The sequence below is a fragment of the Notothenia rossii genome (genome assembly GCF_949606895.1).
Source record: "Notothenia rossii genome assembly, chromosome: 7".
NCBI classification, from domain to species: Eukaryota; Metazoa; Chordata; class Actinopteri; order Perciformes; family Nototheniidae; genus Notothenia; species Notothenia rossii.
The window spans coordinates 30309701-30423216 of NC_136905.1; the positions used below are offsets into that span (position 1 = coordinate 30309701).

General features: G+C 41.8%; 2 protein-coding genes and 1 long non-coding RNA gene across 7 annotated transcripts; 2 read left to right on the forward strand and 1 right to left on the reverse strand.

Annotated features, from left to right (window-relative positions):
- Positions 1-19191: 19191 nt before the first annotated feature.
- On the forward strand, positions 19192-107940 carry LOC307045751. Of its 2 annotated transcripts, XR_013809979.1 has the most exons (3): positions 19192-19561; positions 33377-33509; positions 107591-107940. It is a non-coding gene; the product is annotated as an uncharacterized lncRNA (long non-coding RNA). The 2 variants fall into 2 exon arrangements; XR_013809980.1 differs by lacking the exons at positions 33377-33509; positions 107591-107940 and adding an exon at positions 21083-21407.
- LOC307045486 (uncharacterized protein) lies at positions 41484-44973 on the forward strand. Of its 2 annotated transcripts, XM_079691171.1 has the most exons (5): positions 41484-41620; positions 41990-42378; positions 42483-42624; positions 42730-42802; positions 43019-44973. In XM_079691171.1, exons 2-5 carry the CDS (start codon positions 42000-42002, stop codon positions 44447-44449), a joined length of 2025 nt encoding a protein of 674 aa, XP_079547297.1. In that variant the 5' UTR covers positions 41484-41620; positions 41990-41999; the 3' UTR covers positions 44450-44973. The 2 variants fall into 2 exon arrangements, with proteins under 2 accessions (XP_079547297.1, XP_079547296.1); XM_079691170.1 differs by lacking the exon at positions 41484-41620 and having other exon boundaries at positions 41639-42378.
- On the reverse strand, positions 96682-100968 carry tmem74 (transmembrane protein 74). 3 transcript variants are annotated; one of them, XM_079691684.1, is made up of 3 exons: positions 100828-100902; positions 100378-100454; positions 96682-100238 (listed from the first exon to the last, which is right to left on the reverse strand). In XM_079691684.1, exon 3 carries the CDS (start codon positions 100169-100171, stop codon positions 99326-99328), a length of 846 nt encoding a protein of 281 aa, XP_079547810.1. In that variant the 5' UTR covers positions 100172-100238; positions 100378-100454; positions 100828-100902; the 3' UTR covers positions 96682-99325. The 3 variants fall into 3 exon arrangements, with proteins under 3 accessions (XP_079547810.1, XP_079547809.1, XP_079547808.1); XM_079691683.1 differs by having other exon boundaries at positions 100378-100968; XM_079691682.1 differs by lacking the exon at positions 100378-100454 and having other exon boundaries at positions 96683-100238; positions 100828-100959.
- Positions 107941-113516: the final 5576 nt, after the last annotated feature.

Sequence of the window (113516 nt, forward strand, 5' to 3'; positions counted from 1 at the left end):
TTCATAGTCTTATATTTCAACAGTTTTACGACAAAATGTGACTTTTTTGACATGGAAATGATTGTTTAAGATTGACAAACATCATATGTGTAGTTCGTGGCACAATTCAAACGGGATCAAAAGATACGTTTTCTCTCTCCATTGAATTCAATGTATAATTTTTCGCTTCCGGGGTCCCATGGACCGGAAGTAGATGGGCGTGACTTTGCCTCTCTATTTGAAATATGTGTGCAATAATAATAGTAATGTATATATAGCGTTTCGTGAATATTGGAACAACTATATTTGAGTAATTTGGAGTAGTTTGGAGTCATTTGCGACATGTAAATCGTCAAAAATGGTGTATTCGCTGTTAGCTTACGACCTCCACGATTGAGCTATCAAAAATGTTCTTCTCAATTTAGCATCATATTGGATAGGGGCTCAACGTGTCCTGGACTGGAATTTCTCCGATCATTCCCCTAGGAGGAGTTCGCAAGAATGTGCTTAAAATGCATGAAAAACGCACATTTTTCAAAATGGCCGACTTCCTGGGGGGCGGGGCTAATGGTATCTATTTACAAATAGGTCCGCAATTCCATGAGAAATGTCTGTGCCAAAAATCGTGAAGTTCTGAGAAACTATATGTGACTACCACACAATAGGGGGCGCTAGTGAGCAGTTTTTTTGAAAAATTACCTTTTTTTTTTACATTCTCGAAAAGGTCGTGGGCTCTGATGTGTGTCCCAAGTTTTGCGTCCGAAGCTCATTTTATTCTATCGCAAAAAAATAAAAAAAAGTATAGGCCACGCCCACATTCTGAATTATTTGCGACACTTTAAATCTGAGTTCGTAGTCACCCTGAGAGTATGGCTAAAAAAAATAAAATAATAATTAGTCCATTCGCTCTTGAGTTATAAATTGGTGGTGTTTTTGGCGCCCCCTATAGTCCAAAATGAAAATGCTTTGGTGTGCCTATTCCCCAAGACAGTCTGAACCTATCTACCAAAATCTGTGTTGTTTGAATACAATGTTGATGAGTTATGAGCATTTCTTTCTAAGCCCCGCCTTTTTGCGAGTACGTTTTGATTGACGGCGGCAACATTTATCGTCCTAACATGCTCATTTTCTACGGTAATGTGTCTGACCCTCCACCAATGCTGGATATGAAGTTTGGTGTTGAAAAACTGAAAATTGAAATTTAAGTGAATATTTAACTGTTTTGAACATTATGCTAATTTAGAAGAACAAAAATGAAGGCGGAGCTTAGGGTTCCAATAGGATTATTTGTAGGGCAGGTCCACCCGGATATGTGTGCAAAATTTCAGGTCATTCGGAGTTACGGTGCAACTTTGTACATTTATTCCGAAATGGGATTTTGATAGGTGGCGCTATTGAGCACGTTGGAATATTTTAACCCATTGACTCCAGAATGTTGCAATTTTTACGGGTCCTGGCGTCAGTGCAAAATTATACAATTTTGTCAACATCCTAAAGGCCTCAAAAACAGGAAAGATGGTGACTAAAAATAATAATTTTAATAATAATTCCACCAATAACAATAGGTTTCCTCGCACTTCGTGCTAGGACGCCGTTGGGTCCTAGCACATCGTGCTCGGGCTCTAATAATAATAATAATAATAATAATAATAATAATTCCACCAATAACAATAGGTTTCCTCGTACTTCGTGCTAGGAAGCCGTTGGGTCCTAGCACATCGTGCTCGGGCCCTAATGATATCTGTAGAAAACAGAAAAGTGCAGCAGGAAGAATTAGACACAGGATCCGATTGATCGTCTGGATTGCTTCTTATTCAAAATTAAAAGTAAACAGTTACATTCAAATAGCTGTACTTTACAAACATATCACATTTCTCCATTTAAGTTATCCGTCTGTCACAGTCAATTACGATATCTCATGGAGAAATTCAACATAGCCAATATAAACACATAACGCTATCAAATAATACTTTCTATCAATATATCTATCTTTACCAAATATAAGATATTATGGAGCTCACATAAATACGGAAGAGGATTAGGGCAACATTATTACATTTTTTGGGAGGATTAGAAAAAAATATATTTTTTTTTTGTTTCGAGAAAAAAGTCAGAATTCTAACTTTAATCTCAGAATTCTGAATTTTTTCTCAGAATTCTGACTTTAATCTCAGAATTCAGACTTTGTTCTCAGAACAAAAAAAAAAATGTTTTGGGAGAAAAAAAGTCTGACTTTAAAGTCGCAATTCTGTGAACAAAAAAACATAAAACATTTTTGGAGAAAAAAGACAGAATTCTGACTTTTTTCTCCAAACATTTTCTATGTTTTTTTGTTCTGAGGAAAACATCAGAATTCTGAGAACATTTCTCAGAACAAAAAAAAAAACGTTTTCTTTTTCAAATCCTCCCAAAAAAAAAAGATCACGTCAGAGCGGACAGATGGGGGAACAAAGAGGCGGTTAGGGGGGCCACCACTGGGTACGGTTTTTCCCTCTAAAGCTTGATTTACCTTAGCCTCAATTGGCCATGTCACCCCTATCACCTGAGTGGGCGGTAAAATGGACTCTGTCTCCTTGGAAAGAGCCTCTGGGTCAAAAAGCCTGGATAACGCGTCTGGTTTGGCGTTCTGTGAGCTAGGAGAGAATGAAGTTAAACCTATTGAAGAATAAGCTCCATTGTGCCTGTCTGGAGTATAACGTCTTAGCATTGCGTATGTACTCAACATTTTTGTGATCTGTCCACACAATAAATGGCTGTTTTGCCCCTTCTAGCCAGTGCCTCCACTCATCCAGTGCTACCTTCACGGCTAATAACTCTCTATTGCCTACATCGTAGTTTCTTTCAGCAGCAGACAATTTACGTGAAAGTTAGGCACATGGATGGAGCTTACTGTCTTTCTCTGCCCTCTGTGAGAGAACCGCCCCGATGCCCTCGTTGGAGGCATCCACCTCCACCGTGAACTGACGTTGGGAATCCGGGATGGTAAGTATTGGAGCTGTTGTGAAAACTTTTTTTAAATTCTGGAAAGCCTGGTCTGCCTGTGGGGTCCACACAAACTGAACAGAAGAAGAGGTGAGTACATGCATAGGAGCGGCAATAGAGCTAAAATTCCTAACAAACTTTCTGTAGAAGTTTGCAAATCCAAGGAATTGTTGGACTTTTTTCCTGGAAGAAGGTGTGGGCCATTCAGCCACAGCGCTCACTTTAGCAGGATCCATCATTATCTGGTCAGGACCCAGGATGAAACCCAGAAATGAAGTGGAACTGACGTGGAACTCACATTTTTCAGCCTTTACATAAAGTCGATTGTCCAACAACTTTCTTAATACCTGGCGAACATGTGACTCTTCATCACAGGAAAAAAAGAATCAGGATATCATCAAGATAGACAAAAACAAAAGGTTTCAAAAACTCCCTCAACACATGATTTATGAGAGCCTGAAAAATGGCAGGTGCATTTGTTAGACCAAAAGGCATTACCAGATACTCATAATGTCCGCTTGGAGTGTTAAAACCAGTCTTCCACTCGTCCCCCTCCCGTATCCTCACCAAGTGGTAAGCGTTACGCAGGTCAAGTTTTGAAAAGACTCTAGCTCCTTTCAACAGTTCAAACGCTGAGGTCATAAGCGGGAGGGGGTACCTGTTCTTGATGGTTGTCGTTTAGGGGGCTGTAGTCGATGCAGGGTCTCAGGGATCCATCTTTCTTCTCAACGAAGAAAAAACCAGCTCCAGCGGGAGATGACGAGGGACGGATGAGACCCGTTTTAAGAGAGCCGTCTATGTACTCCCTCATAGACTCTCTGGAGCTGAGAGAGAGTACAGTCTTCCCTTGGGCAAGGGGGACCCAGGCAGGAGATCGATGGCGCAGTCATAGGTGCGATGAGGAGGGAGGGATGTCGCTTTAGTTTTATTGAACACCTCCTTGAGATCTCGGTAGCAGCTAGTTACGTTCGAAAGGTCAGGGAAGTCTGAGTCTTGATTATTTTCATCTTCCCTGTCATTGTCTATAATAGGCTCTCTGACAATTTCAGCCGTCTTGCCCCTGAAACACGAATGAGAGCATTCGCTTCCCCACCCCAAAACTTTACCAGTCCGCCAATCAATGTGAGGGTTATGTTTGCACAACCAGGGATAGCCCAGAATTAATGCATGCTGTGCAGAATCAAACAGATGAAAAGTCATATGCTCCGTGTGTTCATGATCAATGGTTATTTTAAGAGGCATGGTTTTATGAGTTACTTTGCACATGAGAGTACCGTCCAGAGCGCTAGCTTCAAGTGTCTGAGTCAATGGCACGGAGGCAATTTTCAAACGTTTAGCTAACCCCCAGTCCATAAGATTAGCGTCAGCCCCTGAATCTACAAGTGCTTTCAAAGCTATGCTGTGCTCATTATTACTAACCTCAGCCTGGGTCATGGATCGTGAAGGGAAATCTGTGGTTGTCAATCGGCTCACCAGCACCCTCAGTCTTACTGGTGAGCCCCGTCTTTTAACGGGCAGGCTCCCAAGAAATGTCCCTGCTTCCCATAGTAGAAACATAAACACTCCTCGGAAGGGCCACGCTGCTTTTCCTCGGGAGACAGCCTGGCCCTTCCGAGCTGCATGGGTTCCTCTTCTGTGTTCCACGAAGCAGGTTTTACGGTAGAGGAGGGATTGTGGGTCCGAAATCCGGGTCGTAGTGGAGATCGTGCAGGAGGTGACGCTTTCCTGGCTTTCTCCCTCTGTCGCTCTTGCAGCCGAGTGTCTGTGCGTATAGCCAAGGCGATCATACTGTCCAAATCCGGCGGAAGATCAAGAGGAATAAGAAGATTCCGCACACAGTCACTGAAAAACATGTCATATAGTGCGTCTTCATTCTAACCACTGTCCGTGGCCAAAGTACGAAAATCAATGGCGTAGTCAGACACACTCTGATTCTGCTGGGAGATCTGTGTCAGGGCTCTGGCGGCTTCTCTCCCCGATGTGGTTCGGTCAAAGATCTTCTCTAAAGTCTCAGTGAATAGTTGGAGAGAATTACACACCGGAGACTTCCGTGCCCACTCCGCCGTAGCCCAGGCTTCCGCTCTTCCCGTGAGGTGGGACACAATGAACGCCACCATGGCTATATCACTGGGGAAGGCAGCAGGCTGGCAGGTAAAATGTAGGTCACACTGCGTTAGGAAAGGACTGCAGTTACCATGCTCGCCCGAAGACTTCGCAGGAGGAGCAAGACTAATCATGGAAGCTGGCATGGAAACAACAGCTGTAGGCTCTGAGGCTGGGGCAGCCACGTTGGAAGGAGCGGCGGGCACACTATCCAACCGTGTGAGTACATTATGGAGGTGTTCAGCCAGATGATTAATTTGCGTTGTAACTGTGCCACGAAACTCACTGGCTGTTAGTCAGGGTCATTACTCCCTGGTTTATGTCCTTCATTTCTTCCTCCTGCTGCCGCAGACGTTGAGCCTGAGAGCAGAGCGCTGCCCTCAGTGTTTGAGAGTCGGCTGAGTCCATTTGTTGGCCAGATCGTAATGTTACGACTGGAGCACACAAAAACTGATAGGACCCAAATGCACGACTCCAGACAAGAGATGATTCAAAAAAGGTTTTACTGTGGTGATGAAACAAGGTAATCCATTCACAAGGTAGTCCATACGCAATGTTCAAAAACGATCTGGCACTGAGCACAGGGAACACACGGAATATATACAAAAGCAAGGGACTCCACAGGTGCAAATAATAAGGGCGGGGCAGGTAATCAGGTCAGTGGACAAACAGGCAAGGTAGGAATCGAACTACCTGAAATGAGAAGGGAAATGACAAAGTAAAACAGGAAATGGCAGACACAGACTTCACAAAATAGACTCACAGAGAAATAATACTAACAGATCTGACGAGACACAACACATCCATCACTATTCTCTGTTCCTGCAGGTCCTGCTTGCTAATCAATGCTCATATTTTTTTACACAATTACAAATAAAGTCAATGTATTGTATGACATGAAGTTGTGCTTAATTCTGAGTCAATAATAAATTCATTCTGCCCTCAACTGCAAAATTATTGTGGACTGCACCGACATCCATGTAGCTGCTCCCCAGTAAGATGAACCAAGCTAAGTTGACATACTCAACATACAGCTGTGCTCTTAAGTTTACATGAAGAATTTGTGAAATATTGGTAATAACAGGTTTAAATGATTATTAGTAATTAATTATATAATTTTCTCATTGTAGACGAGCAGACAGGGAGCCAGATGAGAAATGCAGAATATGCAGCTGCCATTTTCCACATGGAAAAGAGAAAGGGCCAAGTGTATTTGAGTGGACAAAAAAGAAAGGGAGCTTAGCTGTTAATCAGTCCAGGGAACTGAAAACTACTAACTCCACTAACCCACTGAAAAACAGTCCGTAGAGATTTAAAGGCGTAATTGTAGTTCAGTCCAACGTTTCATTTGGATTCATTTGACAACAGTCAACTATTTTCATAAAGAATATATATATTTTTCAAATTCAAAGTCAACTTTATTGTCAATCTTACTCAGTTTGTGTTTATAGACAGAGAGATCAAAAGGACGTTTCCAACAATCCCAAATACGAAAAATAAAATTATACAAATTACAGATATGTATACAAATATATATATATATATATCCTATATGCACCATCATGTATAATGATGGTGTATGATGTAGAAGGAAGTGTGGTAGATAACAAGTAAATATAGAGTTACATACAGATCCATGTTACAGCAAAAGATGGAATAACTAAGAAGCACGCAGTATAATAATAATTACATGCAACAATTAAATAACTGCTCAGCATCTCCACCACAATCCCAATCTGCTGTGTCCGGTTTTCCTCCCCTCTGCATAACACCCCATCACACATACGAAACACAACGCAGAGTCCGAGGGTGTTAAGAGTATGTTTATGTAAATGTCTTCCTCTCTACTGGCCAACACAGGGAGCATATGCTGGGTGTAGAATTGTTCCAGGAGGAGGAGATTTCCATGCAATGCATGGTCTTTGGGGATGGGGAAGATGATCGCCTCCTTCGTGGTCCACAGTAGCAGAGACTCCGGTCTGTGCTTCAGTGCAGCTGTTATATAATATACAATACATTTTTGACCAAAAAAAAGGATTTGGTCAGGATCTAGAGTCAGTGTGTAGTTTATTAATTAATCAATGCTCTCTACATTAGGAAAACACATACCAGTGTACCAGAGGGAGTCACACACAGCTGTGCCTAGATAACCAAACACATTGACAAGATAACCAAAATCCTTGAATCTACACACATCAAATAAACTCAAATGACACAACAAGATGTAAAAGGAGATCACACATATAGTCGATATAAAACTGGCCGCTTCAATCTGAAGAGCAACTAGAGAATGAAATTCCTGAAGATATTGCTAGTGGGAATGCTTTATGCTGAAAATCTGACGCTAAACTGTTGAAATGTAATGTGTAAGAAAAAAAGTGAATAATTTAGATTGAAATGATACATACAACACTGGGGGCTCGAATGTGTGATGAGAGAAGAAAAGAAAGTGAAAAGGCTTGGAATAGCAGCAGAATATTTGAACCGCAAACTTCTGAACTAACTTGATGGCGAATGATCTGTCGCCATGGCAACGGCAATTGATGACACCTCATAATACGCTTAGATGCGTTGATGGCTGCATTGTTACCAAACCTGTGAAGTTTTGGGCTGTTTGGAGTATTTTCACTGAAGTTATGAGAAAACCGTGTTTCAAGGCGAGCATTGTGTTGCCATGGCAACGACATTTGAAGAAATCTCAAAGCTGTCCCGTAGATGTCTTCACGGCTGGACTGTTAGCACACTTGTGAAGTTTGAGCACTTTTTGAACATTTGCATAGGAGTTATAGCGACATCATGTTTTATGGCGAGGGCTGCCTTTCCATGGAAACGGCATATGGAGAGATCTCAAATTTGGCGTAGAGCTGTTGAGGCATGGACCGGTGATATACAAGTGAAGATTGGGGGACGTTTGGACCGTGTCCATTGGACTTATAGCGACATCATGTTTTATGGCGAGGGATGCGTTTCCATGAAAACGGCATATGGTGAGATCTCAGATTTGGCGTAGAGCTGTTGAGGCATGGACCGGTGATATACAAGTGAAGATTGGGGGACGATTGGACCGTGTCGATGGGACTTACAGCCACATCGTGTTTCATGGCGAGTGGTCCGTCGCCATGGCAACGGCATTTGATGACACCCCATACTACGCTTAGATGCGTTGATGGCTGCATCGTTAGCAAACCTGTGAAGTTCTGGGCTGTTTGGAGTATTTTCACTGAAGTTATGAGAAAACCGTGTTTCAAGGCGAGCATTGTGTTGCCATGGCAACGGCATTTGAAGAAATCTGAAAACTGTCCTGTAGATGTCTTCACGGCTGGACTGTTAGCACACTGCTATCGGAAGTCTGCTGCTCTGAGCATGTCAGTTGGAGTGATGACATCATCGTGTTCCATTGCACAGGTGTTTATAGTTGAGCTAACGAGGTGCCTAGTCTTCAAAGGCTTCATTGTTCTGAATGAGAGATGAACCTCTTACATGTGAGCGTTTTGTGGAAGAACCGTAACAGATATCTGTGAAATTTGAAAACGTGAAGCATGTCAAGGAAGTTGAGTATCTGAAGTGTAATATTTGTGTGGTTTCGGGTTAATAATGTGGCCTTTTTGGCAGTTTAACTAAAGGTGTGCGGCTGCTGCCGTGAGGAAATATCAGCCTGAAATTACAATGGGCTTTAATGGAGGAATGTTGAACGTTTTTGTCACTTCATGCCCTCAAAAAGCATTTTGTTTAATTATTTTTTGCTTAATTATTTGTCATTTTTCAAGCTACGGGATGTTTTCCTACGTTTGTCATGAAAAATTATGTCTCAGGAATGTAGGGTTTGGGAATTATGGCAGTTTTAAGAGAAATATATGAAGGCAAATTTCAAACTGTCCTCCACTCTAACTCTGACATCACGCACTCTGCCTTAACGAGCTGCGCAATGTTAAAGTTCAAATGTTAAAAATGTGATGAATTATGGGATGTATCTCTGGAATCATGAAAGTTATGAATGAGAAAAGTAATAGCCATCGATTCCCGACCGAGCTGAACGTTTTGATGTTTGAACGGAGTTTCTGCGATGTTCAATGCGGGAGAAGAAGCGCGGCAAAATAAGTCGGCGGAATAATAAACTTTTCGTGCGTAGAAGAACAGTTAGTTGGGAATGCCGTTAACAGCATTCCCACTAAACTAAAACAAAACACTAATGTTATCCACAGCATAAACAGAGACCACGAAGTTCTTAAGGAGAAAACTAAAATATAATTAATGCAAATAAACTACTTCTAATAATAATCATAATCAATTCAATAATATAAATACTATATTATTTTATTATAATTTGTAATATAGTCAAGACAAAACATGCTTATGACGACATGCTCAAAAACTGATATTTCTTAAATCTGTATTCAAATGTAGTTCCTTCGGTCAGCAATGTATCAACAACTACACACACATTTCTATCAGTATTTCTCTGTGTTGTGGTTGACATGATAATGACTGTTAGGAGTTAAGGGGAGAGGCTGAGCATCACCATGAAATGTGCAAATTGACATAAAAATGAATAAAAGGGGGGGGGGGGGGAAATGCTCCATGTTTTTTAAGCTGTAAACTTTAACTGTTATGTAAGCCAACTACATAGACAGTTTATCACTCTTCCTCCTGTACATTAGCAGGTAAAAGGCATAAAATACTTGAATGAATGTTAAATAAAGAATGCTGGAAATAACTGCATCTCCATTAGCCTATATGCTCTCCAAAGACTGCCTTCTTCATGTCGTGAATTGCAGCTGAAGTTTTAATATGGCAATTGGCAATTTGACTTATACAACATTCGCAAGTTGTACATTTGACTCATATAATAACCCACCTTCGAGTGATGCTCTAGTTTCTTCATGTTTTGTTTTGTTTCCCTCTTGCTTGCGCCGGACTGAAACTGTCTTTTCACCGACATCTCTTTACCTGCATTAGTGGCCGTATCAAAGCCGTGATTGGTCAGATGTCGATTCATTGCAACGGTGTCGGGTTACAGACGTGCTCCCCTTGTCACCTCTCACTCTCGCGGGGGTGCGCGGAGAACTAAGCGGAGAACTGCGCACAGCAGCTGAGGCCCTCTGGGCGGGGCCCCATGCAGCCTGCGTGATTGGCCTGTAGGGAGGGGCGGCCCTGCATATTACTCACTGAAACCTTGTAAAGCCGGTCCTGCATGCTGGCTCTTACAGAACCGACTAACTCCCCTTTCGTGTATGTACAACTCTCAACATGCCCAGACTTGTAGTGATTTTCACCTCGTTTTATACTTTTTCGCCTCATTCTGAAAGAAACAGGTGAAATTTGCTAACGTCGTGACGGCCATCTTTGTGATGGTGACGCGTAATGTGCGAGACCAGAGACCTGTAGTTCACTGAGCGGTTTCACACAAAAAAATATGTAACTTCACAGTTTTACAACACATTTTTATTTTTTTGACTTGCAAAATGTTCTTTTAATTTGACAAACATCATATGTGTCATTCGTGGCACAATTCAAACGTGATTGAAAGATGACTTTTCTCTCTCCATTGACTTCAATGTATAATTTTCCGCTTCCGGGGTCCCATGGGTTGGAAGTAGATGGGCGGGACTTCGCCTCTCTATTACTGTTTCTCAAACAGTACAGATAAATCATATAATGATATGAATGTCACCAAAATAAATACAGATAATGTTGAGCTTTTCAAAACAAGAAATTCACTCTTTAGCAAAAATAAATAAAAGTAAATACACAAATAATTGTAGCATTTTTGGGGTGTACCACACATACTTATAATTATAATCATTAACTTTTTTTTCCCAACATGTTTTGTTGTCGCCTGTATCGTAGCCATGCTAATAACGTTTCTAATAAACCAAACCGTTTGTAAATCAGTCAAGATTTCAGCGAGTTAAGAGTATTTCTGTGCAGATCACTCAGTCTATGAGATCACTCACCTTACAACAGCTGTAGCTGTAGCAGTAGTTGTTGACTGTGGCAAGATGGCCGCCAGTGAGCTACGCTGGCGACTCCCCCTTGAGCAAGCCCGCCTTAACCTGCCATCAGGCCCTGGGGCTGATAGTTTTTGTAGGCCCCCTATTTAAACAACAAATCAAAGTCATTTATAGCCTCGGCAGGCTCTGTGATCGCACTTCTCCACTCTGCTCTACACGCGCCTGGTCCTCTCCTCCATATGAGTGACGTATCGGGCCTCCCTCATGTATTTGTCCGGTTGCCGTTGGCTCCCCTCCACGTAGCAAGTCCTCGTCGTCCTCTCCATCTCCTCCAACAGATAATGTCCCTCCTGTCTGTTTTTCCTCTCCCGCTACTCCATCGCTATCAGAACCAGACGGCCTACTTGTCTCCGAGGCCCCGCGGCCGGCACCGCTACCGCTCGGTACAGAACTCATCTGTCCTTCCTCCTCATCCTGGCCTACAGGTTTAAAATAACCTGTAAGCGTCGGCATTTTTTGTAATAGCTGCTTGTCTCGAAACTCCTTTTCCCTCAACAATTTCCTTTTCCGAGCGCAACTCAAACTTTTTCTTCACTCAATCACTCGCAATTTGAATAAGTCACATGTGAAACATATTCTCATTCTGACTTGTGTGTGTGTTTTTGTATATTTGCGTTTGTGTGTATTGTGTTTGTTTCCCGGGGAAAACCCTCACGAGAAACATCGGCTGTTGTTATGCCTGCTGTGACGTCAAGTTACTCCGTTCTCCGCTTGTAATTATGCCATTACAAGCTTCAAAGTTGTATTTATCATCTGAATTTGCCGAAACAAGTTTAATATTCTGAAAGCCAAGACTTTGTTTTTTTAAAATCAGATGAAAACAAACTGTAACGGACCTTGCTGTGTTATCTATCATTACTCTACGTCTTACAATAATAATTTCAGTGGAGGGAGGGGGGCGGCGCTGTGGAACAGCAGAGTGGCGAGGGAGAGCTGTCGTCTTCCCTTTACAAGATTCAAAAATGTATTTATCGTGTGATTTTGGAAATGAAAGTTTCCTATTCTGAAAGCCAAGAATTTGTTTATTTAAAAAAAAAAAAAAAACACCCGAAATAAAAAAAAAAGATTTTTTTTTAATTAATTTTTTTATTTTTTAATTGGCTCATGATAGGCCCCCGATCTCCGTAGGCCCCTGGGCTTCAGCTCAGGTCAACCCTTGCATTAAGGCGGCCCTGCCCTTGAGCCATCTAGTGTTTATATATATATATCTATGGTCATTCTAGCTTGTGTAGCGTGTATACAAGATCATCCTGCTTTGCTGTAATGTGATGGAAAATAAAGTGTGGTGTTCCATACTAAACACGCCGCCTCCGACTCCCATTCATCGGCTCTACAACACTGTCGATTGTTCTTTTTTAACATTCAAACATAAAAAATAACAATCGACATTAATCTGAATGAGGGAGGTGATTTATTATCATTACAACGTAATTTCCCGATCATTTAAATATGAATATGGTGAAATACATTCTTACAATAAGCAAGCAATTGATTTAACTCCTGTTCGACAATAACTGTGAATTTATTTCCTTTTATTTAAAATTAGAAATCAAATTTGATCATACACCAATAGGGCAGGTCATACTCAGGTGCTAACATGAATCTGAAGGAAATCCTAACATGGGGGTGTCTAAATTATGTGATTTTTTTTTTATGGGGAATTCAAATATGAGTTTATTTAACTCGTTTCTAACCTACATCGTTTTGTATTTCTAAATTGGCAATTTTACCGTTTCAAACCTCTATATAAGATAGTAAAATATATAAGGGAAATAATTTATATTGACAAAGCCAAATCCTTTTTAAATATGTATTAACAGGTGAACTGCATATAACTGGATAAGATTACAAAGAGCAATCTTCTGACTTCTTCAACTTTGCCAGGTTGCACAAGTCCTGCTTTGACTCATTCTTGGACATCAGTCTCCTCATCCCTCTTTTCCTGTAAGAAGTACTTAGCAGAAGCCTCGGGCACCATTTTAACAACCCCAATTTCTCTTATTCTTCTCCTTCTCTCTCTCTCTCTACCTACACTCATTCGTCTTTGATCAGACCCCCGGTGTACGCTAGTCAGCGCCCCTAGTTACACCAATCAGCGTGCGATTACCGTACAGCCAATCACAACGTGTGACGTCATTGTTAAGCGACGGACCTCGAGCAGATCTGGTAGCCCGAGCACACATGGTACTGACACCGGAAGTAAGTATTCTCTCCGCTTCGCTTGACAAACCCCGTGATAGTCCTCAAGCTCTGTGATTGGATGTTTGAGTGTGCTCCGAGGGTTACGCCGAGCGTCGAACAGCACTTGAAATGGGATGGAACCACGGCAGACTATCTAAAACTGGATTTGAACGGGTCCACCCCGTCCCCTCCCCCCCCACCCCGTCCCCAGAACTACACATGCTGGCTATTGTGTTTCGCAACATGTTCTCTATGGCACGTCTATACTGGGAATTTTAGTTTTGAAAGACGTTTTCATATTTCCCATAATAAGAAGTTGCCAGTATTAAACTGTGTACATCCCTGGAGGTTTAGGGGATAGGAACACTCACATTTAAAACATATAATGAATAAATGGGTGAAAATTGCTTGTGCCCATAATGGGCAGCATTATAATATATACCCAAATGCCAGCTAAGGTCAGAAAAGCTTTGTTTAACAGCTGGTCTTATGTCTGTGACCCCTATCCTATTAATATCTAATAATAAAAATAATGAAATTCAATAACATGCTTTAACCACTAGGTGTCCCTTTATATCAGCTCTGCACCGTTATGGTGTAAATACAGCCTATCTACCAATTGGATCAAATATAAAAGTCAGCAGAATTAGTGTTGATACTGCAAGGAGACGTATTGTGTGAAAAGAAATGTAAGATGTTGTTTAATTGCTGATATATTTATGATCCACGTCACGTTTTTCGTTTTGGCAATGGGACGTCCTTTCTTCCGGGGCGTCAGTGAAGCGACGTCCGTTTGTGATGACGCTGCACATCTGATCGTCTGACAGCAGTCAGCTCTGTCCCCGTTATTTCCACACACACCCCCGCCTGTGTTAGTACACATTTACTGACACAAACATTTGTATCATCTGTTGAAGACCCAAATAAAAATAAAATAAGAACTAATTCTCAAAAAATTCTCTTAAGCCATTCTTAAAATGTATAAACGAACAATAGTTTGATTAATATTGATTAGAGTGCACAAAATAAATAAAAATAATTCAGGGAAGAAAAAGTGATATGTTATCTATCAAAACCCAGTTAGATTATCATTAATTGGATTGCACACTTTGTTTGTTTGTTTGGATATGTAGCAAATTAACATTTGAAATAGCACTTAATGACTGACTGAATGGAAATGACAATAAATGAAAATGTAAAACGAAAAAAGCGATCACAGTGCATGACATTAAGGATTGTGGGCCATCTAAGCTAATTTACAGATGGCCCTGAGCCCAATAGAGATTGCCCTGAAAAATGCGCGCGGACGAAATGACGCACGAAGGGTTTGGGGGGCCTCCCCCTAGAACATTTAGATTTTTGCAGATCTTAGATGCTGTCTGGTGCATTCTCTAGACTGAATTATAAGATGAACCACCACAATATTACAATTTCAATTGTATTCTTCATTTCACTTGTTTGTGTTTGCTCGCTTGCATGCCCTGCATAGCTATAATAAATACTTAAGTTGTTGGTCAAGACACTTTCCATCTGTTGAAGGCAAATGCCTTCCCAGATTTAAAAAAGTAGAAAACATTACATGCAGTTATAACTGTCAAAACAAACATTATTTACGCTATTATGGCCCCTGTTAAAAATGTTTGTATTGTTATCTACTGTAAGTTGGTCGAAGGAATGCCTCCTCATCCAGAAGCTGACCGAGTAGACCCGAGCAGCCGAGCGCATCCACGAAGCACGTTAGCAAGCAAATCTAAATCTCTTTGGTCAATATGTACGGTCAAAATAATTTCCCTTTAGCGCAATACCGCTTCAGTTGCGCCACTTATGTGACAGACAAGAAGAGTATGTGACAGACAAGAGTAGTCAATTCTAATGTGTAACACTTAATGTGGAGAAAGAGATGTGCTGTATGGGTTGATTGTGCGTTGATCTGTTGCTAATGCCTCGGGGTTCCGGTGGGCATGTAAACAAATGCATAATGCTGCGCTATACTTTGTGGCCTCACCCAGTTGCATAGCGACACTTATTGTTTAGGTCACGGTGTCTTTTAATAAGCAGGTAGTCATATCATTAGCTAAAACTAGCTGGATCTGATCGATATGGACATAAAATCTAATCTGATGGGAGAGAGAGATCAGCTGCTGCTGACGAGTCGACACGCAGCTCTGCATGATCACATGCAGCGGTGAGCGGAACAAAACACACACTTCAGGTTAGAATATCACACGTAGCTATTTTAATTACCTCTCAAACTACCTAAACTAGTTATAGATATGTTTAGTTTTACTGTCGGGTCACTCATTACTGGATCCGCGAGCTGCATGATACTGGTAGAATAGATTGCCCGATCGGGCAACCAGCAGGTGAGGCTTCATGGCCCGAGCTAAATACTAGATGGCCCCGGGCCATCGGGCAGTCCTTAATGTCGAGCCCTGGATCATGAAAATGTTTCCAAAAAATTAATAAAATGATTTTTGACCACTTTGTTGTTCAGATATATCACATATTTGTAACTAAATGATACATGAATTGAAACAAAACACGGTATAAACTGAGGAGTGACTCCCGTGAGGTTCATGTATTTTCTTCACTCTCCTGGGAAACTGCTCTCATGTCAAGAAGCATCAGATCAGTGCATGCACTGCATCGTCCAATCAGTGAGCGATACACAGTAAGGAGGCGGGGCGAGTGTCTGAGGATTTCACCGGAGGATGGTCTGGTGGTTCCTCGATTATAGCTCCTCCATTATCGCTCCTCGGTCCTCGGTCCTCCGGCAAAAATAAGGCCATTGGGACACTACTCAAGATGGCGCAGACAAATCAACTTCCGGTGAGACCGGGACCGAGGAGCGAGGAAATGAAAAATAAGAGAAGTGAGAAAGGGCCCAGGCAACAATTTTAGATGCGGATTTTGTTAAACTAATACGTTTGCGCTGTGGACCAACACTATAAATTGACGGGGAAGGGGGTAGCAATAAAGATAACACCATTAAACAGTTACACAACATTACAGAAATGATATCGATAGCAGCGCCCCTAGCAACCACCTTGGTAACAATGAACACGTTGTATGTACACAATTTCCTGAAGTAATCTTCGTAATAACTAGCAAACTAAAGGTCATTTACATCCACTGCAAACATAATCTGAAATAACAACTCATATTTCTCGCAGCAAATCACATCAAAACGCATTTTAATGGCCTTACCTTAAAATAGGCATTTTCCACCGAGAATAAAACGAATGTCGGCCATGTTGTTTTTTTTTTGCAGGGAGAAGTTTGAAGATCACGTGACATAGATGCCAGCCATTGGAAATGAATGGGGGAAAAAAACGTAGGGATCTTACAATTTCAGAGGCGTTTTTGTAGAAATAATACGTCCCAAGTTGTGGACCAACGTAGTTATTACACGTTTTTTTTGTGAGACTGGGTTGGATAAACTGTATGTAAAGTACAAGTAGATGAACTAGCTCCAGTTGTGACCAGCAGAAGTTGATCCCTTATAACCCTTGTTAAAAAAAACTAAAAAACATATATATACTGTATCTATCAAACAATAGATATATAACTATTTTTCTGCAGGACAATAAATGTTTAACTTTTGATGATTTCCACAGTTTGCTGATGTTTTTGTACCTTGTGTAAGCTTTTGAATGCTCAACTTTCACTAAGTATTTTTACATTTCTGTATTAGGACTTTTTAAGTGTTTTCAGTAATGGATCTCAGTACTTATTTCACTTCTGAATAACAGTACAAAGATTCAAGCCTGTATTTTCACGTAGTATCCATTTACACAGGCTTAAGGTAGAATGACTTAAATGACACCACTTGGATATTGTAGCTATGTATCGGTGCATCCAAAAAAGCATCAAGAACACCACAGCCAACAGAAAGAGGAGATCAAGTTCTTCTTTAATGTAGATATCAAATTATGCTTTAACTCCAATAAAGTTTACCTTCTCTTTCGGCCAGCAAGACACTTTAGTCCGGCTCAATAATCTCAATTGCCGCTGCCTGATCACATTAAAGCCACTGTATCGTACAGCAATGCAACACTTGTAAAGACCTGGATAAGTAATGTATATCAAATGCTGAGCCATGCATAATCATCAGAAGGCTAAGGTTACCTTTGTGGGGACTGTTTGTCAATAATTGCGCTGTTTATACTTCTGGAAAGTTTCTGCAAGATTTCTCTCCCTCCTTGGAAAATAATCATTAATGCAAATTTGTTTTGTTGTGGAAGCTATGATTCAATCCAAGATTGAGACCGGTCCAGTTTCCTCACAGCCCAAATTGGGCTATTTTTCCTCCTAAAGGTCTCAGCGAGTGGGATTAAAAAAACCAAAACTATTAAGATCCTTGAGTGAGAGCATTAGTGTTTTGCCCTTGTGCGTCAACACTCTTATGGTTCTTATTTTCTTTTTGATACATTGTTGGAGCTTTATCAAGCCCTTAAAGGCGTAGAGTCTGCAAGTCTACCTGAATGCTTGGTGGGCATATTTGAACCAGAAAGAGGAATTGGCTTTTTTTCCCTCAGGATTGCAATTAGAACAGATGGTATCATAGACTTGGATTTTTGTATTTACATTTGAAAAGCTGACTTTGACTTGTAGTGTTGCCAGGGCATTTGTAAGAGAGGTTGAGCTTCATTGGTGCGGGGGGACGATAAAGAGAAAGGGTTGTCAGGGATAGTTCAATCCTAAAACTAAATACATATTTTACCTAAAAATTGATCGTGGATTCTTTGGTTTGAGATGCCAAGTGTTTGAAATGTTGGCTGTAAGTGTGCTGCCTTCTCCAATCCAATTAGACTACATGGCCCTTGGCTTGTGGTGGTTAAAGCTCCAAGAAAATGTCTGAAAAACTCAACACAAATGTTTCTTTCTAGAAATCAGGACTCAGTTACTGAAGAAACAACAGACCTTATTTCATTTTTGAACTTTTTCTTTCTACCAAACTACAGCCGCCAACCGTCTCACTGCACATGAACCGGGTATCTCTTATCTACTTAAAAGAGATAAAGATACCAATTCTGGTCCATCTGGGCAAAAGCTAGTCCCTTGAGATTAATGAGCCAGGTTGCATCCTCCAGACACACATTATTCAAACTGACATATTAAGGGTTGGCACTTTAGGTATATTTCATTTGAATAAATAACTCTCCTTGGTGATGCACAACATCTCATTACTTATCCCCACTGCTACTGCTGATGTCATTGCCACCGCCAACCACCCCTGCCGCCAAAATAAGAGCTATAGGTTTGGATCGACCATTGCTTGTCTGTTAACAGTAAAATATGGAAAGCAAATGGTCCATCATTAAGAAGCAGGAGAGCAGTGATATGTTCATGGCGGCCCAGGCCAGCCTGTACCAAATAATCCAGAACACATGCCCTGATCCAGCCCGCTGGCATCTCAGCCCACCCTCCTCTCTTTTAGCTGGCCTGCACTGGATTCTGGGAATCAGGGATGCTGTCACTCACCTGCCAGTCAAGTGGGCAGCTAGAGCTTTATATGGATGCCAAAGTGGAGAAGGTTAGAATGACAACAAAGCCAGTGGCTGTGAATACCCAGCTAACGTTAGTTATATATTTAGTATAGCAGAAGTGCACAATGGCATAACCCATGGCAGAGCTCTCTGAGTAATATTGCTACTGCTAATAATTATTATGCACTTTTGTACGTCTTTTATACATGAATATGTGTCCCCGGTGTTCCAGGGAACTCACCAAGTGTCAGAAAACACAACCCTCTCTATTTTCCTCCATACCCAAATCTCTAAAAAAGGGGCTGCAACGGATCTGATACAGAGTGATCCAGATTTTAACACTTTTATGTCGTCACAGAAGTTGCGCTACGGCTATTGGGCCAACTCTCCACCTATCAGGGGAATGGGGGGTTGGGCCACGGCCATTGCCCGACCTCTCATTCGCATATAGGCTGTCTGCAGCCTAAAGCTCCCCAAGTCACATCTATGTTTTTGCGTACTCTAACAACGATGTCGTCCAAGGTAGTTAGACGTTGTGCTGTTGTTGGCTGCAATAATCTGGACAAGGGCAAGGGAATGCATGCACTGCCATCTCTGGAAGAAGACAGGAATCTGTGGCTAGAGTTTATTTTCCAGGGACATGTGCCAGAAGACTACAACAGATTTCTGCTTGTGTGTTCAGAACATTTTGCCCCAGACATGTTTTTGAACTTCACTCAAGTCAAAGAAGGATTAAACTCCCGACTAATGCTAAAACCGGGATCAATACCCAACATCCGGGACCAGGCCAGTGAGGCCACATCCAATTTGGAAGCTGTAAGTTTTTATTTAGTGGTTTTTTTCCTGATAAAGCTATTCTAGCTTGTAGCATGTAGCATGTAGCTGCACCGTATCAATTTCGCCTCAAACCCAAACAGTAATCGGTTAGGTGTTTATATATTTGTGTAACATTTTATTTTGTACGCTCCGCTGTCTTTGCTTTTATTTTAATTACCAGGCATTTGATAAAATGCTCAGACATACTGCCGCAATGGCGATCTGTGTGAAAGCTGTAAAGCCACGCCATAGCAGATAACACAAGTATTCATTCTCGTCTTTATTAGTATTTCGTATCCTCTAGAATCATATAAAGTAAGTTATACAAGTAAGAAGCGTAATCTTCTGTAGCTCAGTGCTGTTTTTTGCAGCGTTGTACAAGCTTTTGTGATTGTAGTCTGTAAGAATGATCAGATGTCATCGATCTGTAAGCTACGCTACGCTAATGAGACACGCCGTTTTTTGCAACGTTATATGTAAAAGCTTTTATGTGATTACTTGTTAGCGCACATGAATTTAAATGGGTGTGTGTGTGCACGACTGTTAGGATCTATGGGGGAGGGGGGAGACACACCACGAGTAAAACCGAGCTAAAGCACCGTTGGTTTGTTGTTGTTGTTGTTGTTGACGGGGCCTTACCTCCAGCAACAGGCTAATTAGTGGCTAGCACTCATTACAGTCAGTCTACTGAGCTCAGCCCCTCTCCAACACATCATCTGTATCCAGTCAGAAACCATAGACTGTATATATATAAATGGACGTAGGGTCCGTGACGTCACCCATAGGATTAGAAGCCCTTAGTAGGCGGAGTCGGCCACTAACGGCTCGACACTGACGTCAGAGTTCAACTCCCGCCTACTCCAGCTTGCTCCAAATAAGGGCAAAGAGGCGGAGCCGAGGCAGGACCTCCTGTCACCTAGCTGAAAGTTCCAGAGCTAGCTGAAGCTACCAAGCTAAGCTAACATGCTCCCCATCTGCACACTGCTGTGGCATTTTACGTTTCTAAGGTAAGCGGACATGAAACTATTCAGCAAAACTATAAATAATAATCTAAGTTATTGAGTTTTTAGCATAATACTTCAGAATCTTAAAATCCCTTAACGTTTGTATGCAATTGTGCTAAATTCAACACTGGAATCAAGCAAATATTAATATGTTTGCATGACATTAGTTATTTATATTTTGATATCACTTAACTATACATTTAATACATTTAAGTCAAGCTAAGGTACATGTGATGGTAGCTACTGTAGTTAGTGCTCTTACCTGTGAGGCCTCCTCCAAACAGCATAATAACCAGACTATATCATTAAAACTAAGTACCAGTTCTAGATCCTTGACTTTAGACAAACAATTGAAAAGACAACATGTATTTAAAGACCAATCTTTATTTGAATGTGCCTCTTAACCTGATATATTAGTTATACAGCAATAGTATTGACAATCTAAAAAAACAGTCAACTTTATGTTTCTTATTGTCTAAAGCATTTATTATTTTCATTTTCCCCTTCTCATATTCAGTGTGGACGGATTGAGACAGCGTGGTGTCCAAAAAGCTGCAGAGACTTCAGGGAGAAACGTCCGTGTGATGGACGTCCTGTCTGTTTGTTTGGCCCGGAGAGGACTGAGGGTCTTTCCTCTGCGAGGAGGACCAGGCCTGATGGAGGAGCCCATGCTGGGCAAAGCTGATACCAACTGCTCAGGCCTAGTCTGTCACTTTATTTGACTAAATGTATTTACTTATACATTTAATAGGTTTACACCTTCTGTCCATATGTGCTTTTTATTTAAAACATGTTTGATTAACTTTTGGTTCACATTTCAATAAATTGTATTTGTATTTGCACTCCTTTTGTCCATTATTCTTACTGAAAATGTTAGATTACACTTTCACATCTGACTGAAGATTGGCCCCCTTTTTTTGTGACATTGCAAACTCTGCGGTACAAGGCAGAAGTGATGTGAAGCTCATAAAGCGAGGCAAATACAAATAATCAGCTGATGGAGTGTAGATATGGAAATAGGTGCATTCGATCAGCTGACTGTTTTTACAATAAAAGTAGTTTCTTAGTGTACTGGCCTTAAAATCTCATAGCATCAGCTTTTAATTTTCCTCTTGGATGTTCTCCTTGACCCTCAGAGAAGGAGAACATGTCGTGTCTTTCAGGCATGTCCTTTCCTAACAAAAATTACAGGAAACAAAAAACATATTATTGCAGAACAAGTGTGTTATTTATGAAAGCGTTGTGTTTAGGGGCTGTAGATATAATTATTTTGTAATTGTAATGTTTTTTTTTTATTTCAACAGTGAGTTACATAGACAATCAGATTATGAATGAACGGTATGAAGTTCATCAACATTGAAATGTATGTTATTATCAAAATAATATTTAACTGTTATCAAAACGTAGTGCAACTGTAGAAGCTTGCTCCGTTTTATCTCAATGAAAGAATAACTTTTACCACGTTTTTTACAGACAATATTGAGAGATAAATAGTAGCAGTTCTCACTGTGTTAAATATCTTTGCCTTCAATACATTAAATTAGAAAGCTGACAAAATCATATTGCTTGTTAACATCTAAATGTAACTTTTTGCATGGAAAAAACTTAACTGATGTGTAGGTGATCTAGTATTTAGTATTGTTTAATGGAATGTATATCAGTGTATTAAAGTCAATACTTCATTCATTTAAACCAATATCTTTCTTGATTCTTTGTACAGTATGAAAAATAGAGTCTTTGTACCTGAGCTGAAGTTCACTGCTGTGAGGAGTCCAGTTCTGTCTCTCACGCTCTGGTCCAGCCTGTCGGCATCACCTGGACACTTTAAACAAACAGATATATATGTAAAGTACCATGTGTACAAACAATATAACTGATTATCTTCTGTTGAACATGTTGGATTGTGTATTGTCCGTGTCAGGGTCCTTTTTATTTTACTGTAACTTTGGAAGTTGTGTTACCAATGCTTACTGTTTATGTAATGCAATTAATAAAAACAACAAGGTTTGGGTTCGTTCTTCAGATGACTGTGACGTTAACGTGTAAGCTCAATAATGAACTCCAGCTCAACCAACCATATTGTAATATCTAAGTAATCATCTTGAAATTTGACATTAATAATTGTAATATACACACATCTTATTGTGAGGTTGATTTCACATACACTACTTCGACATTAGCTTGTCTACATACTTGAGCATAGCCGATTTAAATTAACCTTAGCGATGCATACAGTTCCTACAGATGTAGCGATTCATTTCAGACAGTTTGAAACGCGAGGGCCGTGATTGGTACGTGATCTGTCCTCGCTCAAGGGAAAACCTCCAGCTTGACTTGAGACCGCCCCCGCGATAGATAAATGTAATTATAATGAAGCCAGCTGCAATGGATCATTGATCCACCAGGGGGTGTAGTGGGGTTCCACACTGGAGCTCATGTGAAATAAAGTGAGATACAGTATGCTGGATGTACAGCGGAACTTTGTTAAGATCCATATGTCACGGATATCATACTACTGTGCTAAATAAGAGACATGTAATCATTTACAAAACATCACCATGTTGTTATTTAACAAAATAATTTTGTTATTCGAAAAAAATGAACGGGAGGAAATGCAGCCCGGCTCTCGATTTTTAATCCTAATTTAATCATCATCTTCACCACGATCATTTATGTTTATGTTTGCCGAATTGACATGAAATCACTGACACATATGAATATACTGTATTCAACTTCATTAAAACGTTATTAACGTGCCTAAACTCAGTAATTCACCAAAAATATGTATATTTTAATGGAGCTTCGTCGGTCGATCAGGATCCCAAAGTGTAGCGGAGGGATCCTCATCTGGATGAAGGGTGTTATTTTCCCCATAAGGAACAAGTCGCTGCAAATTATCCCGCTTATTACATGGCCACATTCTCAACAAATTAACGACATGACTCCCAATATTAATTGAAATGCTTTTATGGATTTAGAAAATGTTTTTATTGATTTAAAAAATAGTTGTATGTATTGATTTAAATTGACATGCATCCGCTAAGAAAAATAGTCCGTTGTTACAGTTTTTTAAACAGTCTGAATGAAATGGCAGCTCTCAGCTGTGTATTTACACAACTAATGGCCCATCAACCACAGCTCTCTCCCCCCCTGATCTTTCTTCTCCAGCAGCTAAATTAACAGTAGGTTACTCTGAGTGACCATAGACTGTATGTGACAAGCTTACAGTTAGTGATGTAACAACACCATAAAAGCTGGTGGGTTGAAAGCAATACGTGAGGTAAAAATAACTAGAATAATTGTGATTTATTTATTGTGGCTTTTATGTTTTTAGGTATAAAATGTTATGTAATTCAGGCTTATAGTTCACCCTTCTCTAAAAGCCTTCAACAATGACAATATTCATTGTAATTTAATAAATCCTTCCAACACATTGTAAAAAATAGCCTACTGTAAGTTAAGAAATCATTTCAATATGTACATCTTCTGATGTAACAACACTAACATTATAAATAGTAACATAGCTGAACATGGTATTGCACATTTAGCTTTGAGTGTTACTGACCTGAGATGTTTTTATTACATGAATTAAGGTGACTGAGGCTTTTTAACATACAGGGATGCAAACTCATCAGGTATGAAAAAGGTGACAAGGATCCGAGCCCCCGGCTCCCCCACCCCACGGAATGACAGAGGATTTTAGCAGTCAGAACAACTAAAGCAGCAGTGTTAATAATAACAGAAACGCCAAAGAGTCACATCTCATAGAAATATATAAAAGCATTTATTTTAAATTGTGTAGCAGTCAGTTTATAATTTTGGCAGCACTGTTGAGCATTTTGAAAATGTATTTTCATGCCTCTGTGCAAGGCTTAAGTCTTTTTATCTTTATAGCCACATGGTGTAAAGTAACTAAGTTCATAAACTCAACAAGTACTATACTTGGGCACAATTTTGAGATACTTGTACTTTATTTAAGTATTTCAATGTTTTGCTACTTTGTTCTTCTACTCCACTACTGTTCAGAGGTACATGCTGTACTTTTCCTCCACTCCATGTATTTAATACCTTTAGTTACTTTACAGATCTGGATTAATTAAGTGAAATATAATCAAGTGTTAAATCAGACTTTAGTTCCACCTGGAGTAAATTCACAAGCTACCCTGCAGTATACAAAGTCATTCAAACTAGCTGCACCTTTACCAGCTTTGAGAACACTTTCATGATCAATCATTATAAAACATATCATATCTATTATTCTGAAATGGACCAATCTGCACAATGACTACTTTTACTGTCGCTACTTTCACTATATTTTGATGATAATACTTTTCTACTTTTACTTGAGGAACATTTTGAATGCAGGACTTTTACTGTAACAGAGTATTCCTACACTCTGGGACTAATACTTTCACTCAAGTACAAGATCTGAGTACTTCTACTTTTACTCAAGTACAAGACCTGAGTACTTCTACTTTTACTCTAGTACAAGATCTGTGTGCTTCTACTTTTGCTCAAGTACAAGATTTGAGTACTTCTACTTTTACTCTAGTACAAGATCTGTGTGCTTCTACTTTTACTCAAGTACAAGATTTGAGTACTTCTACTTTTACTCTAGTACAAGATCTATGTGCTTCTACTTTTACTCAAGTACAAGATCTGAGTACTTCTACTTTTACTCAAGTACAAGACCTGAGTACTTCTACTTTTACTCAAGTACAAGATCTGAGTACTTCTACTTTTACTCAAGTACAATATATATATACTTATACCACCTCTGTTTATAGCCTATGAAAATGAAAAAAATTATTAGAAAATAGAAGGCTAAAGCTAACGTTAGCAGATAGTGACAATGTATGCTAGCTAGCTAGCTCAACGATTCCTTAAATAATATTGCCACAGAAAAACCTTTCAGTTCACATCACGCTCTGCCGCTCCGACAGGGAGCTCTGCTCTGAACACCTGAACGGCCCGTTCTAACAGCTGTTCACCAGCGTTCCAGTCTGTGCCACAGTGACTCCGGACGCACAGTTAATATTAACGAACGCACCCGTAGGTAATGTTGCTGCTGAAGCTAGACCATCATCTCGGAGCAGCAGAGTCTTATTATACATACATGAGCAGAGCCGACAGGCAGGAAGACTCGAGCACACAGCTCGTACTTCATTATAATATATATAAAAAGAACACCATGCGTGTCATGATGACAGCTCACGGCCGCAGATTACTCCGGGTCCCAGCCCCCTCCATACCCCAATAATATTTGTATTGCAGATCTACATAAATCACACAAACGACTTATTTTGGATTCAAAACGGCAAATTTCGCCGAAAGGGGACAAGTTTGCATCACTGAACATAGACAGAGCACAACTGAAACATAACATCTGAGATGTCACAACATAATACACTTTTCGGGGATGCTTGGGATGTGAATGAGGGACACGGTTTAGAACGGGCGTGTTGCCTGGCAGGACAGGAGAGTGTGTGCACCAGTCTGCCTTGATCTATGAATTAATGTCCGTGACACTCACTGCTGCGCACAGCTGTTTTATAGAAGGAAATTCCTTCACTCCATGAAAGTGTTTTAACCACACACACCTCTACACACACATGACGGGTGTTATTTTCCCCATAAGGAACAAGTCGCTGCAAATTATCCCGCTTATTACATGGCCACATTCTCAACAAATTAACGACATGACTCCCAATATTAATTGAAATGCTTTTATGGATTTAGAAAATGTTTTTATTGATTTAAAAAATAGTTGTATGTATTGATTTAAAAAATAGTTGTATTTATTGATTTAAATTGACATGCATCCGCTAAGAAAAATAGTCCGTTGTTACAGTTTTTTAAACAGTCTGAATGAAACGGCATCTCTCAGCTGTGTATTTACACAACTAATGGCCCATCAACCACAGCTCTCTCCCCCCCTCCCCCCTTGATCTTTCTTCTCCAGCAGCTAAATTAACGGTAGGTTACTCTGAGTGACAAGCTTACAATTAGACACAACACTGTCATTGCAAGTGACCCTCAGTTAGTTGACTTTTATGTTCAACTGCTAAATTCGTTACTGATAAAAAAGGGCTTCTACTGTACCTAATTACCTTAACACTAGAACCGCCAGAGGTTTTTGTATAGGCCTACCTAAACCCGTCAAATCCCGATATCAGAATGCACCATAGGGTGCTACATAACACACTTTCAGGAAAAGTTACGGACTGGGAGACTTTAATATTTTATTGAAAAAAAGTTACATTGCACACACACAACACACATCACACAAATTGACCCGATTGGCGGTTCTAGTGTTAAATAAACTCACTAATTAATGAAACCAGTTCAATACGCATTATTCTTATTCTTATCATTCTTTATGAGCGCAGAAATAGTCTTAAAATCAGATCTGTTTTTTAAATGAAATCTGACGGCAGGCAGTTAGCTCTGATCACCTATGATAAATGCGCCGCACCTAATCGCTGGCCATTCAGCCACAGACACTGTTCGAAATGGGGGGGAGCTTGGCTCCCCCGAAGAGGGAGGGAGCTCCCTTGAAGGCTGACTTTGAGATAAATAGGGGGAGCCCAAAACAATTGTGCATATTTGTGTCACACAGATTAGAAATGTTGAGTTTCTGTAAATAACAGTTCTTGAAATAAATAATAGTTATTGTTCATTACAGTTTCTGAATATTTGTTTTATATTTGTGAATATGTCTGGGTGTTGCCATCTGTACGTGGCGGCGCTGCATTCTTACTTACGTTGCTATGGTTATGGCGGTGATGCCGGCGCGGTATTTTAAATGTTCATATTGATATTTTTTTAACTCTGGCTTTGTAATAAAAAAATATGGCAAAACGAAAACAGCCAAGCGTCACAGCTTTTGGATTCACAAGCAAAGAAGCGAAGGAGTCTAAAAATGACAACGTGAACGGAAAACAACTTTTAGTTGGCCGGCTGTAAGCGGCGTGGTACGTCTACACTACAGGCATCAAAAAATGCTTTCAACGCTTCGCCCATTCACTTGAATGGGGTGACGTAGAAGATTTTGAATCTTCGCCGAACTGCATTGTGGGGAGCATGACATGGCTTTGCAAGCATCACGAGCATCTATCGGCATCAAAAGTTGAACAATGTTCAACTTTTGAGGCACGATGCTTGGCATCAGCCAATCAAATTCCGTTTATGCAAATCCCGCCAATGCAAGCTCAGCCAATCAAACCGCGTACAAGCTGGGAGAGCCAGACCGCAGTTCATTTCCTCATATTCCAAACGAGATATTACGGTAGCAAATCACCCGGTTCTTTACGACCGAAACTATTTACCGGGATACAAACCGGAGGAACCAGGCATGGAGGGAGGTGGCAGAGACAGTGGGTGAAACTGATCGTTTTTTCGCCTGTTTGGAGAGTTTATATCCAGTTTACTTCGTTTTAACATTGCTATTGCTTTGTATGTCGGGGGCGGGAGATTCATGTGATTGGTTGCTCGCAAAAAATCGCCAAGCTTCAGACACGCCCAGCTTCAAGATTTTTTCATGCCTGTAGTGTAGACGGACGTGTAAGCGGCGTTAGGGTCGAGCTTGACAGCTCCACACCGAGGGAGAGGCCTGCCGATGCGGAGCCTGAAGAGGCTTCAACAACGGCCACATCCGCCGGCATAGTGACACCGTCTGTATTAGTAGAAGAGTGTTTTTATAGCAATTGATCGCATCCGCGCTGCTGCGCCAATCAACAGAGCGTGCGTGTGACATATTTAGTAGCAGGATGTGCTCTGAAAAATAGGGCTCCCCGAAAGCAAATGGGTAATTCGAAAACTGACAGAGCTCCCTCTATACAAATCCCACTTTAGACGGTGTGAAAGCACCTATTGTTTTAAATAATGGTCGGAATGTGACCTGTGAGCCTTCTGAATTACCGTGGGACAGCACATTCTAAACTAAAATGTTCAATCAATAAAGTAACATCTTATCTTAATAATATCTTCATATATTAATAATAATAATAAATCATACAGTATGTGTCCGAAAGGGAGCAGGAGGAAGCAAACACAAAAATATACTGCATATTAAAGCAAACGATTGTAAAGGTTAAAGTATGAGCATAACAAATAAAGAAGTGTAATGTAAACATTTACATTATAATTATGATTATTTAATATATAAAGACTATATATTATTGAATTACAAGATTAGATATACTTTAGTTGATCTAAAATATTGATGTGTTCAAATGCTCTTCAAAACACAACTGAAAGTCCATGAAACTTGTCTTTCTGTATTTGTGAATGAAGCGCCATCTCCTGGTTAAAACCTGAAATTGAAAATCTGGCAACGCCCTCTTGGAAAATAGTGGGAGGGCTTAACATTCCTCTATACTGGTCTTTGGCAGGTGGTAGGCAGGAAGCTGTAAGCTGGAGTCTGAAATTCAGTGCTCTATCTGTACCTACATAATAAAATATCTCTCTAAGTTACAAGGATGACCTTATTTTATCAACCTCAAACAGAAGCCGTTTGTTGTACAGTATTATCCCACTTAACACTTAACACTTGTCTATTTCGTTTTAACCTTTATATATACAGTCTATGATTTTTCCTTGGAGGCTACGATTAGCATCGTTAGCACCGATGTAGCTACCACTCGCTTACACGCTAACCCAAGCCTTAACATTCATTACGTAGCTGATTAAAATCATTAACACATAAATAAAGCACTCAAATTTCACTTACCGCAAAACCGCATTCATGCACCGCAGAGCGAGTCACAATAGTCCGATATATAAGCATGAAGAACGAACAACAACGGCCGGCTTCAAGTTGTGTTTCCTGAATGAACTGACCAGGCAGAGTCCCTGTAGCTAGCTTCACGGAGCAGGTAGCAGAGAGACAAGAAGCTAGCAGCAACAGTCACTTCACAGAGCCGTCACTCAATGTGACCACGCCCTAATTTATGCAAAAACTTTAAGACCATCCATCCATCCATCCATCTTCTCCCGCTTATCCGTGGTCGGGTCGCGGAGGTAGCAGTTCCAGCAGAGAGCCCCAAACTTTCTTTTCCCTGGCCACATCAACCAGCTCTGACTGGGGGATCCCAAGGCGCTCCCAGGCCAGAGAAGAGATATAATCCCTCCATCTGGTTCTAGGTCTACCCCTTGGTCTCTTCCCAGCTGGACGTGCCTGGAACACCTCCCTAGGGAGGCGCCCAGGTGGCATCCTAACTAGGTGCCCGAACCACCTCAACTGGCTCCTTTCGACGCGAAGGAGGAGCGGTTCAACTCCGAGTCCCTCCCGGATGACCGAACTTCTCACCTTATCCCTAAGGGAGACACCAGCCACCCTGCGGAGAAAACCCATCTCGGCCGCTTGTACCCGCGATCTCGTTCTTTCGGTCATGACCCATCCTTCATGACCATAGGTGAGGGTAGGAACGAAAATGGCCCGGTAGACAGAGAGCTTTGCCTTCTGGCTCAGCTCCCTTTTCGTCACAACGGTGCGGTAAAGAGACTGCAGTACCGCTCCCGCTGCTCCGATTCTCCGACCCATCTCACGCTCCATTGTTCCCTCACTCGAGAACAAGACCCCGAGATACTTGAACTCCTTCACTTGGGGTAAGGACTCATTCCCTACTTGGAGTGGACAATCCATCGGTTTCCTGCTGAGAACCATGGCCTCAGATTTGGAGGTGCTGATCCTCATCCCAGCCGCTTCACACTCGGTTGCGAACCGATCCAGTGAGTGCTGAAGGTCGCAGACCGATGAAGCCATCAGAACCACATCATCTGCAAAAAGCAGTGGTGCAATCCTTAGTCCACCGAACTGCAGACCCCCTCCCCCACGACTACGCCTCGAAATCCGATCCATGTATATTACAAACAGGATTGGTGACAAAGCGCAGCCCTGACGGAGGCCAACCCTCACCTGAAATGGGTCCGACTTACTGCCGAGGACCCGGACACAGCTCTCGCTTTGGGAGTACAGAGATTGGATGGCCCTGAGTAGAGACCCCCTCACCCCATACTCCCGCAGCACCTCCCACAGTGACTCCCTGGGAACCCGGTCATATGCCTTCTCCAAGTCTACAAAACACATGTAGACTGGATAAGCGTACTCCCAGGCACCCTCCAGGATCCTTGCGAGAGTAAAAAGCTGATCCGTCGTTCCACGACCAGGACGGAATCCGCATTGTTCCTCCTCAATCTGAGGTTCGACAATCGGCCTGACCCTCCTTTCGAGTACCTTAGAGTAAACTTTCCCGGGGAGGCTGAGTAGTGTGATGCCTCGGTAATTGGCACACACCCTCTGATCCCCCTTTTTGAAAAGGGGAACCACCACTCCGGTCTGCCACTCCTTCGGTACTGTTTCCGACTTCCACGCAACGTTGATGAGACGTGTCAACCATGACAGTCCCTCAACACCCAGAGCCTTCAGCATTTCTGGGCGGATCTCATCCACCCCCGGGGCTTTGCCACTGTGAAGTTGTTTGACGACCTCAGTGACCTCCCCCCGGGAGATTGGTGTCGATCCCCCTTCATACTCCAGCTCTGCCTCTAACATAGAGGGCGGAGTTGTCGGGTTCAGGAGTTCCTCAAAGTGCTCCTTCCAACGCCCTAACACTCCATCAGTTGAGGTCAACAACGTCCCATCCTTACTGTACACAGCTTGGATGGTTCCCTGCTTCCCCCTCCTGAGGTGTCGGACAGTTTTCCAGAACAACTTTGGTGCCGCCCGAAAGTCTTTTTCCATGTCCTCTCCGAACTTCTCCCACACCCGCTGCTTTGCCTCGGCCACGGCTGAGGCTGCTGCCCTTCGGGCCTGTCGGTACCTTGCAACTGCCTCGGGAGTCCCCCGGGATAACAAATCCCTGAAGGCCTCCTTCTTCAGTCGGACGGCTTCCCTGACCACCGGTGTCCACCAGGAGGTTCGAGGGTTACCGCCCCTTGAGGCACCTAGGACCTTGAGACCACAGCTCCCCGCCGCGGCTTCGGCAATAGAGGCTTTGAACACCGACCACTCTGGTTCAATGTCCCCAACCTCCACAGGAATGCCCGAAAAGCTCCGCCGGAGGTGTGAGTTGAAGGCCTCCTGAACTTGGGCCTCCTCCAGACGTTCCCAGTTCACCCGAACTACACGTTTGGGCTTACCAGGTCTATCCAGAGGCTTCCCCCGCCACTCGACCCAACTCACCACCAGATGGTGATCAGTTGACAACTCCGCCCCTCTCTTTACCCGAGTGTCTAAAACATACGGCCTCAGGTCCGATGATACGATAACAAAATCGATCATGGACCTTCTGCCTAGGGTGCTCTGGTACCACGTACACTTATGAGCATCCTTATGTTCGAACATGGTGTTTGTTATGGCCAATCCATGACTAGCACAGAAGTCCAGTAACAAACCACCACTCCGGTTCAGATCAGGGGGGCCGTTCCTCCCAATCACTCCCCTCCAAGTGTCTCCATCATTGCCCACATGTGCGTTGAAGTCTCCCAGCAAGATTAAAGAGTCCCCTTCAGGAGCCCCATACAGGACTCTTTCCAGGGTCTCCAAGAAGGCCGTATACTCTGAACTGCTGTTGGGTGCATAAGCACACACAACAGTCAGAGTTTTCCCCCCCATAACCCGCAGGCGTAGGGAGGCAACCCTCTCGTCCACTGGGGTAGACTCCAACAACGAAGCACCCAACCGGGGACTTGTGAGTATCCCCACACCCGCCCGGCGCCTCACACCTTGAGCAACTCCGGAGAAGAATAGAGTCCAACCCCTATCCAGAAGTAAGGTTCCAGAGCCGACGCTGTGCGTAGAGGTGAGCCCAACCAGATCCAACTGGTAACGCTCCACCTCCCGCACAAGCTCCGACTCCTTCCCCCCCAGAGAGGTGACGTTCCACGTCCCCAAAGCCAGCTTCTGTCGCCCGGGTCTGGTCCGTCGAGACCCTCTGCCTTCACTGCCACCCTTCTGGCAGCGCACCCGACCCCATCGCTGTTTCCCGTAGGTGGTGGGCCCGCGGGACGGAGAAGCGGAGGTGTTGCCCACGTCGCCTTTTCGGGCTGTGCCCGGCCGGGCTCCGTGGCAAGCCCGGCCACCAGACGCTCGCCGACGAGTCCTCCTTCTGGGCCTGGCTCCAGAAGGGGACCCCGGGCTTCCTCCGGGCCGGGTATCCTCACTTCGTGTGTCGTCTTTCATGAGGTCTTTTGAACCAATCTTAGTCTGGCCCCTTGCCTGAGACCAATTTGCCATGGGAGACCCTACCAGGAACACAAGGTTCCAGACAACACAGCCCCCAGGTTCATCAGGGCACACAAACCTCTCTACCACGGTAAGGTGCTGGTTCTTCAGAGAGGTAACTTTAAGACCTAATATAAATAAAAGGGTTGTGTTAGAAAACAATTCATTCACAGATACATAATCATGAAGGTGGAATCTAACTATATCGTTAATAAAATGTATGGAGCCATGGGTAGAAACATGTTTTTTTCTAGTGTAAAATTGGGCATTTTAACATGGGGGTCTATGGAAATTGGTCCTTTCTGCAGCCATCGCCTATCGGCCAATATATGAACTGCAGTGTGTAGCACTTCCGTATTGACGTCCCGGCTATTCCCCAGAGTTTGCCGCTTGTCAGAAACACATCATGCACGTTACGGTTCCAAACTAACTCTGATTGGAAAAGGCTAAGCAAAGAGCTTAGCTAAATATACAGTTTTAGCCCCCATCTTTTGGGATTTCAGACTATAATTATCCAAATAGTATTTTCTCATCCTGAACACTAAGTTGAGATGATTTTGTTCTACTATGTTTTCTTCTGTACAGGCCAGCACCTCACATGCTACCAGCAGATTACCTCTGATGATAGATTCTGCATGTCAGACTGACCCACCAAAGCACCGTACTGTTCGTACACAGCTATCCTCGAGGACTCTTCAAAGTTCACGTCGAAGTACAGGTTAGAAGCACGTTTTTAAAATGTTCTTTGGATACATATTGACATTCTGATGTTGTAGCCTTGAATGTGTGTGCTTGTAATTCTTGTAAAGTGTATTTATTTTATCGTTTGTTTGTTTGTTATGTACCGCTGTTTTTGCGTTACAAACTCTGTTACAAACTGTACACATTGCATTCTTGCTAATTAGCCAAAATGTGAACGGAAACGGAATAACTAGCAAGCATCGTAACAAACAGAGTTCACGTAAAATAAATAGGGACAACAGCTTGTCAACTAACCATTCAGAAACGTCCAGCTGCAAACGAGATGTTTGCACCTCCACCGAAACCTCCGCTTCTTCAGGGTCAGATTCTGGATCAAATTGGTAATATGCTTGAACATATGCATTGCTCTGAGATAACATGTTTATTCTCCATTCGTAATCACACAGCAAGCATGGTAACATGACACTCGTGCCGGGGCCGTGTCACGCCTCTCTCTCCTGCAGGGGGGCGTGGTCAGCTGCAGCTCACAGAATCAGCCCGTAGACAGCAAACAGCACATAGAGCGAAATTAGGCATGGCTAAAATGCATGATCTGTTTGGTATTTTGAAAACAGAAACGTATAAATATACCTTATGGCCCTACAATATATCATTTAAATATAGCATGATAGGTCCACTTTAAGTTGGTCAAGTTTTAAACTGGAAGTAATACTTATTGTTGGATGATTCAAATGTTCTACTACTCTGCTAATAAAAGGCTTGTGTTTTGGTTAAAAATACAAATAATGTTTGTGTGAGCCAGTATGCTGAAAGTGACGCATTTCGCACAATTGTTGCATTCTCACACATTCAAATGAAGCATAAGAACAGCAGTGATGGTGTGCTGGCACATTTTCCATGTAGTTAGTGAGTTAAAAAAAAACCCAGCACATTTCCTCACAAACTGTGCCATCCTTCTGGGGTATGTCAGATCACAGCTGACTGACAGAATGCGAATAAAGTAAACTTATTACCTGTAAAGAAAACATTCAAAGATATTGCTAATAAATTCACTTTTATAAGAGGATACTTTCTTTTGTTTATTTTCCACTGCACGTAACATGTTGATTGCAGTTCAGTTAAGAGGCAAAGTAAGCAATGGAATTCAACACATTGAAGTCTTTCTTCAACAGCACAGAAGCACACAATATTGGTTTTGACTTTGTTACGAAATCCCTTTTCTCAACGATTAATGAATCACTATTCTGTGTGTAAACTTTACAAACAGACTATGTATATATTTGTGAAGTATCTCCAACAGCCATTTACCAAGGGTTTGAATAAAGGTGTATTTATTTAATCTAGCAAATATGATATGCAATTGGGAATTCATGTTTTCTGAAACCGTGCATATGTTCGAGACTATCATGTGGCAGTTTTGGCATGTTTTGTCTGCATGAGATTACCTTCCTGACCACACAGAGAATCAATTCAACGGCTGTCATGGCCCATCAATAAATCTTGTGTCTCGATACGGGAAGTGTCGAAACGCCGTCTGAAGATCCAACATTATTTTACTGCTGCTCTGTTCACATGTTCTCAACTAACACTTTGAGTCAGCACCAGTCCAACCTGACGATATTGTATTCTTACAGGAAAACATATGATATTTCTGAGAATCAGCACATGGAGTCCCAATTTTTACCATATTTTGAGCATGGTGTTCTCTCTATAGTTTTCTGTCCTTTCGATGACTTAAATAGCCCAAGCCCGCTTTCATTATGCTTTCTTTCTTCACTTTTGCGGTTCACATTCACAGAACACAGTGGGATCACGGTGGTCTTACGGACAGATTGTCCTTTCACTTTCGTTCAACTTCTACAAACTGGATAAGCCTAGACAGTTGTGGTGTGAATGTAGGTCCAGTTTTTAAGGAAAAACAAAGCTTAAAGTCCTTATCTTACATTAAAAACTTTTTTTGGCAGTTGATTTCTGGGGGGTGTATGCAACAGATAGTCAATGTATGTTTCTTTATTTCATACTGAATAATATGTAAAAAAAGGAAAAATATTAGGTCCAATAAAAAAACTTTGCTTCTGGAAGCAGGCCATTTCGTGACGTCACGTGTGGTTCCCGGCTGCCGCTGTCTGGCTCCCTGCTGCCGTCCGGATCGACAGCCAATGCGCGCAGCCAGCGAGAGTTCACAACGAAAAATGGCGTCAAATATTGTTGATGTTTACGCATCAGAAAAAGCTAATAGCGCGGGTATTTGGCACAATTTGACAGAACAATTATTTGGTGTGGACGATGCGAGCAGTGACGATGAATCTGAACGATCTCTGCCGCCTTTTACACCAGAAATAAGAGGCCTAGAACCGTATAGGTTCGAGCCAGCAAAACGCGAATGTGCACCACCGGCCTCAGCTGAAAACATGGAAGTCACTCCGCCCTCGCCAGCACCAGCTCGAGTCGGCAACACAGATTGGTAGAGCTATTCATATGTTCACTCACCCTGGACAGTGTTAGTTTTTTCACAGCTTTATCGGACCTGTGTTTCTTTTGTAGGGGTTCCGCCAAGGAGTCTGACATCACTTGTGTTTCACCCTGTTTACTATCGGACAGCGTTGTCTCCCGTTGGCCGCGAAATATCGACGATGCCTGGGGCTCAGCCTCGGAACGCGAGGAAGTCATTGGGGTTGAATCACCTGTTCTAATTGATGGAATTGCACCCTTTCTTATGTCCAACTGTTTTTTGAAACCCATCTTCCATTGTTGGTAGCCTTCAAAATCATCAGGGACAACAAAATGTGCCCCACAAATAACGCTGGTTTCACTGGCGCACTGCCAATTTTTTCTTGTGTTCCGCACAAATCGCTCCCATTTCTCCCGTAAAACCTTCTCTTTCGGGAACAAATGAACGGTAAAACCATCCCGATTGGTGTTGCTACACCCGCCAACGACACACCTCTTCACCATGATCCGGAAAAAACAAGACAAACTCGGAGATAAACACTGATACACAAAGTTGACATGCGGCTATACCAGCAATGCTACACTGTGTGATGCTGGGACGGGCTGAACTCACCAGGATTCGCGGAACCACACGTGACGTCACGACACAGCACCAAGCAGCGGCAAGTTTGAATCCAGACTTTTCTGGATACCTCTGAATTTGACCCATTTTCCCGATATTAACAAGTGATTTACAGCAAATAGGAAACGATATTCGATCTATATCACGTGTTACTGGAATAAGACCCAACAAGTTAATGCATTTTGAAACAGTTCTATGATCTTTCAGCTACAGTAAATTACGCAAGATAAGGACTTTAAAGCTGTGTTCGGTTTGCTTGTTATTGATTATGATATCACATTGCTAGAGTGGTGTCAATTGGCATTAAAAACCACGCAGATGGAAACGTTTGTTGACCCTAACCAGCGGTCGTAGACTAAGATAGAGTTGACGTGATCATTAAGACCTGTCACAGTGAGGCTGTACCTAGGAACAGCAGTTCTTCGAGCTAAATGGAACGTCTGCTGCTGCATAGTGCTAGATACAAAAATCAGGAGGAAGCCAAAGTCATACAGGACTGGAAACCATGAATCTCTCTCGTGTAGATGTTGAGTTATTTTCTAGGACAAGTCAAAACTTTTGACCAGCTGATGGCGCTAAAGGCCCTGACACACCAAACTGACACCAAAGAACACGTCCCGAATGTTGTATCGCCTCACGTCTCCTGCTTCTTGTCCAACAGTCGCACTGGAACACACCGCAAAGACTTTAGCCGACGGCCAAGTAGCACGTACGAACTGCGAATGCGTGAGTGGCAATAACTCTCCTTACCAGCAGGCGGCGGTAGTGTGTATTCGTCATTCAAAAGAGGCAACAACCAGAAGACAGAGAAGAAGAACAGACTCCGTGATATAAACAAACAACAAATAGCGTGTGCGTTCCATTTTCACTCTCCTCCATCGAAAATATGTCTCGTGCGGTACTGGAGCTATCAGCCATTGGAGTGTTGCTTGCAGAAGACATTCTTCGTGCCTTCTTAAAGCGTTTGTTTACGTCCCTCACTTCCGTTTCGCTTCTCATGCACTGATTCGCTAGCTGAACAGCCAATCAGAGTGATTTATTTGGCCCGACTGCCCGACCCGACATGAAAGGCCAAATAAGGCGTCTCACGGCCGACGGTGCGGGACACACCAAATTGAGTTTGGGCGACAGGGCAAGCTTCGTCGTCCGACTAACACCGACGCCGATAATCGGCCTGGTGTGTCCGGGCCTTAAAGGATAAAGCTTGATGGTCACCAAATAAGTAAAGATGTATCCTCTAGGGCAGGGGTCAGGAACCTTTTTGACTGGGAGAGCCATAAAAGCCAAATATTTCTAAATATATTTCATTGAGAGCCATATAGTATTTTTAACATATAATAAATTAAATATGTCTTACTTTTAATGCGACTTCTGGTGCTCAATGGTTTTGCTGATGGCCTAGTAGTCTGGTTCATACGTGGTGAGGTTGAGCTTCATGCAGGCCTTGAGGCTTCCATCAGTTAAACGTGAGCGTAGGTTGGTCTTAATGTTCCTCATATGCGAGAATGACTGCTCACATGCATATGTAGAGCCAAACATGGTCAATACGGCAATACTCACACGCTGCATTGTGTGGTATGTCACAGGAAGCTCGTTCCAAGTTTTAAGAATCAGCTGGTCTTCAGGTTGAAGATTTTTCATTTTTGTCCACTTGTGTTCCCTCGCCAGCTCTGCTCGCTGTCGCGCAAGACTTTCCAACTCTCCATTAAGTGACTTGAACTTACTCATCCACATGTCTGATGCCTTCAGGTCAGCAACTTCCAGCTCAAAGTCTCCCGGGGATGCATGTCAGGTCGATTTTGTCCACTGCACACTCATGTGGATGAGTGATGAACTTGAAAAGACCAGTGCGCGCACGAAATTCTCCAAAACGTGCTTTGAATCACTGCAGGAGATTGGACGTAAAGCCAGCTAGCTGCTGGAGATCCAGATGTTGAGTGGAGTCACTTGCTAAGCATGCATCTCTAAATTGTTGCAGTCTTTCAAAGTGCAGAAGACGACCTGTTTCAATGTCCCTGAGAAAGACTTCCAGCTTGCTTTCAAATGCAAACACTGCTTGTTGAAGGGATGAGATTGTATTTCCAATACCTTGCATTTTCACATTGAGCTGGTTCAGATGGCCAGTTATGTCCACGAGACAGTGAAACTGCAGGAGCCAGTCAGTGTTGTCTAGCTCGGGATGCTTGACGCCTTTCATTTCAAGAAAAGTCCGGATTTCACTCAGGCAAGCTGCAAAACGGCTGAGCACCTTCCCCCTTGACAACCAACGCACGTTGCTGTGTAAAAGCAGACCGGGATAATGATTCCCAACTTCTTTTAACAGAGCTTTAAACTGGCGATCATTTAAAGCTCGGGCAACAATAAAGTTGACCACTCGAATGACCAGCGACATCACCTCACCAAGCTCCTGGCCACACGTCTGAGCGCAAAGCGCCTCCTGGTGCAGGATGCAATGAAAACTTAGAATGGCTCTCTTTTCATGTTCACGGAGAAGCGCTACAAATCCTTTGTTCTTCCCCAACATACAGGGTGCACCATCAGTACAGACAGAAATAAGTTTATCCATCGGTAGTTTTTTTTCTTTAGCAAACTCCATAAAAGACGTGAATAAATCCTCTCCTCTTGTTTCATTGGCCAAACAGCCAAGCTTTCCTCACGCAGTGTGTCACCTGCAGCATACCTGGCAATTATACTGCACTGAGATAGATGGCTAACGTCTGTTGACTCATCTAACGCGAGAGAAAAGTATGTCCCGGCATTTATGTCCTTAATTTGTGTTTCCTCGACTTGATTTGCCATCACGATGCTACGATCGTGCACAGTTCTTGCTGACAGGAGCATGTCTTTTATTCGTTTGATTATCTTGTCTTTATTTGGGAAGTCATCAAACAGTTCATTGGCCACATCAAGCATGAATGTTTTGGCATACTCGTCATCTGTGAATGGCTTTCCATCCCTTACTATTGCCAAAACTCCCGCAAAGCTAGCGGAATTCCCGTCACCTTGCTTGGTCCACACACGTAGTTGCTGCTGACTCGTCTGCACTCTCCGCTCTAGCTCCTCGCATGCCCTTTTCCTGCTGTCCCCCGCTGGATATTTCGATGCAAATGAAGCATGGTGCGTATCGAAGTGCCGCTATATATTTGACCGTTTCATCGATGCAATTTTATCATTGCATATTAGACATACCGCAGATCCTGCTCTCTCCACAAACGCAAATTCCTCTGTCCATGCAGCAGCCTGGAATGCACGGTAATCATCGTCTTTTTTTCTTTTCGCCATCTTTTCCGTTACAACCCACGGGTGACCCGTGACCCGTGACATTTATCTTCAAAACTAATTTCTATTTACTTTAAAATTACACAGTATTATTAAGAAATATCACAAGTATTTTAAAATCAGTTCCAAACTGATTTCTTTTTTTTTTTTTTTTTTAAACTCAAAATTGTCTGGGAGCCATATGCCATCACCGGAAGAGCCATATATGGCTCGCGAGCCATAGGTTCCCGACCGCTGCTCTAGGGACTACAAATATCTTTACAAAATATCATGGCAATCCATCCAATTGCTGTTGAGATATAATCTTGGCAAAGTGATGGGCGAATCAGCTCACAGGCCATCCTCACACCGATGCTGCTAGAATGTTAAGTCTAATCGACATTTTCATCCATTCCTTGCTCCCCAATAGCCAATAGGATACTTATGAGGGACACCATGCTCATAATATTGCGTGTAATCGTTGTCCCAGAGATGAGGAATTTATATGTGACCTTTTTCAGGACACTCTATGACCTGAAATGTCTCTATAACAATTAGGTAGTGGCGGTGAATAAATAGAATGTGGTAGAGCGAGAGATGCTGGAGCGATTTGACCTGTTCCACTTGTGTGGAATCTGTGAGAACGTGCATCGGTCTCCGTTTGAGTCCTGGAGAGTTCTTGGATAAACTGCAAAAGGCTCGGAGTTACTCAACAGAGCGATTAGTGTTAGGGAAGACGAGTGGTCTGGCCTGAGAGTCCTGCCGTACAGCAGGGGTCCTGTGGTAGGAAGTGGTGGTCTGTAGAAGGCAGGCAAGGGGCTTGGGAAGTGTGAAGCCCAATACACATGGCCTTCTGGCTGGACTGGAGCACGAAAGAGATAGGGTGTCTGGGAAAATATGTGGATATTTCGGATTCAGTAGATTAAGAGACTGTAGAGGACACTGAATCTCATTGTCCATCTGCCTGCAGCAGTCTCCTGACAAGCATAACAAGGGAATCTCTTTTGTATATTATGCAAAAGATATTTTATCCACTCCTTTTTGCCTTTCTTTCTGACTGTTTCCATTAAAGGGAGAAGTGGGAATTAAGGATTTACAACTGAACGTATTGTATATCATCCAGCAGGATGTGAGTCTTTTTCTGACTAGATGCCAAAAGAGTTTGATCAACGTAAAGTAATTGCATAGAACAGGAACCGGTTATGCACCATTACTTCCAGTTGTTTTGAATATAAGAGCCCACTGGAGCTCATATGTAAAAATCTGCTTTTAAATGTTTGTGCAAAAATATGTTTCATCATTGTCGCGGATTGCGTGAATTTATATGACCGTTGACTTTGGCTGACAGTTTTGGTAAAAGACACATGTACATTTTTTATATTTATTTTCAAAGGCCAATCTGGATTGAGGCATTAGAATACAACTGAAAAATAATAACATGTTTTCATAATCTTTTTTGAGTAGTGGGTCAGAACATGTCTTAAAATATGTATTATTGTGACGCAAAAAGGTTCATATTTTGGCTTTGCTTGGAGTTGGATGTTTTTTATTTGTGTAAAGCGAAACATAAGGAAGAGATCTGCCACAAAAATACACTTTGAAATTGTATATAGGATTATTTAAATACTTGTTTATACCACACGTAGGGGAGAGCGGGGTAATGTGGGACACCGGGTAATGTGAGACACCCGCTGTAACTAGGCAAAGAAACAAATTTGCGGTCATGTGACCATAATGTTTTCAAGCCCCTCCCACCCCCCACTTGTCATGAAGGAGAAGTTGGTGCTGGTTCTGTGGTAAGTATTTTTTTTCACAAAAATGTGTTTGTTGCATGTAAAAGTAAATTTTCTTACTGCGAACGTAATCAACTGTAGTATCAAAGCAAATTGATTCAGGTTGAAAAACTTATATCATACATGTTGGTGAACTTCCAACATATAAAACCATGTGATTGATGCTAGTTAAAGATTAGCCTGAATTGCCTAGAGATGTTGTTTTTTCTAAAATGGTGGCTGTGGGGTAAAGTGAGACAGATGCTGTGGGGTAAAGTGAGACGCTGACTCACTTTACCCCGACATGAAGCACAAGTTAAGTTTAGTCTTATATATATTTTAGTCTAATATTACAATACATATGTTTTAATTTTAATGTCATAAACATTGTAGAAAAGTCATCATGCCAAGACGATACATCAGGAAGACAGCTTGGGGCCAAACACCCCTCACAGAGATGGAGAGTGCAGCTGCAGAGGTCATGCAAGGAAAGAAGTCCTTAAGACAAGCAGGAAAGGAAAGAAATATCGACAAGACAACCCTCCAAAGATTCATTAAGAAAATAGAGAAAGGGAGAGTTAAATCAGTAGCCTGGGGTGCAGTAGCGGAGGCAAAAAGAATACTGACAGATGAGATGGAGGAGGAGCTTGCCCAACATTTAAAACAACTGGCTGACCAGTTCCATGGCCTTGCTCCAGTTAAGTGCCGTGAACTGGCATTTGAATATGCAGACAAAAACCATATCCCTGTCCCTGCCAATTGGATGGAGAAACAATGTGCAGGTAGGCTAGGGTGCGCAAGAGATCACATGATTCTGTAGGTCAACTTAGGCCAACTGATCTTGCCACAAAGCTTATCTTATAATAACGAATTGTCCACTCTTTAGGAGTAGAGTGGTTTGGCAGCTTTCTAGCCCGTCGCCATCTCTCTGTCCGAACTCCGGAGGCAACATCCCTGGGAAGGGCTACAGCCTTCAATAAGACTACAGTGGGGGAGTTCTTTACAAATCTGGCTGTAGTGATGGACAGGTGACAGAATTAATTCTTTAGTTGCAAATGTTTTATGGAGGCTTTACCTGTAAGATTTGGTTTTGATTCTGATAAGGTTCTTCCCTTGCCTCTCTTCTTTAACAGACACACATTTCCTCCACACATGATTTACAATGTGGATGAAACAGGCGTCTTTACAGTACAAAAGCCATGGCAGGTAAGCTACTAGAGAGCAGCAGACTGATACTGAGTGGCTTGTGATAATGACCAGCTAGCTATTGGCAGAATGCTGAAACTAATGCTATTAGTAATGTTGTGAGCCTGTGAACTAGAAAAAAATGAATGGACTGCAACAAAATAAAATGTACCTTTAGACCAATAGTAGCCTACTGATTGCACATGCCATTGATTCTAAACTTTCTACTTGATTCAGGTTGTGACAGAGAAAGGGAAAAAGCAAGTTGGTTCTATCACATTAGCTGGGAGAGCTAGGACTGTGGTGTGTGCAGTGAATGCTGCTGGGAATGCCATACCTCCCATGTTTGTCTTCCCCAGAGTTAGGTTTAAGGACGACTTCATGATAGGAGCACCTCCAGGAGCCAAAGGTGCCTCCACCAGAACAGGATGGATGAATGAAGACACCTGGCCTGAGTTCCTCAATCACTTGATAAAGCACACTAAGTGCACTCCTGACCATCCCATGCTGCTAATCCTGGATAATCTGAGAACTCACATCTCACTCAAGGCAGTGGAGAAAGCAAAGAGTAATGGTATTGTTCTGCTCACCCTCCCACCCCACACATCCCATCGCTTGCAGCCTCTCGACGTGACGGTGTATGGCCCGTTCAAGACCCTATACAGCCGAGCTCTTGATGGGTGGATGAGATCTAACCCTGACAAAACAGTCTCCATCTATCAGATTGCAGGATTTGTGAACGAGGCCTTCTTGTCAGCAGTGACACCACGCAATATCACCTCTGGCTTCAAGTCCACTGGGATCTTCCCATATAACAGAGATATTTTCCCTGAGGAGGCGTTTGCACCATCCATGGTGTCAGACCGGCCAAACCCTGAGCTGCGGCCTGCATCCACTGGTCCATCCACTTCAGATGATCCGGATGGTCCACGGCCTGCAGATTATCCACCCCCTGCAGATGAACCACCTGCTGCAGATGCTATTCCACTCGCTGATGCTATTCCATCCACTTTGCATGGGCCACATGGATGTGCCTCGCCAGCTGTCTCACGACCTGGATATGTGTCTCCTCAGGAAATCATACCACTTCCAAAATGTCCCCCCAGAGGACAAACCAAACGAAAGCGTGTGAAGACAGCCATCTTAACAGATACTCCAGAGAAGCAAATCATAGAACAGGCTTATGAAGAGAGACAAAAGAAACTGGCAGGGAAAAAGCAAAATAGCAAAGAAAAGGGAAAACCGAAAAAGAAGGCACCCAAGAAGAAAATCATAGATAGCAGCTCGGAGGAGAGTGATGACCCTGTCCCATTTGAGGATGATTTTGAGAGCTCTGAAGATGAGAGGAGTGACCCCGGAAACAAAGATCTGTCCGTGGGTGAATTCGTCCTCGTCAACTTTGCCACAAAACACCGAAGTATCCGTTATGTTGGCATGGTTGAGAAGGTTGAGGGGGACGAAATACTAACCCAATTCCTCAGAAAAATCCAGGGAAACAACAGAGAGTGGGAGAGACCCACGTTTGCTATGAAAGAAAAGGATGTGGCACATGTTCCTAAAGGTGATGTGGTGAAGAAGCTGCCTCAACCTAATAGGCCTGGAGGAACAACACGGAGAGAGCAACTCTTCACCTTTCCCTGTAACCTTCAGGGCTGGAATGTAGAGTAGGCCTTGTTTAAATATGCGGCTGATGTTCATATCATATCGTGTTCTAATCTAACTGGTTAAATGGTTAATTGAATGTTTATTAAAGCACTTTGAAATATATTGTGTGGTATTTGACTTTGTTTGGAGTTACTTTGTTTAAAAAATGTGCTAAATTGACCAATCCCCATGATTATGTTGCGCATCCGACATTAGTTTTGGAATGTGTGGTTGTCAATCTATCTGTCAGGATTCCAACTGTTACAACATGTGTTGTTTTGGTAGTTTAAAAGTGGAAAAGGTAAGTGGTTCACTTTACCCCCTTGATTTCTCTAGTCTGTCTCAGTTCACCCCTTAGCTGGGGTAAAGTGAGACACAAGACCACTTTTTAAAAAACAATCATATTTTCACTGCCCTTTGTCCTGAAGACATTCTGATCATTTCCAGTGCTAGGAAACATCCTGAATTAATGGTAAATGTGTAAATGTTACTGATATATCATTTTAGCTCGCCTACAGGAGAGCAAATGTAACAAATGTCTCACATTACCCCGCTCTCCCCTACAACACATCTTAATCTGGGTGCAGAAATGATCAACTGCAGGCATAGTTTGATCTAAGGAGGTTTTGATACTAGCTGGTACTGAGCTATTCTGGTCAATAACTTGCCGATACAGTACCAATTGTATCTCAGGTCCTGCAGGTGGAGATTGAATTGTAAGTGGTGAAAGCAGAAGCAGCAGTAAATACAAGGGTGCATGGGATAAACAGTACATTGCAGTGAGATTGATAATGCAAATTGTTGCGAAGTGAAATAACTATGCACTCACAAACTCACATGTTTGAATGGGTCAAAGAATGTATTGAGAAAGGCCTTTTGAATTTCAGTATTTTTCTGTATATTGTGAGGGTCTGTACTTCTTTCAAGCACCCAGCATTTAAAACTTCAAAAGCATAAAATGTCTTGTTTTGTCTTTACTTCCAACTCTAATACATTTCAAACAACCTTGAGGGGCAAAAATAAAAAAACAGCTGTTAATTTGTTTACTTTCAACAGCTCTGTTCCTTTGGCGTTTTGGGAACTCCTGGCACCTGCAAAGTGGTTTCTTTGAAGTAAGGTTTGGAAGGTTCAGCCAGACTATCCTCATCAACCCTGAGGCTCATTGCAGCCATACTTGACTGGACTGGGGGAAAAAAAACTCAAGCTGAGGTTCTGTATAATCCCCTGAAACAGTGGAATCGTTTACATAATGGCTGTGGTGAGCAGCAAGTTGACGCCATGTATCAAATCCTGATTGATTTTTATCATTACATTAGTCTTCCTGATGGTTCATTGTCATCTGATGATGAAAAACCAATTATTCCGGGCCCATTTACAATAATTCAAAGTTGCTGAGTGAATAAAGCAGAGCTCAAGTGTAGACAAATCAAATCAGTTCAGGAAGCAGTGTATAAAATGAAACACCCTGTGCCTTCGGGAGATGACTGATTCAAAGGTTTCTTTTTCCCCTTTCCCATTCATTCTCCACCTTTGCTCTGCCCTGTCGCCTCGCCTAAGGGTAAAGGGGAACATCTGAGGACGATCAGAGATGAAAACCTTGTCTTGCAGGGGCCCAACTGATGCAGCTAGTACATCTTAGAGGTCGTATCTGTGGGGTCTTTGCAGGGTGAATCATACTGAGTTCATTTTGGTCACAGCAGGGCATTCGCACTGGAGTCTTTTCAGAAGATCATCTCACCAACCACCATAGGGCGAAATTCCGAATGTGCGTCATAACTTTTTACTCAGTTACTTTCATTTAATGCAGCAGCAGGTGTTATCTGCAACTTAAGATGCCTCTCCCACACAAACACGGTTTAGGGCAATAGAGAGCAGCAGCATTTAGAGAATAAGCAAGTTTAAGCTTGTGCTGCAGAGATAAAGACGGTTTCAAACAGATGCATCGGTGAACTTAAATAACCCTGAGGATGCTTTTGCTGTTCTTATGTGTACTTTTAGGCTTTCATATTAAGCCAAATCCTCATTGTAAACATAATGATGACCATAAGTGAAGAATGTCTTCTTGGGTATACTTTATTCTCAACCTGACTTCAGAACAACCACTTTCAGCTGGCTTTTGATCAACTTTAAACTACCATTAGTTCATTGTTAGTATACAAGACATTAGTACAATTCCTGTCTCCTCAAGGGGAGCCACTTGCTCCAATCGCATCAAATCAGATGATGCACCACTTACTGGATGTAATACACAGATGTGTTTTGATCGGATGAGATTGCAGCTCATCGGATGAGTCACCCTTCTATAAAACATCAATGAAATCTGCATTTTCATACTGGCATCAGTATGAATTTCAATCAATTCACTTTCCCCATCCAGAAAAAGAGATGTATTTTCTTGTCCCTGCTGTAATAATAGATGCTATGACCGCAGTACCAAGGACATAAACTCATTTGACTAAAACAGTTGCGAACACCCCTCTGAAACAGCGATTAAAGATGCACTGTCATTGCAACTCCAAACATTTAAAATAATATTGTAGAAAAGGAAAAGGATTATAAACTGATTTCTTTGCCAAAATAATTTGAATTTCAGTTGGACTCAATTAGAGTAATTAACCACAAAATCTTAAAATTAAATAAACGGTTCAATTATCCGATAATGAGTTTGGTCTTCTGTCAATCAAAAACTCTTCCACGCTCTAATGTTCTAATGCAAAATGAAAAGCAGCTCCTTCATACATTTTAAGTGAATTATGTTTAGCTGTTTAACTGTAGGTCGAACGGAAGAAGACATTTGAAGACACCGCCTTAGAACATTTTGAAAAATTCCTAATATATTCCAGACTAGTCTAACATTTTAAAGACAAAACACTTCAGTGATTAATCTAAAAAAAAAAAGTGAAATGTGAAAATATTTGTTTGTAGTTTGACTTTAAAAAACTACAAATAAGTAACTTTGTTCAACTGAAGGGGTTATGGTGAATTACAAGCTAGGATTTTGTGTTATCTTCTATTGATAGAGAAACAATACTGTTCTTATTGCACTGTAGCACACTTTATCCTCTCTAAGTGATTATCATTTACCATTGGACACTTTTTACTGGCTTTTTATATATCCCTTTTAACACCAGAAGTACTATTAGTTTAATTATCTGGCATGTGCTGGACACAACCCTGGAACTCAGCGGTTCTATATATTCTGTCGATTTTTAACATCTTGCCTTTAACACTTAAGATTTTATGGAAGAGCCATTCTAACATTCACAAGAGGTTTATGAACCCCAGTAAAACGTTATTTTCTGCAGCCTTCCAAATGGTCAGACCACAAACCATCCATTCGTGGCATTAACAGTCAGTATTGACCTGTTTTTCTGCTGCGGCCTGCTCCCATGGCATCCAGTCAAGAAGACCGGCCTCCCGAACCAAACCTTTGCTCGGATGGAGTGAGCAAACTGAGCCAAGCACTTCTTATTCTGCAATTGTCCAGAAATGTTGGATGTCTTCCATCTTCTATTGGTTCAGGCTTTTTGGACTCTTGCCTTGATCACAGCATCAAACGTTGAAAGTTTCTGGGATGTTTTCGTGTGAACCAAGGATCACTCAACGTCAGGTATGTTGGAGCGTTCCATGTGGTCGGTGCCATGTGTGTTTGTCTATGATAAAAATCTTTGTTCGATACGCTGCGTTCAAGGCATGTTTTCTCTGAGTGAAGCGAATATGGATATCGACAGGAAATCTTGGCTAACCTGCTGACTTTTACGTTTTTAACATTGAACAGAAGATTTAACAGAAAATTGAATTCTATAAAGTTCTCAGAATATTGTGTTTCAATAAGTAAAGACTTCTGCATTGGCTATCGTTATTCAATTTGTTATCAGATTGGACAATCGTAATGATATACTTAACTTGTCAATTTGAAGTCCTGAGTGAGTTTCATTGTTATTGACCGTAACTTTTACCCAATATTATTTTCTAACTGCGGCACTTTGGTGCTTACTTTGGAAAACCACACAGACTTATATATTTGCACAGTTCTGGCTCTTCTTTATGATTGAAAACGACATGAACAGAGACACCATAGCACTTTGTCTCCATTCATATCCATTACATTCATAAAGAAGAGCCTATTTTTCTAAAACATTTCCATGTGGTTATTTAAAAAGACACACATGGTGGTAATCCTTAGAGGATTGACAGGAAAGGCTTTTGTTATATCTACCTCTGAGTAGACCAATGTAACATAATAAATCCAGTTTTTTTTTTTTTTTTATATCGGGAAAGTCCCAGGCTATTTCTGTCCTCTTCAAATGGTCCCAACAGCATATGCACTGTTATCATTTCCAATGAGCGAGAAATCCTACGACACTCCTAGTGTGGTGCTGTACAATTTGGCGGAAAAAGCACAACATCTTAAAACTGCACAAGTGAGAAATACATTTTCCCACCACAAAAGGATTACATGAAGTAGACATGACTAGAAACAGGCAGTGGTTTGACATAGAAATAGCACAGTGGAAAGAAAGGCTGTTGTGGTTGGGGTGGCGGAGTGCTATGTTCTTTTTGCCTTTAACTGCAGTGACCCAGGTTCATTTCTCAACTCATAACAAGAGGGCTTCTATGTGAATGTTTCTCTTAATTTTAGCTGCTTAACCTCTACCAAATCAGCCTCATGTCATTTAATTCTCAGATCTGCCAACCCCAACGTCCTCACCCCTCTAATCGGGTCCAAGCACTGGACATGGGGGTCAGGGTCTTCTATATTCCCTCTTCCTAACAACTTCCCTCTAACAAAACCTTCCGATTAAGATTTTCTCTTAATCTGTTATTCATTAGCTGCATCCCCTTTCTTCTATCATTGTTTTAGATGTTTGTAACCACATTTGATGTTTCTGTTCCTGTTTTTATTAGCATCTTAAGTGCCTTTAAGTACTCGCGCTGTGCAAATAAAACTAAAATTATAGTTGTTATTTACCTAAGCCTGATGTAATTCTGACCCTAGCTGCTATAATCAAGATTGTAATGTTTATTGTGAAAGGAGTCTCATAGAGGTGTACCAACAAATAATTACCACGCTGCAGAACCCCTTTGATGTACAAAGCTTTTTAGAGTTTTATAGGTTATTATTTTTTAAGATTGGTTAGCTTACATTTTCCCACTTTTGCATTCAATAAACAAAATAGTGGTCCATATATCACTTATTCACGGCATTAGAGAGGAAAACTATTTTTGTTTTATGCAATGTTTTTTTCACAATGTTTCTAAATAAAAAGACACACAAATCTGCCCATATATCCCACCCACAGCGATACCCTCAGCCAATCGCGGAACCCTTATTACCATTTAATCTCACCGCTTGCATCACAGTTGCTGCGGTCCTGCCTTGGGTCTCGTTATGCTGCTTCCCTGATGGCTTCCACAGGATTGTAGCTGACATCCTCATGGATTCATCTTCTTATTACAGACACATGCATTTCCTAACATTCGGTCTATATGCTGTAAAATGTATTATCTCTTCGATTTACACACGGCATCTATTGCACGTCTGTCCGTCCAGGGAGAGGGATCCCTCCTCTGTTGGTCTACCTGAGGTTTCTCCCATTTTTTCACCTTTTAAACTGTGGGTTTTCTCTGGAAGTTTTTCCTTGTACGATGTGAGGGTCTAAGGATAGAGGGTGTCGTTTTTCTCATACTGATATTCTGAACAATCTGTGCTGTTGTATTAGCTGTAAAGTGTCTCTATTGTAGGCTATTTTTATTACATGTACAGCACTTTGGCTCGACCAAAAATCGTTTATAAATGTGCTATATAAATAAAACTTGATTTGATTTGATCAGCAGAAGGCAGCCGTTTTCAGGGAAAAAGCACCAAACTCTAGACAGTTAGCCACTATCTGGTGTGCATAGTTAAGCATTAAGCAGCTAGAGAATATTGCTTTTACCTCTGTTTTGGTCTCCACCACATTCTCAAGAAAATAGCACGGCGAGTATTAGACAAACATAACTACAGCTTTTTTGGCCAGTTTTGTTTAACCAAACCATGCCCTGATTGATTTGTTGTTGTGGTTTGTTTGGCCACGTGTTAATGTTGCTAATAGAACCAGCAGATACTGTAAAACAACTGACACAAGTTCAGTCTCTGTCCTTTTTCATTTGACTTGTGTGGTTTCGTTTTATGACGAGAATCCATGTGGAGAAACCTTAAAACCATTCAGCCAGATGTTTTTCAACTGATGCCCATATCCAAAATGTTCCTTAATATCTCTTTAGTGTTTGAACCCACATTTGTTTTATTCTTTTATATGTATTTCTGTTTTTTGCAATTCATCCAGCGTCCACCTTGGTTCCTTCGTTGAAAAGCAACAGGACATGATGATGATGATGATGATGATGATGATGATGATTTAAAATACCCTTTTTATTTTTATTTTCTTGACCACCTTGAAAATGTCTATTTTCAGCTTCTCTAACATGCTTTTTTATGTTTTATAAGCTGAACATCTTTGAGTTTATTTATTTTTTCTACTGTTTATTGATATTTTTTCAGTTTTCTGACATTATAGAGACAACCAAAAATGTTCGTTGCAGACCTCCCTCAGAGACACTGATAACTTGCTCAGTCCGCTGCATTGGAATAAGAGGCATTTTATTCAAACAACATAACCAGAAAGACAACATAAGTCAATGTATATCCTTTCACCTTTTACATTTTCCAACGTAAGACGCAGTTACTATTGCATGACTGAGGTTAGTCCTTGGAAACTGTGCTGCAGTAGTCCCACACACTGTCACGAGTACATTTCCATGTGTTCTCTCCTCAAGGCAATGAATCAATCAAGCTTACATGCTATAAAAGCAAAAAGGGGGTGTGATTATTATTGCACTAAATACTATGTTGTCACAGTGCCATATTCTTTTTTTTGCTCTGCTGCTTCTTTTACTGCTGGTCACAGATGAGTGTTTTATGGCCCCACGGCCCCTAGTGTATGGTCCTGATACAGTAATGGGGCCCTGGCATTCCCGTAAGACTGCTTTTTAAACAGACTGACATTGTAATTACGCCTGGCAAAGGTCTATGACGCAGCATAAAGTAGTTTGGCTATCTTCGTGCAGCTGTGTCAAAAATCCTGGAAGTCTGGGGCCACATGGCTGCAAGAAAATAACTCTGCACCCAAACTCACACGACCCTCATTGATGGCCCGGCCAGTGAAAACCATCCTGCATGGGCTTTTCCCCAAAATAACAAAGAAGAACAATGGAGGCGCCAGGCCGCAACCCACGCTAATCTGGACACACCTAGCGCAGCGTTCAACTAATGCTAGGCACGCTAATCCTAAATTGCTGCAACTATGGTTTTAATGTTCCAAAAAAAGTAAGGAATAAAGGGTGTTAGCCAGTTATGGGGTGGCTTATTGGACCCTGGTTGGAGACCCTGGACTGAGCAGAGGTCCGAGCAGTGAGGTCATCCAATCAGAATTCACAACGCTAGTGGGCGTCGCTCTGTGGGTGGTGCCAACTTATTTGCCCTCATACTTGTACCCCCATATTGGATTTCTGTGAAATAATATTTGGCTTTCCCGGTGACTCCTCCTGCCCAGTCCAGACTGGCTTCTTGGCCCCAGAAGCTAGGAGAAGCATGTGAAAATATCAAAGATAGCGCCGCAAAACCAACGAGAATGTGTAACAATACCCGGAGGCCAAACTTGTGTTCCCCTCTATTTCATCCACTGGCTTACTCCTGCAGCCTGACAAGAGTTTGATTTATCTGTAATTTATTCTGACATGACAGTCGGAAAATAATCCATTGTGTTTTCTAACTGAAATAAACCATGTCAGGATGATGTGAAAATTATAAATCACTTCAATAAGAAGCTACTTGGGAATAATATATGTCTGTCTGTGGTGCTGCTACCATTGTGTAAACTTTCTGCAAAGCTCTTGTCCTCCTACCTTTAAGAATTGTTTATGAGGGGAATGAAGTGCAAGCAAGGCACTAAAGGTGATCTATGAGGAATCTCTGTCTAAGACAGGGGGCAATAATGGAAGAGGTGCTCTGCCATAAGTCTGTTACAAATGTTACCAGGCAGCATTGGGCATTCACGTCTCGTCTTACAGCTTCTTAACACTTACTGGGTTGGAAAAGGCAAAGGAAATCACGTTAGAAATGAGTGAGCCTTATTACCGCTGTAACTCCCAAGAAACTAGGGAGCACACCCCAGGGTCCCTCTTCAGTAAATTATTGTCACTTCAGCCGCTGAGAGCTGTCAGATTGCCTGTTAAACTGAAACATTTAACATTGTATATGCTTGAATCTTCCTGAAGGAATGTCAATTTGTTCATATAACTGTTGTAATCTTCCTAATCTTGATAGGTTAAAATGTGCACTTTTCAGTTGTGCATTCAAAGTGAGCCACACACACTCTGATTTAAAACAGGGGGGCAGGACTTTATTTCCCTCAAGGGAACCAGGTTTTTATTTAAAGGTCTCCTATCATGCAAAATGCACTTTTTGATGTCTTTTATAGATAAATGTGTCTCCGATGTGTCAGCAGACTCACAAAGTGTCCGAAACAGCCTGTCCTCCTACAAAAAACGACCATATAGGCCGATTGTTCATGCCCTTATTACGACCCAGAGACACGTTTTAAAGTGTCTGTTGTTTCTTACACCACCACTACAGGTGCTCTAGTGGTCGTGTAAGAAACAACATGCTCCCGGCCCGTTCATTGCAAACGCTCCGGAGGGACGTTTATTCACAAATAACCCTTTCTGGAAAATCCTAAATTGTGGAATAGTTTGGCCATTAAAATGCTTTTTGATTCGATTTCTGGCGAGAAGTGTATATTGTACTCTTCCACGTCCAGTCGATGTGTAGGATCTATAGCAGGCATGGGCAAACTAAGGCCCGCGGTTCATATACGGCCCGTTGGGCTTTTGAATCCGGCCCGCCGAATATTGGTACAAACTTGTCCAAATTATAGTAAAGACTGCATTCATTTTGCCTTTTTCCTGCAATACCCGACATTTCAGTTGATCCCACTAGATGGCGCACTCTAGACACAATTTACCTTTGCTGGAGTCTGGTCTATTCTCTCAGCTGGCCCCACTCGCAACCCGGCAAGGTCGGCCAATACAAGTTGTAACAAGCAGTAGCGCTGAGCGAACTCAGCGAAGTGACTAGAACGCGACCACACACTTATAAAAACACTTATATAAAGTCAGGCAACACTAACCAGGCTTAGTGTGATTCTGTTTATTTGACCTTACTTTAATAACCAGCCGTTCACTGTTATTGACCATTGTGAAGAGGCAGACGTTTTCCTTTTGTTTTGTATTATTATAACTATCAGATGGAATAAATACATGGGCTACGTAAAATCATAAAGAAAACTACGTCGGAAAAAAATGCGTGTAGAAAACGGCTTATGCCACAATATGATAGCAACAAGTAGTCAAGATAGTCTGATTAGCTACATCACCGGTAGAATGCCAGAGAAACGTTCATAATAGCGTTGTGATGCCAAACAGCTTTCAGACTAAAACACATTCACTTATATGGATGGGGGATATTTATCAGCTGCTTGTGTGACAGTCAGACAATGAAAACTTTACAGCAGCCGCTGCCGCGAGTTAACGGGAGAATAAACTCCGGTAGGCGAGCAGCACTGCAGCGGGTGGTAATGCAGCTGAACCACATTAATAAACAATACACCACGGCACTCTGGAGAAAGGTACAAGGTTGGAGAAGTAGTTTCTTCAATTTAATCTGGCTTCGTATAATTAAAAACTACCCGATGCAGTCCTCTATTGATGTTGTTGTGAGCGGTGTTGCGGAGAAAATCAGCGACGTAAAACGCTGTGTGGGTCATAAGAAGGCACGTAAACGGTTACGTCATAACGCAAACGATGACGCAATAATTCACCTTTGAACCTAATTCACCTTTGAACCTGCATCTGTAACAATAGAGTGGCGAAGTCACGCCCATCTACTTCCGGTCCATGGGACCTTATTTCAAAAAAAATAATGTATTGAAGTCAATGGAGAGAGAAAACGTATCTTTCAATCCCGTTTGAATTGTGCCCTGAATTACACATATGATGTTTGTCAATCTTAAAAATGTATTTCAATGTCAAAAAAGTCATAGTTTGTCGTAAAACTGTTGAAATATAGGACTATGTAAAATACGCAACTAGAAAGCCTACAAATCCCAGAGTCGCGTAAGTGATGTCACAATTGTTTTCCTCCGCTAAGAGATAGCTAAGATCAGCGCTGGCTAAGATAAGATAACTTTAACAAGATGCCTGTGTGCTTAGTACCAGGTTGTTATCATACCAGCAATGGGTCTTGCTCGTTCTTTCGCTTCCCGTCTGATGAAAAGACCAGGAGTGGCTGAATCAAGTTAGCTACCTAGCTAGTAGCTAGCACGTTAGTTAGCCTTGTCATTTTTATTAGCCTTAATATGAAGTACCATCAAGTAACCCAACATGTTAAACAGTAAGAGTAGTCATATTTCGTGAACCCTTTGAAGAGTACTGTCACCGGTGTGATCATTCTATAATACACAATTTAAGCCCGGGGGAGAAATGCTAACGCTAGCATCGGCGATCGCCGATCTTTTCTACTTCATGCTATCTGCACAAATTGTTGACATTAAACATTAAAAAGACCAGGCAGTTCAGAGAGAATCAAAGGAAGGCAGACTGGCAGCTTTGCAGGACATTCTTCTGGACGTGTTTCATTGTGGGGATAGTGAGGGTAGTCAGTGGCGTGCACAGACATTTATAGGGGCAGGTGCTCAAGAGAAAAAAAAAGGGCACCTTCTGAGTTGTCGTGGCGGTCGCCCGCGTGCCGAAATTGCGTGCGAAAATTTGCCGGATAATGGCGGATTTTGTTAGTTTCTTTTCGGTTTTTGGTTACTTTATTTCGGTTTTAGGGTTAGGGTTATGTTATTTAATTCTTACTTTTGCCTGATTTTACTGATTTATTATCAAAACATTAATTATTTTAACATTTATTTTTATTATTCTAAATGACCTAGGGGGGTCCAATAATAACCATATGCTGTCTGATGCAGATGTTTCTAATATTCAACAGGTTGGTTTCTGGTAAATTATTGTAACAATTTAAATAAGCAACAACAGAACAAACAAAGATTGCAGTGCCACATTGTGCATGCATGCTTTAGTGTCTATGAAATAAATAACTGACTAAATAATGACTTGAGTGAGCATTGATTGATTGACTAAATACTTTATTAACAAGTGACTTTTAAGACCTTTTTAATACCTCAGAAAGAAATAAAATGAAATGAAAAAATTGCATTACTGCATCAAAAGTAATCAACAAACTACTATAAAACTATAAACTGGTCAAACATTGGCCAAATTGTCAAATAATATAAGAAAGCCATCTACAAGCTCACAATGCCACGCAATGCGAGCTCTGCTATTTTCAAAAGTACACAACGAGACTACAAGCTCACAATGCCACGCAATGCGAGATCTGCTATTTTCAAAAGTGCACAACGAGACTAAATGGATGGATGCAAGAAAATAAGTGAAGTTATAGTTTAGTTTGGCATCTGATTTAGGGGATTAAACAATACACTCGTTGTATTTGTTACCTGGTGGTTACTTACTTGGTCGTCACTAGGGCACTTTTAATCGTGTTGCCGCGTGCTGCTGCACCACGCACCCGCCGTGGCCTGTCTGACTGAGTGACTAGGCTTGTTTGAGACAAGTGAGACCTGCGCAATTTCGATCAACGTCTTGCTAGTGCGTTGCATGATGGTTAGTCATTTTGTCCGACTTGCTCTTGAGGCTCGCCTACATGAGACGTTGAAATCTCGCGGGACAAAGACGCCCGCAGCCTTGAGAGCGAGGCGCGGCGAGGGGGCGCAGTTCCTCTCCACGGGCTGCGGAAGCGAAATGCTTGATGGGAAACGACTTGCTGGTATCTCGAGCTGAGCGCTCATTGGTGGTTTCTACCACGTGCTGGTGATAAAACTCTCCAATTGGCTCGGCAAAAGTTTGTTGTTGTTTTGTGTCAGTTTTACGTCGCCCCCTCCATTAACATTTTTCATAATTGTTCCACAATGTTTATCATCATGAAATTAATATCTATATATGTTATTCTATACTTGCACTGCTTACCGTTTTCCTACTTTATATATCTTAGCATATTCATACACACTGTTCATACTGCTCAAAGGCTGCTGTGTATATTCATACCCCTCACTGTTTATTCATCATTCAATTCATTCTATATTTTATTCTGTAGATTGTGTACATTACTTTTCACTTTACTGCTTGTTGCACTCCTGGTTAGAAGCTAAACTGCATTTCGTCTCAGTAGGCTACCTGTAATATGTGCAATAACAATAAAGTTGAATCAAATCTTGAGCAGGAACAAATGTATTTACTTAGTGCATATCTGACATTAACGATTAAACACGTGTGCATTCTTTATAAATGCAAACCGAGTCAAGCCGACTCCGGATGTGGCGGTATGAACCTTAAAGTTGTTTGCAATCCGCCAAAAAACCGAGAGAAGAAGAATAAGAAGGCTAAGAAGGCAAAGAAGAAGAAGAAGAAGCCGACTCGGAGCTGTCCGACTTCAGGCGAGCTTTTTGAGACCTCCCCCGGCTGCGATCGGCTATTCTCGTCTACTTTCGAGGCGAGCCGCAACGCGTCTCAAACAAGCTTACTGACTGTCTGCTCTGCACGCTGCGCGTTCACGTTGAAAGCAGGGAAGGGAGGGGCTGCAGCCAGTGCACGTACGGGAGTGCCGCGGGACACGTGTGGGGATGTCTGACAAATTACATGGGAGCCTGCCTGCAGACCTCCACTCTCAGGACAGTTGACAATTTTTGTTGCATTTTTCTCCTCTAACTGATCGATTGGCAAACGCGACCCACTGTCGGTGGGCCTCCGCGCCGGCCCGGCCTAGTGCCGGTGCTCTGGCGGTCGGTTCCTCCGAACTGCGGGTTCGACTCTGATGGCCGGGAGGGTGTGCTGCGTTGGGGTGGGGGACTTCCCCCACTCTGCGTGTCTCTTCCTTCCCGGGCCGGCCGATATGAAGAGTGACCAAGACGCACCGTCCAGGGGTCCCACTCCCGCAGCGGGGTGGAGGTTCTCAGCTGGAACCTGCCCACCTGCAACCTCCCCACCTGCGCCGCGTATATATATATATATATATATATATATATATATATAATCACCTTGTATTGTAGTTAATATCAGTACAGTATGATTGAACTGTTCTGCCCTTACAGCGCGTATCCCTATGCGTAGCTAGTGTAAACTGTGTTCGTTATTCTCCCGCCCAGGAGAGAAGCTTTAAAAGGAGACTAAATGGAGTCTCTGTGAAAGTTCAATTGGGTACTTTAATTAAAAAAGGCGCGGGTTGGTCACAAGCATGATATTGTTCAGTCAGACAAACAGCTGTGATCCGCTCCTCTTTAGGGAAGAGAAGAGGTGGATCTCTCCTCCGGTGCTGTTATATATCCTCTGCTGGCTCCTCCCCGCCTGCCGGCTCGCCTCGTCTCCAATGTCCGTTGTTGCATTTAAACAGAGGATTGGTACTTTTCACATTCAATATACACGCCTTTTCTCCTCATATTCTCTTTCATCACTTTTCATTTAACACATTCTAAACGCTGTAATCAATACTCTAAAAAATACTTCTCGGCTCGTTTGGTTTCCGGTCATTCCGGATGTTGTCACATGCTAGTCTCGTCTGTAAACAATAATGTATTCAAATAAACTGTACCTTCATTTAATTTTCAGCATGGTAGTATCTCGACATCTATAGTTGTAGTGTTAAATCAGTAGGCTTCGGTTTGCACCACTCCATATCATTTCGCTACTAAATTCACCTCTTTAGGAAATCGTATATTAGCCACATGCTAAATGCTAACCGTAGATGAAGGATTTTCAGAATAAAAGCTTAACTGCTTGTGCACAAGAATTTCAGTTTTTTCAGTATAAAAGAGCATTAAAACTGACGGCATGTTTAAACTACATTTCCCCATTAAAACATTGATTTTAATTTCTAACACTAAACAGTTAGCTAACATTTAAAAGTCCTCCAATAAAGATGCAAGGTTTTCTTTCTTGACTTTACTGTTCTTCTTTTACTTTGTAAAACTGTAAAAATACAGAAATAAAACACATAAGTATGCAGGCTTTACATAACATATAAGTAGCACTGTACAAACGACACACATACTACTATAAGAATTAGCTATCATTAGCATCACTATTAGCTAGCACACGTCAGAATCATCACTTCCTGTACTGACAGTGGAGGTGTCCTGAGAGTGGAGGTCTGCACCGGAACTGTCCTGAGAGTGGAGGTCTGCAGGCAGACCCCTCTCCAAAATTACAACGCGCATTTGGGGCATTGCTTATGTATATGGAAGTATGGAAGCCCATTTCCGCCACTTGAAATCCCCATGTAAAAGTCATAATTATGAGATTAAAAAGTCGAAATTATGAGATAAAAAGTCATAATAATGAGATAAAAAGTCATAATTATGATATAAAAAGTCATAATAATGAGATAAAAAGTCATAATTATGAGATAAGAAAGTCGAAATAATGAGATAAAAAGTCATAATTATGAGATAAGAAAGTCGAAATAATGAGATAAAAAGTCATAATAATGAGATAAAGTCATAATTATGAGAAAAAGTCATAATAATGAGATAAAAAGTCATAATTATGAGATAAAATAAAAAGTCATAATTATGAGAGAAGAAAGTCGAAATAATGAGATAAAAAGTCATAATTATGAGATAAGAAAGTCGAAATAATGAGATAAAAAGTCATAATAATGAGATAAAAAGTCATAATTATGAGATAGAAAGTCATAATAATAAGATAAAAAGTCATAATTATAAGATAAGAAAGTCGAAATAATGAGATAAAAAGTCATAATTATGAGAGAAGAAGTGTGCATGCGCTGCAGTGGCTGTCTTCAAAGGTCCCTTCATCACCTTGCTGCTCTCCACCATGCAAACGGCATCTAGTCCTAAATAAGGTGTAACTACTCTGGTCTTGAAAGAACATTACGCATCGAACTGATGTCCACAATATCGTTTATTATCTTCTTTGCACAATCATGAAACACCGTGAAAACGTGTTTGCCTAGTAGACCAGCAGTAGAATTACGTTATCACATCGTTGACACTTTTAACGCACACAAACACAATATAAACATCCGGGGCAAGAGGTCACATGACTTCCGGAAAGAGAACTCTTATCATTTTTACAAAATAAAACAAAGTTCAAGCATACATTAAACACTCTTCAAAAAGGACAAAACAATAATAAGGGACCTTTGAGCGTCAGCTACATAAGGTAACTATTACAGGTGACTTTTGTAAATGTTAGATGTTACATATAGCCTATATTGCAGCTAAACAACTTTGACATGACCTGTTATGAACAATAATTTTGCCTATAGTTTTGTGGTAACGTTCACAGTTTAGAGTTAGGCTAGCAACTCACAGCAGCAGTATGCCTACACTATTGTCATTAGTGGCGTGAACGTTACCAAAAAATTATAGGCATAGTTCATAACACGTCATGTCAAAGCTATGAACTGCATTGTTGTAGTTTAGCTGCAATATAGGCAATATGTAACATCTAACATTTACAAAAGTCACCTGTAATAGTTAACTTATTTAGGACTAGATGCCGTTTGCATGGTGGAGAGCAGCAAGGTGATGAAGGGACCTTTGAAGACAGCGCCCCTGCAGCGCATGCGCGCTTATCTCATAATTATGACTTTTTATCTCATTATTTCGACTTTCTTATCTCATAATTATGACTTTTTATCTCATTATTTCGACTTTTTATCTCATTATTATGACTTTTTATCTCATAATTTCGACTATTTTATCTCATAATTATGACTTTTTATCTCATAATTTCGACTTTCTTATCTCATAATTATGACTTTTTATCTCATTATTTTGACTTTTTACCTCATAATTATGACTTTTTATCTCATTATGACTTTTTATCTCATTATTATGACTTTCTATCTCATAATTATGACTTTTTATCTCATTATTATGACTTTCTATCTCATAATTATGACTTTGTCTCATTATTATAACTTTTTATCTTTAGTTGCATATTTTTCATGGTCTTATATTTCAACAGTTTTATGACAAACTGTGACTTTTTTGACATGGAAATAATTTTTTTATATTTTTTTACCGATCTGCTACTGGCCCGGCCCGTCTGTCAAATTTAAAACTCATAGTGGCCCCCGAGCCAAAAAGTTTGCCCACCCCTGATCTATAGTTTGATAGATATTACGAAGATGATTTGAGGTCTCGTCAGGATAACGTGTATGCAGCTTCCATGTAAAGTTAGCGTGGGTGAAAAAAGTTTTTCCGGTCTCGAAGTTTTCATAATAAAACCGGATATATTCCCCTCACTGTCAAATGATTACAGAGTGATATCTGCATTACTCATCCACTAAAAAACATCAGTTTATCCTTGTTAATTACACAATATTGATTGGCACTTTTGTGTTTTTAACCTTCGATTCGGAGAAACAAATAGTTTTTTTGGAGTTTAGACACTACAGTTTCCGAAGACACTACACTACCCAGAATCCCCAGCTATCGTTTGGGACTACAACATCCGCCTTGCTTTACAAACCCCGTGATTAGTCACCAAGCCCTGTGATTGGATGTTGGAGTGGCAGTGTGACAAGGTCACGCTGAGTGTCAAACAGCTCTATGAAATGGAATGGAACCACGGCAGACTTTCCAAAACTGGAATTGGACGGGTCAAGCCCCCGGCTCCAGCCCCCCCCCAGAACTACACATACTGGCTATTGTGTGTTTCCCAACATGTTCTATGGCACGTCTCTTTATAAGACGTTTTCGTATTCCCCACAATTAGAAGTTGCCAGTATTAAACTGTGTACACCCTGGAGGTTTAGGGGATACGAAGCACAGTGGTGTTATCACATTTAAAACATATAATTAATAAATGGGTGAATTAATATAACCACATGACACCTAAGGTCAGAAGAGCTTTATTTAACAGCTGGTCTTATGTCTGTGACCCCTCCTGTTGTTTATTGATAAGCCTGAAACATGCACTTGTCAAGGTTCAGAGGCACATTTTGCAAATATGGCAGTAGCCATCGATCAACTTAAGATAAGATAAGATATACTTTATTGATCCCAAGTTGGGAAATCTTTTTGTTACAGCAGCATACTACTTTGTTCTACTCCACTACAATTCAGAGGTTAACCTGGTATTTTTACTCCACTACATTTATTTTAGTTACTTTTCAGATTCTGATTAATGATGTGAAATATAAACAACCCTTAAATCAGACTTGAGTTACACCTGAGTCAAATTCAGGGAAGGTGATTGTCAAGTGCGAAAATAAACCATGCAATATATTGGACGTTAAGTACTTTGTCAGACTTCATATTTATCTGTGGATAACCCCAACGTTTTTTTCTTATTCAAAAGAAGACCTTAACTTAAAGTATTCTTTAATGTTTAAATAAAGCCTTATTAGTTTGTCTGTTTTGCACATCCTCCTGTTAATATCTTTGGACGTCCTGCACTAAACTGTTTTATTGTAGAGATCATTACAGTATCTTCTTGATATTTTCTATTCTATATTTCTATCATGACTTCTACTTTCCCCCAATTGTGTATGTAGGCTACTCTTAAAATGTAAATGTTTTCATCAAATAAAACGTATTCAACAACAAAATTCAATAACGTGCTTTAAACACTAGGCGGTGCGGGTTAAAAAACCAGTGGTGTAATTAATAAAACATAATAATATCAAACATAATATGACTATTAACTTTATTGTGAAATTAAAACAGAACGGTAAAGGAAAATACAGTTTCAGTCACTCGATTTGAAGCTTATGCATTGTACCATGAAACTGTATAGACCTGTAACAGTCAACTGCATGAGGAGTTGGAAAGGTAGTAAATAATATCTTTAAAAACTACAAAAAAATCCCTTTCTATCAGCTGTGCACCGTTATGGTGTAAATATAACCTATACACCAATTGGATCAAATATAAAAGTCAGCCGAATTAGTGTTGATATTGCAAGGAGACGTATTGTGTGAAAATAAATGGAAGATGTTGTTTAATTGCTAATATATTTATGATCCACGTCACGTATTCAGTTTTGGCAGCATTTCTTACAGGGCTCTATAAATAAATATCTACGGCAGATATGTAATATTTAATGCAGCCGAACCGTGTATTACAATGCCGTTATGTGATGACTTCCAAAGAGAAAATCAAGAACACTAGGAATAAAGTATTATTTTATTTAAAAAAACGTTTTTTACGATTTCATTTCATATAAACACCATATCCCGACATGCATTGTGGCTAAAACAATCGATGTTTTAGCCTATCAAAACCTCTGAAAAAAGAAAGGTGTCTCTCAGAATCGAAAGAGAAAAACCTATGGGAAAAACACAAAAGCATTGTACACAATTTAAACCAATACATGTCGTATAATTAACAAGGATAAACTGATGTTTTTTAGTTGATGAGTACTGCAGATATCACAGTTAAATCATTTGATCATTTGTTTTATTATAAAAACGTCGAGACCGGAAATACTGTTTTCAACCCGTAACTTTCCTGTCGAAACCTCAATTCATCTTCGTAAAATATCTATCAAACTATAGATCCTACATATCGACTGGACGTGGATTCTAAAAGTACAATATACACTTCTCGCTAGAAATCCAATCAAAAAGCGTTTTAATGGCCAAACTATCCTACAATTTAGGATTTTACAGAGAGGGTTATTTGTGAATAAACGGCCATCTGTAACGTTTGCATTCAACGGGAGCACTAGAGGGCGAAAACGTTCAAACGTAATTATAGGACGTATTAAGCGCTTGAAAAAACGAAATATTTGGTCGTAATAAGGGCCTGAACAATCGGCCCATTTGGTCGTATGAGTTGGAGGACTTATTGGTCCGAAAATACAACCCTCTCTTTTCCTCCTTACCCAAATCTCTAAAAAACGGCGGTACAACGGAGCTGATCCAGATTTGCTGCCGACATGACGTAATATTGTAAATGTGGGCTGGCTTTACATCCACGGCCCTATCAGAAACTTCGCTATCAGAAACAATACGCAACGTTTTGGAAGTAATATGGTCTGTGTTTACACTAGCAAGCATCGCTAACACTCAGAGCTAACGCTGTACTGGAGAGAGTATGTGTAAAAAATCAGGATATAAAAAGGGAGTCACCTTGTGGTAAACCCGCGAGAGAAAAAGCTTTAAGACACACTGTTATTATAGAGGAAGTTGGGCCTTTTTTTTAACTGGTTGCTGTTTTCAGGTATGTCTTTTCTGTGCACATATTTTATTTGCATTGTTATTTCAGTTTTTATCAGAAATACCACTGGCAAGTTTAAACTAAAGAAGAGGATACAGCAGAGCAAATTATCCTGGTTCAAAATAGATTTAACATTAAATAATAAAGTGGTAGCTAAATCAAGTTCGAGAAGTTACGTATAATACTGGAGCCAATAGCAAGCCCCAGATATCGTCCACATACTGTGGTTTCTGTTACTGCTGCCTAATAAGCGCTTACCTAATCATTTCAAGAATATTTGTGAAACATGGTCTTGATTCCACTCAAATGACAAATCCCCACAACACAGTAGATCTACACCCATCTATCACCCCCATCCTGTAATCGTATATAATGGGAATTACCACATTTCTGACTGTGAAAAAAAGTCTTAGAAGTAATAACAGAAGAACAAAAGCAAACCTAAGCAGCCTTAATTTTGCCTCAGAAGCAACAGAGGCACTGGCACGGACGCAGTCGAATAAAAACGGTCAACACCGTCAAGGTCACAGTGCCACAATCCACTCATGGGAAGTGGGAGATGTTGAACCAGATGTTTTTCATATTGGTTTTGTGGCGTGGACTTGACGAGTGCTCTGTTATATTAGCGCAGCATGCTGTGCATCTGTAGGAATCGCATTCAATTTCATCTCTCCCTAATTACAAAAAATGAGCACTCACTCTCTTAGCGTACATTTACACGGATCCCTCTTAGGACCTACACCGGCGTACGTCGTCAACCACCCCAACAGTACCCCTTTCAGAGCTAACATTGGTGTGTTTCAGTATCCTCCAAAGGTCCATTAAAAACTCACATTCAACAACATAATTTAGACAATTTATATTTAAGGATCAAGCAAAAGCAGCATGGGTTTCATTTTCTTGAACGCAAAATAATTCTCACGAGAAATAGAAATGGAAACCAAACACTAAAACCTAGCAAAATAAATAGCTTTTATGATTGACTTTATTGACCTGAACCGGAGGTGGGAATATTTAGGACTTTCCAACCTGGACATGGTCAAAAGCCCTTGATTACCGGGATATTTTACATTTGTCCTGCTGTGCCCTCTGTGCACCTGGCTGCATAAATAAGACAGGATACGTGGTGGGTTTCTTAATGATGTTTGGAAGCATGGTACGGTCATGAATGTAATAAATAATGAGCAGATCCTGTCCAAAGTATGCACTCTCATGTGAATGAATGTGACATTGTCCAGCTCTGTCAGATACATTTGTGTTTGTCCTCTGTCTCCTTTACCTTTTTCCTATTACACATAGTACATGCACACACATATTGTGTTGTCCCAGCTTGGGAACAAATGAAAGTGGACATGAAGTTAATGACATTAAAAGGAGTCCAACATTGGCTGTCTCCATTGCCCTATACCTCTGTCCTGTCCCTCACTTTCAATGATAAAGCAAGCTGTTTCTCCATTGCTTTTACTGCAGAGTTGTCAGAGAACGTTCATGCTCCATCATTTGTCTAAATCAGTGCACTTTGATGTGCAACACCCTGGTTAGAAAATAGCGGTGTTGGCACTGTTACAGAGAAGTGGTTCAGTTAAACCTCTGCCAACAAGGTAACATTTTTGTTTTTCTGTTTGTCATCAGCATTACGGAAAAAAATTGCCCCATTTTTGTGTTTGTGGCATGGGCCAAGGAAGAAACCATCATGGGGCACATACACGCATTCTTTTTTATCTATGGAAACGGCCTTGGCAGAGGTCTCCACTCTCTTAAGTGCCCTTCCAGTTTAAAGTATTTTGTTTTAGTTGCCCAGCTCATAATTTCCTCTGTAGTACTTATAAAGGTTAATTATCTCCGCCATTGGGGTTATGTTTCCTTTTCAGTTTGTCGTTTGCATGGTTGCTCTGTTTGTCAGTAGGATAACCGAAGAACTACAGGCCCCATTTTAATTTATCTTGGTGGACGGGTGAAGTATGGGCCAAGCAAGAACCTATTACATTTTGAAACAGATATTAATCCTGATGGATACACAATTTAATGATAACATTGCCAGACAGGGCTTATAGCCTCAGTTGGGTTGAGGGCTCTCTTTGCGTTCTTTGTATATTGTATATACGTATATAAAAATGAGCACAAGTGAGCTAAAAAAGAGCTAAATGCGTTTTTTGTTGTTGGGTTTTGTGATATAAGACATTGTTCCATGAATGACCAGCAGTCGCTTAGCTTAGTTTAGCTTTGCTTAGCTTAGCAAGAGATTTGAAACACCTAACCTTGTTCTGTCCAAAGGCATACAGACATCTGTAAAACGTATATCTTGAGCCTATGGTCTATACAAACTGTAAGAGTGTGAACGAATATATGATTGTTACTGAAGCAAAGACATTTGAGCTGTTGCTTGATATTTACTGTACAGACATAAGAGTGACAGATGTTCTCAATAACAAATTAAGCATATTGTCCAAAATAACTAATTATTCATAATGAGTAATTTATTTATCAAAGAAGATGACCATTGAGTGCTCTCAATAAAGCAATTTGTGTTTCAACATTTAATTGAGACCACTACATTTAAGTGACTTAAATGTAGATTGACAACTGAGATTGCTCTTTTACCTCATTCACACCAACGGTGTATCAGGGCCGGTTCGGAGCTGGAGCTTGAAAAGCACCGGGTTTTCCTCTTCACACCGCAGCGGAGCAGCCTCTTAGCTCCGGAATCCGGTTCATTTCAAGCACCAAAAAATTGTCCGGCCAGAGCAAAAGCACCACATACGTCACCCTTACGTCAAGGCGGGGGCAGGGGCGGGATCAACTCCTGAACAACAACAAAAGCCGGCGTTTTATCCAGTTTGTACACAACGATGGAGAAACTTAACAAGCAGCAGCGGTCCACTGAAGAGACCAGCTACCTACTGGGAATCTGGTCTTCCGAAGAGGTACAGAGGAAGCTGGAGCACAATCGGCCATTGTTGTTGTCGTCTGTGTGAGCTGTGAGGGGTTTCGGCGCGGTTTGGCTTTATGAAGCAGGCACGCAAACGGTTACGTCATGACGCAAACGATAACGCAATGACGCAGCACCAGTCGGACTCTGGGCAGTGTGAAAAGAGCCGGAGCTAAACTGAAGAGCCGGTTCTGAACCTGAAAAGCTCTAGCACGCAGCTTGAACCGGAGTTGCGTTGGTGTGAATGAGGCATGAGAGGTAAACTAAATAAGCAACAAAATCTGAGGTGAAATAAGTTCCACTGACCACTTCAGCACAACACACACACAGAAAAAGAAACAAAGTCTAGGCACAGTGGAAAATGTGCTGTCATTTGGTATCATTCTCTGAATCCTGTCTGGCCAGTTTTCTGAAAACAAGGCCAATGGAAACAAGTGCTGCTCCGGACCTCCAGAGATCCCGTTATACTGCACTTTTCGAAATAAAACAGGCATAAACTGCTACCAACCTATCATCTTCATATAACGTTACACATTCTCTTTATGAAGTACATTTGCACATTCATGACTCACCACTTTCATAGAGAGCATCTCCATCCCGCGTCAGAGTTCTCCTCCTTTAACACTCACCCTTTCACCCCAGAAGAGGGTTTATATTCCAGTTCAACAAAGTACGCCAACAACCCTTAAGCCACATAAATGCTTCTTATTTTCAACCTCTCTATGTCTCTTTTATAAGGGTTCTGCCAGAGCAGGACGGTGCTTTGGGTTTCAGAAAGAAAAGACTCAACGGCTGCCAAAAACTATCAGTGGTTGAGAAACAATGGCACGTCCTGTGTGATTCTCACTGCTGCTCGAACCCCAGACGTCCTCCTAGCTGTAATCCTCTGTTCCTTTTATTTGTCAGATCATGGTTGCTTCCTCGGATTGGTTGTGTCAGCTTTGGCCGAGCAACGCTGAGACGACCTGACCAACATGGTCGCGTCTCTTGCCAAAAGTACAGGGAAGAAAGGAAGAGGGAATGAGAGAAATGCTTTAATTGCTGCAAGAATCTGGACAGTTTGGGGAAATTCGTTTGGGAAATGTGCGGGTCATAAGACAGAGGCGACACGAAGAGTGACAGTGTGATCCAGAGGACTCTGATTTGCTGCACTTCCATTTGCAACTTGTGTGGTATACCTTCTCTGTGGGACCCGGACCCACTGGGACAATGGCGGAGATTCGTAAGCGGTTATAAAAGTGTGTGTGTTTGTCGCAGTCACAGGGGGTGATGGCGGTATGTAGATGCAGGGGAAAGCCATTGGTAATTGGCAGAAAGAGGTCCCCACGTCCAAGATTCAATGAGAAACAATTGAGGAAAGATATCCTGCTTCCATAGACATGGAATCCCAGCCTCCTAAATCCGTGTATCTACCGTCCATTTTTTTTCTTTATTAAACAAGTAAACGGAAAAGCGTCTGAGAGGCTTTTTTTCTTTTTCTTTTTTACCTTACTAAAATTGTATAATGGTCATTGGAGCGAGGGGTGGGGCGAAACTCACGGAAGTGATTTGTCCCCATGATCTGAACTGCTATTACCTGCAGTAGATGCAGTGTTACTGCTGGCGATAAGGGCTGGTTGTTTTAACCATTTTCTGATGTCCATCATTGACTGCTGTGTAAGCACCTTGCAGATGATGAACGCGCAGCGGCACAGGTCCTGCGCACCTGACATAATAACTAGGGCCGGGACTCGATTAAAAAAATGAATCTAATTAATTAGAGGTTTTGTAATTAATTAATCGAAATTAATCGCATTTTTAATCGCATATAATATTTGACCTGAGAACAGTGAGAAGATGTCAATAAAGTGTGCCGTCACACAGAGGTAATTTGAATTGCTTACCGAGGTCCAATGATCCCCAGTCAGGGCAACACATTCGGCTTTCTCCAATAAATTCTCTTTATCTTCCTTTTCATTGTCATAAAGCTGCTGGATTCTTTTTGTCACTGTCTTTCTGCATCGCAGCTCATATGTTGTGTCAGACGATGAAATCTGTAGTACCTTTTGCAGCCCCTTCTCTTCTACCACTCCAAGTGGTCTACAGTCGAGTGCAATCCAGTGAGCTGGTTATTTTTTCAGACGTGGACTTAGTTATCCTGGCCCTGAAACCAGTCATCTGGTTGAGTGTGGGTTGGGTGTGGGTCCTACTTGTCGACCCTCCCGATTTTCGCGGGAGACTCCCGATTTCACTGCCCTCTCCCGGTTTCCTCCCGTGGTCATATTTCTCCCGCATTTCTCCCGATTTCTGACAAAATCAGATTTACACACGACTGTTTTCACTCTGACTTTAATACAGCTACACCATTGTTTGGTTTCCATGGTAACACGTCTCTTTAGCAGCGCGCGCAACTCAAAGTCTGAGAGGGTGAGGCAGATATTCACAGAAAACAGATAAAAGAAGCGACAACTACTCTACTCTCTGCTCACTCCTTTCCTGTAAAATGCAGGTCCAGTCCACACATATGCTCCATCAAGGACGGTGCTACAGGCCGCAAGGCAGTGCACGTTACAACTACAATAAGCATGTTAATGCTAATCTAACAGCTCCGGCGATCCACTAGCACCCCCCCCCCCCCCCCCCCCAATTTTGCATTTTGAAATGCTCCCGATTTCTGAGGGCAACGTCCACGCTAGCTTCCACGCTAGCTGTTATATGTTTTGCATTGAGGTGATACTTGAGGCTTGATGTGCTGCGGTGATATGCGAATTCCTTTTTGCATAATTTGCATACAACCGTGCTCTTATCGACGCTTCCATCCGTCCGTTTTTAAAACAACATTTCCCATCCACGGGGCCAACCAAAGCGGTCTCATCAGCTTCTTCGTTCATGTTTGACTATTGTTCACTTTAGTTTGTTGTTGTCTGAAGTCATGAACGTTAGTTGGTGCTCCAGTATAATCGGTACGCCTGAAACTCATCCAGTGACAAACGTTCCGCAGGGCAAAAATAAGTGCGATTAAAATGCGTGAATTTTTTTTACGCGTTAATGTTTGTGTAATTAATTAATCTTAATTAACGCGTTAAAGTCCCGGCCCTAATAATAACGTTACTTACCGTTTCAATTGACCAAATAAATGCAGCAGACAATGTTATTTAACCACAATTACAATTTCTTCTTCTTCTTCTTTTTCTTCTTTTTCTTTTTCTTCTTTTTCTTCTTCTTCTTCTTCTTCTTCTTCTTCTTCTTCTTCTTCTTCTTCTTCTTCTTCACTTTACATTTTTCAAATGAGGGTGCATAATGACTCAACTGAGGGTGAACCGGGCCTGAAACGATTGCTTTTGTTTTGAAATCACTTCCGTGAGTTTCTCCCCTCCAATGACCATTATACCATTTAGTAAGATAAAAAGCAAAAAGGCCTCTCAGACGCTCTTCCGTTTACTTGTTTAATAAAGAAAGACAAATGGACGGTAGATACACGGATTCTCCTAATCACACTTGGAAGTGTGATTGGTTTTTGCTGGTAAATATGAAAATAAGCGTAATGTTACTTGAAGAAATGTTTTATTTAGTTAACAAGGTGATTGTTGTGAGAAATGCGGCAAACTATTGATTTTTTTTCAACAAGGTATCCTAGAAGGAACATTCATACAGTAACTTATATGGAAAACGCTTGAGGCTCAGGCTTAGAACTGCGAAAGTCATTACTGCTGTGGTTTATGTCTGTATTTCAAACCTCTTCAGCAGTTTCAATCAGTGACAGCGAATATTTCAACGAAGCACAAAATTGTGTCATCAAATACCTACACACTCATTCACTTCGAAGTGGTTTCAGAGAAGTGTTCGGCCATTTCAGTGAGTTTATTGGAGGCGACGCGTGGGGAGAACAAGATTAATGGCTCTGACTTTATCTTGGCAAATCAATTTCTAATAAAGCTCTGACAAAAGTTAAAAATCTGGCAAGATTGTACTCTTAACTGTAACTTGATTGATGCATCCGGGTTGTAGTTCCAAAAGCCTACAGGTGATTATTTTACAGTACTGATATCCAATTCTCACTGGAGATTTTATTAGGGGCCAATTGTTGATACAGGGACGCTCGTTTCCTAAATGAAGTGCTGCTCACCTGGACGCGCCTGTCAGAGAAAAAGATTTACAATCTCTTGGTTTAACATTTCCTGCAAAAACTCCTGGACATTTAATTAGAACTTCATTTTTGCAAAAAACAAACCCAACAAGCTACTCTTGGGTTCATATTAAGAGACCCTTTTTTTGGATGAATATCATAATGCATTTAACAGAGACAACATTTTTGCTTGAGATTGAGCCATTCATTCATATTTAAGAAGCAAATGAAACAATTATTATTCTAGATTCATGCACCAGAAGTGATTAGTTGCAAATAGCTTTTTTCCCCCATAAAAGTCAAGCGTTTCAGTGATTTATTTGGGATTTTATGCGCTCAAAGACACTTCCCCAGGGTGAATCTGAGGATACAAGCGTGAGACTGGAACTACTAGTCAGTCTGACCATTCACAACTTAGTTCCCTGAAGTCACACTTTACACAACGGGAGGCCTTTGTTTGGATGACTCAGGTCTCTCAAACAGAAGAGTATTTTGTGCATTTCGTAATAAGTCCTCCCTGTATCTTTACTGCTGACTGGGATTTTCTTAGTTTCTTCCAGTTTCCTATTTATTCCTGCTGTCCTCCAGTCTTACCTCTTATATATGCAGTTTGGAGGGTCATACAGTAGCTCACCTACTTCACTGCATGATGTCCTGCTGGCTGTGGGGTTCAAGATAAGGGCGGCCAATGAAGACCGCAGTCTTGGATGTACTGATTGCTGAGGGCACGCAAGAGGGAGTCCTGATTGATGGAAACCATTCCGGGTGTTTGGCCCCGGTAGGCCTAGGTCATGGAGGTCCAAGAGAGAACCATACTAGATAAATATCCACGACCTGACAGGAAAACATGATTGTAACCTCTTTCATCCCACTGAGACCTTGAAACAATTTGTAAACTGAGTGCTTTTTCTGTGTAATACAAGTCAATTGAAACAATATACCTCTCTAGTACTTATGTAGACAACAGTTTTATCGACATACCAGCTAAATGTCTACCCACTTTTAGTTGTATACCTCTACCAGCACCCCAGGATAATACCCTATAACACCAGCGTGGGAGCATTAGGGTGATGTATGGTGCTGGAGGTGAAGTGGATGTTGGGGTGCCAGTCAGGCCGTCATCGGGAGAAGGCCATCCCCGTGAGAGAAGATATCACCATAGCCTGGTTGGCTGACAGCTTCAGTCCCTTATTGAAAAATCAATGTCCATTTGTGCGTCCAGCTCACCTGGCCGTCTGCCAGCTCGGCTGAAGTCACCTAATGAAGCCCGATCCTGTTACCTGATTCCTGATTCACTGAGTCAAAGTGACTTTGTAGCTGAAGTCATCCGCCCATCGGGGAGCTCTGGGGCGAGTTCAACATGAGCCTTGCAGCATGTTGTTGTTGTTGTTTCTGTTGTAGTTTCAGTTTCTATTCTTCTGCTGCTTTCAGGGCGTAGATATGTTTCTGTTAAACATACAGATCTGCTGATCTCTGTAATCGAGTCATGGGGAAAGCTGTAGCTTAGATTGATGGTTGATAGAACTTATTGTGGAAAAAATGATTCAAATGTTCATGTTTCCATGAACACCATTGCTTTTTATAATCTACAGTTTTATCGATGTTGCCATTACATTTTAAATTCAATACTAAGATACAACAAAAATCATGAAACAAACACCACTTATGCAACAAAAAAACTAAACCCTGCATATCCATTGACTCTTACCTCATTGTTTGGGCTAAAACCCCAAATCCTGCCTCTGAATCCCTTTACCCACTGCTTGTTAAAAAAAATCCAAGGTTATGACATTCACTCTGATGGTGCATTCATGTCATATTGGAGTTACCATAATTACCAGTTTGCCTCCTTTAAATACCATTTATGTCAACGTTCAAGTATTAACTGCAATTTTTCCAAAAGCTCCAATATGTCTGACTTAGTAATGCTACTGCTTGGAAGCTAAAGAAACATGAATGCTTCAAATCCTCCCAAGTCAAGGTAATAAAAACATGTATACAGAGCTATAATTTCAATGCACAGTATTGTTTGTACCTCGAACAACCATCTTGAATTATCTGATGACATGAAAGTTCACTGGAAGATTTATAATCTTTAAAATCCATCCAATAGGCTATGATATGCAAACAGCTTAATACTCAGTATACAGTATCTATGTAATAGTTAAATGAACTGCCTTCTTACATTTTTCTCCTACGCCCTTATTCATTAGCCAGAAGCTGGCAAGCATGACTTGTGAGAGGAAAACAAATGTACATTTAGTTTTTACCAAAACGGCAATGATATTGAGCATGAATGTGTATATTTATATTGCAGATTGAGTGACAGAAGAAAAATAACCTTAATTGTTTCTGTCTAATGTTGATAAGATGGAGACAGGAACCACATTATCACAATCACTGTGTTGTTGTAGCATTGGAAAACTTGGGTAATCCCTCTGTCTAATAGCATACCGTAAATGACTCATACTAGGATGGATTGCTGAAACCAAAATGCAGCCTGTATCCTAGACTATACACTGTGCAGTAGATTGTAACTGTGGTCATCTTTTCAAGCTCTGCGGACAAACCACCGTAATATCACAGCTGAGACTGAGGCTTTTCTTCCAGTCATTCCACTCACAGTTTACCATTAGATGGATAGAGGGACTACAGTATGGTATTGTGCATTGTGATTCATTTTTAGCCCTGTGTGAGGACTGTGGTCTAATTGTGTCCGGGAAACCTTTTCCCGTGTAAACGCTCGGCCACTCTGACTGATCATTATGTTAAATGTCAGCTGGCTTTAAAGTTGTGGCTGGGGCAGCTGAGCAGCAAAGCCGGCCCTTCTTCGTGGATTACTGCCCTCTGTGAAGTTTCATCTGTCCACGGATGAACGGCCGGCAGCAGGCTGTTATCCTTCAGGCCACAACAGCACTGCTTGATTCAAGGTGGATTAAAAAACCCAACCCAATCAGAATTAATATCCCAGTAGCTCTAGTGGAGTGGGGCAGAAAGCTGATCTGGCGGCTGGTGATTGCTACAGTACATGACGCAGATATCTATCCCTGTGTTCTCCCCTCTGGCGTTGGAAAATAAAAACGTTTTTTATTTGATGATGAAGTGTTTAGGAGAGCATTTCTGATGTACCTTAACTAAATGGTGAGTCATATCGGTAGGATTGGGGAGGGGGGGTGAGGTCAGTGAGGGTGAGGAGGCGAGAATGATGAGGAGGAAGTTGCTGGAGGAAGGAAAGTAGGAAGAGGAGGGGAGGAAGGCACTGTCGAGGGCATTGCTCATGATAACAGACATCATCGTCCAAAAGGGAGAGTGCTCTGCGTTTAAAGCGGCTGATACTCCAAAAAAAAGTTAAGCTGGCATTCATTAGCAGAATGACGTAGTCTGTCTGTACACCTTGTCTGTCCCCGGTCTAACCCTGAATTCACGCCGGCCCCTGCTTCCTCTCATTGAAGGGGAACCAGAAGAGGATTTAGTAAGGGCTTAGAAATTATTCAACATACATGCAACATAAGGTTCTCACCAAAATTCCTCTGGATATTGGGAATGCCCCCCACGGTGCTTCCAACTCCCCCAAACACCAATCGCAAACACCAACCCCCCCCTCTCTCTTCTCCGTGGAGCCTCGCGGAGGAGTTAGTGTGTAATGCAATTTGGTTGATTAAAAGAAAACATTAAAGCACTACCTTATTGAATTTGACGGCACGTACGGATCCGGATCTCACCGGCCACTCTGTTTTATTGGCCGGGATAAAGGGGATCACGTCATTCCCCCCCCCCCCCCCAACCTCTGCAACACCCTCCCCGCCCAGCCCGCCTTCCTCCATCCCTTCCAGCCCTAGACAAACCTTGGCAGGAGGACGTCCTGGCAGGACAGAACATTTGTTTGGACCCCCCCTCCTCTCGCATTTCCCTCTCCATTCCGACTCCCCGCCCTTTTTATATTGCGCCTCTCTAACCTTGGCCAACGCATCAGAGAGCGAGGGGGACAGAGTGACAGAGCAAGGGACATTACACAGAATTGGAAAGAGAAAGAGAGAGAGGGATAGACCCCTGGCATAAGTTATGAGGAGTCATTTTGTTTGTGTCAATAAACAGACTGATAGGTCATTAATCTCATGAGTGGATGGGTTAGAGGTAGTAACCTCCGTCACTGTCTCTCCGAGATGACTCATCCGATGTTCCCAGCGGGTTCCAAGTCTCGTAGTCTATAATTTAGACTCAGACGGGCCTTTTTGGGGGGGTTGAGAGAGAGCGGGGGAAGCCTTCACTGCATATAAAACACCTGCCAATCTCCTCCGCGGAGGCCAAGTGCGCTCTCAGCTCGCCGTATCCAGTCCATTTATTAAAGTTATGGTGATGGGGCCGGTCCGCCCGGTCGTGTACAGGAGCAACAAAACAACTTCTGAATGGAAGTCCTGTTTATGGATGACATCATCTGTGGCTGCTTCAATTACACTGCAAGAAATGAGTAACAGCACACAAGGGGTGACGTAATGTATCGGCACTGTGTTGAGCCACTGACTTTAGACTTTTAATCCATATCGGCCACAGTGCATTGTTAACTCCAACGACTTTATTACATAATCTACAGTGTGCCTTTTGTAGCCGAGAGATAAAAGGAAAGGAAATTGTTGCGTGCGAAGAAGGAGAAACGGCAAGCTTACTGTGCAGAATTTAGAGTTGAAGCAAGGTGATACAAATATTATTGAGTAATGGCGTCTTTGTTAGAACCGAAGTGATTGTTGGAATATCGAGCAGTGTCCATTATACTCTATGACATTGATATTGGAGGGAGGCAGCTTGTTTGCTATCTTCCCAGGAATTGGATTGGGTTTGATTTTGATTTCGTCGTTGTGTTCAATGTCTGGTCCTGGACATGCAAAGGCATCAAACGGGGTTGGATTTTAAAGGTCACTTATTATGCAAAATCCACATTTTCATGTCTTTTATACATACATATGCGTAAAGAGATGCTGAAAGTTTCAGGAAAACAGATTCTCTCACTTTTTGTCCAGACTCATTTACATAAAAACCTGTCTGAAAATGACCTGATCAGATTTGGCCTCTTTATGACCAACTAAGGTAACACCCCCCCCCCCCCCCCCCCCACCCCACCTTATCACCTGAATCTCATCCTAGAGCACCATTGTGTTCTTTTCAACCAAATATCTCTCAGAGGGGCGTGGGGAGTGGCTCCTTATTGCCATCTAAAGTAACAGACACAGAATCAGCACTTTTGAAACAGGGCTGAAACAGAGGGGTTTATGGCATGCTACAATACATGATCTGTTTGGTATTTCGAGCCAAACACTTCACATAAATGTTTTGTATGTTTGAGACCTATAATATATTGATGAAAATCAGTATAATAGGGGACCTTTAATGTCTCTTTTAGGCGCATGTACAACAGTTACACCATTAGTGCCTTCAAGGAGAAATTATCCAAAATTGTCCACAGTAACCTCATTTGTAGAATTGATCTTGACAGGGTTTTGCCTGTTCCCCTTTGAGGGTGGCCATTTAGAGCAACACTTTTTCCTTCTAATGTGGTGGGATGACCCATGTCGCAGGGGCTGGAGGCAGATACTAAATCCTCTTTGTCCCCTGTCGGACATCTGGCTTCACTTTGCTACTTCCTTGTTTGGCAGCTCTTTGTAGTTGCTGTGTCGATGTTTTACCTTGCACAGCAGCTGGATTATTGCAATGTGAAAAGGTGAGCGAGAACCCATCTTGTACCACAGTAATGCACTGGGTCTGAACCACCAGTTACCGGCACAGAGAAGTGTCTGTTTGTTCAACAACGGCAGCTCCTTAATATGTTAGAGTAAGATGCAACAACTTCAGTTATATAAGAACTGGTGAATATTTCTGCATTGCAAGAAGAGCAAAGACTGGCACTGAAGGCTTTTCTTGGTGGACAAGACGCGTTCTCTTTACAACTGCATTTTATCAAGAATTGTATTTATTGACAGTTCATATAAAGACCTGCCAAGTTGATTTTGTCTGCTCTTTTCCAAACAGTTACCAAAGTTCACAGATGATTAGGTTTAACCAACCATCCAGAGTTTCAGGTTAGGCCGTGTTAGCATAATGGCTAAACTCCCACCTTTGAAGGCCACTGTCTTTCGTCAAGCCCCTTGCTTGAGACTTTTCTGGCATGAGATAAAGAGGACGCACTTTATACGTTCAAGTTTGTGTCAAGCATACGCCTTTGACATCGTGCAGGGGCTGGAGAAAGAAGGGGGCTAGCAAAGATGAGAAGATTCAGGAAGATGTGTTAACACTACAGGGTTAGCTGTTGCCGGTTGTAAAACACAGTAAAACCTTAAAATGGCTGCTTTTTAAACCAACAAGTTCCATTCCTTATGTCCAAGGCTTTGGAGTTGTTCTCTACTATTATTGGAAATGTAAGGCCATTTTTACTGATTGACAGTTTCAGGAAAGTGACTTAGAAAAAGGAAATGTATATGATTTAATGTTTTCCCGGGAACTGTACAATAGTCATTATGCCAATCAGCAAAACCACATTAAAAACAAACAGTATCTGTTCAAGAATGACATAATTACACTGCTTCTCATTGTCACTGTCCTCTTTACATGCATCTTAATGAACTAAAATAACTTATGATGATGCTATGGCATACAACTGCCTGCAAGATGTTTGCCTTTCTGTAAAAGAGGACTAACAGCTGTTCTTGAGCAAGCCCACATGTTTTGCTTTGTCAAGGGGAAGAAGAGGTTATGGTATCAATTAGCATAGGAGGAAAATCAAAGCCAAATTCCCAAATCACCAGCAGTACAGAGACACCCTGACATACCAATTTGATAAATGTATTGGCTAGTTCTTTTAGGTCAAGTAAATACCAACATTTTAATTCCTTGCTGTCACTTCTCCCACCTGATTTCTTCTGTATCATTGCAACCTGGAGCATGAGTTGGGTGAATATCAGAAGGGAAACTTGAGAAGAAGAGAGAGGAGAGAAGAGTTCCAGAAAGTGGGGGAGGATAATGTGGTGAAGAGAAAGACAATTTGAAGGTTCGGATGATGAGAATGCACTGCCTCGCATGGGTGAGCTGCGCAACTGGGAAACTTGAGATGTGAGCAAATAGGAGTGTATGCTAGAGTTTCCCGCAAAGAGCCCCCTTCACGGCAGGGCATTGAGGGAGGGTAGGGAGGAGAGTGAAGGGAGGGTAGCAGGGTGGTGAGGTATTATTACGTTAAGACATCAGATACAGGACATCATCATCTGTATATCAGTTGCATAACACTTTAGGTGCCAGGGCACAAGAGTGATTAGGACGTTAGAGAAAGATGACAGAGGTTAGAATAAGAGAAAGTCAAGGAGAAAGGAGGAGAACTTTGGAGTTAGGAGGGTTTATAACCTCTCATCATCCCAGACGCCTGATGCTTTGAGGAGGCCCAGATGAATTATTCAGTTTCTGGCTGGTTGATCTCCCGCGGGACCATCAATTGCTCTCTTCCAACGTGAGAGCACCTCTTGACGGTAAATGCTCACTGGGACAAACAAGAGGTCCTTAAAAAAGACCTGTGCACTTAACTCACACTACAACCCCCCACCTACCAACACACACACTCGCCCCCTTGTCCTTACCAAGATCAATACGCAGTCGGAGCCAGATGTTGCACAATACTACACTGGAGAAAGGAAGGTTCCTAAGAGGAAACTCCAGAGGAAGTTGTGTGCTTGCATTTACAAATGTACTTATAGGCATGCCAACAGATTGTAACAGGGGAGTGAATACATTGACTAGAGAGGGTAGAGGGGCTTGCGTTTTACCCATGTACATGTATACAGTGATTTATTGAGCTCAGTGCTGTAATATGAGGATTTCACACAGCCTGCTCTCATAGCATCAGACTCTCTAACAGGGCAATAGGTGCAATGCTCTGGTTTCAGGCTGAAGGTTGGAAATATAAGGTCTAATGCTGCCATCTTCAGGTTGGAATCAGCCATTAAGGGGTTTTAATCCAAGTGCAATGCACATTATAGGTTCCAAAAACTACAATAAGGGTTAATAATAAATGAATTAATTAGGGTTTCTAAAGTAAAACACTTTGACCTGATATTGTTGTACATGCTAGGTGTTATAATGTCCGTTATTACTTTTACTATATAGTCATATTTATATATATATATATATATATATATATATATATATAGTCATATTTATATATATATATATATATATATATATATATATAAAGATGTATTGGGCCATTAATAAATAAATGGCCATTAACAGTGTACAACCCCATTTTATTATTATCTTCATTGATTTTACAATAATGGAAAGTAACTATTTACTTTACTATCTATTTATTTTGATGTCAAGTCATATTAACTCAACTTCTATAAATTGATATTAACATTTTAAGCATTAGTATTATGAATCTACAAGTTTAGTGACACTGAAAGATGTCCTGCTGAAAAATGGACTGGTTGTACATGTATATGAAGTACATTTTTCTGATAATATTTATACTCTCAGTTAATGTGTTGAATCCTAGATTTTGATTTACTGCTACATCAAATAGATAAAACATTCCAATGTCTCCTCTACTTCTTATATTTTTTTGTAGATGTGCTTTGTTATCTAGACACTATCCCTTTACAATAACCCACTTTACCCACAACGATCGATACAATGAATCTCATCTTATCTTGGGATAAGTATACCACTGAACCCTGTGTGTCTTTGTGCATACATGCACGCAGCTATATGTGCATGTATGTTCATGAGAGTGTACAAGTGTGTATGTATTCCCATGTGTGTTTTCACCCTGTCAGCATCCCCCCTCTCCACTTCCTGTTGGGTGTCTCCAGCAGTCAGTATCATCTCTCAGTAGTCCACTGTGTGCTGGTAACAAAACACTGGAGGCAAATGAAATGCAGCGCAGACAATGAGCTCTCCGCTTGCTTTTGGTCCCGGCATCAGACCTAATCTTCTATTTGCTGTCCTGCTCTTTTTAAAACAGATACTTTCTAACATGCACACAAGCAGATTGGACATCCAGATCAAAATACAGTTTTTTGGGACAGAACTAAATATTTTCGTCGAAAGCACAAGCTGGATGAATGTCAAACTCGAATGGCAAAGAGCTCAGGTAAAAATATAAATTAAATTACACTGATGGTGGGATTTCCCCAATATTTTATGACCATGGCATTCATGGACTTGCAAAGGTCATATCCAGAGGTGAATATGGGTAATTCATATTTGAAAGGTCAGCTATTTGCAGTTCTCTAGCTTGGCTATAGGGATTGGACAGTCATCTGGTCCACTTTGGTACTTACATCCTCTGACAATTACTATAGTGCCACCATCAGGTTGGACATTTTGGATTTTAAGAGGGTTGTGGGCAATCACTGAATGGATTGCCATTTGTTACAGACATCCAAGGTCCCCAGAGGACAGTATTAATGCTAAAGACTTGCTCAGCTGAATTTTCCTTTTCTTTTCCAATTAAATATATCAACACAGACTAGTTGGATTGGCATGACAACATTTATCCCAGTTTATGTATCCCATCATGTGTCTTCAACCAGGGGTCCAAAACTATAGGTTACTTAATAGGTAACCCCAGTTCTCAGAGTAACATGAAGTGAGATGTCTCACTATGGGATGCGCCTCAACGCGTATGCAAACAGAAGCATCAATCTCATTACGCCAAACCTGATTGGCTGGTGATCTTGACGTCTACGTCAGGGAATCCACCCACCCTATAAGTAGCTTGCGCTACGACGCAGCGTCATTCAAAATAAGCACCTATTCTTGCTTCGCCTTAGCAAGAAGGGCCGTCTGGTGAGACATCTCACTTCATGTTACTCTGAGAACTGGGGTTACGTAAGTAACCTATAGTTCTCATTCATAACACTCCGTTCGATGTCTCACTACTATGGGACATTGAAACTCCCGTATTGCTACACATGCTTATCTCGATAATCACCAAAACAACCAGAACTTAACAGGTAGAACCCTGTCTCAACACAGGGCCCAGCACTGCGCGGGCCACACTTGGACCAGAGACATCTAGCCTGTAAAAGTGGAGAAAGTGAGCGGTGAGGACCAGCTCGCTGCGGCACAAATGTCTTGGATGGAAACACCCTTGAACAAAGCCCAGGATGTAGCCAGTCCACGAGTAGAATGAGCACGCAGGCCCGTTGGTGCCTGCAAACCCTGACTCGTATAAGCCAGAGAAATCGCTTCCACAATCCAGTGGGAGAGCCGTTGCCTGGTAACAGGCTTGCCCTTATGAGGGTTAGCCCAGAATACAAAGAGTTGGTCATTGCATCGAAACTCTTTTGACCTGTCCATATAGGTGCGTAAAGCATGGACTGGGCACAGCAAATTCGGCCGCTGTTCCTCAGAGGAACACAGTGGCGGAGGAAATGCCTCAATGTCAATGGGGGTACATGAGCCAACCACCTTAGGTATAAAGGCAGGGTTGGGCTTCAGCAACACTCTCGTTTGCTCCGGGGCAAACTGAGTGCATGAAGGATGTACAGAGAGCGCATGAATGTCACTGACTCGCTTGGCAGATGCCAGAGCCAGTAACAACACTGTCTTCAGTGACAGGTGTTTCATGTCAGCTTCTTCCAGGGGTTCAAATGGAGGTCGAGTGAGCCCATCTAAAACCACTGCCAAGTCCCATAAGGGCACCAGTGACCTGGAAACAGGGAGGAGCCTGCGAGCCCCTTTCATAAAACGGCAGACCAAGGGATGTTGGCTAGCCGTTTCTCCCTCAAAGCCCACATGGCATGCAGCAATAGCAGCCAGGTACACTTTGATCGTAGAGAAAGCTCTGTGTTTATCAATCAGGTCCTGTAGAAATGATAGAATCACCCGGACAGTACATTGAAAAGAGATGTGTCCCTTTTGAAGGCACCACTCTTCAAACACTCTCCACTTACAGTCATAGAGGGACCTGGTGGAGGAAGCTCTTGCACTCGGAATAGTGTTTATCACCTTCTGAGGGAGTCCCACTGTATTCAGGTTATACCACTCACGGGCCAGGTCCATAGAGCCAAGCGCTCTGGGTGTGGGTGAAAAATCGTCCCCCCCGCCTGAGACAGTATGTCCCTGCGTAGCGGGAGCTGCCACGGCTGCCCGCACATCAGCTGATATATCTCCGCGAGCCAGTATATTGCAGGCCAGTGTGGAGCTATTAGGATCAGTGTGTGGCGTTGTTCTCTCACTCTGGCCAGAGTTGGGGGTATCAGAGCCAGGGGTGGGAACGCGTACAGAAGGACCGGAGGCCAAACGTGCGCGAGCGCGTCCACGCCTAACGGTGCGTTTAAATCGCGCATTGAAAAGAACAGCTGACATTGAGCGTTTTTTTTTTTATGTGAACAGATCAACCGCGGCCCGGCCGTAACGCACCCACAGCTGACTCACAATTATTGGATGTAGAGTCCAGTCTGCATATAGTGGTACACCTCTGGACAGCAGATCTGCTCCGAGGTTCATCACACCTGGTACGTGCGTCGCTCTCAGAGAGAGGAGACGTCCGCAGCTCCATAAGATCAGTTTGCGTGCCAGCATGTGTAACTGGAGAGAACGCAATCCCCCTTGGCGGTTTATATACGATATTGTGGTCGTGTTGTCTGTCCTCACGAGGACATGATGTCCTCTGAGAAAAGGCAGAAAGCGTTTCAGGGTGAGGAACACCGCTAAAAGCTCCAGATAATTTATGTGTGACCGTTGGAGGTCTCTGCTCCAGAGACCCCTCACAGGTCGACCTTCGTATATACCCCCCCAGCCCGTCAGACATGCGTCTGTGGTGACCACCTTCCGTGATAGGACAGCACCCATAGGCACGCCCCGTACTAGAAAACTCGGGTGCAGCCAGTGGCGCAGTGCCATTACGCATTTCACAGTGACCATCACTCGCGCGGGGTCCAGTCTGAGGGCAGCTACCCAGCGCTGAAACTCCCTTATGTGTAAGCGTCCCAGTCGTACCACCAGGATGACTGACGCCATGAGCCCCAGTAACTGCAGACATGATCTGAAGAGAACATATTTGCGTGGCTGGAAATGAGCGAGGCAAGCCCTGAAGGCTTTCACTCTCTCTTCTGACAGGCGGGCTGTAAAGGGCACCGAATTCAGGCGTAGGCCCAGGAAGAGTACAGTCTGGGCTGGGGACAACATGCTCTTTTCTGTGTTTATTACAAAACCCAGGTCGAGCAGGTGTTTTACGAGGACATTCGTCTGCGTCATAGCCTCTTGCTCCGACTGTGCGAGAAGGAGCCAATCGTCCAGATAAGTTGCCAGGCGAATACCCTGTTGCCTTAACGGGCTATCGCGGCTTCCGTACACCGTACAAACACTCGTGGGCTGAGAGACAGACCGAAGGGAAGCACTCTGTACTCGTAACAGACACCCTGAAAGGCGAACCTCAGATATTTCCTGTGTGGATAATATACTGGGATGTGGAAATACGCGTCTTTCAGGTCGACTGATGTGAACCAATCGTTTTGGGACACGAGACGCAACAGAGATGTGTGAGTGAGCATTCTGAATTTGTATCTTTTGAGATATTTGTTCAGAGCCCTCAAATCTAGTATAGGCCGAATTCCGTTCCCTCCCCGTTTGGGAACGAGGAAATACTTGGAATAAAAGCCGCTCTGACTCTGTTCGGAGGGTACTATAGATATAGCCTTTTTTTCTAGTAGCGAGAGAATCTCTTGCTCCAGAATATGGGCCGATTCTCCCCGGGCTTCCGAATGCAGAATGCCCGAAAAGTGAGGGGGGGTGACAGCGAATTGGAGTCTGTAACCCCGTGCTATTGTCTTGAAAACCCAAGCAGAATCTGTGAGCATCCTCCACTTTTCGCTTCTCAAAGCAGGGGTAGACATTAAGGGTAAAATTCCACTGGCCCTCCGGGCCGGTGGAATTGTATTGTCACTGGCCCCACCATTGTAACCACTGGCCCGGAGCATTCGTCCAAAAAAAATCGACTTATAATGAAGAAAATGAACACATTTGTTGCAATAGTAATGTTTGCACAAACTACATTACTACTTGTACTACAACTTTTGAATCATCAGTTCTTCCTCATTTCCTCAATTGTTCATATTTGGTGTATTAAAATAATGATATTGTGGTCATTGTTAAAAAATGTCAGCTATTATTATGAGTATTATTTTTTGTATAATGCGCTTTCTGCCTTCCTGTCATTAGGAGCTAGAAATGTAATGGCTATGTAATAGATTAGATTAGAACCTTCATTATCCTAAACTGCTGGGACATTTCCCTAAAGCCAATACCTTTTATATTTTCTACTCTTCACTTACTTGTCAGCATAGGTCGGCATTGATGTATAGAACCGACAGAAGACCTTGTTTATATTGGCATCATATTGAGAGGTGCAGTGACGTGTCCTAAAACCAGGAAGTATAAGCTGCTGGTTTCCTCGACAAAAAGCAATGGTATTTCTCCAAAGGGTTTTGGAAAATAGCTGGAAATAAGGTCTGTGGAAAACAAACCTGTTTGATAAATGCAAGTTTTGTTCAGCCGGATAATCTCCACATGTCTACCCTACTTTTATAATTTTCAAATCATAAATCTAAACGATAGATTATAAAAGGGTTTTAGGACGCGTGACTGCACTAGAAGCCAACTCCATCGATCAAGCTGGCTGAAACGTTCTCTCCCTCTTCTTTTCATACTCCCTGTCACTCTCCTTTAACTCCTCCGGTGACTTTCTTTTATTTGAATATTGTTTTTTGCCCGGTTCTTGGCCGGTTACCGCTGGTATTAAAAACATTAATGGCGAATGGTTAGGTGGCGCGATAGTCTGTAGTGAAGGAGCGCACTCCCGCTCACGGGAGCCTGCTCGCGCTCCGCTCCGCAGCAAACAGCTGTTTGCTTTTCACCCTACAACGACAACCGACTCACAAAACGCTATGTTGTAGCGTTAATAAACGAAACAATTTAACTAAATTGCTAGTCAAAATACCAATACCACAGGACAATTCTTTTTTTTTAAAGCAATATTTTTTGTGGCCCGAGCGGGCAAGTGGAAAGTACGTTATGCTGGCCCGGGGTGTCTAAATAGTGCTTCCGGGCCAGCGGGCCAATTATAATGTCGAGCCCTGCAAAGCAAGTGGAGATGTCACATCCCTGTCGTCTGCCCTCTGTGTCTTTATTTGTTGTGTTAGGGGGCCCTCTAGTGTCTGAACACGGTGGTACCCTAGGTTGACAACCCCGGTCGACACTGCGCATGCGCGTGGGGGTGATGCCTTCACAGCTCCGTCCATCGTCCGCCTTCTGAGAGAGGCAGCAGCCACTCTTAGAAGGGGGGTAGACTTCAGACTGTTTATTGTTTTTATTGTTTTTCTTTTCATTTTTATTGACTGCGCCCTTGACTTTAAGCCTGGAAACGACAGTGGAAAATGATTTATTAAACAACAATAGTGATGACATGTGTTTGTGTGACTTAAACAGGGAGCGGAAGTTGCTGTCTTTGATGTTAAGTCCATTTCCCTCATGGCGCGAACTTGAGGATGACGTTCTGACATCACTCGAGGCGGCGGGAAGATGGGGACATGGTTGCACCCAGGAAACACATGAGCATCGAACACTGGAACGTGTCCTGGAGCTGGAGAACAGGGAACTCCCAGCTCCTTTATCGAGGAGAGGAGAGGAGGCTGTCAGGCCGCCCTTTTCTTCTTCCTCGCCTGGTGGCTGAAAGTCTGGACCGGCTGTGCCTGAGTGGCTACTGCCGGAATCGGAGACTTTCTTGGCCAGCTCGTCCTCGCCTCGTGTCTGGGCTGGAGACCCGGGGCGAGCTGTGACCTCTGCTGTTTTGGGACCTTGAAACGGGCAGGACGTGAGGCAGCCTGAGCGAAGGACTGCCGCGGGGCCATTGAAGGCGGCGGCTGGACCCTTCGGGGAAGACAAAGCTGGAGAGCCTCATCCTCCTTCTTTTTGGACTCACACCGCTGCATCGAAGCTAGAGCGGAGCCAAATATGCCCTCGGGAACAATAGACATGTCCAGGACGTCCTCTTTTTCCCGGTCTGGAAGGTTCGTCAGGTTAAGCCACCTGGCTCTCTCCTGTACAACCATTATCCCCAGTGCTTTGCCCGTGGCTTGGACTGCACAGCGCTGCACACGGAGGCAAATGTCCGTGATTGCTGCGATTTCGTCCCACACGGCAGGCTCAGGTTTGACCGTCATGTCCTCGCAGAGCTCCGCCTGGTAGGCGGTCAGTAGCGAGGAGACGTTGAGCGCCCTGGCGGACAAAGCTGCGGCTCTATAGGCTCGTTCGGTCATTGCTGACTGGAAGCGGTCTGCCTTTGCCGGTAGCGTGGGGTTCCTGCTCGGTGCCGAAGCCAGCCGCGGTTGGAGGTGGGCTGCCACCAGCGGCTCCATGGGCGGCATGCGGGGCAGGCCGAGTTTCTCCATGCCGTCACAGTCCAAAGAGGAGGCACCCTGGATTGGGGCCTTGTTGCTGAAAGGGCAGTCTCTCCACGAGACCGACACCTCGTCCAGCATCTCTGAAAAGACTGGGAGAAGCTGCCTCTTCATCCTCGCTGCTTGGGGCAAGGTCTTCCCCTCATAGCGAGATCTGGAGGTTTCCTTGGCCACTTCAGGCCAGGGGATGTCCAGCCTGGACGCAGCACGCTGGCACACGGCCTGCAAGTCCATACTGAGGCAGGGCGAAGCTGGTGTGCTTTCGCCCGGGGGATCGGACATCGCCTCCGGCTTTGCTGCCTGAGCAGATGAAACGAAGATGTCATCTTCGTGCTCATCCGAGTCGGATAAGAGGAACTCAGAGGTATCCTCTTCATCTTCATCCGTCCAGCTCCAGGACATCCTCCGCGGGTGGAACCATGGTGAGGTCCAGTTGGGAGCCCCAGCTTGACACAGCGCAGGGCTCCGCTCTCGCGGCCCTTGCCGCCACCGGGCCCCAGCCTGACATGACGTGGGGCTCCGATTCCGCAGCTACCGCCGTTGTTGAGCCCCAGCCTGACACAGCGCGGGGCTCAATGTCCGCGGCGGTTGCCACCATGTCCCGATTGCCGGCCGGCAAATCAACGGACATGAAGGGGTCCTGTCCCGACAGGCTAGCTTGGCGCGCTAGCCATCGGCGGAGGCTCTTGACGGTGAAGCGGGCACAATGCCCGAACGAACCGGGGTTATCGATAGCTTCCTGGGCGTGTTTCAGCCCAAGGCAGGACGAGCAGACCTGGTGTGAGTCCGTGCCCGAGATCTTAAATCCGCAGCCTCCGAGCCGAGCCTCCGAGCCTCAGACTCCCCTGGTGTGAGGGAGAGAAGGGTCCATCCTCGTTTGCCGGGGTGTCGGCGAGGAGGGACACACTAGTAACAGGTATGTTACCGTTTGAAAGAAAAAATCAAAACCTTATCGTTATTCCGAAAGGAAAAACGGCGGGCAGATTTTTTAATATTAACTGGTGTGTTAATATCTTTTATCTCCGTCTCCTCTGGTGTGAGGGAGAGAAGAATCCGTCCTCGCTTGCCGTGGTGTCGGCACGGAGGGATAAACTAGTAACAGGTATGTTACTGTTTGAAGAAAACAATCAAAACCCTACCGTTATTCCGAAAGAAAAAACGGCGGGGCAGATTTCAATATTAACTGGTGTGTTAATATCTAATTCAATCTTCCGCAAAGCAAAAAGTAACCGGCAAGCGCCCGTCGACCGAATGTTAGCTTGGGTTCAGTCTGTGGACAGTTAAGTCCACAGATATTTTGAGATGTGTTCCGAAGCGAGAAGAGGTGTTTGAATGACGCTGCGTCGTAGCGCAAGCTACTTATAGGGTGGGTGGATTCCCTGACGTAGACGTCAAGATCACCAGCCAATCAGGATTGGCGTAATGAGATTGATGCTTCTGTTTGCATACGCGTTGAGGCGCATCCCATAGTGAGACATCGAACGGAGTGTTATGAATGAGAACCTAGAGTGACTGCTGGGGGGCCAGTAAATCAATGTTTGATCATTAAAAAAAAGATATACCTTTTTTTACTCGACACCTTAGTAGGGCTAATTATTATTTGTATGTTCATTTTCACATACTTTGGATTATGATCAAATAGTAATTAAATAAAAAAATCAATTCAAAATTCCTCCCAGCCTCAGCTTTAGCATTCTAAGCATGCTAACAAGCTAAACTTAGACCGTACACATGGTAAATGTTACTCCTACTAAATGATGGTGTTTAGCACAACACCATCTTAAAAAGCTGTTGTTAATAGGTGCCACTCTCACTGTGTCGATATATATTGTGCGCTCTGTTGGGGAAATATTGTCATTGGGGCACGACATGTCTTGGGAATTCTCCGGCCGAAGCTTCAAATAAACCGTCAGTGTTTGTCTGCCTCTGTGAGTCCTGTCTCCATTGCTTCAGAAGTTTCCATCACACGCTCTTTCTATACCAAAGTCTTTTTTCCAGTCAAGACATGGCAGTGCAGAGGAAGTGGATGGTGAAGGCAGGAGATTTCAGACACGGTGGAAAAAATGAGAAGTGTGGAGTAACTAGCAACGATGCTCCAGCCATGACAGGTATTAAAGTTAGGGAGTATAGAGGTGCTGTGGCATGTTTGTTGAGTGGTGAGCATCTAGTAAATAATTTAGACCTACAGAGGAGATTATACTGCCCAAGTTAGGGCAGTTTGTAATGGAATGTTTTGAAATAGTTGTGTGCCATTATTGGAAACAATCATCCCCAACTTTCGATTCTTTGTTCAACGTGCAATCATGAAAGAAAAAGTTTTCCTTCAAGAATACGTACGTAACACAATGTATACTCTTCTCACAGAGCCTAGAGCACACTGAGACTCAAACACTGTTCTGGTTCTGACAAAGTTCCAGAGTGGGAGGAGAGCTGGGGTTTATATGCAGTGGTTTGAGGAGCTGATTGTAGCCACGCTGGTAAGCAGGTGAGCAGGCTGGTAAGCAGGTGAGCAGCATGACAGTGGCCGTTTCTCAATGTCAAGTATACCTGCTGCAGAGCCACTATTTCAAGTATACTACGTCATCGAGTGTCGAGGTGTACTCAACATTGAGAAACGTCCAGTAAACGCACGCACACACACATAAACAGGCAAACCGAGGACAGAGGAGGCACAAAGCAGAAATTGTAAATAAAAGATATTCGGTTTTATTTAGCTGCTGGCTAATTTTAAACTTGCTTTCATACTCCCCAAGTTAAAGGAAAAAAAATAGTGGTTTAATATATTAAGTAAGTTAATCAAATTCAGTGGTATAGGCTACTAGTTAACCAAAACACGAAAATAGCAACATTTTAAACCATGAAACCCTTGGCAAGCTCGATTCGGATGACTTTTTCAAAATGTGTGTTTAGACCAGCTATTAACTGCTCAGAGTTTTCTTGACATAAATCAAAAAACAAACCTTTGAGGCAGACAAAAGAGTAGTTGTTCGCTTCGCACAAGAATTGAGCCTTGAGTTTGAACGCACCAGTGGCGGATGGTGCATTTTTCTCCAGGGGGGGTTCAACCAAAATGTAAGCAAAGGTATACACAAACTCATCACATATGTCATATTACAATGCAGGGCTAGCTCAAAGGCACACAGCACTTGATACAGTCTATTATTTTAGTGCCTGTTTTTGTGTCTTATTATGCTTACTGATCCCTATCCTGTAGCCCTCATTGGACAGCTGTGTTTACTTTCCTAAACATGGCTAGTCACATAGCATCATCCATGTGGACTCTAGTTTGTTCATGCTTTTAATTATTTTTCTGATATGTGCTTTAAGTCACTCACATGTGTCTGGATCCATGCTGGGTCTGGTCCATAGACTGGTCTGATCCTGACGTTTGAAAAGGGAGGCAGGGGAAGCAAAATATAAAATGTTTTTTAATGACAATCTAGAATGTGGGAAGAGGCGGGGCTGCGCCTCTAGCGCCGCTATGGGCCGGCCGCCACTGGAATGAACCCTTTTCTATTGAATATTAGGGTTAGGGTTAGGGGGTTAGGGTTAACATAACCCAGCATGTTAGAGCTAACTACTAACATGCTGGGTTAGTAGTTAGCTCGCTTTTTTAAATCGATGCAGCATGGAATCTAGACCAAGGTGCTACTAAAGAATGTACCAGGTACTATTCCCAACTTTCTCTAATGGCAAACCAGCAAAGAGGGAGTAGAACTGTACCATACCATGCAGTGCAAACAGGGCAGCTGGTTTTCTATAGCTTCATTGAGTTTGACCTCAACCATTAAGGCAGTTATCTTTTAATAATTGCAAAACACAAAGACTTAGATATAAATGTGTCAGACTGCTAAGCATTGATTTCTGTCGTGTTCTGTTGTTCAGATGATGTAGGAGGAGATACACAAAGTTGTTTACTTGGCTCCCTCATGTCTTTCTAAAGACCACACTCTAGCCTACTTAGAGAATTTACTATAGCAAGCTAGCAAGCAATCATTATTTACTGTAATTAGAGGTAAATGCATAGGCATAATGGGGGAAACAAGCTACACGGGAGGCCATGCATGACGAATAACTGCATTAGCAATTTGATACAAATGAAATCAATGAAGCCCAGCAAGACTGTGTGATTTACAACAGAAAGGAGTCAACAACGAGGTGATCATGAGGTGAACCAAGCTTGTGATTTGTTTGTGCAATATGTCTACATTACTCAAATCTGCTAAGCCGAGGAGGCATTCAGCTCACTGAAAATATGATGGTAATGTTATTGTAAAAAGCAGCCACCGTGTAACCACATCACCAGCAAGGGCATGGCCTCTACCATCACAAACAGCCCGTTTAAAAATGCAGTGTAGCTCAGTGCTGTTCAGACAGAGAGAGACAGAGCAAGTTGTAACCTGTATTTCCCTACTGCAGCAGTTGAGTGGTTTCACTGCACGATTGATCCGACCGATCATCTCATTTCCTCTCTCATCTAACATAGCAGTCAAAGAGCTGATAGTTTATCCGTCTGAGAAAGTGATTTTAAGGTGCCAAGTAAGGCACAGGAAATGATCCCGCAGACGTTTCTGTGTCTGGTTATGGCAGGCCTCATTGCCGGCATCAGCAATGTTGACCAGTGAGTGGGTGACAAAGCGATTCTGTCTTGTGAGAATAGGGTTTCAATCTTACTACGCAGAACAGGAAACTGCAGAGCCCTTGAGGGTTTCAAAAGTATATGGAACATGAGAAAGAAACCGAAAACACAGTGCTTTTGGGGAATCAAATAATAAACTAGAGTAAAGGAAAACATGTTGGACAAGGATGTTCTTGCAGGCACACTGAGCAATATGCTTTGTTGACTACTTTAACAATACAATGAGCTCTCCAAAAATCCAATATGCACATTGACTAAAAATATCTTGACTGAGCAAAACAGTCAAGGGAGGAAACGAGAATGAAGTCGTATCCCTGAGGAATTTGGATTTAGTCTTCCACAAAGTGATCAATCGAAGTGGAGAGTTGTTGCCTCACTATCCATTGATAGATGGAGGATTGCGAAATATAGGAAAGAGTGCACACAACACATAATCACATGTATACCGCAAACCGTTAAATAATTATGGTTTGAGAATTTGGTAGAGATGCTTGTTTGTTTTTTCTATGCGTATCATTTTTAAAATAGGGGCAACACTACTGTTTATACACCTAATATGTTAAAGCCACACAGCAAATACCATGAGAAATCTGCGGAGCTGCAGCTGAGAAAAGATTGATTGTGTGTGTGTGTGAGGAAGTCCGCGGATTGGTCCAAACCATAGACTGTATATATAAATGGACGTAGGGTCTGTGATATGAAGGTAGATATGGTGCAAAATGCGAGAGCGTGTAAAACCTGATGTGAGCACTTGCAGAAAAAAAATCGGAGCTCTGTGCATACATTTACACTTGTATAAAATATCCACGTAACTGTGAACCAAATTTGAAGTCACAGAAGAAAAAAAAAAATGTTGTAGCTTGTAGAAAAGAAATGAACTTAGTGATGAAATGTTCACTTGCAGAAAAATACATATTTTTTAAATATATTTTCCATTACAACTGCAACTTGGTTATTACAACCTCTCAAATCAGTCATTACAACTGGACGAATCTGCTCTGTGGCAGTATAAATCGACGAATCTGCGGTCTTGACTTTTGCTACACTTCTTGCGATAAATGTGTCGCAAAAGTAATTTTCACCTGTAGATGTGGGGGAGGGGGGTTGGAGCGAAGGGGCGGTGCTATCAGAACAACGAGGCTCGGCTCTGGTGACTGGAGACTGCGGGCTAACGGTTCGTGTCGCTACCAGTCCACTGACATGGCGCGTCAATCAATGGTAAGTTTTGCCCGTTACTTGCCCAGTATTACTTTGAATATTATTATTGTGATTGAGGATTAAATCCGCTTTGAAGACCACCGTTTTATATCGTGCAGTTTAGCGGCAAAATAACGTCAGTTAGCCAGCTAACGCTAGCTTTGTTGAGTTTATGCTAGCTAAACAAGTAGTGGTTGTAGTATACAGCAGTAATTAATATATTATAGCCTACTGCTTTGGCACAAACGGTTTTCCAAATTCCAATTCCAAACCATCCCGCGAGCAAGCAAGAGGGCTGTCTCCGGTTTAATCAGCGCTCGAGGGTCATTTTCCACTCGTGAGCTGCTTTTTTTGCGCGCTAGAATATTGACCCAAATCTGACTCCATACAAGGATACTTAAGGATACATGGAGGTTTACAGAGAACAGACAACAAACAATATGGCGCACCGAGTACAGGTAATTAACGTCATGTGGTTTTAGATATAGTTACTATTTAAGTTCTCGGTTGTTTGGCTGTTTAGCGCAGTGTAATTGTGTTTATTTCGCTAATTTGTATTTTAAATATTCAATTTAAAGGAATGGAATACATAAATAATATATATATATATATATGTGTATGTGTATGCTAACTGAGCGTGCATGTCAAGCTAAGAGCTAAGATATATGTATGTATATCTTAGCTTGACAGATGGAACAATGCATGTGTTTATGTATTAGTAAAAATACATTAATGAAGCAAGGTACAGAGGATACGGGTACTAAGCTCTTTACTGTTGTTCATGCTTAACCGCCAAAGCATCAACTCCCGGGCATACACTTATTCTCCCAACATTGTATGTTATTCTGGTTACACTGCGCCCCCTATTGGCAGGAGTATATCGTAACACAACAGCATGTACTCTAATTTTTACAAGAATCTGATTTTGTGTAAGTTTTAAATATTCATTGAACGTGTCTTGCACATTTGAATGTTTATTTATTTAAAACAATTATTAGTTGCTATACTGTAGACATGTAGGCCTACATATGTATAATTATATTATTATTTTTAAGTGTGGTTTAAAGTAACCTTATATAAAGTTATTTGGTTGAGCCAAGTAACCCAGGTGAATGCAATCAGGTTTTAGATGGGGTTTGTGGCCATGCTGTAGGCCTGACATTTTAAATAAATGATCAAATCTTATCTGTTAAGATGAATGTTTAATTTAAAAGGTTGTTATGTATTTGTTTAAGGAGGGACCCGAGAGCCAAGGGCAGTAGGCCGCCTTCTCCCGCCGCAACGTGAATGATTGAGCTCATTAGTGGCCAGACTGGCCCTCCTAATTTGGCCTAAAAAAAGTCAATGATGATCATTGTGAAGGGGTGTCCAGCCCATACAACATACCAAACTACAGGCTCATGCTATCATGTTATAGTAGGCCTACCTTACATGAACCTGTTTGAAACCTTAATGACCCCATGATGTAATTATTTATATCTTAAAACCTGTAACCACTATATTTAGATGTTCATAAATATCTATACATGTATGTATAAATACATGTGTAGCAGTTAGACAAACATAATTAATAGATGATCTCATTATTACCTATTGTATATGTACTAAAAAATAAAGTTGACTAAGCCACCTTTTTTTTAAATGTATTAATTAGAAAAAATTATTTGTGCTTGAAGTCATATACTGTTGTGTCTCAAACGGACAGTCTAGGTTATTAATTGATTTGCCTAATAGTTGCTTAAAATGCTACAATAACATTTGCAATTAGTTTTTAATCTGCCATGAACAGTATCAACGTCTCTCAGCCACCGTAGTGTAGCGTCAGGTGGGCGTGTCGTGTACCGTCGTGTAGGGGGTGTAAGGTCTTGCTGCGGCTGCAGCTAGACCATATTTAGGTCGGTGGCAGGAGGTCCCGCCTCGGCTCCGCCTCTTTGCTCTTATTTGGAGCAGGTGGGAGTAGAACTCTGACATCACTGTCGAGCCGTTAGTGGCCGACTCCGCCTACTAAGGGCTTCTCGGCCACTCTGCAGAATCCTATGGGTGACGTCACGGACCCTAAATCCATTTATATATACAGTCTATGGTTTTATCACAGCAGAATGTAACTTTATCTCCGGTAGAATTCTGATCTGGCATTAGCTCCGCCTCCTGTTCCTTTTTTTTTTTAAACCTAACGACCCAAAATCGGTGTTTCTCTAAACAGGGCTGGAATAGAGGGATATGAGGGATGTCTAAAATGCATGATCTGCTTGTATTTTGAGAAAAAGACATCATAGACGTGTTTTTATATTTTTTTATATATCTGACACCCATAATATATGCCTAAAAATAGCATGATAGGCCCACTTTAAGTCACTCACATCTGTCTGGATCCATGCTGGGTCTGGTCCATAGACTGGTCTGATCTTGACGTTTGAAAAGGGAGGCAGGGGAAGCAAAATATAGCACTGGTGTTGCTACAGGTAGTTAGCCCAGCCTAGTCCTTGCTAAACCATGCAGCTCCTTGAAAAAGAGCACGTGTACTGCCTTCCTCTTTCCCTAACTCATGCCTGTGTCAGGATGATCAGGTCTGAGCTCTTTTACTCTCAGCTTTCCCTCCAGTGTCCTCCTCTTAAAGGGTGTTTCTTTAAGTGATTAAACATAATTTTGCTTCTCCATATTCGCTATCTAGTTTGGTTTACACTCCGTCTCCGTCTAAATCTCTCTCAGTCAAACGTCAATCATTCACTCTGGCGCTCCTGCTGCCCCCTAGTTGTTGGCGGTGTCAACAGCTGCTTTGGGCGCAGTTTTGTCCGCCCCGAGCTGCCTCTATCGCTTACATTGAAGAGGTGCGGACTGCGCATGTGCCACTTATAACGAGAGTCAATGGCCAAAGATTTCTGCGCCCCAAGCAGGAAACATGTGATTTATCAGTAACTTTAGTAACTGTAACCATTTTTATCTATATTTTATCGTATATTATACATTCAACTGACACCAAGTATATAATATATACCAAAAAAATGTATAAAATTAATCAAATTAAAATATTTTTTAATGACATTCTAGAACGTGGGAAGAGGTGGGGCGGCGCCCATAGTGCCCCTATGGGCCGGCTGCTACTGCCTTTAACCCTCTTAAATCTTATAATTATAAAGTATCACAATGTTATAGCTTCCTCCTGCTCTGCCTGTCTGCATTTTCCAGAAAATAACTTTTCCCAATCCTACTTAGACCTTCTTGGAAATCTAAATGTATCCGCAGAAACTATTTGACAGGGTCAGCAGCTCTTAATCTAAGGTGGCAGACAACAACGACGCAAATACTCACATACTCGTGCACACTCAGGATAAGCATTGACTAGATGCAGGGGTGTAATAACACCTCCGGGAAATTAGCTGATGGCAGCAAGCCACTCCCGGGCCTTACCTGAAGGAATCGACTTACGGAGGAACCAACCAAATATCAATAAGGGTGATTTGACTCTGCACTGCTCAAGGATAAAGAGCTTATGCATGAGACCTCTGGAAATACACTTGAGCTTGCCATGTAAAATGCTGTCGCTTGAGCAAATCCCTGATTAAATCCCCCGTACACGTTTAGTTGGCTGTATGAGGGGGAAGCCTGGTGTTGGCTGTGAGGCACGAAGCCAACCACGGAGGAGGACAGAAAGAAAGAGAAGGGGAGGTATAGTATGTTTGAAAACCTACAGCATAGTGCAGATGAGCCTGTTTGAAATGTGCAATGTGAATGGCTTCCCAACGGCTTTTCTGAGCCTCTGAGTGTGACATTCTCACAGATGATGCCCTCTCTGATTGTGACCCTGACACTGAATGGAAATCACTGCATTTGCAATGTAGCTGTTATATTAGTAGATTTTGATTCATTCGCTCAATATAATCATAAGGAAATGTTGGCCTCCGTAGCATTGTTTTTGGCTGAGAACAAGTTTAATTTCACATGAGTGTGAAAAAGGAAGTGTGTCCAGCGTTTGGGCGTCGCACCTCGTCTTAGCGGCCAACAACGCCAGGAAAGCTCGCTTAATGAAATATCCATTTAACATCTGTAATACTGGCTGTGGATTTACAGCTTCTGCAATGAGAACAGGACAACATTGCCTCATATGCAGCATTAATTTTTATTACCTCTCCTGGAAATCTGTTCATTGGGCATTTTATAGCCGTTTCGTGACATACTGTAATGGATGTTTTTCAGGGATGCACACACTTGTCAGGTCTGTGGTTGCGGAAGATGAAAAGCTGTGGTAGCATTAGCGTTAGTTGCATATTTATTCAACCATAATGCTGGATTAATACCTCATTAGTGATCCAGTCTTTTCACTTGACTGTGAAGTGACTGGCACCTAGAAAAATATGCAGTGACAGTGTACATAAAAGAAATGCAACTGAATGAAAGCGCAACAGCGGTGTGGCCTTGAGCTGTTGAACACAGAGTCATCAGCCTACGCATCTCATTATGACAGGCTGACTCATGTCCCTCTCAATGTAAGCCTTGAAATAGGGTCACATTAAAAGCCTTGGAAATAAAAAAAGGGTGAGAAACCACGGTAACAGTGACACTGCATGAGAGCCATTAGCACTTGTCGTTGGCTGTGTACATGAATATATTCAAATATGAATTAATTATAATGATTCATGCATGATTCATGAGCCTTACAGGATAGTCTACATAAAAAAAAAAGATGTCAACAGAATTGTGTGGCATTATTTATTCTCTGAAGACAGCAGTGACAGAAGCTAAAATCGTGGGTAAGAATATTGATGACAGCCATGTATAATGCATCATAACAAACATATTAGGCATTATAATCTGCTTATAGGACTGTATTATTGTAGATATCAGCAGTCATACATATTCATTATGTTGTTTACAATATTTACAACCCATACAAATATTTCTAAATTATAATTGTTTGATCTTGTTTGATGTTATATGTTATGTTGCTGTTCCATCAGTTTTTTGATGTGTGTGTTATTCCTGCATATATATAATGATTTTGATTCAGCTATTCTCTTGAATGTACAGTATATACATATATTTATGCATTGTCCTTGTTAGAAATAGAGACATAATAACCACTTATATTGAGTTATAACCAGTGTGTTACATATTATATCTGCCTATACTTCATGAAATAACTTAATTCAAGCACCCAATGATAACTTAGAAAAATCACATTAAAATGCATTACTATTATACATTATGACCCTTGTTAAAAGTATAATGTATGCTATACTTGACCATAAGTCATTTAAAAATGCATTACAATGTGATGATCATTGTTGAGTGCTCTAAAAGGGCCCCATTTCCGGGTTCATATTTGTATGTTGTTCCTCTACTGTGACATGCTTACATGCTTTAATGTTCAAAAAGCTCTTTATTTTTCTCATACTGTCTGTGCTGCAGCACCTCTTTTCACCCTCTGTCTGAAACCAGAGCCCAGTCTGCTCTGATTGGTTAGCTTGCCGGCTCTGTTGTGATTGGTCAACCGCTTAGAGATGTCCCCCCTCTTAGCCTATCCCGTACAAGATGTTGGAACACTTGCGAATAGACGCGAGTGTTACATAGTGATATCAATATGTTATGAAAGTAAATAGAGGAGTCCAAATAAGGCTTTTTCTGGCAGTGGGGGAGTGTGTGCGATAAACTCCCTTTGGAGGGAACTTTATGATTTATAACCATTGCAGACCATTTACATGCACATAAACCTATATAACACACTACCAGAAAAGCATAATAGGACCTCTTTAAACTGTAATTAGAAAGTGCTATAAACAGATTATAATGCATCACAAGTAGGTTTTTAATGCAATATAGACAAGGCTGTCATAGAAAGTTTTACATGAAGTTGTTTCTGTCTTTCCTGTACACTGTTGCATTGAAAAAATGTTACCCAGTCTGCTCATGATAAACCTCTTTTCCTAAGCTTTATTTTTAGAAATATTTTAGCAGGTGAATTACCGTGATACCATCAAATATAACCTTGGAAAGAGACTGATACCTCACTTTGTTAATGTAATTAGCTCTTTGAAGTGGGGAAGACTTAAGGTTTTGGGGAAGTGGGGCAAATCTTTCATGTGCGATTAGGCGTTCTTAAGTCTGTCCTCAAGCAGAGAGGATGAGAGCAGGCAGGTAAGGAAAAGGCTCGTTGAAATGTCACAGGCACTTGGCTGTGGTCGTCCAGGACCCTTTCCACAAGTGTGAATATATAAGTGTACAAAGGTTGGGGTGAGCATTGAAGAACTGCAGGAGGAAAGTCTTGTGTGGAAGTGGTGACGAGGAGGAGAGAGGAGGAAGACAATGCAGAGGTGCTGTCCAATGCGGTGAAATTACACAGTGCAATCAAACCGATGTTGAGCATTGGCTCAGATGCACGAATCCGGGCTTATACTGGCTTACCTCAGCAGTGTAGCAGGGGTACTGTCACTGGATATTACCGTGTGGACCACTGAGCTGATGCTCCCACATCACAGTGGACAGGGACAGCTTTACATCTCTCCTCCACTCTCAGGCCCTGCAGACACACACTTTCCCCTGCTGAAATGTGTCTGCGCACAATTTCTCTGTTGGAGACAGTCACATTAAATATGAATAGCCTTAATAATAAATGGAAGTTCTCAGAGATTGCATTCCTGGTACAGAAAAAAAGTGATCACAAAGCTATTAGCAATCTCCCTAGTGTCTTTCAGGGGTTTGAGCCATTTGAAATCATTTGGGAACAATTTGATAAAGCTGCAACGATTAGAAGACAGAAAAGTAATTGTTATATGCAAATTATCGATTCATCGAACGTCTTTTCCAGGCAAAAATGGCAACAAATATTATTTTGAGCTTCTCAAATATGGTGATTTCATATTAAAGTGAACATATTTGGGTTTTGGGCATAATTTAAAAAAAAAAGTATTTTAAAGACATCTCCTTTGGACTTTGAAAATCTGAAATGGACATTTCTCACATTTTTCAGATATTTTGTTGACCGAACAATTAATGGAAAAAATGTGCATTCGTTATCTGCAAAATACCACCTAATGTTTTCCTTGCAATTCCCCATTTTGCATTTGAGTGCTTTTCTGTTGGCCACGTGGATGCACAATACAGTGTTTAACTACAGTATGAGACGAAAATAAATGTGTGAATAAAGTTGTAGGCTACACTAGATAATGTATGTGAATGGCATTAATTCCTGTTTTACCCAACATGTTCATAAACAGAGCAGCATGTTAAGCCAAAGTTTCCTCTATTTCCTCCTCCAGGGACAAATTCACAGAGGAGTGGCTGGGGCTGGACCTGGTCTTTAGGCTGATGGAGCCGTACAGTTTGGCTGAGCGCTTGGAATAAGCGATGACCTTCCTCCTGTACATCTCCCCCTTCCACATGGAGATCATGAGCAGCGTGGAGAGAACCACGCCGCCCAGCGTGAGCAGGCAAAGCCCCGCTATGACGCACCGATCTAGGTGGGCGCCTATCCGCGCACTCTCCATCTCCAGCCTCTCCATCTCCCTCGCCGACACGCTGTCACGGTCCACCACCACATCCCGAGGCACGACGTAGGAGATGATCACCAAGGAGATCCCGGTTACCAAGAACGTGACTGCACTGATGAAGCCATAGTCTACAGAACTCCCAGGGCCCTCCCCGAAGGAGAGATCGTCCTCTGACATGAAGGAAAACTCCGGTAAAGTCTCTGAGCAAGGCTCGCCATTACGCACAGGCCTGTGAGCGCTTTTAGTGTCCGGGCTGGCCAGGCATAGGTTAACATTCTCATCGATATAAGTGAAGGATGTCTCTAACTCCTCGTCGCAACACACCTTTACTTTCCCCTCGCCGAGGTGACAGAGTTTAACCTCCGCTCCCCCCCTGCGCGGCGCCGTCCTTGGTGCTGAATGACTCCGGGCATGGCTGCCTCGGGCCGGGTTACAGACGCCCTCCCCCGGGTACCCTCCTCCTCCTCCTCCTCCTGTTGATCCACCGGACTTGCGGGCATGGAGCAGCGCACCGGAAACCCGGTCAAGGACGTCGGGAGGATCGCGCTGCTTGCCTCTCTCATCTGCGGGAAGCAGCTCCATTCGTGTTTCACCACCCGCAGGTTCGCTCTGAGCCTTCCTCCCACGATGCTCTCACTCCGCAGCATCCCTAACAAGAGGACACACACACCAGCCCCAAGTTAAAGGGTGCATTCTAATTAGATCGCTAATTTTATCGCGTGAAACCTCATATAACAACATGCGCAGATACTTTGTTGTGCGTAAATGCAAAAAATGCATCTTTATACCTTTAAAGTTGATAAGATCGTTTAAGAGAAATCCGTCTTGAAAGGCGCTTATAGTGGCTGTGATTAGCCAAATGCCTCTGTATCCAATTAGGAAAACAATCCACGCATTAACGGAGATTATAGGCTATGTTTTAAAACAGACACAGCCAATAGGACGAACACACGTGCAACACTGTGCTAAAACTAAATCACACATAACATTTTACATAACCACAGTTAGTCCTTAAACATCACAATAGAATAATCTCACAGTGCTCTATTCTCAAAACGAAATGCATCCTATAGCTCTATAATATGAGTCGGAACACTCCTGCACTGTTTAATGAATTCAGAACAAGACGTGAGATGCTCCCCTGCATTAAGGGTGGATCAGTCATGCACAGCCCGGTTTATCTGTTTCTAATCCTTCACAAAAATCCTCCTCATGCACACATAAAGACATAAACTCACCGCGCACTATAGCATCGCTTCCGCCTTCTCTTCTTCATGCACACTTAGGCCGGTGGGGCTCACATAACGGGGACAGATAAATAAAGGAGCCTTATCAGTTGAATGTCTTTGAATGCATTCTCTCTCCCCTGCTCGATTCGATGCTGTGGCGGCACGGGGGGGGGGGGGGGGGGGGGGGGGGTTGGTGTGGGGGGGGTTTGGTCCCGCCCACACACAGAGCCTCAGTCGTGGCGCTGAAAGGAACCTCGCTATCTGTGAGCCGATTGAGATCACTACCGCCAGTCAACACACAGACGGGAGGAGGATTTGCAGAGCTAAATCTGAACCTTTGGGAGTCTCTATAAGATGATTTATTAAGGTTCACAAAGTTGCTACTGTATGAAGTCACTATTAAATCCATAGATGCTCTTATCTTATTAATACTTATATCACATACATTGTAAAATAATACACAGAATTTATTTTAGTACAATGTGCAATTTTTTACTTTAACCTGTTAAGCCTTGAGCCTGTTTTTCAGGTCTCAGGCTCGAAAATGACATTCCCAGAACAAATGATCATATCTTCCCTTCTAAAAGTGTTAAATTAATAATATTTTTTCTCAAAGCAAGGTTACACATGTGAGTTGGATGTAGAAGTGTCAGAATCAATATAGATGTTTTTATTTTAAAGTAAGATTGAACACAGTAAAAAAATGTAAATGATTGTGTCCGTCCAAAAAAAAAAAATTACTTATAGTGAAAACCACCCTTGAATGATGGGATGGGGTGGTAGACTAAAAGCTTTAGGAATACAAACTACAATATATAATAAGTACCCTGTATCAAGATTGATGCAAAACAAGTGAAATTTGACCTTTTTAGAGAGATTTAGCAAAACAAAAACACTTCTGTGGTCATTTGGGTGGATTTTCCATATCTCTGGCCCCCGTTGCTCGATCGAGGGGAACTCCCACATACTCCTTATTTGGTAATGTGTGTGTGTGAGACTGCCGCATAGCCAAGACCAGCTGCGATAACTCTGGTGGCTACCATTAGCAGCTAACTTTTACTCTCCAATTTTTGTATAAAAATGAAATTATGGATTATAAATAAAAAAATAATTACCCAGAAACATTATCAACCTATGGATTAACCGATTAAGCCACGTTTTTTCTCATTTTAATGCCATTGAACAAGTCTTTTGATCATATTGACAGCTACGGTGAGACGATCTCCCGTAAAAGCTCCGTAAAGGTACGTGTTGTGATGTCTGTGTTTGCTTCCCCTGTCGCGAGTTCGGATCACTCAGTGATGATATATATACCTAAATAAATTGTGGAACCTCAGCTTTAATCGGATATCTTGTATGTGCAGCTCCGATAAGTAATAAGGGTATCTTTTATCTTGAGTTCTGTGCCAAAGTGCGTTAGCATTTTTCGCTCAGGGGTCATTTAGATGCTTCTTATGAGACTTGTGTTTTGTTTTGGTAAAAATGGTTTGTATCGTTAGTTAGCTGAGATTATTCCCGTTAATCTGGTATTACACATTAATAGGTTCTTAAATATGAAGACCCCCTGAGACCACTGTTCGAAATGGGGGGGGGGCTTGGCTCCCCCAAAGAGGGAGGGAGCTCCCCTGAAGGCCGACTTTGAGATAAATAGGGGGAGCCCAAAATAATCGTGCATATTTGTGTCACACAGATTAGAAATGTTGAGTTTCTGTAAATAAAAGTTCTTCAAATAAATAATAGCCATTGTTCATTACAATTTCTGAATATTTGTTTTATATTTGTGAATATTTCTGGGTGTTGCCATCTGTACGTGGCGGCGCTGCATTCTTTACGCTAATTACGTTGCTATGGTTACGGCATGCGATGCTGGCGCGGTATTTTATATTTTCATACTGATATTTTTTTTAACTCTGGCTTTGTAATAAAAAATATGGCGAAACGAAAACAGCCAAGCCTTGCAGCTTTTGGATTCACAAGCAAAGAAGCGAAGGAGTCTAAAAATGACAATGTGAACGGAACAACTTTTAGTTGGCCGGCTGTAAGCGGCGTTAGGGTCAAGTTTGACAGCTCCACACCGAGGGAGAGGCCTGCCGATGCGGAGCCTGAAGAGGCTTCAACAACGGCCACAGCTGCCGGCGCCACCTGCACTAGTGAACCTGACGATGGCCATGACCTGCCTTTTAACTGAACACAGAACATATGGAGTGAGTGGAATGAAAGGTATCCATGGCTTTTCAAAAAAATAAAAAATGTGGATGTGAGATTTGCAAAGAGGCAAAAAGTATATTGATCTCACTGCCGCTCACAAAAAAATCCACCCTTGTGCACCTTTCAAAACAATGGACTCAGGGAAAAGTCAGCTGTGATCAACAGAATAACCTGCGGAAAAAGATTTATGAGCACCATAAGAGCCAGGCACACGAAAAAGCGATCGAGATTTCGGAGATGAGAAAAAAATATGTCCTAAGGTAGGCCTATTGGCAATCAATATTGATCTAATGCAGGAAACATACACATCTTTCTGGTCTGCCTATATGATTGCCAAATAAATAAATAAATAGGGGTCCCCCGAAAGCAAATGGGTAATTCGAACATTGCCTGAGACACAGTGTCGTGAGAAAAAAAAAGAAAAAAGGACCCGCCGACGGGGACCTCGGGGCTTAACAGGTTAACTTCTTATGTTTATATTAATATTTGTATTCTATTTTGACATATTACTTTCACCGCTTATGTTTTTATCATTATCTTCATTTTATTTTAAACACAAATAAGTGTCTAGGAGACTCAAGTGTCATAAAGTCAGTATTGAATATCATAGGGATCATATTGTCTTATAAATTATAATACATGCACTGTATTGTAAAATATATGGTATATACTGTGGTATAATGTTGTATTGGACATTTTACTTTAACTTGTTTATGTTTATATCAATATTGTTATTTTCATTTTATTGTATTCTTTATTGGACATTTTACTTTAACTTTTAGTCTTCATTTAAATATATATACTTTATTTGATCCTATTATTGCATATACTTACTTTACCATTGTATGTTCATAAACATATTTTTATTCTTTTTTATTTAATATTTTATTGGACATTTTACCTTCAATTATTATGTTTCTATACATTTTTCTATAATATTGGATGTAATCTTTAATTTGTGTTCATTCTCAAATGGAGCAATTGCCATAAAACCCAATTCGCCCCGGGTTTGGTAAATTCTTCTGATTCTGATTATACTGCTCAGTAAACTTACATCCTCATAAACTACAGTTAAGCACTACACATGTTAAATATTGAACAACCCAAGTCACACTATAGACTCCCTAAGGAGTACACACACAGGACCAGGAGGATGATCATGTTTGTTTAACCACACAGTTAAAGGCCAGTGCAATAATCGGTACTGTCAGTTAATTCGACCATCATATCAGAAAGATCTACGTCTATCCAGCGCTGGATAACAATGCTGTACATACAGCCTGTGTGTACAGCATTGTTAAACTGTGTGTATCATGCACCATCTGTTCTCTTGTTCCCTCTTGGAAGATTACTGGTCACTATGTCAAAGCATTTCTAATCCACGATTAATCTAGAGATCAAATAGGCCATCTGATCTGTGGCCCCGTACAAATCTTTGGAAGGTTTGTCTCATTTTATGCCACGTCTCCCAACCCATGTCTCGTGTAAAAGATAAACAATCAACACCTACATTTTACTGGAAAAAGTGACACTTTGTAAACCAGATGTTATTCCAGAGCCACCATCCAGCATTAAAGTGCTTAATCCCACTTCAATCTGAATATTCATTTACTGGCTGTTCTACCTTATTTAGCAGTCAGCGGCTATAAATATTGTCGCCACTTTTCCTGGAGTCCTTGTGGCTGGGTGAGCAGCTTTGGCTCGTTTCCCAACAAGGCTCCATTTAACAGATGAGTAAAGAGAAAGGGAGAGTGAGAGGGGGGGAGAGGAAGAAAGAGAGGGAAGATTTTCTCCACCATTTTTGTTCCAGAAATGAGTTTGCAGAGAAGGGGGTCAGAGATTCACACGGGTCACTGACTGATGGATTATAACGCTTTACGGTCAGATTGTAGTAACCTTAACTTCATGCAGAGAGATAAAGAGGAGGAAGCTGAAATCTGACTGCGCTCGTGCGAGGAGTAACAACAGCCAACTATCAGATGCTATCTGTCTGCAACAGTGCACCACTTTTCCTGCTGGCAAGGACACCAGGCTTGGAAGAGGAGGGGCGGTTGGGGAGTTGCTGCTTTCTAAAAGCTATAAATCCTCACAGTGTGTCTTCTGCCACAGGCATGGACCCACACGCAGAATAAAGATTATGAAACATGGACTGCTATTTCTTTAGTCATCCCTCTAAATGCAGCAGTGAGGGAGAAGTGTGGTACAGTGTCTGTGTGGGAGTGTGAATTATGAAGTGACTTAATGACTGAGGGAGTGACTGGGTTCATTTCACCTCCAGCTGCTCCTGGAGCTGCTGAAGCTGGTCAGTGTGTCCCACATAGGCAGACCCGTGAGATATGTGTGAATATTAATGAGTAGATCTGTGTGAATGAGAAACAGGAAAAAGGCCAGAGGCACACTGCAGCGGCTTGTCTTTAGTTCAAACTCACAAATGCTCTTGGAAGCACCACACATATATGTTTTTAGTAGAGATATATTTCAGAAGTGAGCTAATCCTTGGTGATGTCACCCATTGGTTCGCGTAACATGGTTTTAAAGTCTTGAGTTAAGCGTTTTGGCCAACGCAATCTTTTTGTGTCGCAAATGTTCCACAATAATGTCAGATTGCTTACGCCATATTCAAGATTAAGAAAAAAAAATTCCCTTGGCCTTCGATTTGCAACGCAATACATAGAAATGTAAAGTTTTTGACAGCCACAACTTCTTTATTTTGGTGAAAATAAAAACAATGAAAGTGACGATAAAGGGTTTGCAAAATGACTGCCAAACCCCTATTTCTGATACATTTTAATAGATAACATGCATCTGTCATCGTAATGCGAAAAAAATATCGAAAGCAGGTCCGTACTTGGGAGATTAATGTACCGTGATGTTACCTATTGGTTTGTTGACTACCATGTTAAAGTTTGACATTTTGGTTGTCGTCATCTTGGTTTCTTGGAAGTAGAAAATATACAAAAGAGTGGAGCCTACTGTACCTGATTGCTGGGTCAGACATTTTTAAGCTACTAAAATGTAACAATTACTTTTCAAGAATAGATAAAAACATATGCAATTGTTGAAGTTCTAAGACAAAAAGCTGAACCACACCATTAGTACCCTGTTATTCAGAAGCCAGCCACGTCCTGAAGCATGTCCTGCTTTATTGCCTATTTTATTTTATATAGTACCTTTATTTACAAAATGAACATATTCTGTCTTGAAGTAGACTTGAAACCTAGTGATTGAGATGATACATTTATTAGGAATTCAATTGAGAATTAGAGTAATTTTCTGGTAGACTTCTATACAATCGGATTTCTTTTTGCCATCAGTGGACTCGCCCATGCTGGCCATTAGAGAGAATGCAGGTTTGAGACAGACCCAGAGGTTGCCCTTTCATTCAACCCAATTAAGAATGCAAGATAAAAGAGAAAATAAATGAATAAGACAGGAAAATCCTTTCAGTTTTCATTGTTAATTTAGCTTTATATCATATTTAAAACACTGTTGTAGGTCAAGGAAGGTAAACCTCTCACCACCTGCTGGCAGAGAGCATCTGGAGGTCTCCAGCTGGGTACTGTGTCACAACAGCAGGGTATCGTAGATTATTAATAAGCACATGTACACAGTCCCACTAAGTTTGTTTGGGAAGTCTGGCACGCAAACCCTCAGCAGCCCCTAAAAAGCATTCCAGAGACAAGAGTGCAACCAGACAGCAGGATGACAGGGAATAAAGAGGAAGGAAAGGAAGAGTGGGGTTAAGTGTGGTGGGGTTTCTGAGATGGGTGTGGTGGTGGGAGACACTCTTATGAAATATTTAGTAGTTGGTCCTTCAAGTTAATTTACAGTGACTTTACTAATTGAAGTGGTGTGACCAACCTCAACACAGACACAGGGAATAATGGAAGGATAATAACGGATTTCTAAGTGCGTACATGTGAAGGAAAATATGTATGTTTCATGCAAAGATAAGACAAAAATAAAAAAAGGAGTTTGGTGATTAAGGAAGCTGGCAAGGATAATTAATTCCACCGTTCCATCGACCCATCTTCTCTTTATCGCCTCTTTATCATAATTAATGTGATGTTATCCCCTCACGCCACAGCTGCCTTTGAATTACGCTCTCAATGGTGCTCGATTATAATTGTCTTTTCCCAGCTTCTGCTTATCTTCCTCCATCAGTAGCACTGATTATCTCTTACAGCTATTCTGATGTGCACGGTTATAATAGTGCCCTAATTATAACTCAACAACATGTTGTATTTAGCCGCCGGATCCCATTTATTTTGCCACTGAACATGTTCAGTTAAGCTCTTTTCTATTATTGTGCTTGCTGTTTGGTTTAATATCTCATTTGGTAATAATGCTCAACAACAGACTGTGACCTTATCCTTATTTATTTCCACTCAAATACATGAAAAGGATTTTGAAAGAGGGTAAAAAAAACGTATTGTATAACATAATTAAATCCAATTGTAAGTAAGTTACTGCTCAAATTCTGTTACTAAAACAAATACCAATCCTGATATTTGATGTTTTTTTTTTAATCTTGAACACTGTCTTTGTCTCTTTTGTCCCCCAGTTGTGTCCCTCTCATAAATGACTGGCACCAGAATGGCCCCCCAAGTCAAATATGTCTAGAACCGCCACTGTTGTTAACAAATGCTGTGTGTCAAACCTTAAAAGTACTAAAAGGCTTGGGACTTCTAGTTTACTCTGAAATGGATTTTAATTTATTCAATGTTTTGTGTCTGTGTTTATTGTATCTTACCTAAGTTGAAATAATTATAATAAAGTAATGTTTTGGACCATTTAGTGGTATGGGTTGGATTAGTTTTTAGATCATTTGGTTAATGTAACATATTTTTTTAAGCTCGTAACTCTTTCAATTTCTAGATAGGTTAATATTGTAAATACTTTATGTTCAGTGTGTCAGGCCTTTATTCTCAAGCTTTAGAGATCTTATTGATGTGTTCCAATTGCACTTGTATTGTTGTGAATAAAATGAATTGATTTATTGATTGAATGGTAACCCAAAGTCAGAGGAGCTGCTTAGTATGGACACGGCAAACATTAAAGACGGGATGAGTTTCATTCATTAGTTAAATGAGAAAAGCTTGAGTTGCGGCCAAAGATGTGAATTATATTTGGGGAATAAACCGAGCCAATCACTGAGTAGTCTGCTGGCAAGAGGAGAAATTCTGTTTACCTTGAAATTCCAATTAGAAACAAAAATAACTCTCTGTTAAAAGCATGCAGCGGCTGAATAATGCATTATATTAAAACAGAAGTCACTGTTGTTTGAGAATTTGTGAATTAGTCCACCGGTGAGTTATTGAGTCTCAGCATTTCTTCATTATCTCTGCAGGGAGTATTCCCTTTAAAGCTTTATATAGCTGGCTCTGAATCATGGTTTCTCTCATGTCCACAAATGATTGTTCTGTGAAATAGAAAAACCCCTGGAGGTGAAATATCCGCCCTAATGAAAGTCTGAAGGAACGCATTTCATAAATATAAATGAATTTGGAAGCAAAGGAAGGAAACAACCTGGAGCTAAATGTTAAATAGGCAGGTACTAAATCTGAGTCTCAGTAACATTTTACATGTCAAATAATTTGTTTGGCTTCATTCCAGTGTACCAGTATAAGTGTCCTTTACTTATTGTTTGCACAAATAAAGATGAGGCAACTTTAGCAGCCATTAGTTCTCATACTTTTAAGCAGTCAGTAGGCTTTCAGCTGTTACAAATTGCAGCTTTATGAAATAAGGCCATGGTTCAAATATTTACAATAGCTTGGCTCACCTCTGGTTTAATGTTTTATTAGCAGGGTTTGACCATGGGGTGGCAGTAAAGACCCACTTACTGTGTTATTGTGAGAGTCAGGAACACCAGGGAGAATTTACTGCTACCTTATGTCTTTACTCTTTTTCTCTCCAGTACAATAATGTTCTTTAACAGCTTTAGTTGTAGCTGATCATACATTGATTAATCAGAATAATACTCAAATGGTTTATATTATTAAACCACCCACAGGTATTCATCCTAAAAAGAGTACTTTGAGCTTTTCTATGCCAAAATTAGCTGCAAGCTAAACAAAGCTACTGATTTGGGCCCTTTGTGTAAGCCTAAATCCCTAGAGTAGTATTGTAAATCATAGCAAGCATAAAAAGCAATCAACATTCACGTCAAAATGACTCGGTATGCCTGCTGTTTCTGTCACAGAGGAATTTTTCAGGCATCAATAACTCTACCTCTGACCCCCCGCCTGTGAGGAGTGATGACCTGTCACGGTCTACCACCTGAACCAAACACTTCATTTCCTCTGATTCGGACAGGGAGGGGATCAATACAGACGCGATATTAAATCTTAGGCTGGAACATGGAAAAGAAGAAACCTGGTGAAGATCACAGAACTAAGCAGCACCTAAAATCATGATCATCAAACACTGACTTCTAAAACACTGCCACTAATAGCCAGGTAATTGTACTTGTTATCAACATAATCTGTACTTAATCTGTCCACAGTTCAAAAAGTAGCCTAGAATATGTATCTGTGATTCCATCCAGGCAGTTTTTCCTGCACACCGCTGAGCTCTCATTGCTAGACAATAATATAAACAGCTGCATCGCCTGCTGTGATGAGATCTTGAGTCATTTTCATCCTCTGCCTTCTCTTTCCTCACTCGTGCCCATAAAGCCTCCCTGGGAATAACAATCACACTAATCTGTACTACTGCTGAGAGACTGCCTGAAACGTCAGCCAGTTTGTTTATCTTTTTGGCTGTTGGTCCTAAAACACCAGGATGGGGCTGCTAATCATGAGCAGTTAAACCATAAGCACGTACATCTCGACTTATCGTTTTACATTGTATATACCACAGATGGAGATGAGTGCAGGCTTTTTATCTCTTAGGTTTATGCAGCTTCACATATCTCTGCTCCTCTATTTAATGTTACAGGTCTTTACGGAGAATTGCTTTAACACCAACCGCCGGTGTTGTCATAGCAAGAAAGAACTCAGCCGTTTCTACATTAGGATGATGTAATCTAATTAAATAAAGGGGGCGACCTCCAAGTTTGACAAGTGAAGCTGCATTTCTTTTAAATAGCCAGCAGGGGGCAACTCCATTGGTTACAAAAATAAGTCATATTGTATAGAAGTCTATGAGAAAATCAGCCCAATACTCACTTGATATCAGTGCTTGAATTGGAATGAAAAAGGTGCCAGTACTCTAAATCAGCAACTGTTTCAAGTCAATTTATTTATACAGGCCAAAAAAAAGTATTTGGCTCAAAGTCATATAGGCTATATCCTATACTGCTGGTGGGTTTGTCTCTTTACTGTATATTTTAGAAAGGCTCACTGTACTTAAACAAAATGACTCAGGGTGCATCTGAGATTAGAGGGGGTGCAGGGGTAAAGTGCTATTTTTATAAATGGGGAGTGGGCCTGGCACACCCTCTAGGGGGGTCCACACCTCCTTTAGTGGGGTCCGGGGGCATGCTCCCCCGGCAAGATTTCCCACATGGGTACAAATCTGAAGTGCCGGTACTGCATACCGGTGAGTACCAGCCCAATTCAAGCACTGCTTGATATAAAATCTAGTAAAAATTATTCTGATGAGTTAAACTTTAAGGTCTCAATCGCAGTTTCAAATCTACTTCAATACAGCATGAAGTTCATTTTGTAAATGATGGACCCTTATAAAGTAACATAGTACGGTATGCTGTTGCTACCTTGTGAATGACAAGTTCTGTATCCTGTAGATTACAATAAAGGTGAAGTGTTGTTTCTCTTGAAAAAGTCTTGATAATTGTTTCGGTGTACTGCATTGTTCATTTTTTCATTTTTTTTGGTAGCCAAAATAAGCATCTCAATCAATTAAACAGTTAACATGAATACCGGATTGCCAACCAAGCTAGCTAGCTATTGCAGCGTTAGCTGGTAACCTAGTTATTGCTATGCCAACAGTACAAGCCTCGGCAGGGGTTGTGTCTACTGTAGATGGTACAGTAATCCTACATTTTTGAAACCTTGAGTCCAAAGACTAACCTCAACCATTTCACTGGATCAAGGGTTACCAGACAACCTAGGCTAAACTTAACCATTTTAGGTCAATGCTTACCTTAACCATATCTCAAAGTTGCTCACCCCCTGTCAGGCCTTGCTCATCTCTTCATACTCTTCATGGTCCCTTCTGTTTCCATAAAAACAAGAATGTGTAATTCTAAAATTCCAAACTCAAGGCTTAATAACGGCAGTCCACAAACCAATGGGTGTAAGGTCAATGATTCAGTAGATAGACAACAAGAACCCAGAGAGAGACATTCAAAAACACCTAGGGCTAGGCAATAAGAAAGGTATAAAATATAAATGAGTTACAAAAAGGACATCCACACCCTAACCCTTTCTCTGGTTTTAACGTATAGTTCACAAACAACTTTAATTTAATAATATCAAACTGTACTACATAACTATCACAGACTATAGAAATAAACCATGCAAATATGCTGCTACAGTATGATGTCTCACGTTGGCCCAAGTCTTGCTGAGCCTTTTGGAGCCAACTCGTGAACTCCTTACAATATTGCACCAAAAAGGGATAATACTGAAGTGACTTGGCCTCATTTTAGAAATGTTCTCCATCGCTATAATAGTTCTATAATACTGTAAAGGCATGCCTGTAGGACTCAAAAAGACATTTTAAATGATCTCATTGTGCTTTATGGGAACATTTGGTCTATTTTTACAACCCAAAACTACTTATGATGCTTGGACACTTTGTTAAGAGGAACTAACATGCTTAATGGTGCTTTTATCTCTCTCTGTAATGATACAGCAATATCCCTGTATACAATCTGTGTGAATAAATGACATACTGTATATGTGTGTGTATTCATTTCATTTGCTCAAGCAAAAACAATATGACAGTCTACATTCTCTATTATAGGTAAAAGTAATGTATCAAAAACACTAAGTTAGTATTATTACATTTTCAACCCTTCTTTTCTTGTTGAGCATGCTTTTTAATACACCTTATGACATCACCTACATTTGTATTTGAATATTCATTTAGGGTTTTAATTGAGGATTGGGAATAAAGAGGTTTTGCATGTGTTTTATGCTCTAGAAATTAATATCTGTATATCACACATTTATCAGATGTGTTCCTACAATATCAAATTATCAGTGTAAAAATATATCACACATATTTATTATGAATGTATCTTTTGGGTAAATCACTACAAACCCATGCAGTGCATTGTTCAAATCTCAAGACATAACATTACATTTCATTTAGCTGACGCTTTTATCCAAAGCGACTTACCATAAGTGCATTCGACCAAGAAGATACAAACTTGAATAAAACAGAAACATATAAGTGCATCAGGTTTCATAGAGCCAAACATTTCAAGTGCTACTCAACTGGCTTTAGATAAGCCAGCCCTTTGTTAGTATATAAGTTCTTTGTTAGTATGTAAGTGCCTAGTATATAAGTGATTAGTTAGTATCTAAGTAAAACATTTTTTTAATTTTATCGCTCGAAGTGGAGTCGAACGAGATGAGTTTTCAGTCTCCCCCAGAAGATGTGTAAGCTTTCTGCTGTCCTGATTTCAATGGGGAGCTCATTCCACCATTTTGGAGCCAGGATAGCAAACCAACGTGTTTTTGCTGATGGGAACTTGGGTCCCCCTCGCAGTGCGGGTGCAGCGAGCTGTTTGGATGATGCAGAGCGGAGTGCACGTGCTGGGGTGTACGGTTTAACCATGTCCTGGATGTAGGAAGGGCCAGATCCATTCGCAGCATGGTACGCAAGTACCAGTGTCTTGAAGTGGATTCTAGCAGTTACTGGAAGCAAGTGAAGGGAGCGGAGGAGCGGCGTGGTGTGTGAACATTTAGGTAGGTTGAAGACCATACGAGCCGCTGCATTCTGGATGAGCTGCAGAGGTCGGATGGCAAGAACTTTATTTGATGCAAACATTTACAATATCTCCTTTTGATGGGATGCAAACATGAACCTTTCCTTTAATATTTCCTCGTGTGAACATCGCCTAGCTTCAATCAAGAGATAGAACAAGCTGATGCAGAATGTATACCCTGAGACAATGTGAAATAAGAATCCTCAACCGCAAAGCTACAGTACATTAGGAGAAATTAGTAAGAAAATAGCATGATAAGTGATAGTTAAATTACATTTTTTTAATCTGTAACCTTTCTTCAATATCAAATAATGAGTTGTGTAACATAGCTACATTTTTCCACAAAAGAGTGAAATGAAAGGGGCCCTATTATGCTTTTTTAGGGTTTCTGTGCATGTAACAGCTCAGCAAATGTTTAATACCCAAGGTTGTCACCAGTTTTTTACTTCCTTAACATAGTGACATCACGACTTAACACTTGCACTTCTATTGGCTAACGCTCCCTTCCATTTCAAATTGTAGATACACGTCTAAGCCGTTAAACCAATCAAAAAAGAGTCAACCAGCTAATCAACCAGAACATACT

What these genes read in the sequence shown, in the direction of transcription:
- LOC307045486 (XM_079691171.1), top strand. Translation starts at nt 42,000, where the DNA reads ATGCCAAGACGATACATCAGGAAGACAGCTTGGGGCCAAACACCCCTC. An exon ending in GATGGAGAAACAATGTGCAG is followed by an intron (nt 42,379 to 42,482) that starts GTAGGCTAGGGT and finishes TCCACTCTTTAG; the next exon opens with GAGTAGAGTGGTTTGGCAGC. An exon ending in CAGTACAAAAGCCATGGCAG is followed by an intron (nt 42,803 to 43,018) that starts GTAAGCTACTAG and finishes TACTTGATTCAG; the next exon opens with GTTGTGACAGAGAAAGGGAA.
- tmem74 (XM_079691683.1), bottom strand. Translation starts at nt 100,171, where the DNA reads ATGGAGCTGCTTCCCGCAGATGAGAGAGGCAAGCAGCGCGATCCTCCC.